The sequence below is a fragment of the Microcaecilia unicolor genome, chromosome 4, assembly GCF_901765095.1.
Source record: "Microcaecilia unicolor chromosome 4, aMicUni1.1, whole genome shotgun sequence".
Taxonomy (NCBI): Eukaryota; Metazoa; Chordata; class Amphibia; order Gymnophiona; family Siphonopidae; genus Microcaecilia; species Microcaecilia unicolor.
Window position 1 is genome coordinate 322,482,735 of NC_044034.1, and position 121,896 is coordinate 322,604,630.

General features: G+C 43.5%; 2 protein-coding genes across 4 annotated transcripts; one reads left to right on the plus strand and one right to left on the minus strand.

Annotated features, from left to right (window-relative positions):
- Positions 1–30,992: 30,992 nt before the first annotated feature.
- Positions 30,993–65,716, minus strand: BAG4 (BCL2 associated athanogene 4). 2 transcript variants are annotated; one of them, XM_030201943.1, is made up of 5 exons: positions 65,265–65,716; positions 46,407–46,511; positions 43,825–44,091; positions 34,814–35,086; positions 30,993–32,640 (listed from the first exon to the last, which is right to left on the minus strand). In XM_030201943.1, exons 1-5 carry the CDS (start codon positions 65,493–65,495, stop codon positions 32,167–32,169), a joined length of 1,350 nt encoding a protein of 449 aa, XP_030057803.1. In that variant the 5' UTR covers positions 65,496–65,716; the 3' UTR covers positions 30,993–32,166. The 2 variants fall into 2 exon arrangements, with proteins under 2 accessions (XP_030057803.1, XP_030057802.1); XM_030201942.1 differs by having other exon boundaries at positions 65,226–65,716.
- A 1,072-nt stretch (positions 65,717–66,788) lies between these two features.
- Positions 66,789–111,228, plus strand: LSM1 (LSM1 homolog, mRNA degradation associated). 2 transcript variants are annotated; one of them, XM_030199628.1, is made up of 4 exons: positions 66,789–66,998; positions 68,026–68,094; positions 74,085–74,200; positions 110,697–111,228. In XM_030199628.1, exons 1-4 carry the CDS (start codon positions 66,953–66,955, stop codon positions 110,865–110,867), a joined length of 402 nt encoding a protein of 133 aa, XP_030055488.1. In that variant the 5' UTR covers positions 66,789–66,952; the 3' UTR covers positions 110,868–111,228. The 2 variants fall into 2 exon arrangements, with proteins under 2 accessions (XP_030055488.1, XP_030055489.1); XM_030199629.1 differs by having other exon boundaries at positions 66,789–66,919.
- The last annotated feature ends 10,668 nt before the right edge of the window (positions 111,229–121,896 follow it).

A 121,896-nucleotide genomic window follows, 5' to 3' on the forward strand; every position in this document is an offset into this window, starting at 1 on the left:
CTCATGGGACAGCATATAAATCAGTCAGCCCAAACCTAACCAGTCAAAAATAAGAGACAGAGGTGAAAGATAGCAGACTTTAACAGAGTCACCAGTTCTTCCAGTTAAATGTAGGCCAAAAGTAATACACTGAAATAGATCTTTAACATAAAAAAAATTAAAATACCATTCTCCTCCCTCTGCCTATTCTTTTTTTGTTTTTCACATTCTGGGATATGACATTCTTTCTCAGCGCTGCCAAGTTACCCAGTCCCAGGAGGAAGACTTTAGGCCAGTTCTAGATTTCTGCCAACCTCATCCTGTTGTATTTTGGGACCTGTAGTACTGATTTCACTAGGTAGAATCAGGGACTACAAATACCACACTGCTTTGGGATGTAAGTTTAAAACCAGGACTGGTTAGAAAATCTCCTTCCTGGAACTGGGTGACTTGGTAGCTCGTCTATAAATCTTAGCATGCTTACAGAATTAAAACAAGAACTGAGTCAAAACATTTCTACCATGACCAGATAGTTCCAGGCTGGTTTCACTTAATTACAAGCAAGGAGATGTAGTCTTTCAAAATCTTAATTAGCATAACAGTAGTTCAACAATATAACTATTAGCAATGTCTACAGAATAATAATATTAACTTTAGAGATCTTGGATGCACATAGAGACATTTTAAAATGTGTTGGTAACATTTTTATTCTCTTTGCAATCATGTGGCCAGTTCCATGTATCAACCCTATCACTCCCACTCTTTCATCTCTTACTAACCAAGACCAAAATCCCCTTTCAGTGATAAAATTAATTCTTGAAATGTTTAATGCCCTTAACTCAGTGCTTCCCACACACTAATAGAAAACCTTTGTACTTTATTACATAACAGATGGTATGCAAGACAGCCTTACTGCATGTCTGTATTTGCCAATCTCATCCTGAACCTTTTCACATGATTCATATGAAAGCCATGCATGATTTTAAACCGCAGCTTGCATAAGCATTTCTTGATGTTTGACGTTTTTTTTATGAAAAAAAAAACAATTTTCAAACATTTTCTAACAATGTTTCTCCTCCCAAAGAAGGATGTCATTCTGATGCATCCAAGAAAAATATGGTGTACTTATTTATTAAAATTTAATATTCTGCTTCCACCCAAAAGCACAATGTGGATTACATTGACAATACAGAGTACAGTGTACATAAAAGTAACAAAACTCTCCACAAATTAAATACCTGTTCATGACTACCCTCAGGCAGGGCCATTGCTAGACTTGATGAGGCCCTGTGCAGATGCGGGAGCCCCAAAACTTCCTTGCAGATTGTCCCTATTTCAACTGTAGGTAGTTTGGGGCCCCTAAATTGACCTGTTTGCCCACCCCTAATGCTGGCCCTGCCCTCAGGCAGGACTGGGACAAGAATACTGGACAGCTTAGGGGAATCTTCACCATTGTGCATGTCTCCCGTCTTACCTAATAGCAGTAGCAGCTCCATCCTATTCACAGTGGTAGCTCTGGCACAGCACTTCACCTTTAACAGTGGGTACTCAAGTACAGCATCCCTCTTTTCTCCCACCCCTACCCCCCTTGCCCAGCAGCATACACCCTTTCACTTTCTCCTCCATCCCCTGCCCCACATCTCCTTCTGTCTGTCTGTCTGTCTGTCTGTCTGTCTGTCTGTCTGTCTCTCTCTCTCTCTCTCTCTCTCTCTCTCTTCATTCTTGCTCTGTCCAGCCCACTTGTGCACATATCTTTTCTAAGTGAGCAGGGTTGTACCTCCTATTCATACCTCTTATCACAACCAACCTTCCATTTCTCTCTTCTTCAGCATCTGCTTGCCTTTCGCCTTCCTTTGCATTCATACTCTTGTTTCTTCAGCATCTGCCTGTTGCGTCTTCTCCTTCCTCTCCTAGACACTTCCTGTACCTCTTCCTTTCAAGATCTGCCCATCTCTCAGCCCCTCCCTTCTCCCCCCGCCCCCCCCCCCCCGCAATAACTTTGTTACCCCTCCTTCCCTCAAGATCTGCCCCTGCCTCTTCCCATCATCTGCAAACTACCTCTTCCTTCCTTCCCTACTTCTGTCTATACCCTCTTCCTCCTCCTCATGCCTGGTATCTGGAACCCTGCTTTCCTCCCCTTCTTCTCCCAGCACCTAGTCCCTCCCTTATGATGATTGAGTGAGGGGAGCTTGTGCAGCAGCCCCCCACACTGCTCTATTTTCTCTGCCCTAGGATGGGGAGGAGAAAACAATGGTAAGCCAAGACTGGTATAACCTTTACTAGTGGCCTGGTCAGCTTCAGCATATCTGATAGCATGGAACTGGCCACCCGGTCTAGCAGAGTTCTGTAAAATAATACAATGGGTTAGCTTACAGCAGGATAACTTGTGATATTGTGGAACTAGAAAAACCATAGAGGGAGACGACCAAACTGATAAAGTGGATGGAATGGCTCCCCTATGAAGAAAGGCTGAACAGCTTGAAGAAGTGACAGCAGAGAGGAAATATGACAGAGGTTTACAAAATCATACATGGGATAAAACAGGTAAATAGAGAACAGGCATTTACCCTTTCAAATAATAGGGGATGCTCTGTGAAACTAACAGGTTTTGTTTTAAATATTTAGTTCAGAGTAGGTTATGTTTTTCACTCTGCACACTGTGGAATTTGTTGCTGGAAGATATGATCAAGACATTTAATATAACCTAGTTTAAGAAGGGTTTTACACACATATCTGGAGGAAAAGATCATAAAATATTATTAGCCATGTAGAAATCCTTTGCTTATCTCTGGATGTGAGCAACAAGGACCCGATCTTCTCTTGGGATGCTGCCAAATACTTGTGACCTGAATTAACCATTGTCAGAGGCACAAGGCTGGGCTTGGTAGACCTTTGGTCTGAGCCAGTATGGCACATCTTATGTTCTTATGACTGGAACCAGGAAACCCCAACTCAAGCCCTAATCTCCACACTCATTGTGTGACCTTGTGCAGGACACATGACTAACCTGCCCTGCAGTTTTAACGTCACAACACAATTTTACAAGTTATTGTAAATCTGTATCAGAGCACTGAGCTTTGATTCTATCATGTAATATTATTGCTTGCTGAAGACAGTCAGTACCACTGTCATAAATGGAAAAAAAAAAACACAGAGCAAAGCTTCTACAACCCTCTGTGTGGCAAGATCAGCTTTTAAGCATCTGGAGTAGGAGTGGTGGAGTGGCCTAGTTACTAGAGCACTGATCTTGACACCCACAGGTGCCCAGTTCCAATCCCACTGCTGGACCTTGGGCAAGTCATTTAACGTTCCATTGCCTCAGGTACAAAATTAGATTATAAGGCCTCCAGGAACAAAGAAATACCCAATAAACATAACCTTGAGCTACTACTGAGGTGTAAGCAAAATCCATATAAAGATTGAGAATTACACTCTTCCCCTGACCTACCAGCAATGGCTCCTGCACAATATGCTTAATTTCTGTCCCCAAAACTTTTATTTATGTTTATTGAGTAACTCTATGAAAACAGCACCAACATTTAGTGATAAATCACTAGAATACTGGAATATTTGCAAGTTTGTTTGCACATATGTGTTAAGTGCCAAAGATGCACCTAAATATGTGCATATATTAGCTAATGCCTATTTGACACATGGGCAGAGTCTGGGTGGAATGTGGGTGGGACTCAGATTTATGCATATAGAATATTCTAAATTACATGCAAATCTCTGCAGGAATGGGTCCAATGGTGTGCTGGAGCCAGCTCACGAGAGCCATTTGTTAAGTTTTTGAGAATTTTGGGAGATGTTTTTTAAAGTAGGTAGTGGCATTTCTACCTCAGATGCAACCCGGGGCGGACCACTCCCCCCTCCAAGCAAGGGGATGCACGGAGCAGGTGTGCGGCTGTTGTCTCTGCCGATCCCCTGGCCTGGAACAGGAAGTTGATGTCAGAAGGGGCAGGTGTCCAGCAGAGCCAACAGCAGCGCACCTGCTCTGTGCACCCCCTTGCTGCCTGCACCCAGGGCGGACTGCCCCCATTGCCCTGCCTTTGATATGCTGGGCTGGGCCCAGTAGGCCCCTGTGGGGATCCATAGCTGCATCTCTGGCATATAGGCATGAACATTTACACCAACTCTATGGCTGGTGTAAGTGCTCACGACCAATTACATAGGCACATATACTCGGTTCAGATAGCATTTTGTAAAGGAAAGGTGGCACCTACTTGCAATGGCGTAGGAAGGGGGGGGGCGGTGGGGCGGTCCGCCCAGGGTGCATGCTGCTGGGGGGGGTGTTGGCTCCGCTGGTTCACTGCTCTCTCTGCCCCGGAACAGGTTACTTCCTGTTCTGGGGCAGAGACAGCAGGGAACCAGCGAAGTCGACGCAGCTCCCAGGGACGACGTGCACTCGGGGCGGAGCGCCAGCGGTAAGAATGTGCTCCGAGGGGGGGTGCGCACGTCAAGGGGGGGTGCGCAGCGGTGACCCGCCTCGGGTGTCACCCGCCCTCGCTACACCACTGCAGCCGGCATGCAGGAAGGTGAGGGGCTGGCGCAGGACTGCGAGAAGAGGGCGGCCAACGCAGGTCGGGCTGCCACTGAGAGACAGAGGGAGGGAGGTGTGGGGGTGTGGGAACTCCGACGACAGGGGGGGCATGGAACTCGCAGGGGAGGGGAAGGAGGGAGGGATGGAGGAAGGGAGGGGGTGGGCCTGGAACTCGGAGGAGAGGGGTGCCTGGAATTTGGAGGACGGGGAGGGGGAGGGAGGGGGCGATTCTCCATCAATAGAATCCCCCCTCCAACGTTCTTTTGCTGGCTGGTGCTGGTTTCCCTTCCCTCTTATTGATCCGCCCTCTGACGTCATCACGTTCTGAAGCGATGGCGGACCAATGGGAATTGTGTTACGAACCTAGGCACCCAGACGTAGAACATTGGAGGTGCAAATTATTATATAGGATTGATAGGAAGTGTGGGAGGGAAGTTTTGGGAGGGGGAGGAGTTATAGTGTTTATCGGGGGAGGGGAGGGGGCAGTGGAATTTCAATATAAGTGTTACTAACAAGATTGAATTGTTTCTTTCATCTAGTTTAATACAAATTAGTGTAATAAAAGCATATTTAATATACAGGAGAAAGCGTCAGGCAGCAGAGATTAAGAAAGGACTGCAGTTTACTCAGCAAGATAATTACAGTTGAAAAGTTATTAAAGGAAATGTGTTTAAAATGTTGAACATACAATAGAAGAGGGGGGTGGGGATAAAATGTTAAAAGTTTGATGACGCTATGTATCATTTTGTCCTTAGTGAGCACTTTTTCCTATTTGAATCTTTGTGTATTCATACTGTGGATGTTCTTTCTTTGTATTGTCATTAATAAAAAATGTTGAAACAAAGTAAGGCTGCCAACTGGCTCCATATTTGCAGGACAGGGTTGATGCAGTCCTGGGTTCACTCCAGTGCATGATGGGTCTTGGGCAACTGGGAAATCAGAACTACAAGTCCCTGCATGCAACATGGTAAACCCAGGACTGGATCAACCCTGTCCTGTGAATCTGGATCCAGTTGGCAGCCTTAATTAAAAGCTGTGCCAGGGTTTCCTCAGGGTACGCCCAGCCAGTCAAGTTTTCTGGTTATCCACAATGAATATGCATGAATAGATTTGCATACAATGGGGATAATACATGTAAATCTGTGTTTTGCATTTCAGTGTGGATACAAGAACCACTGAGCTGCACTATTCTTTAGCGCAACAGTTTACTCCAGATTTTCCTATGCTGATTTTACTTGTGATAAGTATTTTTAGTGCAGGAAAATCAGTTGTAAAACATTTGTGCTGAAGAATAGAACAATGGATATGCAAAACACTGAATGACAAATTGTTCCTCATGTAAAAAACAGGATTTTATTCTTCTTTTACCACTGAATCTTTACATTAGGCTCAGGGCTGGAGTAAAGATGGCACACAAGAATGAAAAATTATCTGAGGTATAGTACGGCACTTCACATTGGATGGCCCAAGATCTCTAGTGATCCAAGTGGGCATAGGACCTTCTCCTTTCCCAGATACCACAAAGAAAAATCTGCAGTGACGTAGGTGGGCTTCTGGACTCACTGACACTAAAAAAAAAAAAAAAAAATCCACGGTGACCAAAATTGGCCCCCTAACTTCCTTCCACCTTTACCTCTAAATTCAGGAGGTAAGTATGATGTCCACTTGCTCCTACTTCTGGCACTGCCATCTTCAATAATAGTTGCACCTGACAACCCTTAATAGAGTGTTGGGACACACTTTTAGGGGTCATGTACTCCTTATATATCAGAGTGATCCTTAGTGGTGCATCTTGACACATCACTAGGTGACAGGTGCTTACATTTTAGAAGATGTGTCAGGAAGGGAGGGACCCTGCTGGGCATCTCCCTAGACCAGGTAAGTATGATTAATCCAGGAGCAATCTGCCTACTCTCTGGTTGAGGGCCTCTCTGTGCTAGGTGTCTGGGCTGGGCTAGGAATGCCCTGGAACAGATAGTCCCAGTTAGAGGGGAAGGGGGAGGGGTCATAGGAGAGGTATGGGGTATATAGGAGACAGGGGTCAGGAGTCTGACCAGGCTTTTTTTTATTTCTCCCTTCCTATCAGTCCATGATGGTAGATTTTACCCTCAATGTAGCAAAGAGCTGCATATTACATGGCAGAGTTTACTGTTTGTTTTTTTTTTTGTTAGTGTATACTTTATCATCCCATGGTAATTTGCATGCCATTAGTTTACAGCACCAGGAGTAAAAGGTTTTTATACCATGTGCATTTGAGCAGTGGCGTAGCCAAGGGTGGGCTTGGATGGGCCCAGGCCCACCCACTTTGGGTTCAGGCCCACCCAGTAGCAGCATACCTATAATGTGGCTGGCAGGGATCCCCAAGCCCCACCAGCCGAAAACTCCCAACAAGTGTCCCTCCTTCATACCTTGTAAGTAGCAGATCTTCGCCTGCAGTGAGCAGTGACATACATACTGCTCGCACCGGCCCCACAGCCTTCTCTCTGATGTATTTCTGCCTAGGCGGAAACTGGAAGCTGCATCAGAGGGAAGGGTGTGGGGCCAACATGAGCAGTGTGTATTAGTTGCTGCTGGTGAAAATCTGCTATTTAAAAGGTATACGGGAGAGGGGGGATGTTTGAGAGACCATATAGCATGTAGGCGAAAGAAGGAGAGATCAAATCACCTGTGGGACGGGGCAACGTTCTTCTGCCCACCCATCTTGGGCCCATGCCCACCCAAAATTGGGTGTCTGGCTACACCCTTGCATTTGAGTTGGGTATGTTGAAGCTTAGTGCACTGTTCAAATGCACTGCGAGACTCAGATTTAAGGCCCATGGGGTAGGAAATCCATTACCTACTGGTCCTGATTGTAACTCACCTTGAGCTACCAAGACATTAATTAAATGAATTATACATAGCTACAGGATGGGTATCACAGCTTATCAAGTGCATTTCCAAAGCAATGAACAGCACAGCGAGGTCCATCTTTCCTCCAGTCGCTGATTCTCTGGTTTTCAGAATAACCACAATTAATATGCATAAGATAGAGCTGTACTTTACTGCCTCCCAGGAGTGGACTGACAGTGATCTGGGCCCTTGGGCAATAAGGATCATTAGGGCCCCCCTCTCCAGTTCCTGCTACCTCCCTTTAAGCTGCCAGTGCCCAGCTCAGACATCTCTCCCTTTCCTCTTTTCAACCCCCCCCCCCCCCTCCAGGTTTACCTTTTGTTTTTTTCCCACAGCTGCAGCAGGATTTCAGAGAAAGTTGCCTGTGCTGGCCCTGGAGTCTCCTCTCTGCTGGTGTGCAAAAGAAACAAAAGTTGAAAGGTAAACCAGGGGGAGCTGCCATGGCACCTGTGGCTACCCCCATTCAGATGTCATGGATGGGGAGCAGGTAAAAAAGGTACTGGTACAAAAAAAAAAGCCCTGGGCAAATGAGATGGAAGTACCGGGGCCCCCCGCTGCCCCCATAGTCAGCCCACCCCTGCTGCCTCCACTGCATGCAGATCTACCCCAGTGTATTCATTGTGGTGGTTCTGAAAACTAGACTGACCGGGGGGGGGGGGGGGGGGGGGGGGGGGGGGTTGTGTTACTACTCAAGGTACAGGTTGAGAAACACAGCTTTTAAGAGAGTGGCTCAGCTCAAGCAGCAAGAAGGGTTCAGTTAACAGGAGCATTTTGGTTTGAAGTTGGTTGAAACAGTAGAGGAGTGGTTAGAAGTGTCTCTGGGAAGCCAGGATTCAATTTCCACTGCTACATCTTGCAACTGTTGGCAAGTTGCATAAACCTTCCACAAAGACAGAAATAGTGACTGCACTTGAATATACTACTACTACTCATGAATATAACTCACCTTGAGCTACTGTATTAAGGTGTTTAATTAATATATGAACTTTAATGCAATACCACTTTGTATTTCTCATTCCGGAAATGGCGATCGCCATTACAGATTAATGTTAGCCACATTGAGCCTGCAAATAGGTGAGAAAGTGAATGATACATACCTGTAGCAGGTGTTCTCCGAGGACAGCAGGCTGATTGTTCTCATGACTGGGTGACGTCCGCGGCAGCCCCCACCAACCGGAAAAAGCTTCGCGGGCGGTCCGCACGCAGGCCACGCCCACCGTGCATGCGCGGCCGTCTTCCCGCCTGTGCGCGACCGTTCCCGCCAGTTGAATGACAAGCAAAAAGATGAAAACGCAACTCCAAAGGGGAGGAGGGAGGGTAGGTGAGAACAATCAGCCTGCTGTCCTCAGAGAACACCTGCTACAGGTATGTATCATTCACTTTCTCCGAGGACAAGCAGGCTGCTTGTTCTCACGACTGGGGTATCCCTAGCTCTCAGGCTCACTCAAAACAAGAACCCAGGTCAATTGAACCTCGCAACGGCGAGGATACAACAGAAAATTGACCTACGAAGAACAACTAACTGAGAGTGCAGCCTGACCAGAATAAATTCGGGTCCTGGAGGGTGGAGTTGGATTTACACCCCAAACAGATTCTGCAGCACCGACTGCCCGAACCGACTGTCGCGTCGGGTATCCTGCTGGAGGCAGTAATGTGATGTGAATGTGTGGACAGATGACCACGTCGCAGCCTTGCAGATCTCTTCAATAGTGGCTGACTTCAAGTGGGCCACTGACGCTGCCATGGCTCCAACACTATGAGCCGTGACATGACCCTCAAGAGCCAGCCCAGCCTGGGCGTAAGTGAAGGAAATGCAATCTGCTAGCCAATTGGAGATGGTGCGTTTCCCGACAGCGACCCCTAGCCTGTTAGGGTCGAAAGAAACAAACAATTGGGCGGACTGTCTGTGGGGCTGTGTCCGCTCCAAGTAGAAGGCCAATGCTCTCTTGCAGTCCAATGTGTGCAACTGACGTTCAGCAGGGCGGGTATGCGGCCTGGGGAAGAATGTTGGCAAGACAATTGACTGGTTAAGATGGAACTCCGACACCACCTTCGGCAGGAACTTTGGGTGGGTGCGGAGCACTACTCTGTTGTGATGAAATTTGGTATATGGAGCATGAGCTACCAGGGCTTGAAGCTCACTGACCCTACGAGCTGAAGTGACTGCCACCAAGAAAATGACCTTCCAGGTCAAGTACTTCAGATGGCAGGTATTCAGTGGCTCAAAAGGAGGTTTCATCAGCTGGGTGAGGACGACGTTGAGATCCCATGACACTGCAGGAGGCTTGATAGGGGGCTTTGACAAAAGCAAGCCTCTCATGAATCGAACGACTAAAGGCTCTCCAGAGATGGCTTTACCTTCCACACGATAATGGTAAGCACTAATCACACTAAGGTGATTCCTTACGGAGTTGGTCTTGAGGCCAGACTCTGATAAGTGCAGAAGGTATTCAAGCAGGTTCTGTGCAGGGCAAGAACGAGGTTCTAGGGCCTTGCTCTCACACCAAACGACAAACCTCCTCCACTTGAAAAAGTAACTCTTTTTAGTGGAATCCTTCCTAGAGGCAAGCAAGACACGGGAGACACCCTCAGACAGACCCAACGCAGCGAAGTCTATGCCCTCAACATCCAGGCCGTGAGAGCCAGAGACTGAAGGTTGGGGTGCAGCAACGCTCCGTCGTTCTGCGAAATGAGAGTTGGAAAACACTCCAATCTCCACGGTTCTTCTGAGGACAACTCCAGAAGAAGAGGGAACCAGATCTGACGGGGCCAAAAGGGCGCTATCAGAATCATGGTGCCGTGGTCTTGCTTGAGCTTCAGTAAGGTCTTCCCCACCAAAGGTATGGGAGGATAAGCATACAGGAGGCCGGTCTCCCAATGAAGGAGAAAGGCGTCCGACGCTAGCCTGCCGTGTGTCTGAAGTCTGGAACAGAACAGAGGCAGCTTGTGGTTGGTCTGAGAGGCGAAAAGGTCCACCGAGGGGGTGCCCCACTCTCGGAAGATCTTGTGTACCACTCTGGAATGGAGCGACCACTCGTGCGGTTGCATGACTCTGCTCAGTCTGTCGGCCAGACTGTTGTTTACGCCTGCCAGGTATGTGGCTTGGAGGAGCATGCCGAACTGGCAAGCCCAACTCCACAACCCGACGGCTTCCTGGCACAGGGGGCGAGATCCGGTGCCCCCCTGCTTGTTGACGTAATACATTGCAACCTGATTGTCTGTCTGAATTTGGATAATTTGGCAGGACAGCCGATCTCTGAAAGCCTTCAGTGCGTTCCAGATCGCTTGGAGCTCCAGGAGGTTGATCTGCAGATCCTTTTCCTGGAGGGACCACAGACCCTGGGTGTGGAGCCCATCGACATGAGCTCCCCACCCCAGGCGAGATGCATCCGTCGTCAGCACTTTCGTGGGCTGTGGAATTTGGAATGGACGTCCCAGGGTCAAATTGGTCCGAATGGTCCACCAGAGCAGTGAAGTGCGGCAACTGGTGGAGAGGCGGATGACATCTTCTACATTCCCGGTGGCTTGGAACCACTGGGAAGCTAGGGTCCATTGAGCAGATCTCATGTGAAGACGAGCCATGGGAGTCACATGGACTGTGGAGGCCATATGACCCAGAAGTCTCAACATCTGCCGAGCTGTGACCTGCTGAGACGCTCTGGTCTGCGAAGCCAGGGACAAGAGGTTGTTGGCCCTCGCTTCGGGGAGGAAGGCCTGAGCCGTCTGGGTATTCAGCAGAGCTCCTATGAATTCCAGAGACTGGGTTGGCTGGAGATGGGACTTTGGGTAATTTATCACAAAACCCAGCAGCTCCAGGAGTTGAATAGTGCACTGCATGGACTGGAGGGCCCCTGCCTCCGAGGTGTTCTTGACCAGCCAATCGTCGAGATATGGGAACACGTGCACTCCCAGCTTGCGTAGATACGCCGCTACCACCACGAGGCACTTTGTAAACACCCGTGGGGCAGAGGCGAGCCCAAAGGGCAGCACACAATACTGAAAGTGCCTTGCGCCCAGGCGGAATCTGAGATACTGTCTGTGAGCTGGCAGTATCGGGATGTGAGTGTATGCATCCTTTAAATCCAGGGAACATAACCAATCGTTTTTCTGAATCATTGGCAGAAGGGTGCCCAAGGAAAGCATCCTGAACTTTTCTTTGACCAGGAATTTGTTCAGGCCTCTCAGGTCTAGGATGGGACGCATCCCCCCTGTTTTCTTTTCCACAAGGAAGTACCTGGAATAGAATCCATGCCCTTCTTGCCCGGGTGGTACGGGCTCGACCGCATTGGCACTGAGAAGGGCGGAGAGTTCCTCTGCAAGTACCTGCTTGTGATGGGAGCTGAATGATTGAGCTCCCGGAGGACAATTTGGTGGCAGGGAGGCCAAATTCAGGGCGAATCCGCACCGCACTATTTGGAGAACCCACTGGTCGGAGGTTATTGTTGGATTATTTGTAGTAAATAATTAGCAGATTTTAGTACACACAGCTTCAGCTTTAGAAATGTTAATTTCTTTCTTCATCTCTCTCTCATTCACCCCTGAATAATTCACTGCTGAGTCACTTTAAAGTTGAAGTAACAAAACATCTGTTTACTCACAGTTTGTAGTTTGATTATAATCAGACAGGCTTATATATACATATTACTATACATTTGTATTATCAGCTCCTTCCATGTGCTTAGATGGTAATGGATGCTCACACCACCATAGATCCTCTCAGGTTAGGAGAGATCATGAGCTCCATGTGCTCCATGTGCTGCATGTGCTGCATCTATCCCCCACAGGAAGTTGCATAGCTATGTGACCTCTCTAAGTAATTCACATCAGAGGTCACAGAGTAATCACAGAGAAATAATAGGTGACAGGCAATGCATGTAAAATACAATTACATTCCAACAAACCCCTTCTCATGCATAACTGTCATGCAATTATTTATTCATACAAAGTCCAAGCTTTATACGCAGATTCACAAAATGTTCTCTGGGTAACGGTTTGGTCATGATGTCAGCTGTCATCTCACTGGTGTGACAATAGTGTAGACTGATGACCCCTTCTTTTGCCAACTCTCGCACGTTGTGGTATTTCGTTGCGATGTGCTTGGTGCGTGACTGAACCTTGTCATTCTGTGACAGTCGGATGCAGCTCTGATTATCTTCCATTATCTGGATTGGTCTCTTTTCAGCTATTCCGAAATCCAGCAAAAGTTTTTCAATCCACATCAGTTCTCTGCACGCTTCCGATACAGCCACATATTCAGCTTCTGTAGAAGACAGACTCACAATACTTTGTTTATGACTGGCCCATGAAATTTGTACATTTCCATACATAAACACATATCCACTTGTGGATTTATAATCAGAATGATCCCCTGCCCAATCTGAATCACAGTAACATATTAGTTTTGGATTACTATTGGCTGAAATCTTTAATTTACAATCAATGGTACCCTTTAAATACCTTACCATCCTTTTAACTGCAGTCCAATCTGATTTGGTAGGTGAGCTGACCCTTCTGCTCAAAATTCCTACTGCATTTGCTATATCAGCCCTGTATGTGGTAGCTAGATATAAAAGCTTACCTATGGCTGATCTATATTGGATGTTATCTGGTAAAGGTTCTCTTACTGTTTCATCCTTCAGAAAATCAGTGATCATGGGAGTGCTTACAACTTGGGCATCTTGCATACCTAAACTTTCAATAAGCTCATTTATTTTCTGCTTCTGGCTTAGAAGATAAGAACCATCATTTTGTTTCTCAATTTCTATACCAAGATAGTATGACACATTTCCAAGTTCTTTTATCTCAACATTGAGGTTTAAACACTTTACAATGCCCTTGTACTCTTGCTCACTTTCGCTTGCAATGAGCAGATCATCAACAAAAGCTAAAATGTATGCATATTGTCCATTTGTGCACCTAGTGTACAAGCATTTATCTGCTTCACCTTGCTTAAATCCTAAATTTGTCAATATTTCATGCAATTTTTCATCCCAACATTCTGCACTTTGCTTTAATCCACAAAGACCTTTGTTTAATTTACACACTAGCTGTCTTTGTTTTGTATTTATGAAACCTGTTGGCTGTTCCATGTACAAGTCTTCAGTTATATCTCCGTGAAGAAACGCTGTTTTCACATCAATGTGGTTGACTTGCATGCCTTTTGAGACTGCAATGCTCAGAAGTGTTCTTATTGTCGTGTGTTTCACTACAGGTGCAAACACTTCATCAAAATCTTCTCCATATTTTTGAAGATATCCCTTTGCCACTAATCTGGCTTTATACCTTTCCACTTTTCCTTGTGCATTCCTTTTTAACTTGAATACCCATTTGCATCCTATAGCTTTCTTGCCAGGAGGTAATTTTGTAAGAATCCAAGTATTATTTTTATGCAATGCATCAATTTCTTCTTGTGCAGCTTTATGCCATTCAGCAGCTTCTTCTGCTGGCATTTTCTCAATCTCATCCCATGTTAAGGGCTCTTGAGCTTCTGCTGACTCTGTTAGGTAAGACAGTCTTGGGGGTGGAACACCTTTGTTTTCCCTGGATGAGCGTCTGACAACAGGTTGGTCTGACCTTTCCGCATCCTCTATATCTGAGAGTCCTTCTCCAATTGATTCCCCTTCTCCAACTGTACTGTCTTCTTCAATGATCCTTTCTGTGTCTGCTTCCTCTGCCTGTTCCTCGTTAGATACAGATGAGTTGCTTTCAGACATCTGCCTTGGTATGGCATTTATATACACTGGCATGTCTATTATGGTTCTAGTTTCATATTCTGGATGATAAGGCTCATCTGGGATAATCCAGCCTTTATCAACCCTTTTGTTTTCATCAAAATATGTAACATGTCTTATGCCAACAATGCCAGTTTTCAGATTCAAAATTCTATATCCTTTGTGTCCTGGAGCATAGCCAACTAAAATGCCCCTTTCTGTTGTGGAATCCAGCTTATGCCTTCTTTGCTTTGGTATATGAGCATATGCTGTACTTCCAAATGTTCTTATGTGTGACAGGTTTGGCTTCCTACCATGCCATGTCTCATGTGGTGTGCGCTCAGCGCCTTTAGTTGGCATTCTGTTTTGTAGGTACACTGCTGTGAGAATGGCTTCCCCCCATAGTCTTTTAGGGAGATTGCTATCTGACAGCATACATCTGGTCATTTCCACAAGTGACCTAAATTTTCTCTCTGCAACAGAATTTTGCTCTGGTGTATAAGCTACTGTTGTGATATGTTGAATGCCTTCTTTTTCTAGAAATGTGCGCATGCTTTGTGAAGTGAACTCACCACCATTGTCGGTCTGAAGAACCTTTGGTTTTCTTTCAAATTTATTGCTCACCATGGCTACGTATTTCTTCAGCATGTCTGTGACTTGACTTTTTTTCTTTCAGCAAATAGGCCACACAATATCTAGAGAAATCATCCAAGAATATTAGCACAAATCTGTTATTTCCCAATGATGGGATATTAAACGGTCCACATAAGTCACTGTGTATTAAGTCCAGCACTTTATTACTCCTATTTCCTATGTATGCAGGAAATGAGGGTCTCACACCTTTTTGAGTAACACAGTCTATGCATTTCTCCATTTTACCAGCATCTGCACTTATCTGAATGCCGGTGGCCAGTTGCTTACTGTAAAGATCCTGGATCACCTTAGAATCACGATGTCCCAGGCGGCGGTGCCAGATTTCCAGACTACATTTACCATCATTCTTCCTTACTTGCGCCATATGTGAGGCTTCACCTGAAATGCTCAGTTTATAAACATCATTATGCATAAAAGCTTCAGCATACACTTCATCATTTTTAGAGATTGTGCACTTACTGTTTTCAAAATGAATCGCAAATCCCTTCTTATCTAATGTAGATACACTAAGCATATTACAAACTGCTTGGGGAATATACAAGACATCACTTACAGGAATTTCTTTAACTTCATTAGACACTTTGCATTTTAAGAATCCAATACCTTTTGCTTGGATCTTAGCAGTCCCTGCGTTTGCAGTTTTAAGAATTCCTTCTTCTGGACACATTTCCTGAAAGAAATCTTTACAATTGGTTAAATGGCATGTGCTCCCTGAATCCAAAATCCAAGTACTTTCATTTGAATTATTATTTACCATAGTCAAAGATTTTTCTGCCATTAGAAAGCCCTTGTGTTTATCTTTGTCCTTCATACATTTCCTGGTTTGAAAATTCTTTAGTTCCATTGGCTTAGGTGAGCTAGAGGGAGTGTTTTGTGTTTCCTTACACCATTTAGATACATGTCCCTCCTTTCCACATGAGTAGCAAATCAGCTTGCCCTTGGGTGGAGTTTTCCCATAGCTCCGCCTTCCTCTGTTCTTTGCCAAGAAATTTGTTTCATTTCTCTCTGACTGACTTTGAGAACACATCTCCTCAGAATCATTTATTATGCATTCCTGCCTTAGTTTTGATGTTGCCTGTTCAAAAGATTGCCCTTCAATGGCCTCATTTACAGACCTAAAAACATCAAACTTCTTTGATAGTGAGGTAAAAAGAAATGCTCTTTTCAATGCATCACACATGGGAATTCCAGAAAGTTCTAATTTTTGAAATGAAGACATAAGATGCATAATGTGATCATTACATTTACTTTTATCCCTTAATTTGGTTTCATTCAACTCTGCTAACCAAATTGGTTGCTGCTTTGCATATGTAGTTGCATACATAGTTCTCAGTTTATATAAAATGTCCTTTGGTGTATCTTTTCCCTCCACTAATATGGCTTGTTTCTCTGAGAGAGCTTCCAAAAGCATGCACTTCACATAATAGTTTGCATTGTCCCATTCAGCCATATTTTCAGCTGTTCTGTCTTGATCTAAGCATATATTTAATCTTTTTGCTCGAAGGAGACATATGAATCTTAATTCCCACTGCCGATAATTAAACTCAGTTAATTTAGGCACCTTGAGAGAATAGAACAATGGTGAATTTCTTCCCTCAGCCATTTTCTTAGCCTTCTGTCTGCTGTGTGGGGGGAGAGAGAGACAGACTGAATCTTTCCTTTAAAACTTAAGAGAAAAATGTGGCCTTTTTTTTTTTTTTTTTTTGCCTGGTAATATTTCTCTTCTTTTTCAATTCCTGGCCCCTGGGGCCCATAACCCTTTTGTTGGATTATTTGTAGTAAATAATTAGCAGATTTTAGTACACACAGCTTCAGCTTTAGAAATGTTAATTTCTTTCTTCATCTCTCTCTCATTCACCCCTGAATAATTCACTGCTGAGTCACTTTAAAGTTGAAGTAACAAAACATCTGTTTACTCACAGTTTGTAGTTTGATTATAATCAGACAGGCTTATATATACATATTACTATACATTTGTATTATCAGCTCCTTCCATGTGCTTAGATGGTAATGGATGCTCACACCACCATAGATCCTCTCAGGTTAGGAGAGATCATGAGCTCCATGTGCTCCATGTGCTGCATGTGCTGCATCTATCCCCCACAGGAAGTTGCATAGCTATGTGACCTCTCTAAGTAATTCACATCAGAGGTCACAGAGTAATCACAGAGAAATAATAGGTGACAGGCAATGCATGTAAAATACAATTACATTCCAACAGTTATGAGAGGCCACCTTTGGTGAAAAAATTTTAACCTCCCTCCGACCGGCAGATCGTCCGGTACGGACACTTTGAGGGCGGCTATGTTCTCGTGGATCCAGTCAAAAGCCCGTCCCCGGCTTTTGCTGTGGAGGCGCAGGGGGCTGCTTAGGCACACGCTGTTGATGAGAACGAGCACGCTGGGGCTGTCCCTGTGCCTGACGAGGCCTTCGGGCCGGCTGGGTGTACCTACGCTTTGCAAAAGAATAGGGCACAGCCTGCCGGGCCCGGGAAAAACGTCCACCTGCTGAGGTGGATGCTGAAGGCGCCCGGTGGGAGAGCTTGTCGAGGGCGGTTTCCCACTGATGCAGTTGGTCCACCAGCTGCTCGACCTTCTCACCAAAAATATTATCCCCCCGGCAAGGGACGTCGGCCAGTCTCTGCTGGGTGCGGTTGTCCAGGTCAGAGGCACGCAGCCATGAGAGCCTGCGCATCACTATACCTTGGGCCGCAGCACGAGATGCCACGTCACAGGTGTCATAGATACCCCTGGACAGGAACTTTCTGCACGCCTTCAGCTGCCTGACCACCTCCTGATAAGGCCTGGACTGCTCCGGCGGGAGCTTATCGACCAGGTCCGCCAGTTGCTTCACATTGTTCCGCATGTGGATGCTCGTATAGAGCTGGTACAACTGGATGCGGGTCACGAGCATGGAGGTTTGGTAGGCCTTCCTCCCAAACGAGTCCAGAGTGCGAGACTCCCGCCCCGGGGGCGCCGAGGCGGTATCCCTCGAACTCCATGCCCTCTTGAGAGCAGAATCCACGACCGCCGAGTCATGGGGCAATTGAGGCCGCATTAACTCTGGGTCCGAGTGGATTCTGTACTGGGACTCTGCTTTCTTGGGAATGATGGGATTAGATAGTGGTCTCATCCAGTTCCGAAGCAGTGTCTCTTTGAGGACATTGTGCAACGGCACCGTGGAGGACTCTCTAGTTGGTGATGGATAGTCGAGGACCTCGAGCATCTCAGCCCTCGGCTCATCCACAGAGACCACGGGGAAGGGAATGCAAATATACATATCCCTTACAAAGGAGGCAAAGGAGAGGCTCTCAGGAGGCGAGAGCTTCCTCTCTGGTGAAGGCGTGGGGTCCGAGGGAAGACCCGCAGACTCCTCTGAGGAGAAATATCTGGGGTCTTCCTCTTCCCCCCACGAGGCCTCTTCCTCGGTATCGGACATAAGCTCATGTAGCTGAGTCCTTAACCGGGCCCGGCTCGACGTTGAGGCACCGAGGCCTCAGTGTCGTCGAGCGGTGGACTCCCACGCCGGCGGGGACGAAGCTCCCTCCATCGACATCGACGGGGACTCCACCTGCGTGGCGGTTGAGACCGGCGCCGCAAGCGGCGGCGGTGTCGACGGCCTCGGCACCGGGCTAGAGGTCGCCGGCGCCACAGTCAACGGCGCTGAGGGCGCAAGCACCCCCGGCGCCGGCACAGCATGGCGCATCAGCCCTTCCAGGATCCCCGGAAGGATGGCTCGGAGGCACTCGTCCAGGCCCGCTGCCGGGAAAGGCGGGGGGGCCGGTAGAGGTGTCGGAAGCTGCTCGGGTCCAGGAGACTGCACCGAAGTGCTGGGACCCTGACGCGTCGGTACCTCCACTACCGAAGGGGATCTCTCCTCTCGACGCGGACGCTTCGGCGTCGACTCCTCGCCGGTACCGAGCGCCGGATGCGTCGAAGGCGACCGATGACGGTGCTTCTTAGATTTCTTGCGGTGCCTGTCATCGGTGCCAGGTGGAATGGAGGAGGAGGAGGTCGATCCCTCTCCGTCTCGAGGAACCGGGTCAGACAGGGTTCGGTCCCGAGGGCCATGGGCCGAGGGAGTGACCGGGGCCGATTGCCCACGCGGCCTCTCACCCCTACCCTCACCGGAGGACCGGCGGGCCGACGGGACCTGTGCTCTTGGGGTCGATGCCATCGGTGCCGATTTCTCAGGCATCGATACCGGTACCGAAGAACCGGCCGTCGATACCAATGCTGTCGAGGTCGACGTCGAGGGGCCGGCGCAAGTTCCAAAAAGACGGTCCCGCAGAACTTGCCTCGCAACCTGAGTCCGTTTCCGGAGACCAAGACACAAAGAACACGACTTGATATTGTGCTCCGGCCCGAGGCACTGGAGGCATCAAGCGTGGGTGTCGGTCTGCGAGATCGGCCGGCCGCACCGACCACACTTCTTAAATCCACTCGGGACCTTCGAGGACATCGACGGAAAAATCGCGTCGGCGAAGTTAAAGTCGTCGATGGTGGCGGTAAATCACACCTCGAAAAATAATCGACCGCGCGGCCACAAGGCCACAACGCGACGCCCTCGCTAGAAAACGAGGGAAAATAAAGCGCGTGCTCTCTCTTTTTTTTTTTTTGTTTAAAGAAAAGGAAAAACTGGAGCGCGCGGCAACAGAAACAAAAAATAAACGAATTCGCGAAGAACGCGACGGTTTTCCGGGGCTGACTAAGAGAGAGCGGCAGTAGCACGACTCTCTCCAGGCGCAGAAAAGAAAGGACTGGCGGGAACGGTCGCGCACGGGCGGGAAGACGGCCGTGCATGCGCAGTGGGCGTGCCCTGCGTGCAGACCGCCCGCGAAGCTTTTTCCGGTTGGTGGGGGCTGCCGCGGACGTCACCCAGTCGTGAGAACAAGCAGCCTGCTTGTCCTCGGAGAAAATGTGGGATACAAATGCAATAAATAAATACAAATATTCTGTTGTAAATTGACTTGAATGATGTATAATTACATTGGCAACATATAAGACTTTATAAAGAGACCAAAAACAGCTCAGTACTAGACAGAGCACAGGTCAATCCACATAGCCAGGGAAATAGTATTTTTCAAAGCTATTTTTCCCCCACCTTTTTTTGTTTAGGAGAAAGTTGTTTCTGACTGAAGCCTTACAAGTAAAATGTGTGATCTGAGCTTCTAACTCAGTCTGATGAAAGCAGGTATAATTGTGTCATCTCTATACATACCGGTGTCCCAAAATTGCTAAAGCAAGTTTTAACAAACAGTACAATGATAACCAAAAAAGGCCTGTGGTAATGCCCCACCCAGAGCTGTTGTCCTGGCTGGCCAAGAACACTGCTGCTTGGGGTGAACTAAGGAGAAGCTAGCTGTACTAACTGAACAAACAACAGATTTTCCTCTCTCCTACACACATTACATCAGCACAACCTCTTCTTTCAATTAGGGCACTGAAAATGTTCAAAAAGGAAAAAAAAGTTTAGCAAAGTTTAGACTTCTCTGCACCTTTTGCACTTTATGTTTACAACTGACCATAAATATAATTGCTTGTAGATCTTTTAAATCTTCTTACAATGCTGCCTGTCTTTCCTAAAATTGACAGATTTTTGTTTGGGGTAGGGTGGAGGGGCGATTTTAAATCAACCCCTGCACTGGAAAAGAAGGAGCAGTGATAGGACAACTATTAAAAAAACAAGAATTTGGAAAAGGGAAGAACAGGAACAAAGGAAGGTCACATTTGGGGCCCTGTTTACTAAGCCGCACTAAAGGCATGTTAGAATTTTTAGCACACGCTAAGCATTGCATGCTGTGTAGGTGCCCACAATATTCCATGGGTGCCTACACAGCATGTGCTAAAAATGCTAGTGCACCTTAGTAAACAGAGCTGTTAATCTTACATCTTCCTGCAGGTTTGGAGTCCATTGCTGTTTATTTTAAAGGTTAGAATTTAAAGTTAAACTCATGAAGGCAGTGCTGGAACATAGTCAAACATCTGTTCTATATAAATGTAGTGATGAATCAGCAAAAAAAAAAAAGCATGTCTTCTTTTTTTTCCCCCCCCCCTTACATTAGTGTGTCATGTCACCAAAGTCTTGAGGAGGGGTAGGGCAGTGGTTCCTGATGAGATTAATCTCTTAGGAAAGTGGACTGTAATAAAACATCACTCTGTTCGTTTTCTACAAACAGCGGTCGATTACTGTGTGGATTTTCAGAATCAAAAATTCTGAGATACCATTTGCCACATCCCCCTCCCCCTCCCCCAGCTCTCTCTACATAATATACAAGTTTACAAAAGAACACTACATGTATTGTTAGGAATGTGTATTTAATGTGTATTTCATTCATTAGCAGGACTGGAGGAGTGGCCTAGTGGTTAGAGCACTGGTCTTGCACTCCAGAGGTGGCTGGTTCAAATTCTGCTGCTGCTGCTCCTTGTGATCTTGGGCAAGTCACTTAACTCTCCATTGCCTCAGGTAAAAAAACTTACCATTGTGAGCCCTCCTGGGATAGAGAAATATCCAGTTTACCTGAATGTAACTCACCTTGAGCTACTAACTTTTTCAGTAGATTCTGAGCCCTCCAGGGACAAGGAAATACCCAGTGGACCTGAATGTAACTCATCTTGAGCTACTACCGAACAAAGTGTGAACAAAATCCAAAAAATAAAATAGAGAAGAAATGTCAAATGGACAGGAGACCACAGTGAGATAATTAGAGAACTCCCCCCCCCCCCCCCCCAGAAAAGAGACACTGGGACCAAAGCACATGGAAAAATAAAATGCTCAGACAACAAAGGTAGAAAATTATTATTTTATCCTGAATTTATTAATTAGAATATGTCAGCTTTGGCAAACATGCATCTCTGATATTTTGCACTTCAATTTCAATTTCTCTAGTACTTCTTGAGGTTTCTCGTTCAGGGCCCCTTTTTACTAAGCAGCGGTAAGCCCAACATGGGCTTACCTCTCACTAAACAGGAAGTACCGCCTGGCTACCGCAGCAGCCCAGCGGTACTTCCCACCCCTAGCGTGCCATCATATCCGGCGCTACAAGGGATGGCAGCAAGGGATCCCCCTGAAATGGTCACATGGCAAGTGCTTTACTTGCCACACAGCCATTTCCTGCAGGAGAACCTTCCCTTTTACCCACTGCAGTAAAAGGGGGCCTTCACACACGCCAATGCCAATGTAGGCCCCATTTTGGTGCAGCGTGGTAAAAAGGGGCCCTCATTTTTTTGCCTTCATATTTCTATTACTGATGTGTGGTTGCTTGTTTCATATTTGTTGAGGGTCTGTCTATGTGTTGTGTGGGTATCCCTATGCATAAACTACTAGGTTTAGTTTATGCATAGGGATCTGTGGCACTCTGACTTGATCTGTTTTTCTAGCAGAAAGTATATTGGTATTCTAGGGTGCTGCCCTTTAATAGTTGGGGTTGTTGCTATTAGAGTCCTAGACATTAGTGTTGCTTCATTAGGTTTTTTATATTGGTTTGGTTACTGGAGCTCAGTTTTTGTTATGTTCTATGACTATTTTATAAATTGCGTATGTCATTTTATAAATTGCGTAAGTCCATGTGATAGTTTTTTCTTCTGAGATGGCAACTCTAGTGCAGACAGTAATAGACAAGTGGGTAGGGGAAAGTTGCAACAGTAAGTATGGTAAGGGACTTGGGGCGGGGCAGAGCAAGGGAGGAGCATGGAGTGGGGCAGATATCAGGTTTTTCTTTGTGAAAAAGTTGGCAACCCTAGCTGGCCTGTTTCCCCAGGAGATGTACACAGCACCCTAATGAGGTGCTTTCCTTCCTTTCTTGGAACTTACATTTAAGTGTGTCTTAGTCCTCCCCCAAACAAGCTGAAGTTGCTAAGGTGGTAGATTCCTAGGTTATTATGGCTCTGACTTCTGGGACAGTGGGATGGCAGCAGGATGTCTGTGCAAGTCTCTCTGCTTGCTTGCTTACACACAGCACCATTTTTAGGCTGAGTAGGGCCTGGGATGGGGTGGAGTGGAGGGTATGATAACTAAATGAAGATCCTGGTAGGCCTTGTGCTGTCAGAGTAGTCAGGCCAATAAATAGCTCTGGTCATCTGTTGACCCTACTTTCTTCAAATGGGATTATCAAGGTGAATTTCATGGGCAAACTAAAAAACTGGAATTTTCAAAGATAATATAAAGTAGCCGTTAGTGAGTTCTTGCATTTCTTGTAGATCATCTACATGCAGCTTTTGAATGGAATGTTGAGACAGAAGATTTTGGGGAGGCACTCAGATATGGAGGGTAGCAATCCAAAATGACCTTTCTGCATATTATACCAGAGGCGTAGCCAGGTTTTGACATCAGGGAGAGCAGAATTTTGTAGAATAGGTGCCAGTCAGTGGCAACCAGACGGTAGTACCTGTGCTGTCACTCAGGTGCAGTGGCTGTGAGCAGCAGAGATCAACACAGGCTGCCTCTGCTGCATCCCACTTACAAGGAAACAGGAAGTTACATCAGGAGGCTGGATGTAACAGAGGTCATGTGACCAGCTGGAGCAGGCAGCCTGTCTTCTTAACTGAAAGTAATCTGGATCCCAGTTAGCAGTCTTAGCATACACACTCCTTCCACTGCTAGACACTTTGTTTAAAGCAGATGGGCTTTTGTTTGTATGGCAATGCTACAGCAGGCTTGTCCAACCCGCAGCCCAAAACCCGGTCAGCCAACATATTTTTTCTGGCCAGAAGAAGGCTTGGTGGAAACAGATATGGCATCAGTTCAGGTTGTTCTCATGGTTTCAACTCTCACATATGACTTGATGCTGTGAGCCCAGCCTGAACTTCCTGTGGCATGCAGCTTAAGCTCATGATTAGAAGAGTCATGGGAAGGAAGCAGGGATCCTGCTGCAGGAATTTACAACTGAAGTAAAGTGAGGCATAAGGAGGAGTCCATACAACAGAGGCTTGTTAATTTTTTTCAGCTGTTTTTTTTTCCTATTCTGTACAGTGAAAGCAGAGAATGGGTGAAGGCGGTGGGGGGAGGGAACATATGAGACACAAGACTGTACTAGTGCTAAAGCAGTTGTAAGAGTAGTTATTTCTTTTACACTAATTTATTTTCTAGTTTTCATTAGTTGTGTGTTCAGTACTTTGCTCTTTTCTGTGTTCACTGGTTTGAAGAGTTCTTTTGAGTGCTGCTAATTCTAAATTGGGCCCAGTCTGTGAAGGCAGGGGGGTACATATGAGAGAAAGAGAGTGAGCAAATGGGTGAAGGCAGGGGTTGTATATATGACTGTTCAGCAATGGTACACACAAAGGCGCTTTTTTTTGACCAGCCCCTTCGTTTTGGAATGGACTACCAAAGTCTCTTAGAGCTAAAGAAAATATTTAAAAAATTCAGTGTTATTAAACACCTATTTTGAACAGGCATTTGATATCTGGTTAGAGGATGAAGGAAAGGTATATTAGCATCCCTGTAAACAATGACTTAAAATGGAATTAATATTTTTCTTGTGATATTTTATTGTTTTAGGTCTTAGTACGTATGTATGCAATGCTTTTCATATGAATATAATAGATCTTTCCTATTATTTTTTATGGAGTTTTTTTTTCTACGTCTGATTGCTAAGTATGTAGATTTTGTAAACCGCTTAGATACATTATTGGCTTGGCACTATATCAAAGTGTGTGTGTTTTTTTATTTATTTCTGGAGTTTCCTAACCACCAAGATATTGTAAGTAGGGCTGCATTAAAATTTTAATTGCTATTAATCATGTAACTAAAGGTGTTATGTAATTTTTTCCCCCATTTTACCTCCTTGTGACTCTGGGCAATGGAGGATTAAGAGGTCCTTTTACTAAGTCGCAGTAAAACGTGGCCTGCGGTACTGTGAGTGTATCGTTTGGGCGTGCACTGGGCCATTTTTTGACCTCATCTAGTAAAAAGGGCCTTTTTGAAAAGGCCAGAAAATGGATGTACACTAAAATTGAAACCAATGCGCGTCCATTTTCGGCCTGAGACCATACCACCATCCACTGACATAGTCGTAAGGTCTCATGCGCTAGCTGGACAGTAGTGCCAATTTGGCGCACGCTGTATGTGCATACACCCTTATGCAGCTTAGTAAAAGGGGCCCCTAAGAGACTTGCCCAGAACCACAAACAGTGGAAGGGAAAAATAAATAAATAACACACTTTTAATAGCGCAATTAACATTTTAATTGAAGTGCAGCCTTAAAAAAATTAAAGAATAAAAAGTAATGAAAAGACATACAAAATACAAATTTAAAAATTACAAATACAAATTGAAAAATTACCAAATGAAAGAATCTAAAACAAAATGCAGAATACTTATAAACAGATTTTACAGGTTTTATAGCCTACTTCAGAAAAGCAAGCCTAATTTTAAGCAGTAATAGAAAAAGGTTAATCTTTACTCAAAATGTTAACGTAATACTTAACTCAGCCCATCCTCTGTAAGTATTTGCTATTCAAATTACTTTTTTTTAAATAAAATAATATTTCAAACACTGCTGGTTAATATTGCCATAAATTCAACTTAGCAGAGCCATCACAGTGTAAACCTACCATACTTCACATGGCTTGTGATCCAGTATGTCAGTTTTAATTAAAGAGTTCAAGCTCTACACACCAATTTGGCCTTGTCATAGATTCTGTGACTGGTTACAGAGGGCCTGGCTATTATAGGGTGGGTCCATCAGTGATCACCTCACCCCAAAGGGTGGCCCTGGCATTTGAGTACTGGCACCTTTTTCAGTAGAAAAACGCAGTGTGTGTATATATATATATATATGAGGTACTTATATTGGTGTATTAGTCTAGTATGCCTGTGTGTCTAGCCTATAATAAATAAACTTCAATAGTCAAAATGAAAAATGGAAACGTTAAAAAATATGCTAAAATATATATCCTGGGGGCCTCTCAACAAGCAGCAGTATTCCAGGGTGTCCTCCTTACTGCCTGCTACTGGGAATGTAGCTCGATGGAGCTCAGGTAGTCCAGTGGCATAGCCACAGGTGGACCTGCGCCCACCCACTTTTTACTCAGGCCCACCCAAAATAATGACACTCTTGCTGTGGTTGGTGGGGATCCCCAAACCTTGCCAGCTGAATATTTTCTCTCCTTGGGCAGCCAGCGCTCTTCCAAATGTCAGCCAGCAGCACTTGCCTTGAGCTGACGCTGAGACCGGCCCTTCTGCACATGCTCAGTTTTCGCACATGCAAAAGCACTGAACATACACAGCCTGCTAGCAACAGCATCAGTTTGAGGCAAGTGCTGCCGGGTTTGAGGATCCACGCCAGCTCAAGTATTTAATATTTGGGGTTTGTGGGCAGGGAGGAGTGGAGAGAGGAGGGTGGCGGGGGCGAATTCCATGCCCACCCACCTTGGGTTCAGGCCCACTCAAAATCAGCCATCTGGCTACGCCCCTGAGGTAGTCATGGCAGACATGCCAAAATATACCCTGGGGTGCATCTCAAAAGGAAGTATTCCAGGGCATCTTCCTCACTGTCTGCTACTGGCAACGTAGCCTAATGGAAGGTGCAGGTTCCACCCCTTTGGAGCAACTGAGGAGCGGTCCCTTTGCTCCTCTTTATGGGGAAACGCAAAGGAGCGAAGAATAAAAGTACACAGCTTGCCGGTATTAAGGGTCCTAAGGATTTTCATCTGTGGCAGGTAATGGCATCTCAACTATCTATGACTGAGTATTCCCTCTTCTTCTGGAGTTTCCCTTTCTTCTGGGGGCCCTATCCCTCCCCCATAACCTGTGTTATTAGTGGAGAAGAGCAGTGCTCTGCAACAGGAGAGCACTTTGGAACTAAAAGGAGTTATACCGGATTGTTCCTCATCTCTGAATCCTCGTTTCAAATGTGGGGTCTAAAAACATTGTTTAAGATGCCATCTGTGGTCTCTCTCTAATTTTCAGCTACTGCTTCTCTGGCCTTAAGTAGTGCACAAGAAATTTTCTTAAAATATGTTCTGCTACCTATTAATAGAGTGGAGAAATCTTAACAATTTTGGAAAATTTACAGATGAAGCAGTTGCAAAGTTTTTGGATTAAGAATCTATCAACAGCTTGGGCTGAGACTCGGATAAGCTCATGTTATTCTGCAGCTTTTGCGATGGTTGATAACTTATCTTTGCGTCTTCAATTGGAATCTTTTGAGAATACATTGAGAGCTTGGCATCTCAGGCTTTTACATTTTCCTGTGACACATTTTCTTTCACCCAGTGGCGTAGCCAGAAGGCAATTTTTGGGTGGGCCAACAGGTTGGATGGGTGGGCACTAGAGTTGCCAACTTTTTTGAAAGAGAAAAAACAGCAACCTGATGCACCCATGCTCTGTCCCTACCCCACTCCCCATAGCTTCAATGAGGGTTGCAGGGCAGGCTTCAGTGGCTGCAGGCCAATTGCTGCCCCTCACTACCTTTCTACCCTCATCTCCCCTTATGTTCCCACCCGAAACCTCCGTTCACAGGACAAATCCCTCCTCTCAGTACCCTTCTCCACCACCGCCAACTCCAAGCTCCGCTCATTCTGCCTCACCTCACCCTATGCTTGGAACAACCTTCCTGAGCCCATACGCCACGCCCCCTCCCTGCCCATCTTCAAGTCTTTGCTTAAAACCCACCTCTTCAATGCTGTGATCGGCACCTAACTCTTACCGTTCAGTAAATCCAGACAGCCCCAATTTGACTGCCCCTATCGGACTGACCATTCACTTGTCTTTTAGATTGTAAGCTCTTTGAGCAGGGACTGTCCCTCTATGTTAAATTGTACAGCGCTGCGTAACCCTAGTAGCGCTTTAGAAATGTTAAGAAGTAGTAGTAGTACTAAGGGAAGTACAATAGACTGCACTATTCAGCCCCATTGAGCCATGGTCCTCCAACACATATATGGTATTGAAGCCAAACACATTCTGCATCAAAAGAACCTCCTGGCCCTCCACCAACAATGGATACAGAGCACAGCAAGGACAATTCTCCATAAAACTCATCATACAAAGAAATTTTGTTTTCTAGTGTAATCTCAATTACAGACATATTATAAATTAACTTTAAAAAAATATATAAAACAAAAGTCACTCAGAACCTAGAGCAAATCTACAATGCCAACACTAACTTCCAAAAACAAGGATCCTACCTATGAAAAAGAAGTGCCTTAAATATTATAGTAGGGCCCTAAAATACAAATACATTTATCAGGAAAGCTGAACAAGCCAAATTACTACAGAATGCTACATGGAAACTTCATGCTAACAGAATACCTCAGTCACACACACAACACACAAATGCCAAATACAGAATAAGTGACCACAAACTCTAGAAATATAAATTAAACGGAAACCCCAAGAAATTAGACCTTGCATGTAGTACAACACCAGAGAAACAAGAAAGAAAGGCATTTGCTCCTGTGCAAAATATAAAGATGGCACATGCCAGGGATGGTGTTAGGGATTGCAACTAGGGCAATTGTGCTTGGTTCCTTGGCCAGGGAAAGCCTGCATGCTGGAAGCTGAAGGCGCAGCCTGGTAATGGACTTTGGGGTCCTTTCCTAGATTTCTGTCCTGGACCCCAGCCATGTTTAACATCAACTTTGGCAAGATGTACATTCCAAATCCAACATATTATATTCACAACATTGAAAATAAAATAATTTTTTATACCTTTTTGTTGTCTGGTCATTTTTTCTCAAATCATATTGGTCCCAGTCTCTGGTTTCTGCTTCCCTCTTTCTTCTCTTAACTCACTTGCCAGGGTCTCCTATTTGACATTTATTCTTTCTCCATGTCCATCATCCATCTCTGTTTTCCTATATTTCCTTGTCCAGTATCTCCCCTGTGTTCATATCCCCTCATCCATCATCATTCCTCTGTGCACCTATGCACCCCATGCCCAGCATATCCCTTCTGTGTTCCTATTCTCCCCCTTGTCTGGTATCTCTCTCCCCCCCTCTGTGTCCATATACCCCCCTCTCCAGTGTCCAGCATTTTATCTCTATTCCATATCCCTGTTCCCCCCCCTTTTGTCAGGCATTACCCCTCTGTGCCCATGTGCCATCCCCACACAGCATCTCACATTTGTGTCCCTGTCCCCATTCTCCCACCTAATGCCCAACATCTCCCTTCTGTATACTTACCTATGTCCCCTTTCTCCCTCCTCCACACCAATGTGTCCCTCTCCTCTCTGATCCCACCCCCCAATCAGCTTCTCTTCCGCTCTTTCCTTCCCCTTATGCATCTGGCTCTTTTTCCATGCACCTCTCCCCTTCCCTCCAACCTCCCCCTCTGCAAATCCAAAACCTCTCCCCTTCCCTCCGACCTCCCCTCTGCAAATCCCAAACTTCTCCCCTTCCTTCCAACCTCCCCTCTGCAAATCCCAAACCTCTCCCCTTCCTTCCAGCCTCCCCTCTGCAAATCCCAAACCTCTCCCCTTCCTTCCAGCCTCCCCTCTACAAATCCCAAACTTCTCCCCTTCCCTCCAACCTCCCCCCTGCAAATTCCAAACCTCTCCCCTTCCTTCCAGCCTCCCCTCTGCAAATCCCAAACCTCTCCCCTTCCTTCCAGCCTCCCCTCTGCAAATCCCAAACCTCTCCCCTTCCCTCCAACCTCCCCTCTGCAAATCCCAAACTTCTCCCCTTCCCTCCAACCTCCCCTCTGCAAATGCAAAACTTCTCCCCTTCCCTTCAACCTCCCCTCTGCAAATCCCAAACCTCTCCCCTTCCCTCCAACCTCCCCTCTGCAAATCCCAAACCTCACCCCTTCCTTCCAGCCTCCCCTCTGCAAATCCCAAACCTCTCCCTTTCTATCCAACCTCCCCTCTGCAAATCCCAAACCTCTCCCCTTCCCTCTGCAAATCCCAAACTTCTCCCCTTCCCTCCAACTCTCTGCCCCTGGCAAGTCCAGCACCCTTCTGTTCCCTTCCCAGCCTCCCCTTACTGGGCCAGCACCCCACTGACTTCCTCACCCTCTCCCACCCCTGCCGCAGCACTTCATTTAATTCTGTCAGCGCTGCTGTAAATGCACAGTCTCCCACCCCCCGCGGCGGCGCTTACAGTTTGCTATGGCGCTGACAGCAACTCTACAGATGTGGCACTGACGTCCGACGTCCTGCTCCGGGGCCTTCCGCGTCCCGCCTCCGTAAACAGGAAGTTACATCAGCGCGGCAGAGGGAAGGCCCCGGAGCAGGACGTCGGTTCCGCATCTGTAGAGTTGCTGTCAGCGCCATAGCAAAGTGTAAGCGCCGGGGTGGGAGACTGTGCAACAGCAGCACCCACAGAATTAAATGAAGTGCTGCGGCAGGGGTGGGAGTCGGGAGAGGGTAAGGAACTGCTTCTGGGCGGGCCTGAAGCTAAACTGGGTGGGCCTGGGCCCATCCAGGCCCACCCATAGCTACGCCCCTGCTTTCACCATCAGAACTTTTTAAAATGTATGTAAAGGATATGCTCCAACTTAACTGTGAAGATTCAGTGATTGATAAACTTTATTATTTGCCTACTGGATTCAAAAAGCTTAATGATAAAGAAGAGGCTTCTGATGCAATAGATTTTTTTTGTGTTACATTTGCACCCCGCGCTTTCCCACTCATGGCAGGCTCAATGCAGCTTACATGGGGCAATGGAGGGTTAAGTGACTTGCCCAGAGTCACAAGGAGCTGCCTGTGCCTGAAGTGGGAATTGAACTCAGTTCCTCAGAACCAAAGTCCACCACCCTAACCACTAGGCCACTCACCAGATAGTTCGGATATATCTAGCTTTTTTGAATCCTCACAGCATCTATTTCCAAGACAGGGACTTTACTGGTGTCTTTTTCAAGGAAGAACATAAGGTATCTATTTTGAAAGCATTTTTCCCCCAAAAAAGTGTTTCTTTTATTGGGCAGAAAATTATGATTTTCCTCCGATGTGGCCAGACCAACTCAGTTGCATCAAAAGGCTTTGCTACAGCTTGGATCTTGTGTCCTGGCTGTAGGAGCCTCTTTTTTTTTTTGTTCTTTGTAAACATCTGGTCACATCGTAGAATAATTCCTAATATTTTTTTGGATCCCATTCATTTAAAAGATTTCTTGTTGGAAAAAGAGAAAACATGAGGTTTATTTATTTTTATTTTTTTTCTGATTAAAGAGTGAGGTTAAATAGGGTTATTAAATTTTGTTCTTCCATGCTACTTATTAAAGGTTAAGTAATTTGGATGTGTTATATGTAGCTTTTGGTTCTCCGTAAAGTGAACATATATGCCACATTTTCTTTGCTTATTGAGATGTATTTTGTAAGCATATTTCTAGTTATGTTTTCATTGTAATAGGTCAAAAAATATTCAATTAAAAAAAATCAAATAAAAGAGGTACTTACTGAGGATTGTGGGGAGTTGTAAAAACTGAGTTAAAAAAAACACCCAAACAAAACAGAATCATTTTGGTCAACTCTACACTTTTCAAGGAGTGTATTAAACAGAAGAAAACGCAAACCCATACCTTTTACATGGATTAACAAGATACAGGCATTGCTGCCACAGGACAATTTTGACACAGATTATTTTGACATTTATTATTAAATTGCAGTTTAAGAAGAAACAGAATGCTAGATATAGCAAAAGAACTCATGATGCTCAGTTATGGAACAGGTCCAAGGACATTTTCTATGCTGTACTTAAGAGGAAAACTGCTCAGCGCACGCTTACCCTACTGAAGGCCTCCACCCTAAATGCCAAAGCAAACTCCAACCCACCCCACAGGAAGCCAGCAAAAAGAGCACTGGCAGGAGCCCTTTGAGAAAAGGAAGAGCACTTTTTCTTGTAACTATTCAGTGGCAGTTGTGGGTCTGTTTGGGGCTTGCTGCCTGCAGGAGCTGTTCTAGTGGAAGGCACCCTTTATGAACACAGGGAGGCTCCTTCAAACCAGTGCAGTTTCTGCTGTTCTGGTCGGCAGAGAAGACTTCAGCATGGTTACAGTAACAGGGTACTAGCACAGGGAGGAGGACTTCAGTGTAAGAGTGTCAATCACATTCACCCACTTCTTAAAGAGTGCCCAGTGACTTTTGCACTCTGGGACAACAATCTGATCATTTGAATTCAGTCACAACAAAAGAAAATAAGTAGGTCATTTTGCATTGCTTTGATTCCTCTAGAAAATGGATGAAGATATCTTCTGGCCAGTGTGTTTGAGGAACTTTCTACAATGAAAGCACCTTGTTTGGCAGTGTCAGACTTTCATCTTTCTCAAACCAGTTTCTGGAGTGACTCAGGGTTCAAGACTTGGAAATTTCCTCTGCCTTCAATGGCCAATTTCCTTTTTCAATTTAAAGAAAAACTATATAGACAATTTATTGCTTCAGTCAGTGAAAGGGAGTCATGGGTACTGGGGGTGGGGGGGTGGGGAATAAAAAGTTAGTGTGGGTCTTTGGGAGAGCTGTTAGGTTTACAAAGCTTTTCTTTCCAGTTTCTCCAGGATTGCCTGGAGTTTCCTGACCGCATCCTTCCTAGCCTGTCGAACACTGTCTTGGCCACCAGTCTCCACTGAATCTAGCTCCAGCAGTTGCTTGGTGAGAAGTTCTTCCAGGCACCAGTAGGCCTTGTCAGTCTTCTTTCCTACAAATTCATCCACCTCCCCATCCAGGACATGAACCTGTTCCAGGATCTGGCTAATTTTTTGAATGCCTGGGTGGCTGCTTAGGGTATCAGGGGGGTGGATGGGTGTAGAATTCATGTCTTGGCTCACAGGATGTCTCCTAGGAACATTTTCATACAGTTGTGGTGAAGCACTATAATGTATTTTGCGGGGAGGAGGGGTTGGTCTTCGGTCATGATTAGGACCCATGTTTTGAGGATTGGTTTCAGGGTAATAGCTGGGTTGATTAATTCCTGGATCTAGCTTATTGTAAGAAGAGGGATCCTGAAAACAGAGAGGGAGAGAGAGAGAGAGAAAAAAAGCTGAATCACAAGACTTTTTCTTTCTTTAAAAAAGTACTTCGCTTGTGGGATATGCTTTTTTATTTAGGAAAGTGTGTCCCACAAATTTCAGCTAAACCTTACAAAAGCTTTTGCCCTTATGGCTTTATTCCCATATCCTTGCAGGCCAAGGGCTGGAGCTGCATCACCTCTACAGTCAGCTTAAGTTGGATGGAAAGGAGGGGATCTGAACCCCAAACCATAGCACATAGCTCTAGGGCTGGCTTTATCAAACATTTTAGCAGAAAATAATTCAGTATCAAGATTGCTTCTTTTTCCTGTTAGTTCTTGACACATTCCTCTTACTCCAAAGTTTCTCATTTTAGTTCACAAATATTCTCTTTACTGAGTCCAGAATAAGGTTAGACACTACTCCATCCACTGTTAAGCGAATGGGCCTAACATGCAAAAAAGGGGAGGGCCTAAATTTAAAACTAAAGTTAGGTTCCTAAACTTGTCACTTAGTTTCAGACAAACATAAGGCCTGTTATCAAGTTGTGCTAGCGGTTCCCGGTGGCAATGCCAACACAGCCTACTCAAACCAAATGGGCTTTGTTGGCATTGCCTCACCGAGGACTACTAGTGCAAGAGGCCCTAAGAATCCGAAAGATTCAGCTGAAAGTTCATTAAAAAATTTACCTCCCTGTGTACTTAGCCACATGCCAATTCCAAAACAGCCCAATAGTGCAGCTTAGTAAATGGGGGGGGGGGGGGGGGATTAGACATCTAAGGGGTCCTTTTACTAAGGTGCGCTAAATGATTAGTGTGCACTAAAAGCCATGCAGCCAATATTCCTAGGGGCTGCAAGGCATTTAGCATGTGCTAAATTTGTTAGCACACCTTCTGTCTCGCTGCACCCTACGCCTGGAATAAACTTCCTGAGCCCCTACGTCTTGCCCCATCCTTGGCCACCTTTAAATCTAGACTGAAAGCCCACCTCTTTAACATTGCTTTTGACTCATAACCACTTGTAACCCACTCGCCTCCACCTACCCTCCTCTCTTCCTTCCCGTTCACATTAATTGATTTGATTACTTTATTTATTTTGTCTATTAGATTGTAAGCTCTTTGAGCAGGGACTGTCTTTCTTCTATGTTTGTGCAGCGCTGTGTACGCCTTGTAGCGCTATAGAAATGCTAAATAGTAGTAGTAGTAGTAGTAGTAGTAAAAGGACCCCTAAATGTTACATTCTTAAATTCAGGCCTGCCATTAATTTGCCAACATTTTAGGGGCCTAATTTAGGTGTCTAGTGCTGAAAATTCTGTGGTAAGCTCAAACATTTTTTTCACCTTAAACTGACCCTCGTGGCCACCCACTTTTTTAGGCTTCTAAATGTAAGCCTAATAAAAGTAGAAGCATAAATTTAGACACCCAGACCTACAAAGTTTACAAACTGGTCAATTTAGGAGCTTAATTCTTAAAATTAGGATCCTAAATACTTTGAGTATCGGCCTCAATGTAATTACAGCAGATACTGGCCAAAATGGAACCATGATTAAGGGGTTGCTTTTAGTGTCCCCCCACTCCCTTTCAGAATCGGCTGACAGGCTTGACCACTTCCAGACTCAGAATTCCCCAGCTTGAAGCCCAGAGCCAAATGCCCTGAATACTTGGTCTTGCATTCACACCGCTGCTCATTTATGAAGGTCACTGGCAGAAAGTTATCAGCATCTGCTTCACTTAAATTTTGCAGACTGAGCAGGGAACGAGGTAGAACTTTAAAAACCTACATTTTACTGCAGAAATAATTAATATAAGGCTGAAAATGGAAGTGGTATAACAGTGATTTGAAGTGATCATGGACTGTATGTATTTATATATTGGTGGCAGCACTGCTGAATTAACATGAATAAGGATGAGTAACTACAAAGCTGCTGGTTCTTTAGAAATTTTCTCTTGGACCTGAAGTCTATTCCCAATTATAACCTACTGAGGAGAAGCTTGGAAGGGCCACCAGTCTCTCTCTTCTCTCCTCCCCCAAGCTTTTTGCCAGCTGACTCACCTTTTGTCTCCTTTTCTCCCCCCTGTACTAAGGAGAAGAAACTTTGGAACAGCTAATAAAATGATTCCAAGGACTCCAAGTAATACACATTTACTAAGAGAGTATCTTCCCCTACCCTTGAATCATAGGATGCAGGGGGCATTCCAGTGCCTGACCAAGACGATGTAGATCCTGTGGGAAATGAATTGGAGTGTGCATCACGAGGAGAAGCTGCTTGGGCAGGAGGCCAGGGATAATGCTGTTGCATGCCGTAAGCTCCGTGCTGAGGCCAGCCATCTTCCTGAGATCTCATGGGTAGCGGTGGTGGTGGTGGTGGTGGTGGAGCTTGCTGTGATATTCTAGGATGGGCATCTCCATAGGGGTAGGAGGACATACGCATACCTTCTGCCTACAACAGTAAGGGAAACAATGGGCAAACAGAGATTACGGATTATGCTCAGAATTGCAAATACCTACAGAGCTTCTATTGGGCACTGGATCATAGGTGGCTTGGGTCAGTTTTGAACTCAAGTCATTGGATCAGACTTGATGGTTTAGGTGAAACTAGCTGGTAAATTCAATCCCATTCCTAGTGGACAAAAGGCCAGAGTCCTACAAAACTAGTGCCATGTTGTGCCTACATTCATTCTTGGCTCTCTCATACAAGGGCAACAATTAGCTTTGCATGAAAATACTCCATTTTTACAGGAGATCTCTCCAGTGTAAGGTTTGACATGGAGGCACAGAGCATGCTAAGAAAGCTTACATTGGTTCTGCAGCTGTTTTACCTGTTCTAATGTGGTGTGTAGGTTGCACTGCTGGCTGGTAGATTTTCTTTAGATCAGAGAGGCAGTATATTAAGTAACAACAACAACAAAAAACAAACAAAAAAACCCAACAACCCAAACAACCCAAAAACTCCTAATGTTGTGTGTGTGTGTGGGGGGGGGGGGGGGGGGATACCTTTTCTGATTTTCTGTAGTTAATCAGTCAGCCCTTTTATTTTTCAGTTGTCCTCATGGGAAGCTGGATAAATAGTATGACTGCAATATTAATCCACTTAAAAAAGGTAAGAAATAGAAATAAAATAATACAAAACAGGTGATACCTCATTTAATTGTCTTAATACATTTTTGACTAGCTTTCAGTTGCCTAAAGAAAAATGACATTGCCGTTGAAAAGCAAGTCAAAAATTCTTGAAATTGCATCGACAAGAATTAATCACCCAAACCTAATAGGACACCTCAATGCAATCCTATTCTACAGACCACCAGGAAAATGGCAAGACTCCCAAACACAACTCACGGACTTCATCTCGAACAAATGTGTATCTGCCACAAACATCCTTATAATAGGAGACATCAACCTACACCTTGAAGATGACACCTCAACAGGCACACGAGAATGCAAAGAATTCCTAAAACTCTGGGATCTACATGCACCCAACACGCAACCAACACACGAAAAAGGACATACACTGGACATCATAACACACAAATTCGACCCGGACTCAGCTATCACACTTACTAACACAAGATGGACACCTACATTATGGTCAGACCACCATAAAGCAAATGTCTCTCTCTACTGGCAAAAAACACACATAAACACAATCAATAAACATGAGCGAACAACATACACCACGAGAGGAAAAATAGACCCCACAACATTTTGGCAACAGATCTACCAGAACGAATGGTCAACCAACGCTGACACCATCCAATTCCTCCAAGAATGGGACGATTTATGTACAACAACATTAGACAAAATTGCCCCAATCCAAACCAGAACATCACACAGAAAAAAAAATCAAACCCATGGTTCACCGAAGAGCTGAAAAAGCTTAAAACACAAGTCAGGAAACTAGAACGTGCATGGAACAAAAAAAAAGAGATGAACAAACACTAAATGCCTGGAAACTACTTCGGAGGAAATACAAATATACCATAAAACAGACCAAAAGACTACACAACAAGACAATAATAGGACCAAACTACAAAGACACACATAAACTCTTCTACCTTGTGAACAAACTACTAGACACCACACCAGTCACAAACAACAGCAAAGATATACCAGACGTTGACAACCTTGCGAAATACTTCAAGGAGAAAATTACACAATTAAGACTCAAAATACCTGCCAGCCCTACTGAATACGCCACACTCCTAGATTGTCTAGACCCAGAAGACGGAATATACCCAGCAGACAAAACCTGGACCGAATTCGAACTACTATCAGAAGACCACATCTCTGAAACACTTAGAAGATATGCCAAATCCCACTGCAAACTAGACATATGCCCAAATCACCTCATGAAATCAGCTCCTCAACAATTCATAATAGACCTAACAAACCATGTAAACTTCATGCTACAAAACGGACTTTTCCCAAAAGAAAAAGGAAAAATTTTACTCACCCCAATACCCAAAGACACAAAGAAAAGCGCAAGGGAAATAACCAATTACAGACCAGTAGCATCCATACCACTAATAACCAAAATAACCGAAGGAATGGTAACTAAACAACTCACCAACTATCTAAACAAATACTCAATACTGCATGATGCCCAATCAGGATTCCGATCAAATCATAGCACAGAAACAGTATTAATTACCCTCTTGACTAAATTCAAACAAATGATTGCAACCGGCAACAATATACTCCTCCTACAATTTGACATGTCAAGTGCCTTCGACATGGTAGACCACGGAATCCTATTACACATACTTGAATATTTTGGCATTGGAGGAAATGTCCTAAACTGGTTCAAGGGGTTCCTAACCCAGCGTTCATACCAAGTCACATCAAATTCAGCCACGTCTGCCGCATGGACACCTGAATGTGGAGTACCACAAGGATCACCTCTCTCACCAACTATCTTCAACCTAATGATGATCCCCTTGGCAAAACTCCTATCAAACCATAACCTCAACCCATATATATACGCCGATGATGTAACAATATTCATCCCTTTCAAACAAGACATCAAAGAAATCTTCAATGAAATCAACCAAAGTCTACATATCATGAACACCTGGGCAGATGCATTTCGTTTGAAACTAAATGCAGAAAAAACTCAATGCCTGATACTTACCTCCCAATACAACACGAATGAATTTACCGCTATAAATACACCAAAGCTAAACCTTCCAATCTCAGAAACATTAAACATCCTTGGAGTTACTATCGACCGCCACCTAACACTCGAAACCCATGCAAACAACACAACCAAAAAGATGTTCTACTGCATGTGGAAACTGAAAAGAATAAGACCATTCTTCCCAAGATCTGTCTTCCGCAGCCTAGTACAATCCCTCGTACTCAGCCATCTGGATTACTGCAACTCACTGTATGCAGGCTGCAAAGAGCAAATCCTGAGGAGACTTCAAACAGCCCAGAATACAGCAGCCAGACCAAAATATGAAAGTGCTAAACCCTTACGAGAGAAGCTACACTGGCTCCCACTCAAGGAACGCATTACTTTCAAAGTATGCACATTAGTACACAAAATCATTCACGGCGAAGTCCCAGCCTACATGTCTGAGTTAATCGACTTACCACCCAGAAACGCTAAAAGATCATCCCGAACTTTCCTCAACCTCCACTTCCCTAACTGCAAGGGCCTGAAATACAAGACGCTGCACGCATCAACCTTTTCTTACATGAGCACGCAGTTCTGGAACACACTGCCGCGGAACCTGAAAACGATCTACGAACAAACCAACTTCCGCAAGTCATTGAAGACACATCTTTTTGATAAAATTTACGGAAAGAACCAAAACACATAAAGTCCACACTCACTGTTCAGTAATACATCAATACATCCACTTATGAATTCTCAACCCCCTAATCTCACCACACTCATACCTCTACTCACAGAAAAATGTATACCATATGTCTTTTTTGTTATCATATAGTGCCCTTTAATTTCTCGTTGTTTCCTTCCAATGTTTTAATGTTCTTTTCCATTGATATATTCCTTAATGATACTTTGATTTTGTCTCGTTTAACTTTTCACAATGTAATCCATAACCTGATTTGTAACAAATTGTATTTCCATCATTCATAATATATTGTAAGCCACACTGAACCCGCAAAAAGGTGGGAAAATGTGGGATACAAATGCAATAAATAAATAAATAAAATATTGTTAGTCCAACAAAAAACAATATCATCTTATCCTCTTTTTTTAATTTTGCTTTATTTCTACTTATCATACTGTGTGCTCTTTAAATTCATCCTTCAGGGCTTGTAACATCTGTATATGGAGAAGTCCACTGCTATTAAGTGGAAGGAAGTTATCAGTCTGCAGAATTTACTCAGGTAACTGACAAAATTCCTTTGAAAATTATCCTAAACTGCCTCCACACTATTTAAGCCCTTTCAAATGCACTAAAGAATGGTAAATATTATTTTCTGGGAGAGGAAGACATCTTAAATGAGGAACTTAGCAAGTAAAATGTTAACACTACTATTGGATTATTGGTTCAATTATAAATTCATAATGAATGTGACTGTTGGGCAGACTGGATGGAACATCCAGGTCTTTTTCTGCCATCATTTACTATGTTTCTTTCATTTGTGAAATATTTTTGTACACTTTAATTATTCTAGGTTCATATCTTGCACACATTGCCAGTAAATCTCACTCGCTGGCCAATTCATCCTTGGCATCTGGATTTGTACCAAAGGCAATAGAGGATGAAAGTGACTTGCCTAAATTCCCTGGTTCTCAGCCCACTGTCCTAACCACTAGGCCAGTGGTTCCGAAACTTGGTCCTGGAGGCACCCCAGTCAGGCAGGTTTTCAGTTTATCCACAATGAATATTCACGAGATAGAGATTTGCATGCACTGCCTCCACTGTATGGAAATATCTCATGAATATTCATTGTGGGTATCCTGAAATCTGACTGGCTGGGCTACCTCCAGGAGCAGGTTTGGGAGCAATTGCACTAGGCCACTCGATTCAAAGCATGTGCCTGCACAGTCTCCCAAGTTCACCAACAACCTGCTGCTGTACTCAGAACTAGCCCAGCAGTTAGGTATGGACAAATATCATCAGATTTTTTTTTTTTTTGGGGGGGGGGGGACCCGGCCCTAGAAAAAGGGAACGAGACTATGGGAAAATTCAGACAATAAGAAAAATGGGGAGCCAAAAATACTAGGAGTAGGGGGCACGCAAAGAAGCTACAAAGTAGTAAATTTAAAACAAATCAGAGAAAATATTTCTTCACTCAACTTGTAATTAAACTTTGGAATTCGTAGTCAGAGAATGTGATAAAAACAGTTAGCTTAGCGGAGTTTAAAAAAGGTTTTGATTAACTTCCTAAAAGAAAGTCCATAAGGGAAAGGGAAATGGGACTTGATATACCGCCTTTCTGAGGTTTATGCAATTACATTCAAAGCAGTTTACATATATTCAGGTACTTATTTTGTACCAGGGGCAATGGAGGGTTAAGTGACTTGCCCAGAGTCACAAGGAGCTGCAGTGGGAATTGAACTCAGTTCCCCAGGATCAAAGTCCACTGCACTAACCACTAGGCTACTCCTCCACACATTATTAAGCCATTATTAAGATGGACTTGGTGAAAAATCCACCGCTTATTTCTAGGCTAAGCAGCATAAAATGTATTTTACTGTTTTTGGATCTTGCCAGGTAATTGTAACCTGGATTGGCCACTGTTGGAAACAGGATTATGGGCTTGATGGACCTTCGGTCTGTCCCAGTATGGCAACACTTATGTTCTTATGCTAGGGGTCTACAAAACCATGTTTACTTGCAGCCTAGTACAGTGTTACTCCAGCCTTGGCCCTAAGACAACAGCACCATGTGGTTCAACTGTACAATTCATCCTGTTGAAATCCTGCAATGACATCTGATGGTTTCATATCATATCACAAGTGATTTAAATTTGATTACTTAAAAAAAGAAATCCACACAAACAAACAACCAAAGATTGTTTGAGTGCTGCATCCTTCAAGCTGTCCCCTCCCCTTTCTCCTGCAAGTCAAAGATGCACAGCTGCAGAGACAGAACAGTTGGAAAGAATTCTATCAGCCATGCTGAGCATGCTTTCCCCATTTCTAATCAAGTCTGGAACTTGGAAACGTAGATTGATAAGACCAACAATAGCAAGGCATGCCTTCTTTCACTGCAAAGGATTCAGAAGCTTGCCCCACTCTCAAAGGATCAGGTATGGTCTTCTGTTATACAGTCACTGGTTGAGTCAAGGCTGGATTGCAGCAATGCCTTACATACTGCTCTGCTTCAGAAGCTTTTGAAGAAATTCAGCTTGTGCAAAATATGGCTGTGTGAGTGGAGTAACCTAGTGGTTAGCGTAGTGGGTTGTGGACCTGGGGAACTGGGTTCGATTCTCTCTGCAGCTCCATGAGATCCTGGGCAAGTCACTTAACCCTCCATTACCCCAGATACAACAGTAGTACAGTGTACTACCTAGACTGTGAGCTCAATACAGACAGACACCTGTCAAGTGAAGCTGTAAACCGCTTAGGACTATGCGGTATATAAATACTCAAATGAATGAATGAATATATTGTTATGAATGATTGTTATGATCCTAGCACTCCACTACTGCAAAGGTTTGCTGGCTCCCAGTTGAGTCTTACATAAAGGTCAAGATATTGACCCTGCTATTTAAGTCACAGAGGGGCTCATTTTCAAAGCACTTAGAGACTTACAAAGTTCCATAGGTTACTATGGGGTTCATTTTCAAAGCACATAGGGGTCCTTTTATTAAGCTGTGGGGAAAAAGGGCCCTGTGCTGGTGGAGGGGGCTGTTTTTCCCCGCACGCCAGGGCCCTTTTTCCTGAAGCCAGTAACCCCCCCCCCCCCAAAAAAAAAAAAAAAAAAAAGAAAAATGGCCACACGATGAGATAACTCTCACTGCATAGCCATGCAGTAGGGAGACTTTACTGCCACCCACTGAGGTGGCGATAAGGGCTCCGGCGCTAATCTGGCAGTAACCAGGCAGCTATTGGCGATGCCCGATTACCGCCGCACTAGCCATTTCAGGGGGTTTTCCTTTTCCCCCAGAAATGGCGCACGCTCGGGGCTGAACTATGCCAGCGGATGCATTGGGCAGTTGGTAGTCCCTAAAGAGTGAGCTGTAAGCCCACGTTGGGCTTATTGTTGCTCTGTAAAAGGGCCCCTAAGACACACAAAGTACCATAGGTTAATCAGAAACACAACCCTACTTTTTCATAGTTTGCTTAAGCATTATGGACACTGAACAGTATCTCAAGTAATATTTGTTTGGCTGACTAGTTTCCCTTTCTGAAAGCTGATGAACTCTTGGCTTTTTAAGCTGTGTTCCATAAAGGGCCAGATTCTGTGAATGGCATCAAATTTAGATGTGTCTGAAAAAAAGCGTGTGGCGCTATTCTATACAACACGACTCAAGTTACATGTTCTATGCAATGTATAGACTAACGCATAGGGCCAGGGAATTCGCCTACATTTAGGCTAATTTTCCCATTGGCATGTGAGTCCCTACCGCCACCCATTATGCAGGCAGTAAGGGCTCATGCGCTAACCACAAGGCTGTATCCTTGCTCCTACTCTTTTCAACATTTTCCTTGCACCTCTGTTAACCATTATCCAGGTCCAAGCAAGGGAATAGTGTGACCAGCAAGGCACCTCCAATAACAACAGCAAGACGAAAATAATGGTGGAAAAACTTTAGTTGTAACGTCCGACACGGCACCGTGTTTCAGCCAAGTGCATGCCTCAGGCGTTGTTATTATTATGCTTTTTTACCATTTATGTAATTTTTATTGCAACTCTTATATTTCTATACATTATTTGATCATATTTATATATAAGCTTTCTATGTTAATTACTGATTTATTTATTTGTCCTATATTGTTTTTGTCTTTTTATTTTACTTCAGGCCCCTGTGCACATGTGTGGGCGTCTTTTTTGACTGTTCCACCGGCTGCCTGCTGGTGTGAGTTCCTGACTACTGTTAGTAGCTAAGTGAAAGACCCTTGAAGACGCTTCATTTAGCGAAACATGATCATGTCGGGTTCTTCCAAGACAACATGAGCAGTTGATTCAAGTTGAACCTATACTGGAGGCTACAATTTAAGAAGAGTGCTTTCAAGCTTATTTTGCACTACTATAAAAGTTTGCAGCCATCCCATTGATTGATCTATGCCGGCTCCATGATTGCCCTTTACTAGAGACTGCTGATTTTTCGGCATTGGGTAAAGACTGATGAGTGGTTGAGTACCAGACACTTTGACATTTTGAAGGATTAAGACCATTGAATTGAATTTACGTGAATATGCAGTGGCGAGCTCATAACATACTTGAGACATTGAGCAGAAGGCTTTACACAGTATGAGGAAAGTGCTGTACAAGTTTATATAGAGGCATATTTTCAAAGCACTTAGCCTTCCAAAGTTCCATAGGTTTCTATGGAACTTTGGAAGGCTAAGTGCTTTGAAAATATGCCTCATAGTAGTTTCTATACAGTGTTTATATATATATTGTTTATGTGGAGTAATTTCACGTAATGTATATGTGGAATGAATGTGAGTGTGAGCATGTGGTAGGATGATAGAGTATATTGTAATATGATTACTTAAGATATTTAATAAAGATTCAAAATGTTTGATAATATTTTAACGGTTGTTTAATAATTCACAATAAATATGTATGAGATCTATTTGCATACTGCCTCCACTGAATGCAAATAGATCTCATGCAAATCCCCAGGGGAAATCTTGACAACCCAACTGGATTGTGGCCCTTGAAGACTGACAATGAGCACCTGACTGTACTTCCCTTCTCTAACCTCCAGTCTACTATCCTGAGAAACAGCTCCCTCCCCTGTTTTGAATATCTGGGTATAGCCAGGATAATGATCCAGGTAAATAAGGACAGGAAAATATCTATCAGCTCTGCCCCCAGACTATGCTGGTACTACCCAGACAGGGCTGGAGCACTCAGAGAAAATTTCAGTGGCACTATCTGCTGAAAATCCAGGTATGGCCCCTGTGAGCCGCACTTATTTGGGGAGGAGTCACTCCTCCCCAAATAAGCACTCCTGAATATCGGGCCCTTGTTTAAGAAGATCCTCAGAACATGCTAGTCTCTTCGCAACTATTGCTCCACTTACCTGATGGGCGCAGCAAGGTGGGTACACTGGCCCCTGGTTTCTGGGAGAAGGATCTTCCATAAGGCAGCTCTGGTGGGAATAGGGCCACTGCGAGCTGGCTGATGGGCCCCCAGAACTCTTGTATGCAGCTGTGGGGTCCATGTGATATGGAACTTGAGGATGTGCAGGAGAATAGAAGGTACTTGTAGGATACTGTTGGTTTATAGGCCCCACTGGAGAAGTGACATATGATGAACTGTAAACTCCATTGGCATATGGCTCCATTCCCTGAAAAATATGGAGGGAAAATTAAGTATACACAGCTAGCTGTGTCTTTCCTACCCGAATCATAGATCTTCTCTTGGTATCTTTTATCATACACAAAAACAGGAACAAACATAAGTACATAGGTACATAAGTAATGCCACACTGGGAAAAGACCAAGGGTCCATCGAGCCCAGCATCCTGTCCACGACAGCGGCCAATCCAGGCCAAGGGCACCTGGCAAGCTTCCCAAACGTACAAACATTCTATACATGTTATTCCTTCTTTGGTGTTTTACCCAATGCAGAAGCCAGCAGTTCGGAGAAATGCCCCAACACAGGTTAGTTACAGCCTAAATTCTTGACGTAGTCATTCTTAAACACAAGTGAATGATGCAGACAGAAATGCCATCTCTTCTGAGTCTTAAATATCTGGAGTCAAAGGTGACCAAGAACCAGTTTTATAAAGAAATTAATCTCTCAGATAAAAGGAAAGAATAGCATGGAGCACAAATCAGAAAAAAATGATCTGCAAAACATTCACAAGCTTAATTTCGTGCCTTTGCAGCTGATTATGTCCAAATGCATTTAAGCTCCTGCCTGTACCTGTTTACTCTTGGTACAGTCAGCAGGGCCCACCTAAATTGGGGAAACTAGTTTGTCCCTCCCTCCCAGGTATGGAAACATTACCAAGACCTTCCTGCTTGAAGTGCATCACCACACACATGAGAACACACAAGCTCCACTCCTAAACTGACCACAGATGCTGTAATTCAGCTCTGTGATCAGCCCTTTATACTAACAAAACAGGCTGCTAAATTGTCCCAGCCTGGCACTGAGTAGAGGTCAGAATGGTAACCAGGCGAGTTGTGAAATAAAAAGTTGCTTTCAGCTTGGGGAGGTGCTCCTTTGTAGCCATGGCTTGGTTCCAGACCAGCCTGCTTGTTTTCAAGAGCCGCTGCTGGAAGGCAAGCTTAGCCATGCCTTTGGAATGGAGTTTAGAGACAATATTGCACCTTCTATATAGATACATATAAACAGCAGTTCTTCCTAGGAGATCTTCACTACTCCTTTCTACTGGAGTGGAGGAGTGGCCTAGTGGTTAGGGTGGTGGACTTTGGTCCTGAGGAACTGAGTTCCATTCCCACTTCAGGCACAGGCAGCTCCTTGTGACTCTGGGCAAGTCACTTAACCCTCCATTGCCCCATGTAAGCTGCATTGAGCCTGCCATGAGTGGGAAAGCGCGGGGTACAAATGTAACAAAAATAAATAAAAATAAATACTGAATTTTCAGTCCTAACAGAGAACAGAACCTGCCTCCACAAACTGTCACTTCCTGATCAAGCCTACCATGCCTTCCTACCATCTCACCACTCCAAATTCATACGAAGGGACAGGAAACAAAACAAGTTTTTGTAACACGCACACACATGGAAAGAACTCCACGATGCCATCAAGACACATTTCATGATGCTGCATCTCTTGTTCACGCTGCAACTCAGCTTCTAACAGAGAGTGCAAAGCGTGGTACTCTGCAGAAAGATATCATCAAGGAGCAAGGCGATGACAAGCGACATTTTCTGTGCCTAGATACATCGTAGCTCCATACTTCTTACCGATGGTAGTAAAATTGATGGCTGCTATTGCAGTGTACTTTCTCTAGCCTTTGCTCTGCTACATTCTGGTAATTTCTTTGCTGACTACTAGACTAGATCAAGTTGAAATAAAAGAAAACATGGAATATTTTTCTTTGTCATTATCTTCACTGCCAACACCCCCATTAACTCTTGATCTACCGCAAGCAAAAAATTAAAGCACAAATTTGGAACTAAAACTGCTTCCCTAGAGTACAGCAAACAAATTCAGGTTTCCACCTTAAGCCCTGTAACATGCCAGCATCAGTGGGTTGAACTTCCTGGTGCCAAACTTGAAGCATAATTGAAAGAAAATTACAAACAAGGCTTCTTAGTCACACCTGCCCTTAGGGCTCCTGCTATTAAGGGAGATTAGCTTGGCAGGAAACCATTCCTTTGATGCAGAGGTCATAGCAGGTACAAACTCAGATTGTGAGCCCTCCTGGGACAAAGAAATATCCAGAGTACCTGAATGTAACTCACCTTGAGCTGCTACTGAAAAAGGTGTGAGCAAAATCTAAATAAATAAATAAATAAATAAGCATAAGCAGAAGAGATGCGCTTGATTAAGGCAGGAAGAATTATCAGTCTAAGCCAGGGGCCAGGGCTGGCCCGATTGAGTGATTATGTGTTTTGCAAATGGCCACTACTGAATTATGAAGGCTCACATCCTCCACAGGCCACTTGGTCTACAGCTGCACTGTACCTGGCCTTGCATTTCTGGTCCCACGGAGTAAGCACCTGGGTACGGAGCTGGAGGATGTTCTAAAGAGTTCCAGTAACCGGGGCTGTAAGCAGGGTAAGGCTGCTCCTATAGAGAAGAATAAAGAACACTACTTTAAACTCTCTAATCGCAAAACATTTGTTCTTAAAGGTCATATTTAAAGCACTTTTCACACTTCCCACTTTGTTGCAAAGTCCCTGAGTACTTGTCATCTGTGGATTTTGTATACATTTTCAGTGATGGTGCATGTGTATCTTTGTTATGGTATAAGCCAACCATCAGAATTAAATGTGTAGCATGATGTTGTGTTGGATCAGATACATATATATACACCAATATATTTGTGCAGCTTTAAAAAATATATTTTTGACACTGCAGCAGAGAGAATAGTTTCATTTCAAGCCCCTCTCTCTCCATCCCTTTTTCTGGGAACTTCTGATAGCAGGGATAGTCAATTACAAACACTTAACAAAGACAAAAGAGAGATATATAACTCTCTCTGCCCTCCCACCTAAAAAGACTGAACAAAAGCTTGACTAAGGTGGGTACCTGGACGCTCATCAGGACATCTCTGAAAACCAAAGACCCAAGAGACAGAAAGTCTGGAGAACCCATTGAAGACAAAGAACTCAGAGGAAAAGCATAAACAGGACATTTGCTTGTCAAAGGTATACCTGCCCCTCCCATCAGCTTTCAGACATGTGCAGAAAGGAAGGACTTGTAATGTGTATCTGCTCCAGAGACTGAGCAGGACGCCTTTTTACATCAAAAGACCATTTGTCAGCAAGATCCAGACAGCAAGTCTTGTGATGTCATAAGACATGAGACCAAGATACCACAATGCTTTGCAAATGCCCAAGGGTCGTGTGGAAACCAGGAAACCAGGACAAAGATCCACATGGCATATCCTCCTGCAGCTTGCAAGATATAAAAGCAAAAGCTGTTTCCCCAAGATTCAGATTCTCTTCAACTGCAAGCAACTCAGGAATCCACTCACTGCAGAAGCCCTCCTGTCCTGAACATGTGCTTACCTAATGCTGTTCATACTGTGTAACAAGGACTTGTAAGTAACATAACTTTTGATCTAGACCTGCTACCTTGCCTTACTTAAGCACAGATTATCTGTAAAGATCTCTTAAAACCTACCTCTCGTGTGCAATTGTATCTTAAATCAACCTTTTTGAAGCTAAAAATACGGTCTCTTTGTGTTCTGAGTATATGGTATCTTTTATATATACTTAATTTATTTAATTTATTGCAATTATCACCTTTGGTGATTGGTGGAGAAATTAATATCCTAAAACTTATAAATACAGCACCTGCTCTTAAATTATAAACAGTAGCAAGTGCTCTAGAGCTCTTTCCCCCAAGAAAAATCATTTCTTGTAACATCTTAATTTTGAAAACCGTCTCAAGAAAATTACGCCTTCTGTGGATATGTCTTCCAAATAAATATGCAGAGTTGTGCAATCCCCATCATAACCCTTCTGTTTACAACTCAGCTCAATGCAGGTAACAATGTCAAAAAGACAGGTTGTAATAGCTGTTTCAGATGCATCTACTTTCACCTACAGAAAGGGTGGACAGTTTTCCAAAATGGCTTCTGGAAACTGCAGTCTTGAATTGCACTAATTGCAAGCCTACTGAAGTGCAGTATAATCAGACAGCTCTACAAGGGTTATTCGGTTTCACTTGGTACCAGTTTAAAGGAAAGGTCATGCTCAAATAGCACTTGTCCTTCTCTCATGATCTCTGAAATGCATAGACAGCAGAATGGGATGGGCCCCTGGAGCCATGGTTCCACCAACACAGCATCAACTGGAGAGCTTGGGGTCAAGCCAGAGTTTGGCTCCTCAAACCAAGATGATGTTCTGCTGCCCCTTCCTGAATGGACATTATCTTAGACCTGGCTTGTTATATAGAGGATAGGTACTTCTCGATTTAGCTCATGCCTTTCTCAGTAGTAGCTCAAGGCATTACATTCAGGTACACTAGATATTTTCCTTTCCCAGGGGACTTATAATCTAAGGGGCCCTTTTACTAAGCTGTTGTAAAAGGGGCCCTGCAGTAGAGGTGGCGGCCATTTTTGCTGCACGCTGAGATAAGGGCTCCCGCGCTAACCCAGCAGTAACCCAGCGATGGTGCTGCCAGATTACCACCGGGTAACCCCCTGCGGTAATATTTTTCTGGAATTTCCAGTAGTGCTGGAAATGCTGAGTGCTGGGATGGGATTGTAAGCTCTTTGAGCAGGGACTGTCTTTCTTCTATGTTTGTACAGCACTGCGTACGCCTTGTAGCGCTATAGAAATGCTAAATAGTAGTAGTAGTAGTAACTACCGCTGGAGGCAGCGTTAGGCCTGCGGTAGTTCCGATTTACTACGCGGCAACCCTTTAGCAAAAGGGCCCCAGAGTTAAGTGACTTGCCCAAGAATTGGATATGAAACTTGCTTCAATGATTTTAAGCCCAGTGTGCTAACCATTAGGCTGCTACTCCACTCCAGGCTAATGGTCAGAGCAGTGGGCTGAAAACCAGAGAAGCAAGATTCAAATCCCATGCGCTGACAGACTAGAGAGCTTACCACTTCAAGCTATCACATCAAAGGCTGTGAGAATGCCCCCTTACTGACTACAGAAGATTTCCTGCAGGGGGCATTTAAAGGAATCCAATCATCATGATTTACAATATATCAATCATCAGTACAGCAGGTTTTGAATTAGCTGCAACCATTTATGCTGAACAAAAACAGAACACAACATTTCAGATTTTAAAATAATCTAATTAATGGGCAACCATGAGGAACTCAAGATTTATTTAAAACAGAAAATGATCTCAGGTCAACAATATTTTGCCACCACGGTCTGTGTTTTCTTTTTTTTTATGCCGATTGCCATGGTCATAAAACATCTGTACATTCAATGTCAGAACTGGCAATATTCAGTCTGCTATCTGGATAACTTTAGACAGCCTCTCTCAGTATAGATATTTTATTTATTTGTTGCATTTGTATCCCACATTTTCCCACCTATTTGCAGGCTCAATGTGGCTTACATTGATCTGTCATGGCGTCGCCATTCCAGAGTGAAAGATACAAGTGGTATTATATAAAGAACATAAGTGATATAGTAGAATTAAGCAAACAGGTATAAAGAGATCAAATTTGGAATAATAGATACAGTGGTAATGCGTTACAGTTCGTATATGTTAAAGTTCAAAAAATGGGTCGATGCGGTATGCCTTGTTGAAAAGGTAAGTCTTCAGTAATTTCCGAAAGTTGGTTAAGTCGCCCATTTTGTTCACGTCAAGTGGTAATGCATTCCATAGCTGCGTACTTATGTAGGAAAAGCTAGATGCATGTGTTAATTTGTATTTTAGTCCTTTGCAGCTGGGAAAGTGTAGGTTCAGGAATGTGCGTGCTGATCTTTTAGTTTTCCTGGGTGGCAGGTCTATGAGGTCTAACATGTAGACCGGGGCATCTCTGTAAATGATTTTATGAACCAGGGTGCAGACCTTGAACGTAATACGTTCTTTAAGTGGAAGCCAGTGTAGTTTCTCTCTTAAGGGTTTGGCACTTTCGTATTTTGTTTTACCAAATATGAGTCAGGCTGCAGTATTTTGGGCTGTTTGAAGCTTCTAGATTAGTTCTTTACAACCAGCGTAGAGTGCATTGCATTAGTCTAGGAGGCATATTTTCAAAGCACTTTGGGAGGTTAAATTCCATAGGTTTCTATGGAACTTTGGGAGGCTAAGTGCTTTGAAAATGAGCTTGTAGGTGACTTAGTACCATTGATTGTACCAGACTACGAAATATGTCCCTTGGGAAGAAAGGTTTTACTCTTTTGAGTTTCCACATTGAATAGAACATTTCATGGCTTTCAAGTGTAAGATTTTGGTCAACTGTGATACGGGGAGGGTAAGATTTGGTGTGATTATAGTGTTCAATTTACTCATGTTGTGTTGTGATGAGAGGATAAGACATTGTGTTTTTTCTGCATTAAGTTTTAATTGAAAAGCATCCACCCAAGAGTTCATGATTTGGAAGCTGTGGTTGATTTCATTAGTGATTTCTTTTAGATCATGGGATATAGATTGTGATATCATCTGCATAAATGAATGGGTTGACTGAAGAGTGCTACCTCCACATAATTTCCAAAATAGCCTTAGCTCTGCCCTCACTCCGCCCCTTCACTATTAGCATAGGATTCAATTCTATAAATGGTGCCAAAATCTTGGTGCCGATAAAAATTAGAGCTAAGCGCTATTCTATAAACGGTGCTCAAAGTTGGGTGCCATTTATAGAATAGTGTTTGGTGCTGGGATCCACACCCAAAGGATCTACACCAAGTAAAACCTGGTGTAAATTCTTGCGCCTAAACTAGATGCAGATCTCCTTTATTCTATAAAACTGGGTGCAAATTCCAGCAACACCCCTGATCTGCCCATGCCCCTCGCCGAGCACCCTTTTTACATCTGCGTGTAAAATTTATGTGCTGATCACGGCACCTAAAAATTTGTGCGCCAATTTTAATTAATGCTAATTATTGCAGTTTGATCATTAGCACCCAATTATTGGAGTTAATTGGCTCATTTATCAATTAAATTGCACATGCAAATTGGGTGCATCCATGTTTACACATGTAATGTTAAACGCCATATATAGAATTAGGGTGATAGTGCCAAGACGGTCTGTAAAGATAGAAACACTGTCCGGACAGAGCAAACGAATAACAAGGTCAGCAGCAATTACCCGGACAGCAGATGCTATCATATGGATAACTGCTTCTGAATATTGAGCTGTATATTTATATGAATTCTTTCCAGATGGTTGTCCATGAGAAACAGTAGCAATCCTATGACTCAGGAGTCCCCAAAATATAGCCCATGCATCTAATTTTTCTGGCTCATGGAAGATGTTTTACTTTTCTTGTCTTACAGAGTAGTAGCAAAGCCAGTAGGGTTATCAAGCTGCACCAGGCAAAGATGAGGGTACAAACTCAGCAAATTCCAAGTGGAAGGTTCCCACCAAAAAAAAAAAAAATGAAGGTGCTCCCTCATTTCAATGATTTAGAATATGTTTTTTTTTCTCTTAAAAAGTTTGGGACCTTGACAATAGACTATGACGAGTATGCCACCAATGCAACCAGCACCACTATCAGCAGATGGCCAAATGATGCAGCACTACAATAAGCTTTTGAGCTAGGTGAATTCTGGCACTTAAATGAGAAGTGTCCTGTTGAGAATTCTATGCTGCCCTCCTGGGACTTCCAGTGGCACCATGAGCCATGGATGCTGTTAAGCGCTTCTCCTCTCCCCCACCCCCTTATTTGAACCTGTTTATATTGCTGCAATGTTGGCATTTGTGGACCATACTGACTGTGAGACTATCTGCTCCTGTGAGCACTTGCTCCTGTGATTTTTAGTGGGAATGTCTGCGAAGACACAGCAAAAATAGCGTACCCTGGGCCGACCTTCCAAGTCCAACATGGCAGCGGTCTTGGACCCACCCAGTTCTTCCGTGAGCTTGGAGTGGACAGTGGAGATCATCTCTGAAGTCAAGGCGAAGGTAGAGGCTGCCATAGACAAGAAGTTGCAGCAATTTTTTGACAAAATACATAATGCGCATGAATGCCTAGATTGCTTCTGCGTATCATCTACCTCCAGGCCAAGGCTGACTAGAGAGATGGAAAACAAATTGTGTAGTGCTGAGACAACACAGCGTACCTTGGAAAAGCAGGCATTAAAATTTGGAAAATCTGGGAGAAAAAAAATGGTTTCGGCGCAACAATCTGCGCTTGCTAGGCGTGCCTGAACATATTGCTGATGAGGAACTACAACAATTTCTGGAAGGCTGGATACCACGCATGTTACAGTTGGGGACTCAGCATGGCCTGTTCTGACATGAGCGGGCTCACCGCATGGGTGCTCGAGGGCGGGAGAACTTGAGGCCTCAGTTAGTTATGCTGAAGTTCCTGAACTTCGTTCATAAGATGAAGGTCCTGAGAGTACTGTGAGCAGGCAAATCTCTGCTTTTGGACAATTGTCAGGTACTTTGCTTCCAGGATTACTCTGCGGTGGTATGCCGCTGGGAATTGAGCCCGGTGTGTACGTCTTAGCACCAAATCAAGTTTGCCTTGCTTAATCCAGCTCGATTATGGGTGGTTCATGAAGGGCGCCCTGTATTTTACAATTCTCTGAAGGAGGCTCAGACTTTTTTGTGCACTGTGCTTAATAAAGGTTTGGATCAGCTGACCCCTCAGCAGCGATGATAGACTGGACTGCTATTGTATTACTCTGAGACTTGTCTAATTTCTCCTTGGGTTCCTTGTCTGGAGGTCTGGTATGGAGGTATGCTTGGATTTATTAGAGCTGTTTAAGGAGATTGTGGAGCGTATGGTTGCTTTGGCCTTCGATTAGTGTGTGTGTGTGTGTGTGGAGGGGAATCTTTGCAAGGGGAAGTAAGATTACAGTTAAGTGTGGGATGGGAAGGGGGTTGGGGAATGAATCAGGTTGTATGCTCTGGTTGTCTGGGCTTGAATGACATAGTGGTTGTTTTGCATGGAGGTGTTAGCTTCGAGGACCTGGTGAGGGCTGGTTCTTGGAATACAGGGTACTGGTTATGTTTTTCAAGAAATGATGGAGTCGGCACCTTCCTTGAGGGTAGGGAATGTAGCAGGGGTAAATTTTCCCATAAAAAAGGGAAAAGATTCTACAAGCCTTAAAACAGAAGGGAGTATATGTGGCCTGTTTGCAAGAGACCCATCTTAATGATCTTGAACATCAAAAATTCAAACGTGGTTGGGTGGGGGAAGTGGTGTACTCGTCTGGTACTTCCCATAGTGTTGGGGTGGCTATACTAATTAGTAAATTGGTTTCTATTCAGAGTCATAAAATTTTGTAAGATACAGATGGTAGATTTGTACTGCTTCATTTGACCATTCAGAATACCGAGTCAATTATCTTGAATGTCTATGCATCTAATGTTTTTAATATTGGATTGGATTTATTATTTTGAATCCGCCTTTGTCCAAGGCGGCTTACAAAAATACAAATGTAAAATCATGTAAACATATATATAAAATCTTGTAAATACACAATAACATTTAAGTATGCCAAACAATAACATCCAGGCCCTTTAGGTGATCCTAAGAAGCATCAGCAAATGCCAGGCAGAATATACCAGAAAGTAACATTCGGGCCCTTTAAGTAATCAAAAAGGAAGTATCATCAGATGTGTAATATGCTAGGCATAACAAATGTCTTTTCAGCTGGCGTTTAAATGTCAGTGCATGTCGTTCATTTTTTAGATATCTCAGCAATTCATTCCATATTGTTGGCCCAGCTAAAGAAAAAGTTCCTTTTCTCGTTATGTCCAAATACACATGGTTCAAAGCGGGCAATACAAAATCAGAAGACAGCAGTGATGGCAATCGGCATGATAGATATTTTTGTACTGCATGTGTCAAATATAAAGAGGATTTCAAAACATGATGCAGTAGCAAAAGTAGCTTTGATTTTATACAATAAGCAATTGGCAACTACTTCAAGCTTTTTAAATATACAGTGATATGATCAAACTTTGACAAACTAAACAGCAAACGCACTGCTGAATTTTGAACCATTTGCAATGATTTAATACTGGTGGTAGGTAAACCCAACTTGAACGAGATCCATTTGTGGCAGAAGTCTCCGTAATTTACTAAGTAAATGGAGTCTAAAATAAGAGCTACGAACCAGTTGTTGAATTATATGAAACAGAATCTGTTGTTGAGAAAAAAAAAATATCGGATGTCATCAGCGTATATGCGATAGGATACCTGCAAAGATCTTAACAACTGACATAGTGGGGCCAAATACATATTAAATAATATGGCAGATAAGGCCGAACCCTGTGGTATCCCTGTATGCATTGGCCGAAACATCGAAGTGGCATCCCTAAGACACTTAAGTCATTTAAGTTGCTGAGACGCTCACAGAGGGTCCTGTGCTGGACTCATGATTCCTAAGGGAAATGTTCCTCCTGAAGAAGGAGTGTTCGAAATGCGGTCTCCCATCGAGGAACAAAAGAGAGAAGGTGTGAAGAGTTAGAAGGTGCTTAAAGTCTGGAAACAGTATGTAAATTCCAGGAAGCCCTTGACACACTGCACTGATTCACTCTGCTGAACTAACACTACTCCAAGAAGAGTGCTGGAGAGACTTTGTTGTGAACACTGTGCTCCTGCTTGATGTGATTTAGAAGATTTTTATGAATTATAAGGACTATAATTTGAACCTTTAAGGACAATATCTAAGACACAAGTGGAAGTTTTGAAATCGAGGAAACAACAAATGGGGAGCATGTACACAGATTATGGATATATAGAAATGTGCCCACACAAGGTTTATGTGAATGGGTGGTGAAGTGAAGGGTGTGACTGGGCAAGTTCCGGAACTTACACAGCATAAGTGGTTTTATGTGATATATGTATTGTAATAAAAGAAATTAAATATTTTAAAGGAAGAACGTTTTTTGTGATATAGATCCCTAAGACACACCACCTGTTGCCTTTCACTCAACAAAAGATTTAAACCATGCCAGAACAGTACCCTTTATCCCACATGCATTTAGATGGTTCAGCATAATATCGTGGTCCAGAACGTCAAATGCTGAGGAGATGTCTAAAAAGGCAAAGACATAATCAAGACCTAATCTGACTTCATCAATTGTGGCTGCAACAAGAAGTTCAGTGTTGTGTGCTCTCCTGATCCCATACTGATGCTCATCCAAGATTAAATTTTGTGACAGAAAATCATCCAGCTGTTCATAAACAGCCTGCTCTAATACTTTGGCGAGCAATGGCAGTGATGAAATTGGATGATAAGATGCGATATATTAGCAAACTATCTTCCTATCCTTCATCACTGGCCGTAGATATCTTCAATTCCTTAAGAACAAAAACTTATTGCAAAAGTAAATTAACCATATAAGCTAAATATGTCTTTACAGTGCCACCTAATTCTCTTAGCCGAAAGGGGGAACAAATATCATCTATTGCACCAGTTAGGCAACATTTCTGCAGGTAATTTTGAACCTGTATAACTTTTACCTCCAGAAAGTCGCTCCAACATTCTCTAGATTGCACTTCAGAAAGAAACTACTACTACTACTTATTTCTATAGCGCTACTAGACATATGCAGCGCTGTACACTTGAACATGAAGAGACAGTCCCTGGTCGACAGAGCTTATGATCTAATTAGGACAGACAAACAGGACAAATAAGAGATAAGGCAATTACTAAGGTGGGGATGATAAAACAAGGGTACTGAACAAGTGAGTAAGGGTTAGGAGTAACGCAGCATCAAAAAGGTGGGCTTTTAGCCTAGATTTGAAGATGGCCAGAGATTTAACTTGACGTACCGGCTCAGGAAGTCTATTCCAGGCATATGGTGCAACAAGATGAAAGGAATGGAGTCTGGCATCAGCAGGAGAAGAAGGGTGCGGATAAGAGAGATTTACCCAGTGAATGGAGTTCCTGAGGTGGAGTGTAGGGAGAGATAAGAGTGGAGAGGTACTGAGGAGCTGCAGAGTGAATACACTTGTAAGTCAATAAGAGGAGTTTGAACTGTATGCGGAAACAGATAGGGAGCCAATGAAGTGACTTGAGGAGAGGATTAATATGAACATAGCGACACCTGCAAAATATAAGTCGTGCAGCAGACTTTTGAACAGATTGAAGGGGACAGAGATGGCTTCGTGGGAGACCTGTGAGAATCAAGTTGCAATAGTCTAAGCAAGAGGTGATAAAAATGTGGACAAGGGTTTTGGTAATGCGCTCAGAAAGGAAAGGACGAATTTTGGTGATATTATAGAGAAAGAAACGACAGGTTTTAGCAGTTTGCTGAATATGTACAGAGAAGGAGAGAGGATTTGAAGATGACCCCCAAGGTTACGAGCTGATGAGACAGGGAGGATGAGAGTGTTATCCACAGAGACAGAGAATAGGGGAAGAGGAGAGAACTCTCTCTTCATTGTGATTAAAAAAAAAAGGCTCCACAATTTACTGTATTTTTTTGCACAAAAATATGGACTTCTATCTTTATCTGGTAAAGCTTGGTAGTCCTTATTTGCGTCTTCCATTTCTGGTGGTGGGTGATTTTTTTTATGTTTATTAAAGTTTTTGAATAACGAAATGCACATATCAATCACATAGCATATATGCAAAGTTTAAATAACAAAAGAAATAACAGATTCCCTCCTTCATCCCCTCCCCCCTACCCTAACATCAAACCTCTTAATTACTAATGAAGGTTAGTGCTACTATGATCGATCATACAGCTTTCAGAGTCTAGGAACAATCAGTTGGGGTGCATCAAGGTCTATCTCATTGTGACCTCTCCATGTTCTATATCGTTCCCATAACAGATTAAACTTTGTTATATGTCCCGATTTCAAGGCTGTCAGTTTGTGGTGGGTGATTTTAATGCTATGATAGATCCTTCTGTTGATAAGTCGGGAAAACCTACTCTATTGATTTCAGGGCTAGTAGAGGTCTTCAACAATTTTGCAATATCTTGGATTTAGTTAACCCATGGTGTACTTTGCATCCTTTGGATAAAGATTTCACTCATGTTGCCAGGGTGCATGCAGTCATGTTGCAGTTGGATCATATGTTTGTCACAGCTACCACATTCCCCTCCATTCAAGACTCAGCAATTGGCCTTCCTACTTTATTAGATCATGCTGTGATATGGCAGGGGATTCTGGGAGGCTGAGAAGGTGGAAGTAGTTGGCGGTTTCCTACCCATCTTTATAGTGATTCTCAATATAGGCACTTTATAGTACAGAAATGGAAGCAATATACGGAGGATAATGCTCTGCATGCTTCAGATTCCATCTTGTTTTGGAAGGCTGCCAAAATGGTGTTAAGGGGAGAAACCATTGCTTATGTCATTGCTAAATGTAAGCACTATGCCAAGGAATTGTTATATTTGGAAAAGCAGGTTGAGCAGCGTAAGAAACTTTGGATATCTTTTTCTACGTTAGTTCATAGGGATAATTTACAAGCAGCTAATGTGGCATTGATTGTTAAGGTAAATGGAAAAAATAAACATAGGCTGTATAGATTGAAATCATACTGGCAGACTGCTGGTGCGCTTGGTTTGTCCCTGGGTGAGGCCTCAGTTTTGTAGAGATATACTCCATCAGAGTCGCACACTCAATTGGCCTCTAATCTTTGCTCAATATTTCAAAAAGTTTTATCAGCAGCAAATCATGACACCTGAAGCTATTCGGGTCTATGTCTCTTCTTTATTCCTTCCTCAGGTTCTGTCCTCTGAACTGGAATTATAGCATACACTTGTGTCCACGCAGGAGATACTTTTGGTTATTAGGCAGGAACCATTGGCAAAGGCACCTGGCCCAGATGGCCTGACTGCTGAATTTTTATAAATTGTTACAGGAGCATTTTTTTTTTTTTTGCCATTGGAGGCCTATTATGGAGCAATTTGTCAAAACCATTCCTTTCCAGTGCTTGCCAATCATTCAGTTATTGTGGTTTTACCCAAACCTGGATGGGATCCTTTACAAATGGATTCATACTGCACCATATCTTTACTTAATTTTGGACTGAAACTGATGGCCAAGATTTTGGCAAATAGCTTGACAGGCTTGTTGTCAGAATCAATTCATGAAGGCCGTGTAGAATGTTTGCCGTATGGCGGCAGTATTGGATCATTGTGCTACTTAAGAGTTTCTAAATTATTAGTCAGTCAGTTTGGATGCCCAAAAGGCTTTTGATTGTGTCAACTGGGACTACTTGTCTTCAGTATTGTAGAAATTTGGCATGGGAAGAGGCCCCTTTGTGGACATGATAAAAATATTATATACCAATTCCTTGCCTGCAGTTTGTCTTAATAATATATCACACTTTTTACATTGGGTAGGGGCAGGGATGTCCTCTGTCGCTACTCCTATTTGTCCTTAGGAGCCCTTGTTAATAACCATTCGGGTGGATCCAGATGTTCAAGGACTGCAGGTGGGTCAGGAATGTGTAAAATGTATGGCCTTTGCTGATGACATGCTCTTTGTCCCGACTCAGCCAAGGTCGTTGTTGCTTCACCTCTTGCAATGGATGCAATTTCATGGGCAGGTGTCTGGACTGACGCTTAATTTAGATAAATCGGAAACTTTGCCCTTGGGAGATTATGCTTATGAGGACTGGTCTGAACCGTTTCCCCTTCAGAAGGTGGATGTAAAAAAATCAAATATTTGGGGGTTTATATTACTAAGAATGTTGGTGATGTGTATGCTGAAAATGTGAATGCATTACTTAAGAAATCAATTGATGTTCTACAATCATGGTCCTCCTTACCTTGTACACTTTCGGGCTGAATTGCATTATATAAAATGGCCTTTTTCCATGATGGTTATGTCTTGCAAACATTTCCCATGTATTTGACAAAAAGAAATGTGGGAACGTTTACTAATAACTAAAAACCTAGGGGGTCTGTTTGCGAAGCAGCGCTAGTGCTAACACAGCCCATTCAATTTGAATGGGCCATGTCGGCACTAGAGCTGCTAAGTAAACTGGAGTGCTAGACTTTCATTGCAGCAATTGTCTCTGTCTTTAGGTCAAAGTGGACTAGCCCTACCTGATCTGCGGAGATATAATGTGGCATGTATTATGCATCATCTGATGGATTGTATTAATGGCACTTCTTTTTTTACCCCGTTGGCATTGGAACGGCAGTCGGTGGATCCCACTCATTTACTCTATTTTCTTCATACGAGTGCACCTACAAGGATTGTTGGTCAAAAAATCTCATCCTCTATTGTGATCTATGAGACAAGGCTGGAGATGGATGTGTAAACAATTACAGCTTTCTTCTTCGCCTACCCTGTTACTTCCTTTGTTTTGAGAGGGGGGGGGGGAATAGAGATTTGGACCCGGGTCTCTCTAAATCACATCTGCAGCACTGGAATGCACGGGGTTTGACTTATGTCCGTGATGTGGTGACTGAAAAAGGTACATTAAAATCTTTTGCAGAGCTCCAACAAGGAGGTTATCTGCAATCTATAGACTGGCTGCATTATACTCAGGTTCAGAATTATGTATCAACATTGGATGCGTCCACCCTGGTAGATGCAGTGGACTCATTAGTGGAAACTTTAATGCTTACATGTACAAAGAAAAAAAAATGTATTTTTTTCAAATCAGTTTGAAGAGCCTTGCCCCTAAGTGGGATTATGAGCAGTTAGCTTGCAGTGGAATGCAGAACTGCTGCTGAGGGGCATGTTATTGATGAAGGACTACGGTTGTTGATGAAACACCTTAAACGACTCACTTGGTCTATAGGTTTACAAGAACAGTACACATTTCTTTTGAGACTTGACTTTTCTCCTTATGGTGTCTATTTGGCTAAAATTGCTGACTCGGCTGCTTGCCCTAAATTTGGGGTTACTCCAACAACTTTGATGCATATGTTCTGAGCAAGTTCGTTCCTTTTGGTGGAACATTTTGACTCATTTTAGTAATCTATTGTTACATAAGGCACTTTTTTGTGGCATGGAGATGTCTTCTGTTTCACTGGTGACAACAAGAGCCACCTTCAATGACTTTCTGGAGGAATTAGCTATTTTATTTGCTGAAACTGGAATGGTTGGATGCCATGTTTGGGTCTCCTAGGGCCTGATGCCAATTTCAACAAACCTGGTCTTACCACATCGAGCCCAGAGTTCTTTATTGAATTTGTGACTTAGAACATATTTTCTGAGGGGTGGGTGAGGGTGGAAAGTGGGAGGGACCTATTATAAGTGCACCAGCTGTTTAGTCCTCTGGGCCATCATGACAGAATAATGCAGTTGACTCAGGTTAGAAATAGTATTTGTTCTTGTGCGGATCGGATATGGTAGCTTTAGGTTTGGGTGGGGGTAGGTAATGTGTTCTTTACCAAAAGGTTGGTCACTTTTTCTGTGTGTTGTACACTATGCATATTCCATTGTTTTCTGTTGTGACTTTAATAAAATATTATACTTAAGGACTCACTCCTGAATGTCCAGATCCATTCCAAGTCAATCTGGGAAAAAAACTGGTTTTAAAATGAAAGGGATTCTAACACCTATGTAATATCTGTTGAGAGAGGCTGGTGGCACCTTATAGACTAACCAGTTTGAGCATGTAACACAGAGCTCGACAAATCCCAGGTGCTAGGTTGCCATGGTGACTAAAATCTGTCTCTGGTGCTTGGGATTTCTGTGACTATTTTTTAAGCTTAATTTTTTTTTCCTGTGGCCACTGCTGCCAGAGCAGGAACTTCCTCCTCCCTGTACTGCATGGCTCTGTGAGAGTCTTAGCCACGCAATATAAAATCTCTCAATTTGGTCTCAAGTCTCACGAGACCAACATGAGCCTTCCAGCACTAGTAGCTTGCATACAGATGCTCAAAATTCTGGTTATACTAAACAGCTTTAGAAAAATACTGCCACAACAGTGCAGCAAAGAAACTCCCTAATGCTCAACGCTAATGACATGCAAATTTAGGCATGTTGTTAGCGTTGAGCATTAGGGAGTTCGGCCGGAGGACAGTGTCTGGCGCATGCACACACAGCTCTTCAGCAGATGCCCAGAACCCAAGAGGGGAGGAGGAGGAAGAGGTGCCAGTTGCAAGAGCTATACAAAAAGGCAAGCCTTTCCTGCATACTCTCTGCTGAAAGCTTGAGGCTTTGCAAAAAAATATGAGACTCCAACCCCCCCGCCCCCCCCCCCCCAAAAAAAAACAACAACCAAAAAAAAAAAAAAAACAAACTTATGGGCAAATCAAGACAGTGAGAGAAATACATTCAGGCACCACAGGTAACATCTTTAGCTACCAATCCAAATAAATGTATATTTTGCTGAAGGCATATAGGCGCCCATGGAGGCAAACCTTGTGGGAGATTTCATCTGTGCAACCTCTGGGCATAAGATGCTCATTGTAAAACACTGATTTTTTTTTTTTTGCATAATAATGCATTTGCTCCTATTCCTCCCAGCAGACAGACCTTGCCACCGGCGTAGGGGTTTCAACGGCAAGAGCACCATTGTTTAGTGAACTGTCCACTGAGCACTGGGGAGGAATAGGGAGTGAATAAATTATCATGCATTTGCATGCTCATTGCGACGGGAGTATACAATCTAATTTTTTCATGTGCTCGTTGGCTCTCAGCATTGTGTGGTAGCAAATGCAGGCGCTAGTCCAGTGCTAATGGCCTCCAGCACCTACATTTGCTTTTGAGCATCGGGACCTAAGACTCATGCAGAGTCACATGGTGCAGGAAGGAAAGGTTTCTGCTCCAGCAGTGGGCACGGAGAATAGGGTGAAGATCAGTACAGTTCTGATGGTGAAGGAGGTGAGGGAGAAAAGAGGAGGGATGCTGAATGGGTTGCCGGGGCAGGGGAGTAGGCAGGGATTGGCTATTTTACTGGATGGTGAGGGCTAGCTGATTTTAAGGGAGAAGGGAGATGATGGGACAGGAGAAAGAGACAAGTAAGGAGGAATGGGTTAAGAGAGGCTGGGTGATGAGGGGAGCAAGAGGTGGGGGGGGGGGGAGGAACAGAGAGAAGCTGGGAAGGGGCTGCTTGCTGTATTTTTGATAGTGGCCTTCAGGGGTGCATTAAAGCTGTTTTTACTGGAATGGATGAGAAGACTGTCTTAATAATCAGGTCCTAAAGGAACTGTAGTAGACCTCCTCCACTTCCATTTCCTCAAGTCCATTGAGACAATAGGGAGGTGGAGGGGGGGGGGGGGGAAGGAGGAGGTCTCAGCTTCTGGCTCATTTCTAAATCCTAAGAAAATCTGCCAAAGCCTGATGTATTCAGACTGCAAATGATGGTTAACAATAGATTTTACATTTCTATAACTTTCTCTCTGAAATGTGGTTGATTTGGATAAAAGAAAAGAATCTATATGTAGAGACTGATACAAAATCCAAACTTTTAAGAGCTGTGCGTCTTACATTCACAGGAGGAGCATAAAAAAGGAACATAACAATGGTGGTCAGTAAAGGAAAATCAAACTGGCAAATTAGAATAGTGAAACAAACTTAAATAAAGGAATGTTATCTCACCTTTCACCAGGGAGCATCAGGGACCACCACTTTAGGTATAAATGATCAGGCAGATGTCATGTGTACTTGCTCTTAGCAATCGGGATTCCAACAGATAAAAATGTGCCTGCAAACATGGTTCATTTTAAATGTGGAAGCTACCTCTGGAATTAAAATGCAAAGCCCCAGGGCAACATAGTAAGAATCCAGGGTGTTATAATTACAAATGTGTATATATGAGTAATGGTTCAGTTCTGCTGGACTATAAATCTTCTTAAAGGCAAACTGGTTGACTTAAAATTGCAGATGCACAAGATGGACTGCACTGGAAGAGACTTACTATGGACACCCTTGTCATGGCCACCACAGTGCCTGTGGGACTGTCCCACCAACTAAGGAAGCACCCTGTTCGTTCTACAGTGTTGATTTGTATACACAAATGTTCACACACACATACATTTTCATGCATACAGCTTTAAGTTATGCACAAAAAAAAAGTGGGAAGTGGACCAATGACTTCAGGACGTCGAGACTATGATGGTGTGTAAAAGAGTATACTTTATTGTAGACTGGACACACTACTGTGTTTCGGCCACAGGCCTGTCTCAGGAGTCTTGAATGGCGTAAAAAGAATTTGTATATTTGTTTATCTTGAACGATACACAAAGTGGTATAACCAAGAAGTGTCCAATACTTTTAACACCCCAAAAATCATCTAACTCAAGTATAGTAGAATAACAAATTGCCTCTAGATGATTTCTTGGAGTTAAAAGTATTGGACACTTCTTGGTTATACCACTTTGTGTATCGTTCAAGATAAACAAATATACACATTCTTTTTACTTCATTCAAGACTCCTGAGGCAGGCCTGTGGCCGAAACACAGTACTGTGTCCAGTCTACAATAAAGTATACTCTTTTACACACCATCATAGTCTCGACGTCCTGAAGTCATTGGTCCACTTCCCACTTCTTTTTGTGCATCTATAACCCCGTGGGATTTAGTGTTCATCCACTCAGTGGAGAGCCTGCCCCTACAGTTTTAAGTTATAACATCTTTCCTGTATGTGAATAAGGTGGTCCACAGTTTACCAAATTTTCAGCAGTGACTTAGAGCTGGCTTCTGTAAAGTAAATGCACTACATCGTGGAGAAATGAAACTTCTTTACCACCAATGCAGACAGTACCTTAAAAGGTTCAAATGAATGAAAAGCGTCCTTCTCTAATATTATACTGATTAGGAGCATAAATGAGAAAGCTCAAGGACAGATTCTTCAGTTTTCCTCCCTCAAGATTTATGAAAAATGATGCATATGTGGGGGGGGGGGGGGGGGGGGGAATGGATAGACAGATCTGTTGAGGAAAGATAGAAACAGAGAAAAATTAAGACAGAAAAACACCATATGGCCTATCAAGTCTGGCCATCCATGCCATCTACTCTCCTTATCACTCCCTTAGAGATCCTATGTACTTGTCCCAAGCTCTCTTGGGTTCAGATATTGTTTTCATCTCCACCACTTCCACTGGGAGACTGTTCCATGAATTCCGTGAAGTATTTCCTCAGGTTACTTCCAAGTCTATCCTCTTTTACCTTCATCCTTTGCCCCCCCCCCCCCCTTGTTCCACAGCTTCCTGTCAACTGAGACTCACCACATAGATTTTTAATCATCTCCCCTCTCCCACCTTTCTTCCAAAGAATACATATTGAGATCTTTAAGTCTGCTCTCATATGCTCTATGGTGAAGACTACCGACCATTTTAGTAGCTGCCCTCTGGACCAACTCCATCCTGTTTATACCTTTTTAATGTGCAGTCTCCAGACTTGTACACAATATTCTAAACGAGGTCTCAGCAGAGTCCTATAGAGTAAGAGAACAAACTTCCTAGCTGAAGAATCCTTGTGGGTACAATGGATGGCCTCAGTTCAAAATTATATGTAATTTTGCAGTAACATCAATTCAGCTCTCCACTAAAGAGAGATCCTATGGCCATTCCAACCAAGGTCACTGCTAATACAAATTATTATTTGGGCCAGAATAGTCACAATAAAACTTCTGTTCACACTTTAAAAGAATATATTACTTAAAAAGGCATAAAGAGAGTAAATTACACCCTGCAACAGAACCCTAAAAACAAAGGGTGGGGAAGTACGAATTACCCACTCGGAGTTACAGGTACAACCCTGGCTGCCCTTCTGTATAGACTGGATGGGCCATGCTCTTTATCTACCATGATTTACTATATCATGTCAACTGTCATCAAGCAGCCCTGGAGGTGACTTACACATTACCCTCCAGGGTTCCCAAATCTGTCTTGGTGGCCCCCAGTCAGTTGTATATTATAGTTTATTATATTAGACTGTACATTGCTTTGCTGTTATGGGCAGCTTAGCTAATGATTAAGCTAAACTTTTCAGAATAGCCAACATGAACATGCAGAAAAAGGTATACAGTACAGTATATGTATGCAGAGACCCGGTATAGGCAAATCTCTCATATATATCTAGTATGAAAATCAGACTTGCTTCAGGATCACTAAAACAAGTTTGATAAGCCTTGCATTATCTGCCGGTAGGGTTGCTACTTTACCACAGGTCAGCCAAACCAGTTAGATCCTTTTTTTTTGTCACGGCAAATACGTAGATTTCTCTTAAGGAAATCAATCCATGCACACCATGGCACTGAACCATAACTAGGTTCCACCTGGTCTGCTAACTCTACAGGCTGATGCAGAGATTACTGACCTTCCCAGCCATCGGGCCCGGGAAGATGAAGGGCATTACCTGCCGGCCGCCAGCCCGAGGCTGCGCAGGCCATTCCTGGCCCATCTCTTGGGAATAGTAGTAACCCGGCGACCAGGTTTCCTGCCCGCGTGGGCTCCTCTCCATCTTCCACGTTGGCTCGAGCAGCGCTTCTTGTCCCACCATGTCGCCATAGTAACGACCATACCCAGGACCACCGCCGCCGCCGCCATCGCCTCCACCACCTCCACCGAGCTTCCGTAGGGCAGACATATGGATCGCCCAGACTTCGTTCTACAGCCTCCCACTCTGCCTCCGAGGCTCTCACGGAAGCAAAGCGGGCCCCACCTGGGGGGCCCGCCCACTTTAACTCCCCAATCGACCTGACATCTATAGCCTTCTACTGTACACCACCCAACAAGCAAGGAGGTTAGCTTAGCTTTCAGAGGAAGGAAATGACTACCGGGAAGCCCTGACGCAATGCTCCACTGAGCCAATTGTTGCCTCTTGTTTTCAGTCAGGCACCGCCTAGCTAGAAAAATTTTAACCAGCCAATCACTGAACCCGCGAAGGAGGCAGTGCTAGAGAGGTCAGAGCAAGGAGGTTGGATATCAGAACCCAAGCGTGGGCAGTGCCGGATTTCTTAAAGGGCTAGCTGCAGTATGAAAACCAAGGAGGTTTAAGAGACCAGAGGCAAACCAATGCTTCCCAGTATTATCAAGTATACAAACCTCCTTGATATATTTTTTGTAGCTCTTCAATTTTATAAGGTAGCTATTTCTTAACAAATTATACACATGCAATGAATGATTCAGCTACCCTACGTATAAATTTAATCAACTGTCTGTATATCAAATATGTTGGATTACATTCTTATTACAAACGGTATTTTGCTATGCATATTAAAAAAATATATACATAGCAAAATAGTAGATTTGTATCTAATGAAAAGTTTCTCATCTTGGTAGTAATGTGATACAGTAAAATAAATAAATAACTACATTCATGACAACCTCTACTTGATTGTTTTGAACATACTGAGACAGCACTTTAAGACAAACATATTGAAAGAAAGGAAATTCAATAAAAGATCGCCGTGATCCAATTTATCACCATTAATTTAAATTGAATAAGTAAGACACAGTGTAATTATCAATTGTGTGCCTCCTGTAAGAAAAATGGATCTGTTTCATAAACCTGGAGTGCCACTCTTTTTCTCATTGCTTGATTCTCATTGTATTGTACTTTTTAAAAATATATTTTTATTTTAAATGTGAACTATAAAAAAAAACATCAATTGCTTTAGATTTCATCGCATAGTTGACACTCCAAGCAATAGGTCTAGCCTTGCTACCTCACCCTCAGTCCAACCGAACAGGTTGATTCGGTCGTTGTCTTTCCGCATTACACACGCATTAATGTATTTATTCTATTCCTAAGAGAGTAGAGGTACACCTGTGTGCATACAATGGAGCACAACCAGAACTGTTTGGCTGATTTGGGGGGTGAGATAAGTCAAACCTCCTTGATAAATCTCCTCCTGGCCATACTTCACACTTCCTCTTACGTCACTGTGAGAATTAGCAGCAGCGTTCACTCCGGTCGGAGGGGAGCGGAAGTGGTGGGTCGTAAAGATGGTGGCGCTTCCGCTCGGTGGGGCTGGAGATCACCTGTGATGAGGAGCCGGCAATCTTGCAGTGAGTGTGCCGGAGGGAAGCACCAGCTGAGCAATGAATTATATGCCGGGAACGGCTAGCCTTATTGAGGACATTGACAGTGAGTGTGGGAGTTCCCTTGTCTCTCTATTTGTGTTTTCTGCTTAGTTCTTCGGACCTTCTTCATGTCCCCCCCCTCCCGGGGGCCTCTCTAACGCTTATTTTTAGTCCTGGGTTTTCCTTGTGTAGTAGGAGTTCCCTTAGTGCCGGGTCTCACGGAACCTTATAGATTCCTTTGACTCTGTCTGGTCTACTTTTCTTTTGTACTTTGTGCTCAGTAATGTCCCGGAGCACAATTCATATTGAGTGGGTTTCTTAGTTTAGCAGTTTCCTGAGGATTCTGGTCTTCTGAATTAGTAGTTTCGTTGGCAGGCCTGGGTACACTGGCTGGATTCATGGAGTGTGCTACAGTGTGGGAAAAGGTGTGAAAATGTTGCTTCTGTCTTCACTTTTCCCTCCATGAACAATTTTTTGGTCGAAATTCAATTTATAAGTACATGAAAACCCACTTTTTTTGAAGGCACCAGTTGTGTTTGAGAGAAAAAGTGCGGTTACTTACCTATAACGGGGATTCTCCGTGACAACAGGATTCGTGCTTGTCCGTGGATAACATCTGTTAGGTTAAACAAAGACATATTTTTTCCATTTCCAATCTCCAAAGATTTGACATCATCCCAAGTGCCTTTCTATGAAGGGTTAGGACACTGCCATGCATTTGCCCTGTTTATTTTCCCAAGTAGTAATTAAGAATGAGAGTGCCTCTAGAAGCCTGCAGAGTACAGCAATTTAATGTAATAAAGACCACAGCATGTGTATGCTGTGACCAAATTAAATCAAGTAAACCCCCCCCCCCCTTACAAAAGGGTAGTGTCATTACCGCACCAGCAGCCACTAATCTCACTTTGTAAAAAAAGGGGGGGGGTAGTGTATTTGTTTCTTTAATGTTATATTTAGTGCATAAGTTATCTGTTAGTAGATACCACTTGTGTATGTATTTAATTACTTTGCTAGGCTCTTTTTTTATGCTTTTACTAATGCTTTTGTTTTTCTTTAACTACTGATGATTACTTACTGATTGCTTCTTTCAGAAAAACACTTGGTGCTCCTTCGAGATGGAAGAACCCTGATAGGATATCTAAGAAGTATAGACCAGTTTGGTATGTTTTGAAAAAAAAGACTTTTTAAAAAAAATCTTGTTCATTAAATTATCTAATCAATTAGTTTAATATTGTTAAATCATTAGATTTAGTCTTGCCTTTTTTGTATAGTGCATACACATTTGCCTTTCCTTTTTTATTTCAGTGGTTTCAGATAACTTTATTGTTATGACAGTTACATGTGTTCCAAATAGATACATTTTCAGAATGGGTAGGGGTACCCTTGCCACACTACAAAACTGTGAAATCTAGGCATCTAATTCCACAACTTGCACTAGAATTTAGCAAATATCAAAACTTTTAACACAGTGCTTGTTTTATGCTGTATGCTAAAACTTTCCGCTCAGTAGGCAGCGGTGGCCAAAAATGCAAACTGGATGCTAGGAATTATTAGAAAAGGGATGGTGAATAAGACCAAAAATACTACAATTTTTATTTATTTATTTTTGTTACATTTGTACCCTGCACTTTCCCACTCATGGCAGGCTCAATGCGGCTTACATGGGTAAATGGAGGGTTAAGTCAGTGACTTGCCCAGAGTCACAAGGAGCTGCCTGTTCCTGAAGTGGGAATCAAACTCAGTTCCCCAGGACCAAAGTCCACCACCCTAACCACTAGGCCAGTTCCCCAGGACCAAAGTCCACCACCCTAACCACTAGGCCACTCCTCCACTCCATGGTACGACCTCACCTTGAGTACTGCATTCAGTTCTGGTTGCTGTATCTCAAAAAAGGTATAGCAGAATTAGAAAAGAGCGACCAAAATGATAAAAGCGATGGGACTCCTTTCATATGAGGAAAGGCCTAAGAGGTTAGGGCTCTTCAGCATGGAAAAGAGACAGATGAGGGGGACATATGATTAAGGTCTACTCGTTCTACACCACTCAGGATTTTGTAGAAGTGAATTATTTTGGGGGTTTTTTTTTCCTCTCGTTTCAAAAGTACAAAGACCAGGGGACACTCAAAGTTACATGGAAATACTTTTAAAACCAATATGAGGAAATATTTTTTCACTCAACTAATGGTTAAGCTTTGGAACTCTTTGCCGGAGAATGTAGTAGCACTGGTTAGCATATCTGCATTTAAAAAAGGTTTGGACAAGTTCCTGGAGAAAACATCTGTAGTCAGCTATTGAGACAGACATTGGGAAGCTACTGCTTGCCCAGAGATTGGGTAACCATGGAATGTTGCGACTATATGGGTTTCTGCCAGGTACTAGTAACCTGGCTTGGCCACTGTTGGAAACAGGATACTGGGCTAGATGGACCATTTGTCTGACCCAGTATGGCTATTCTTATGTTCTTGTACATCATGAACAGAGAATTGGGAAGACATCATGTAACCATGTAATTTATCTTGTCTGTGCAAGCAACCGTTCAAATAAAATGTGCTTTTTCCCTGCAGAAATGCTAAATGGCTTATGTGCCATGATGACTTTGGGAGTTGGGAATGGGATCAGGAACGTAGAAGGGTTGTTTCTAACAGTGTGAAGTTTTTATGTGAGGATATTCCTTTTCTGTTCTCAAGAATTTCTGCATACATTTTGCACTTTTTTTTTAAATTATTATTGCTAGGGTAAATTCAGCCATTAGGGGGCACCAGAAACTGTGCTGCAAGAGGATCTTTAGTCACAAAAATTCAAAGATTAGTGGAAGCATAACCTTTGTGTTAATATACTCCCCTCCTTCCCTCTCCCCATGCTCTTTCTTTCCTTTTTGATGCGTTGAAGTTATTTTCTTACTCCTTCTTAGCTTTTGGTACACAGCCTTGTTGAGACTGTTAAAAGGCTGTTTATCAAATACAATAAACATAAACATGTTTGATTTGACAAGAATGGGGGCTGCCAGAATGATTGGCAAACTAGGATTTCTAACTTTTTTTTTTTTTTTTTCATATTATCTAACAAAAGCTTGGTAAACCACATCTGGGTCAGTTTAGCAGGCTACAAGTAGGACCTGGTAGGCTGGATGCTCAGGCCACAGTCTTATTAGCATGGATAGCTATTTAGATTGCTACAGACTTGGCAGTTAAGCCACTGTGGCGGCGTCCTAGCATTTTGCCTTTGTGTTATATGTTGCCCATTCGCTGGCATTGGTGGTATAGACCTTTTTTGTTGATGAATTTTGGCACTACATACAGTATTGCAGATTTCAGAGATTTTACATTGTGGGTTTCTTGGTGCCTTCATAAGACTTTGATTTGTTACTTCTGTGTGGAAGTAAGTCTCATCCTCTGCTTCCTGTGGTGTGTCTAAGCATGGGAAGAAACAGGTGCAGGGTATGAAAAAAGGGAGGTTTGTATGCCCACTTGCTGGAGATGGTGACATACAAATTAGAGAATTTAAAAATCTTTTGGATAAACTGTGATATCCTACAGTCGATCACACCTTGTTTGGCTGAGAATTAGGCAATATCTTTAACTGTATGGTCGGATATAACTGGGCAGATTGGGTGGGTAGATTTGTTTGTTTTTGCTGTTATTTACTATTCTATATATTTTAAGCATTTATAGCCCACCCATCTCCATCAGTTCAAGGTGGTGAACATTAAATCATAAATAATCAGATAAAGCATAAAATTACAGTAATCAAAACTAATATTCAGGAAGCTTCAATAAGATGCATATTTATAAAACATTTATATGTACGTTTGTTATGGATGGAAGGACAATTGTTAAATACAGTAATAAGCTGCAAATCTTGTAAACCTGAGGGCATTGTATAAGTTAACATTGTGTATATTGTGTTCTGATATAACAAGAAGGGACATAAGTCCAGTAATGCAGCATGGAAAGAAACCTTTTTAAAATGGTTTGGACAAGTTCCTGGAGGAAAAGTCTATAAACCCATTATTAGCTTCATAAGATTGGAAAAGCCATTGTTCAGTACGGAGTGGATCTACTCCTTGGGATCCTGCCAGATATTTGTGTCCTGGGTTGGCTTGATGGAATTTGTCTGGCCAGTATGGCACATCTTATATTCTGATACTGAAACCAAATAAGGGAGTGAGTATAATACAAAATTCAACATACAACTTAACTCCACTTTAAGACAATATTGTATTCCAAGAAATATTAATAAGGAAAGAGCCTTTTCATTAGTGTTTTAAGTACTTTAACTTGAATTTGTTTGAATTAATACCGTTAATCTTTATTTGATATACTGCCACAGAGAGCAATACCATCATAGCGGTTTACAACATATTAATAAAAGGAGAAAACACAAGGAAAGAACTACAAATTAGATAGGAAAACAGCTAGAGAGTTGCAATGCTCCACAAGGGGGTAGCTGGGGGTGAGAGAGACTAGGCTACGTTCTCCAACATAGGCCTCCAAAGGCCTGGAGAAGCAGGGAGGGAACACCAAGGAGAGAGTCAGCTGGTGGTCTCAAATACTTACCTAAATAAGTGGGTTTTAAGAGTCCCCTTAGTCTTGGTGGGAAGGCAGCTTGCATATGTTAAAGGGTGGGGGCCTGAAATATTAAATATTGATTTCTGGAAGATGTTTGGAAAAAATTGTATGAAAGGAAGGGACAGAAGATGTTGCTGGGAGAATAGGGAGTCAGATAGGTAAGAGTTGGAGGTTGACACGAGTTACAAATTCTATGAATCAATATAAAAATGTAAAAATCAATGATTGTAATAGGGAGCCAATCCTCCTGCCAAAGAATATGGATAATATGATCATTTTTATGTCTACCAGTAATCAGTTTAACAGCTACGTTACGGACAAGCTACAAGCATCTAATTTCTCGTTGTCCAAGACCCTTAAATAGTGCATTGCAGTAATCTAGGCACAAAGCACTAGTACATATACCAGTATATGGAGTGCTCCAGGTTCTAGAAAAGGGCAAAGGGACCAAATCTGGCGTAGTCTTGTAAAAACATTTGCGTACGGTAACAGATAAGGGAGTAAAAAATAAAACTGCCATCAATAATAAACCCTAGAATCTTAATGGAATCTGAAATGAAAATGTGGGTCCCTGAGAGGGTAACGGGGTCCAAGGGAAGTGGTAGAACCAGAGGATATAAATTGAGGTTGCCGGGTGGTAAACTTGGAGTAACATCAGGAAATACTTTTCCATGGAGAAGGGTGGTGAATACCTGGAATTCCCTCCTGGTCAGAGACAAAAACTGATGGAATTCAAAAATGCATGAGATAAACAGAGGTTCCCTATTGGAAAGAGGATGGAATCAAAACAAAACTGAGCAGTGCTTATACAGCACCTCCAGTAGCTGAGAAGTAAGGCCAGTGCTGGGCAAACATCTACAGCCTACGTCTCGAAAATGGCAGACAGATCAGGATCAAGCATGCATATTTTTATAGCATTCATATCATATGCTGTGAGTGTTGGTGTGTATCTCAGAGGTGAGGGGAACATTTTAATGTTAAAATTAGCAGATAAAATGTTGATAGAAATTCTGCTTAGAACATTGGTGATAGTGTAGAATATACATTTTTAAAATAAAAAGCAACATTGTTGGTTCAAACATTGATAAGGAAAATGCAGGCAAAATACAGAACCACTGTTTCAAGATTGCATCATATATATAACTGCCTTTCTGTGTCTGGCATTGTTGTGAATTGTACCACAAAACTGTAGAAAGATGTCGTATTTTGGCTGAATTTAAAGTTGAGTGATTTATAAACGAGGAGGAACTGCAATCCCAATGGAGGCTTGCTGTTTCGCTACAGCTTCTTCAGGGGAAAGTGTGAGAGAAAACAAACATGGAACACAGAATTGTGAGCACAGTATGTTAAGAGTACAGTGAGGTTGGCCATCCCCTAAAGAAGCTGTAGCGAAACAGCAGGCCTCCATTGTGATTGCAGTGCCTTGCAAGATAAGTGCTCATGGTATTTTTAAAGGTGTTTAATGTGGTTCACAGCATATTAACACACATCCTAATAGGTGCAGCATTAAAGGGAAAATGAGGAAAAAAAACTTTTTTTTTTTTTTTTTTTGAAACCTATAAATGAAAAAGGTTCATTAAAGGCAGCTGATAAAAAAGGTCACGAGAATTTCCAAGTGACCATATAGATGTTGGCCACTGACTACTGAAGTATTTTTCCTCCAGTTTTAAATTGCTCAGGGTTAAATTCAGTTACAACAGTGCATCTTTCTACAGTTTTGCTGGTGCAATTGTGTGTTTGCCCTGCAGTTCCATTCTTTTGGTAGATTTAGTTGTGGTGAATTACCAGCTGCCCTGTTTGTGATGCCAATGTTCACTCATGAAGGTGTGTAACCTGCACAGGATGGCAGGTGTGGCTCTGGCTGACTTCATTGGCAGACTGGATGGACTATGCAGATCTTTACTTGCTGTCATTTACTATGTTACATTTTATAGTGCTATCATACAGTCATGTTCTATAATAACACATTTGGTGTGCACCAAATGAAAGTAGATTGGAGCTCATAGCAGAGACAGTGATGTACTGGGACTTGCTGAATCCTTTGAATTTTCTTTTGAACAGTGAATCCTAGAAGTGAGGCATGTAATTGAGACCACTCTTACCAGCAAACATTTCATCTACACTCATTTTGTTACTGTTTACTTTGTAAAAGTTGGTCTTCTTTCCTTGTTGCACTATTGATCCAGGTACTACTTTTGCTCAGGTATTCTTTTTCTGATGCTACTGCCATGTATGAAAGAACATTTTGGTAAAATGATTTGTCACCCAAGGCAATTAAAATCATTTTGTTGATGTCTGCCTTCTTTTAATTTTAGTAATATAAATGTTTCACCACGTGAAGTGACGTAAACAACTTGGTACATTTATTATCCTATAGTCTTGATTCTTGAATTTGTTTATATACAGTCTGAAAGAATATGGTTTAATATGAAATCAAGGCACACAAGATGGCTTTATGATCTGTTCTGCCTCATCTACTTTTTTTCATTGACATAAATGCAGATTGTGTATTGAATGAGGAAACTTGCATTTAATTCTTTTATTTTACCTTTGTCCTTTTAACTTTGTTTGGGAAAATGACAGCTAACCTGGTGCTGCATCAGACGGTTGAGCGCATTCATGTCGGCAAAAAGTATGGTGACATTCCCCGTGGGATATTTGTTGTTAGAGGAGAAAACGTGGTTCTGCTCGGAGAAATAGTAAGTAGAGTGGAGTCTGCCCACATGCATGCTGCATCCCAGCAACTTAACCGCAAAGTAAAAACAGGAATGCAGCAGAAATATTATACACAGAAATAGTTCCCGTGGCTGGAGATTTATTAGAGTCATAAAAAGCACAGTGTTATCTTACTTGCAAATGGAAGCTAGTTATGTTAATGTAGTCTCAGTAGTGGTGGTTGCTTCAGTGCTATATTAAATCTGAGAATAAGTAAAACAAATGAATGACTTGTTAATGATAAAATTATTCAGAGAAGTTAAAACACCAGCAGTTTGCAAAGATTTGCAGAATGATCTTGCGAGACTGGAACTGGGCCTTTAAATGGTAGATGAAATTTAATGTAGACAAGTAAAAATTAATGCACATTGGCGAAACTAATCCTAACCTTACATATACAGTGTTGACTTGCACATTAGGAGTTACTCAGGAAAAGGGTCTTGGAGTCATTGTGGTCAATATAATGAAGCCCTTAGCTCAGTGTGTGGCAGTAGTTGAAAAAAACAAATAGAATTACTCAGTAAGGAATAGGAAATGTATGAAATTATAATGTCCCTGTGTAGATCGTGAACACATTTAGCATCATGTGCAGATGGTCTTGATACAAAAAAAAACAAGATGTAGCAGAACTGAAAAGGGCAACCAAAATGATAAAGGGTATAGAATGGCACCTTTATGGAGAGAGGCTGTAGAGCCCTAACTTGTTTAGCCTGAAAAAGATACCTGAAAGCAAATGATAGAGGCTTTTAAAATCATGTGGGGTGGAACCAAGTTATCAAGGATGGCTTTCAATTAGTACTAAGAGTAGGGGAAACTCTATGAAACTAGGTGACTGAGAGTAGATTTAAAACAAATTTAAGAAAGCATTTGGTCTGTCTCTACACAGTTAAGATGTGGAAGTTGTTGCTGTAGGATATGGTCAATATTCATAATATAGCAGAGTTTCATTAAGGTTTGGACCAGTTCCTGGAGGACAGGTCCATTAACAATTATTAGCCATGTAGACTTTGGGATTCCCCACTTCTATCTTTTGGGAGTGAGCATCAAGGAAAGAATTGTGCCGTTTAGATCTGCTGGGTATTTCCAGGTGACGCAGAGTGGTTCCTGTTAAAGGCAAGATGCTGGGCTCGATAGACTTTTGATTTTGCACAGCAGTACTGATGAGTAATAATACATGAACTTTGCTTTATTTCCTGAGGATAAATATGATATCGCCAGGAGCTAAGCTTAGTATTGTAAATAATTGTTTAATCTTATAAAAAGGTGGTGAAAAAGAAAGGACATTGGACCAACATCCTCAAAAAATCACTCAAAGGTTTGCTTTTCTTTCATTGGACCTTTCAAAAACTAAACTGACAATTTTATAATCTTCAACAGTCTCAAAATCTTTCAACATAAAATCTATAAATTTTTTAAGGAAATGTTCATAGGACTTAGCTTCATTGTCTTGAAATGCCAGGTTGAGGTAGACTTATGTTAGATTTTGAGACGAAGGTTGTGAGTGACAATTTTGTTTTTTAAAGGTCCAATGAAAGAACTTTTTTTGTGAACATTTTGAAGGTTTTGGTATGAGGTCCTTTTCTATTTTAATAGGAATTATTTAGAATACTAAGGAGCTCTTTTACTAAAATGTTCTAAAATATGGGTTAGTTTGTTGTAATGTGGGACGACCCCCTTCCCCCCCCCCCCCCCCCCCGCACTGAGCCCATATGTAAGGTGTCAGTATTTTAAGGATTTTTCAGGTCCTGTGCTAATTTTTCTATTAGCATACTGGACTTGCAAAATATTACATGGGAGCACTTACCATCTCTTGTTTAGGGGGCTCTTGTGTTCCTGTGTCAACCCTGCATTATCCAGTTAGCACATGCTAAGCAGAGCATGCTAGCTAGATAATTCTTCCATGCCCATTCTCTGCCCATGACGTACCCCCTCCTGAAACAATTAGAAAAAAATAATGCATGGTTAATGTGTTTTGAGGTAATTTTAGTGTCTGCTGACAAGCAAGTGTTTTGCAGTAAGCCTCTTTTTCCCTGCATTAAACATGCATTAACGCTTAACATGGTTTAGTAAAAGGGCCCCTATGCTTGGTCAGTTGGTGATATATTTGTCCTCGGGAAATGAAGCAAAATGTACTTATTAGGGCTGCATTTTGATTAAAATTTTTAATTGTGATTAACTGCGCAATTAAAATGTTTAAATACATGATTAAAGGTGGGCCATAGCCAGCAGCCCATTTGAGAGGGGGAGGCACATGGGTGGACTGGGCACACATTTCCTCCCCTCCCCCTCCATTAGGTATCATGCTGAAGCCTCATTAATTGAAGAAATTCAGTCAAAAGCGGCCCCCTTCCTTTTTGTACTTAGGAGCGAGGAAGTCAGCGTGGTGCCTCCAGCTGCCACTCCACGAGCGTGCTCAGTTCCATGCATGAACTTGGAATGCAAGATTGGTTGCTGGAGGCATTCCACTCGCTGGCTTGTTACTGAGGAAGGGGGTGACTTAGGCAGTGGACTTCTTCAGCTGGTCGAGCTTCATCAACCCCACCACCCCTCCCTCAGTTTGGTTTATCTCACGGTTTCCCCCTTCCTCTGCATAATCCACAACCTCTTAGTCCTTTTTTCGGTTCTCTCTTGAGCCCCCTGCACGTCCACCCCTGCAGTAATGTCTGAATGCATCCTGCACCGGACCTTTCCCTCTGATCTGGCTACCCCTTCTGACAACTTCCTGTTTGCAGAAGGGGTGGGATGGGTCCCGGCTTGCAGTTACAAAGGGTACTGTGTGGGGGGGGGGGGGGTGTGGAAGAGAGAATGATTAAATATCTCAAAGATATAGTGGAATTAGAAAAGGTGCAGAGAAGGGTGACGAAAGGGGATGGGATGACTTCCGTATGAGGAAAGGCTAAAGCGGCTAGGGCTCTTCAGCTTGGAGAAAAGGCGGCTGAGGGGAGATAAGATAGAGGTCTATAAAATAATGAGTGGAGTGGAACGGGTAGATGTGAAGTGTCTGTTTACGCTTTCCAAAAATACTAGGACTAGGGGACTTATGATGAAGCTACAATGTAGTAAATTTAAAATGAATCTGAGAAAATATTTTTTCACTCAACGTGTAATTAAACTCTGGAATTTGTTGCCAGAGAATGTGGTAAAGGCAGTTAGCTTAACAAAGTTTTAAAAAGGTCCATAGACCATTATTAAATGGACTTGGGGAGAATCCACTATTTCTGGGAATAGATGTATAAAGCAAACAGAGGGTATACAGCATACATAGAAATATACAAACAAAAAAAGGAGCAACACTGGGCCTTCAAGACTGAGACAACAGGAGTATTTTATTGACAAATGACCCGATACGGGCCGTGTTTCGGCATTAACGCCTGCCTCAGGAGTCAGGGTTTGGTTGCAAAGTGTACAAGATGTATATATGTCCAATGCCTCTGAAAATGAATGACTGAAAATCTTTAAAACCAAGCGTTCCTGTCGAAAAAGACAGCTGCAATGTAGAAAATAAACTCCTGTGTAAGCCTTGTTTTTTACAAAAATAAGCTCCTCCCCAGCATTATTTAAAATCCTATCTAAGTGACGTATGAGGTCTGCCACCTTCGCACCAGGCAGGCAAGTCAACAGACGATCCTCACGTCCACCAGCCTAATGATTGAATCACCAACTACAACAGTTGTCCTAACCCTTCCCTCCTGGGCAGCACTTGGAGACATATCCTCAGTGCGAGAGGGTAGTACATCCCCAGGTGGGCAGGTCCTGGCTACAGGATTACTTCCTACTTCACCAGGGTGATGCTTTCCATCTAGGAGACTCCCCCCCCCCCCCCCCCCCCCCCTCCTTCCTCCAAGGTAGCAAAGAGGCTACCAGACTGGAGGTGGGGCTTCTCTACAAAATCCCTGTAGGTCTCCTCTATGTACCTCTCTTGTCTGTCTCAGCTCCACCCAAGTCTGCTACTCTAGCCTCAAGAGAACGGACACATTCTCCGAGAGCTAGGAGCTCTTTGCATCGGGCACACACATATAACCGCTCACCAACTGGGAGATAAGCATACATGTGACACTCAATGCAAAAGACTGGATAGCACCCCTCTCGCTGCTGGACTGCTGACTCCATCTTAGTATTTTTGAGTTTTTCAATAATTTAAAACTTGAAAAAGTATTAAGGATATTAGCCTAATATAAAAATGTCTTTTAGCTTGTATGGTATATTATGTGATTTATTGTTTCCTTCTTAGATGGTAATGAAATGTATATAAGACTCTGTAAGAGCACTCTTTCCTTGTTATCCTAATTACAATAACTGCTAAAGGCTGTTAATGCTGTGGTACAAAGTTTGAGTTTTAAAACTAAGGGGAAAAGACTATGGAGATTAGTTGATAAAATTTGCTTTTTTATATTTTTATTCTGCCTAACACTAACCTACAATTCCTCCTTTAAACCTCAATCTTTAAATTCCCAAAGCACAAAGCAAAATAGTGTTCACTTACCAGAGAAATGTCCTCTTCTCTCAGAATTCCTCCCTTTCCTGTCCAAGATATTTGAACGTGCTGTTCACCACTGTTGTCTTGACTTTCTTTCTTCTCAAGCTATTCTTGATCCACTTCATTCTGGCTTTCGCCCTCTTCTTTCAACTGAAACAGCACTTGCTAAAGTGTCCAATGACCTGTTCCTGGCCAGATCCAAAGGCCTGTATTCTATCCTCATCCTTCTCTATCTGCTGCTTTTGACACTGTTGATCACAGCCTACTCCTTGATACGCTGTCCTCACTTGGATTTCAGGGTTCTGTTTTTTCCTGGTTTTCTTCTCATCTCGCCCATCGTACTTTTAGTGTATACTCTGGTGGATCCTCCTCCACTTCTATCCCACTGTCAGTTGGCGTACTTCAGGGATCTGTCCTAGGACCTCTTCTTTTCTCCATCTATACTTATTCCCTTGGTACTCATCTTATCCCATGGTTTTCAGTATCATCTTTACTGTCCTTATTTAGATTGTAAGCTCTTTTGAGCAGGGACCGTCTTTTCTTCATGTTCAACTGTGAAGCGCTGCGTACGACTGGTAGTGCTATAGAAATGATTTGTAGTAGTATCTGTCAGGTTCAGAGCCCGCGGGGCCAGGCTCTGGAGCAAACGTGAGCCCTTGGGCTGCTGCTGAGGAGCGACAGCAGCAGGCAAAACCTACCAACCAACACTGGGCAAGCACACCGGCAGGGACTGCAGGCACTGCCCAGCGAACCGGAACACATGGACTGGAATCCCCTGGACTGGAACACTGGACTGCAATTCCCCGGACCGGAGGATACAGGACTGGAACACCGGACTGGGCACACCGGACTGGTCCACACAGCTTCACCTGCACTTAGCTACTAAGCCCCCTAGGAGTTGAGCTCCTGGGTTTGAGTAGCCGGCAGGACTTAATGGATACCGGATGACACAGGGACCAGGACTGGAAACAGAAGTACTCCTAAACCTAAACTGATCTACATGCTCCCAAGCCCTAAACCAGCAGGAGTGTTCCTAACAGTAAACTGACAAAAGGACTTCCTAAGCCCTATACTAAACAGGAGCTCCTAAGCCCTGCTCAAGAAAGGGACTTCTTAAGCCCTAAACTAACAGAGCAGGGAACTACACACAAAGCTAACACAGGTGCTACTAAGCACCAAGCTACAAGCAGAGCTCTACACTAATAAGCTAAACACAAAACTACCAAGCTACCTAAGCACTGCTCTAGCAAGCTAGATACAACTAACAAGGTGCTTCCTAAGCACTACTCTGGCAAGCAACCAGAAGAGCTCCTAGCACTAAAAGGGAAGACAGGGGAGCCACAAGGAAAAAGCAGGGAAGCTAACACATAAGCCAAAAGTGCTTCTAAAGCACCAAACACCAACAGCAAAGACTGCAATGCTCCCAATAGCACAAACACCAGAAGTACTTCTAACAGCAAACTCTGCAGTGTTCCTAACAACACCAAACCCTGAAGTACTTCTATCAGCAACAGAGCTTCCAAAGCTCTATACACAGCAATGCTTCCAAAACCAAGAGGGAAAAGCAGGGGAACCCTAAGGGAAAAGCAGGAAAGCTAAACACACAGTCACCAGTGCACACTGCACTAACACTAACCTGGACCTTAGCAAAAACAAGCAGGGAAACTAGACACAAAGTCAGAAGTGCACACTGCACCACCCTACCTAAAGCAAACACCACCGTTGCAAAGGCTCTGAAGGAAACACCACTTCCTTATCGAGGCCCTCCCTGATGCTGTCACACTCCCTAGACCTAGACAAAAGCACACTGACCCAGAGAGGCCCAACCCACACCAATGCAACACTGTGAAGCACTTGAAGCCAGTACACCCAAAGAGAGGTAGAGCTAACTCAGTCCACCCACACAGCTGTAGTAAAGTGAAACAATTAACCCCATGCTGCTGGAAGCTGCCAACACAGAGACAGAGCCAGCTCAGAAAGGACAGAGAAAAGAAACAGAAGCCAGCTAAGAAGCTGACCCCCAGGAAAGAGGTAAGTTTGAGAGGGGTTCTGACCCCAATCATAACAGTATCTTTACACAGATGACTCCCAGATCTACCTCTCCACACCAGAAATCTCAGCAGGAATCCAGGCCAAAGTATCAGCCTGCCTGTCTGACATTGCTCTCTGGATGTCTCAGGGCCATCTGAAACTAAACATGACCAAGACTGAGCTTATCATCTTTCCCCCTAAACCAACCTCTCCTCTTCTCCCATTCTCGGTTTCTGTGGATAACACTCTCATCCTCCCTGTCTCATCAGCTCGTAACCTTGGGGTCATCTTAGACTTCTCTCTCTCTCGCTCCTTCTCTACACATATTCAGCAGACTGCTAAAACCTGTCGTTTCTTTCTCTATAATATCACCAAAATTTGCCCTTTCCTTTCTGAACACACTACCAGAACCCTTATGCACACTCATCACCTCTCACAGACTATTGCAACTTGCTTCTCACAGGTCTCCCACTTAGCCATCTCTCTCCTGTTCAATCTGTTCAAATTTCTGCTGCACGACTTATAGTCCGCCTGTGTCACTATGCTCATATTAGCCCTCTCCTCGAGTCACTTCACTGGCTCCCCATCTGTTTCCGCATACAGTTCAAACTCCTCTTATTGGCTTATAAGTGCATTCACTCTGCAGCTCCTCAGTACCTCTCCACTCTCCCTACAGTCCTCCCCAGGAACTCTATTCACTGGGTAAATCTCTCTTATCTGTACCCTTCTCTTCCACCGCTAACTCCAGACTCCGTTTCTTTTATCTTGCTGCACCATATGCCTAGAATAGATTTCCTGAGCCGGTACGTCAAGCTTCATCTCTGGCCATTTTCAAATCTAGGCTAAAAGCTCACCTTTTTTGATGCTGCTTTTAACTCCTAACCCTTACTCGTTCGGTACCCTTATTTTATCATCCCCACCTTAGTAATTGCCTTATCTCTTATTTGTCCTGTTTGTCCTAATTAGATTGTAAGGTCTGTCGAACAGGGACTGTCTCTTCATGTTCACGCTGCATACTTCTAGTAGTGCTATAGAAATTAGTAGTAGAGGGCGTGATCCGGTGCCCCCCTCTGCTTCTTGATGTAATACATTGCAACCTGATTGTCTGTTTGAACGAGAATAATTTGATGTGACAGCTGATCTATGAAAACCTTCAGAGTGTTCCAGTCTGCTCAAAGCTCCAGGAGGTTGATCTGAAGATGAATTTTCCGGAGGGACCAAGTTCCTTGAGTGTGAAATACCATCGACATGAGCTCCCCATCCCAGGAGAGATGCACCTGTCAGTGCTTTTTGTGGCTGAGGAATTTAGAATGGAAGTCCCAGAGTCAAACTGGATTGAACTGTCCACCACTCAAGAGAGCAAAAAAGCTCTGGGGACACTTGGATGACATCTTCCAGGTTTCCTGTGGCTTGATACCACTGAGAAGCCAGGGTCCATTGAGCTGGTCTCATGTGAAGACGTGTGATGAGTGTAACGTACACCATGGAGGCCATGTGGCCAAGCAATCTCAACATCTGCCGTGCTGTGACCTGCCGAGAGGCTCGTACCTTGGACGCAAGACTAGATCATCTGCTCTGGCCTCCGGGAGATAGGCTCGAATCTTCTGTGGGTCAAGCAGGGCTCCTATGAATTCCAATTTCTGGACAGGGTAGTAGCTCTAGCACCCAAATAGTCATTCGCATGGACTCCCGAGCACTGTCCCCTGAGGTGCTCTTCATTAGCCAATTGTCGAGAAATGGGAACACATGGACTCCCAGTCTGCGTAGCGATGCCAACACTTAGTGAAAACCCTGGGAGCTGATTCAAGGCTAAAAGGCAACACACAGTACTGAAAGTGATGTGTTCCCAGCCGAAATCGAAGATACTTCCGGAATTATCGGGATACGAGTATGTGTCCTTTTAAGTCCAGACAGAATAGCCAATCGTTTTCATGAATCACTGGGAGAAGGGTGCCCAGGGAAACCATCCTGAACTTTTCTCGGATGAGAAATTTGTTCAGGGCCCTTAGGTCTAGGATGGGAGACATCCCCCCCCCTTTCTTTTTTTGCACAAGTAAGCACCTGGAATAGAATCTCTGCTCTTCTTTCCCTGGTGGAAAGGGTTCAACCTCATTGGCCTTCAGAAGAGTGGAGAGTTCCTCTGCAAGTCTGCAAGTACCTGCCTGTGCTCAGAACTGAATGAATGAGCTCTAGGTGGGCAATTTGGAGGTTTGGAATGCCAACTAAGGGTGTATCCGAGACAGACTATTTGGACAACCCACCGGTCATAGGTTATGAGAGGCCATCTTTGGTGGAAACATTTTAACCTCCCCCCAACCGGCAATTCGTCCAGACACTTCTACTGTGGCTATGCTCTGCTGGAGCCAGTCCAGAACTTGTCCCTTGCTTTGACTGGGGAGCAGCAGGGGCCTTAGATGCATGATGTTGATGAGAACGAGCGCGCTGGGGGTGAGCCGGAGTGTACCTACACCTAGAGTAGTAGTAGTAGGGACCACTCCTTGACTTGTCAAAAAAAACTCCTAGATGAGGAGGTAGATGCAGAAGGCGTCTGGTGGGAGAGAGAAGAGATGGTATCATTGTGTGTGTTGATCTGGTCAGCGACCTCCTCAACCTTCTCTCCAAAAAGATTATCCACCCCCCCCCCCCCCCCCCCCAGCAAGCAGCATCTGCCAACCTCTGCTGAACAGAATGTACCAAGTCAGAAACACGCAGCCATGAGAGTCTGCACATTGCTATGCTCTGAGCAGAGATCCTGGATACCACATCAAAAGTGTTGTAAGTGCCCCTGGCCAAGAACTTGCGACATGCCTTCTGCTGCTTGACCAACTGGTGAAAAGGCACGGCCTGCTCCAGAGGGAGCGTATCGTCCAAGTCAGACAGCTGTCTCACCAAGTTTTGTAAGTAAACGCTCCTGAAGAGCTGGTATGATTGAATGCGGGAGATCAGGCGACCCTCAGGGGGAGGAATGCTGGCTTCGGCCTAACCCCTGGTAAGCCTTTCCTCAGCTGAGAGGTACCCACCTCTACCACCGGCTGCCTTTCAGGTGCTGTGGAGGACTTGCAGCTCATCTGCATATCCTTACAGCCTTCTCCGGGGTGACACCCAGGCCCACCCCGATCCACTCAGGGCCTCCGCTCTAGGTGCCCAGCGCTCCCACCAGGTGCTGTGGAGGACTTGCAGCCCTTCTGCATTTCCTCACAGCTGTATCCGGGGTGACTCCAGTTCCACCCCGATCTTCCCAGGGCCTTCTCTCCAAGTGCACAGAGTTTCCAGGTGCTTTTTGGCTAGGATCAGGCGACCCTCAGGGGGAGGAATGCTGGCTTCGGCCTAACCCCTGGTAAGCCTTTCCTCAGCTGAGGTACCCACCTCTACCACCGGCTGCCTTTCAGGTGCTGTGGAGGACTTGCAGCTCATCTGCATATCCTTACAGCCTTCTCCGGGGTGACACCCAGGCCCACCCCGATCCACTCAGAGCCTCCGCTCTAGGTGCCGCGCGCCTGCATTTTTCTCTTTGTATCTAATCTTTTTCCAGTTGCTAAAGTACCTTAATTGTTTATGGCCCCTATTCACATTCTCTTCCTAGCTCTGTCCCTTCCTAATCTTTTCCCTCACCCCCTACCTCTCCCCGCTACAGGAACTCACTTCCCATCCATTGACTTCATCACCTCACCTTCTCTCCTACCCTCTTCCTCCCTCTTGGCTTTTAATCTCCGTCTCTTTCTTCCCTCCATTTTGCCTTCCCCATTCCACCTAAATACCTCTCGCCTTCGACGCCTTCGTGGCCACACCTCTCCTACTCTCCTCCGCTCTCTTTTACTCCTTCTCTTACTCTCAGCTGGTGACATCAATCCCAATCCTGGCCCTCCTCACCAACTATTATCCAAACTCTACAGATCTCACCGTGACCTCTCTAACCTCATCTCTATTCCTCTACTCCCCTCCTCTTCTCTGCCCTTCTCTTGCGCCCTATGGAATGCCCGCTCTATCTGTAACAAACTCCCCTATATCCAGGACCTCTTTATCTCGCGTCACCTCCATCTGCTCGCCATAACAGAAACCTGGCTCTGCCCTGATGACTCTGCTTCAGTCGCAGCCCTGTGCCATGGTGGTTATATATTTTCACATACTCCTCGCCCTGCTGGCCGTGGGGGCGGTGTTGGACTACTTCTCTCTCCCTCCTCTAGATTTCAACCCCTTCTTCCACCTCAATCTCACTGTTTTTCCTCCTTTGAAGTCCACTCTATCCGCCTTTTCTCTCCTCTGCCTCTTCGAATAGCGGTCATTTATCGTCCCCCTGATAAGTCCCTTTCATCCTTTCTCAGTGACTTTGACGCCTGGCTTGCCTTCTTCCATGATCCTTCCTCCCCCTCTCTCATCCTTGGTGACTTTAATATTCCTGCTAATGATCCTTCCAACTCTTATATTTCCAAGTTACTCGCTTTAATGTCGTCCTTTAATCTCCAACTATGCTTCACCTCCCCCACTCATCAAAATGGTCACTGTCTTGATCTCATCTTCTCCTCCAACTGTTCACCTTCTAGTTTCCTTGCCTCTGATCATCATCTTATAACTTTCACACTTAAATCTCCTCCCTCCCAGTCCCGTCCTATCCTATCTAATTTATCTAGGAATCTTCACGATATTGACCCTTCATCTCTATCCTCGCATGTTTCAAACCTCCTCTCTACTGTGGCACCATCCACGTCTGTCAACGAGGCTGTTTCTTCTTACAACAATACTCTATCCTCTGCCTTAGACACTCTTGCACCTTTGATGACCCGCCCTGTAAGGCGTACAAAACCCCAACCTTGGCTGACTTCTAATATCCGCTACCTACGTTCCTGTACCCGCTCCGCCGAACGCCTCTGGCGGAAATCTCGGGCCCTTGCTGATTTCTTACACTTTAAGTTCATGCTGACCACCTTCCAATCTGCTCTTTTACGTGCCAAACAGGATTATTATATCCAACTGACCAACTCTCTTGGCTCTAATCCTCGACTTCTCTTCACCACATTGAACTCTCTCCTCAAGGTGCCCCCTCCCCCAACTCCCCCTTCATTATCTCCTCAGACCCTTGCTGAATTCTTTCACAACAAGGTTCAAAAGATAAACCTTGCTTTCTCTACCTCACCAGCTCTCCCTCCACTAGTCCGTTCCCCTCTCTCTCCTTCCCCTCATTCCCTTTCCTCCTTTCCTGAAGTTACTATTGAGGAAACTATACTTCTCCTTTCTTCCTCAAAATGTACCACCTGTTCCTCTGATCCCATTCCCACCCACCTTCTTAATGCCATCTCTCCTACTCTTATTCCTTTTATCTGTCACATTCTCAACCTCTCACTTTCCACTGCGACTGTCCCTGCTGCCTTTAAACATGCTGTGGTCACACCTCTCCTTAAGAAGCCTTCACTTGACCCTACTTGTCCCTCTAATTACCGACCCATCTCCCTCCTTCCTTTTCTCTCCAAATTACTTGAGCGTGCTGTTCACCGCCGCTGCCTTGATTTTCTCTCCTCACATGCTATTCTTGACCCATTACAATCTGGTTTTTGCCCTCTCCACTCAACCGAAACTGTGCTTACTAAAGTCTCCAATGACCTATTACTGGCTAAATCCAGAGGTCAATATTCCATCCTCATTCTTCTTGATCTTTCCGCTGCTTTTGACACTGTTGATCACAGCATACTTCTAGATACCCTGTCCTCACTTGGATTCCAGGGCTCTGTCCTTTCCTGGTTCTCTTTCTACCTCTCCCGCCGCACCTTTAGTGTTCACTCTGGTGGATCCTCTTCTACTTCTATCCCTCTGCCTGTCGGCGTACCTCAGGGTTCTGTTCTTGGTCCCCTCCTCTTTTCTATCTACACTTCTTCCCTTGGTTCATTAATCTCATCCCATGGCTTTTCCTACCATCTCTATGCTGATGACTCCCAAATCTACCTTTCTACCCCTGATATCTCACCTTGCATCCAAACCAAAGTTTCAGCGTGCTTGTCTGACATTGCTGCCTGGATGTCTCAACGCCACCTGAAATTAAATATGACCAAAACCGAGCTTCTCATTTTCCCCCCCAAACCCACCTCCCCGCTCCCCCCGTTTTCTATTTCTGTTGATGGCTCTCTCATTCTCCCTGTCTCCTCAGCTCGAAACCTTGGGGTCATCTTTGACTCTTCTCTCTCCTTCTCTGCTCATATCCAGCAGACCGCCAAGACCTGTCGTTTCTTTCTTTACAACATCCGTAAAATCCGCCCCTTTCTTTCCGAGCACTCTACCAAAACCCTCATCCACACCCTTGTCACCTCTCGTTTAGACTACTGCAATCTGCTTCTTGCTGGCCTCCCACTTAGTCACCTCTCCCCTCTCCAGTCGGTTCAAAACTCTGCTGCCCGTCTCATCTTCCGCCAGGGTCGCTTTACTCATACTACCCCTCTCCTCAAGACCCTTCACTGGCTCCCTATCCGTTTTCGCATCCTGTTCAAACTTCTTCTACTAACCTATAAATGTATTCACTCTGCTGCTCCCCAGTATCTCTCCACACTCGTCCTTCCCTACACCCCTTCCCGTGCACTCCGCTCCATGGATAAATCCTTCTTATCTGTTCTCTTCTCCACTACTGCCAACTCCAGACTTCGCGCATTCTGTCTCGCTGCACCCTACGCCTGGAATAAACTTCCTGAGCCCCTACGTCTTGCCCCATCCTTGGCCACCTTTAAATCTAGACTGAAAGCCCACCTCTTTAACATTGCCTTTGACTCGTAACCACTTGTAACCACTCGCCTCCACCTACCCTCCTCTCTTCCTTCCCGTTCACATTAATTGATTTGATTTGCTTATTTTTTATTTTTTGTCTATTAGATTGTAAGCTCTTTGAGCAGGGACTGTCTTTCTTCTATGTTTGTGCAGCGCTGCGTATGCCTTGTAGCGCTATAGAAATGCTAAATAGTAGTAGTAGTAATGAGCATAGAGGCCTGGTACATCTTTCTCCCAAAAGAATCCAGGATTCTAGCTTCTCTTCCTGGCGGAGCCAAGGCATAGTCCCTAGTACTGATGCCATAAGTGGCACCGGCATTGGAGGCCGCAATGCAGGCTGAGGGCCAGGTGGACCGCAGTGGGAGGTAAGGCAGGCGCAAGCACCCCCTGATACCGTAGCACATTGCATGAGGCCAGTCCAGCAGCTCAGGGAGCAAGGCCCAGATGCGCTCATCGAGGGCTGACATCGGGAAAAGCTGGGGGGGGGGGGGGTCGGCTGAGACACAGGTTGCAAAAATGCTGGGGCTAATACGTGAGCAGGATCTCGGCTGACTGGAGACAAATCGCATCAGCACCTCCTGGATGGATGGAGAGCGAGCCTCCCGGCGCCGGTGCTTATCGATACGCCCAATTCCAGTGCGCCACTCAAAGTTGAAGCCAACGCCTCCAACCTTGAAGCCAATATCGAGGAACCAAACTTGGCTCCAAAAATCTTTTTGTGTTGAGCCTCTCACAAAACCTGGGCTCTCCTTCATACGAAGGCAGAGAACACAGCAGGGCTATGGACAGGCCCAAGACACTGCAGACACCAAGAATGGGTGTCTTTTCCTGAGATGGTCCGGATGCACCAGGCACAATTCTTGAGGCCACTGGGAGACTTCGTGGACATGGCTCAAATGGCTCACTGGTGCCTGAAAAACGGGAAATTCTACTAAATAGACCAATTTTAATATAAATATATATGTGGGGACTAATTTAAGCAGCTATAATATACAATGTCCCAAACATCAATAATTCATCAAAATTTCATCCTGTAGTACAACGGGGAAAAAAAGAGAAATATTTATATTTTTTCTGGGGATCATCGGATGTAGTAGCAACTCACACCATAGGGAACATCCGTTCCTTTCTTAGATACTTCAAAGAAAATGGTTGTGGTGCAAAATCTTCATTAGATCACCCTCTAAAATCTTTTTTATATCATAATTCATGTTGCTTATCAATTTGAAATATACATCGTAATTTTGATAAAAATATCTCAATGTGCAAAAAAGCCTAGCACTTATCTTCAAAAATGGCAGCAATTCAATTCACAGGAGTATCTCCGCCGACATGGCCAGGTTTCACAAAACTTGCTCAGGGAAGAGGCTCTCTGCAAAAAAAACAAAAATGTTATTATTCAAAAAAGTTTAAATACAAACAAATCGCATATGATAGCCACCAGTATTTAAGAGGAACCTTTACATACCGTTGCATTACATGTTCGCTCCTGTCTACAGAAAAAACAAAATGGCCGCGGCGTCTTAGCGTGGACTCAGAGTTTCAATATGCTACAGCTGACTACGAACTACAGGGCAATGATAGGTAGTTCGTCCTATATCATCAACCAATCAGAATTAGACCAACGACCACCAATCAGTCTCAGAGTTGAGGCCGTCAGGATGTAAAGTATGCAATAAAAAAAATCCAGTGTTGTTCTCTGTAATTTAACAACTGATCAATGTTTTAGGTGGGACAAAGGTGTGGCAAGTTGATAGACATTTATTCCATTCAGAAGGGGATAAAATATCTATGTCCTAGAATAGGCCTTCTGAACCCAGTTCTTGGGGAGCACCAAGTCCCATTGGGTTTTCAGGACATGAGATATAGCTGAATACCAAGAAGGAAGTGCATGCCAATCTCCCATGTATATTTAATTGTAGGTATCCTAAAAACCTAATGGGACTTGGTGTGCCCTGAGGACTGGGTTGAGAAGGCCTGTCATAGAAGAATGACGTCAGGAGTTTGTCTACTTTGTTACACCTGCTATTAAGCATGTTTAGCAGCATGCCACTGGAGAGATATGGGGAGGGTATCCCCTTAATCTACCCCCCCCCCCCCCATGCCAAACTGACATGGGAAAACAGTCTCTGTGGACAGAGCTGGAAAAATACCCATTTCATTTTCTAAAACAGCAAAGAAACATATGTGCTGATTTTCAACCCATTAAAAATTGACATTTTTATTTTCTAAAATAGATGTTTATGCCACCTGCACTTGAAGCATAAATGTCCATTTCTCCTATATTTTAGAACAGCCTCTACTTCAGCAGATTCTGTTCTAAAATACTAATGAAACTTGAGATGTCCTGATATAGATCTCTCAATTCCAACTTCTCTGTCCTTTTCTAAAATGGGGCTGCCTATGTGTAAGCTATGACATTAAGATTTGCAGAAGGTGGTCAAGGAGATTCTGGAAGAGTATCCATTATTGGAGGTGAAGAAAGGTGAAAGTGTCTCTGTATTGTATGAGGGTCTGACTCAGTATGATCCTTCCCATATACTATACTGTACAGCACGGGTGACAGGATGAGCTCAGGATCTGGGCATAGCAGTTGCTGCAGAACTGATTTACCAAACTATTCCCGAGCTGGGTGAGAGAATATATTAAAAACAAAAAATACTTGCAACCTGCATGATCCATATTGTACTCGGCAGCTTACAAAACATTCATAATAAAAGTTTATACAAAAAAACAAAAACAAATGGACAATAGAGCAAAGAAAAATAACATTAATCATCAGTCCTGGACACTTCTTACTCCGCTCCTGTATAAGTACATTTCTTTCAAGGGCCTATATTACCCCTAGGCACAGCAGATGAAAATTGCTAACTATGATCAATGTATAAAACATGCAATGGATTAATGTGACACTAGGATATCTGTTTTGGTATTGTCAGAAACAGGATACTGGGCTAGATGGACCACTGGTCTGACCCAGTGTAACTGTTCTTATTAGATTATTCAGTAATTTTGGTTGCAGGCAATTAATATTTTAACTAATATGTTGAAGATTAAAGTGGGTAGAGGGAGGCTTTTGTTTGACGATTTTGCACAACTGGGTATCCAAACGGGAGAAGTAAGATAATTGTTTAGAACAGTGTTTCCCAAGTCCAGTCCTGTAGTCCCCACTTGCCAGTCAGGTTTTCAGGATATCCACAAAGAATATGTATGAAGAGACTTTCAAATAATGGAGGCAGTATATATAAATCAAGTTCATGCATATTCATTGAGGATATCTTGAAAACCTGACAGGCAAGGGGTACTTCAGGACTGTACTTGGGGAAACACTGGTATAGAGCACTGCCAATTCAGCAAAATATATATGTGCCAATAGATCTGCTAACCTTAATGCAGTGGAATAATTCAATGTACAATTTACTGATAATGGAGCAAATCTAATATGGTAAAATGGACAACCCTTCAGAAGACCTGGCAGCCCCTATGGAGAATACTGTCAAACAAGAGGAGGTGGCCACTTTTAAAGGTTCATTAGGGATCAGGAAATCAGTTTGTAATGTGTGGTGAAGGGTGGTGGAAGAGTCACTGTGATGGGGGCGAAATAGAAGTATGCCAAGGAATAGGCCTTTGATTAAGCCACATATTAGAATCTACCAGGGGGTTGGGTGTAAGGAAAACTTCTGACAACCCCTGAGTAAACAGAATGGAAGCTTTGATTTGAGATTGGGAGGGGTAGGAGGAGGAGGGGGAAAAGTGATGTAAAAATAAAGATCACATGGATATTAGTGTTCAAATGGATTTAAGAATTTTATGTTGCACTTGGCCTGTGTTTAAGCTAATGTCTGATGTTGGTGTTGTGAATTGATCATAAAGAAAGTTACAAAAAAATGATGTTTGAAAAATCTGGTGCATATCTCGCACACAGACAGCAGGAGGGAAATAAGAGAAGAAGGAAGAGAAGACTACCAATTCAAGTTGGAGGAAGTGCATGATCTGATTTTTATCCAACATGCATTTATTCTATGTGGGTTACTTTTGCAGCAGAGGCGCAAACTGGGCCCAAAGTACTGAGATGGTGAAACATGTCTACTGGGCTCACCCTAAAGGTTAGACCTTTAGGATGTACGTTTCCCCCATCCCCCAAAACCATCAATATAGGGAGGCATCCATAAAACGCATGCTAGTCTCCTAATGAAATTTTAGCTTGCAGAACTTAGGCACTACAACTATGCTTCTGGAGTCTCCTCTATGTATTCAGTTACTGCTGTTGTTGTTTAAGAGGGGTGCATAACCATACAACCCAGCTCAACTACAGACTGATTACCAATCAGTCCTGTAAAACACCTGTATGCTGTTAGCCTGCGCCAAGGTTGCTTTAGCTTGATCAAATGTTTGCCAGGCTAGTCAAATTATTGTCATAGCTTCCTTTTTAAACATTGCAATACTATTTCCATCTTCAAACACTGATATGAATCTTTGTTTATAGTGTATTTTACTTGTACCACACCAGCAGGTCCTTTAGTTATCTGCTCTGCACATCTAGTGCGGCAAACTGTCAAACAATGTTAAGTTACACAGAATCACTTAAGTCAAGGCAAGAACTGGAATACCAAGAAAATATACTGATATAATTACCAAAACGTGATCAGATTTGCAAACCAGAATCAAAAGACGTGCTGGAATGTTTTGCGAAACTGGAGTACTTGACCACAAAAAAAGTACTGAAGAACTATCATAAAGGTACTTATGATAAGGTTATAAAAGTTCTGAAGTATGACAGAGTATCTTGATATGGCTGAAACGTTTTGGAACTGCTTTAGACTGCTGAAAATAAAAATTGAACTAGTCATCCAGAACCACACAAGGTACATTTGGAGAAACGGGGGTGAAGCATTTGAAGCAAAGAACATCTTGCCAACAGTTAAGCATGAGGATGAATCTATTATGCTTTAGGGTTGTGTGGCAACCAGTGGCAAAGGAAATATTGTGTGGGTGGAAGAAAGGATTTAACTATCAATAGATCATAGAAGCCAATGTCCCAGTGAGTGAAAAAAACAAGCTAAAGAGTTTGGATATTTCAGCAAGGCAATGATCTGAAGCATACCTCAAAATCAACCAAGTAGTACTTTCAGAAAAAAAAAAAAAAAAAGATTCAAATTTTAGAAGAGCCTTCATTTAATATGATCGAGAGATCCCTACAGATTTTCAAGCATGCATACAAGACCTAGAAATATTTTTCAGGTATAAGAATCTGCAAGGAAGAGCAGGAAAAAAAAAATCCAAAAGCAAAAAAGAGACCGATGCCTCACAGGCTACAAGAAATGTTTGCAAGCTAATTTTTTTTTTTTTTTTTTTTTACAAAAGTTGTGTGAGTACTGACTGAAGCCATGTCCAGAAAGTTGCACTTGCCATATTCAGTTTTCTTATGCAGAATTCATGTTAAAACACACACACACACAAAACTGCAAAATATTATGCATTAAATCTTGCAAAAAGATATTAGGTTTTATTCAATTAGGAATTCATTGAAACATACACTTTCACACACAACAGTATTCCCCATATGTGCAATTTCACATACACACTAAACAGAATACTGAATTTCACTCATTCTCTAAGTGCATTTTTTAAAAGGTAGTCAAGCAATTTCATAAGAAGTTTCATAGTAAGAGGAAAAGCAAAGCAACTACCAAATGAAACATGTTTATGTATTGCTTGCATTTACTGAGCAGAAATATCTCGTATCACTATCAACCAAGCTTAGTTTTCTAAATGATTCTTATAAAAAGAAAAAGAAAAGTACTACTTATGAGTAACAATACATATTAGGGATGCACACTATCGCAGTTAACACCGTGATCAATGCATTATTGTGTATCTGGATTTTCAGAAGGTGTTTGACAAAGTACCTCATTAAAGACTGCAGAGGAAATTGGAGACTCATGGGATAGGAGGTACTGTCCTATTGTGGATTAAAAACTGGTTAAAAGATAGAAAACAGAGAGTAGGGTTAAATTGCCTGTATTCTCAATGGAGATGGGTAGTTAGTGGGGTTTTATCCTTCAAAATACGCATTGGGTTCATCAGCTTACTCCAGGAAGCGTCTGCAATAAAGCGCAAAATCTATAACCAGGGAAATAAGTCACGCAACAGTGTCATACCACAGGATCTAATATTGCAGTTGGTGTCAGCTAGTGCCCAGTCCTCGTTTGCCACTGGCATGCTGTATAGCCACTTCCTTACTTTATCCAGGATTCAGACATTTTTTATGCCATTGTGCCAAATTTTCAAATTAGCAGGATGCAGGAGCATAAAGTGAATTTTCCTTGCCACTGGCTGTGTGCAGATGCTTGTAAATGCCTTTTGTAGCAGCAACACTGTAGCTGAATAATCTTAAACATCCTGACAAGTCTATCCTGATACTGTAGCTCACCAGCTTTTCTATATGCTTGTAAAAGTTCAATCTTTTGTGTACATAGTTAATATCATGGTAATCACAATTTTTGGCATTTTTGTCCCTATCTTTTTTTTTTTTTTTTTTTTTTTTTAGCCTATGCTGTGTACCCTGTCCACTCGGTGAATATAAGTACATAACTATTGCCATATGGGGAATGACCAAAGGTCCATCAAGCCCAGCATCCTGTTTCCAACAATGGCCAATCCAGTCACAAATACCTGGCAAGATCCAAAAAAAGTACAAAACATTTTATACTGCTTATCCCAGAAATAGTGGATTTTCCCCAAGTCCATTTAATAATGGTCTATGGACTTTTCCTTTAGGAAGCTGTCCAAATGTTTTAAAAACTTTTATTAAGCTAACTGCCTTTACCACATTCTCTGGCAAGAAATTCCAGAGTTTAATTACACGTTGAGTGAAGAAATATTTTCTCAGATTCATTTTAAATTTACTAAATTGTAGCTTCATCGCATGCCCCCTAGTCCTAGTATTTTTGGAAAGTGTAAACAGACGCTTCACATCTACCTGTTCAACTCCACTCATTATTTTATAGACCTCAATCATATCTCCCCTCATCCGCCTTTTCTCCAAGCTGTAGAGCCCTAGCCGCTATAGCCTTTTCTCATAGGGAAGTTATCCCATCCCATTTAATATTTTTGTCACCCTTCTCTGCACCTTTTCTAATTCCACTATTATCTTTTTTGAGATGTGGCGACCAGAATTGAAAACAGTATTTGAGGTGCGGTCGCACCATGCAGCGATACAGAGGCATTGTAACATCCTCATTTTTGTTTTCCATTCCTTTCCTAATACCTAACATTCTATTTGCTTTCTTAGCCGCCGCAGCACACTGAGCAGAAGGTTTCAACGTATCAATGACGACACCTAGATCCCTTTCTTGGTCTGTGACTCCTAACGTGGAACCTTGCATGATGTAGCTATAATTTGGGTTCCTCTTTCCCACATGCATCACTTTGCATTTACATTAAACGTCATCTGCCATTTAGCCGCCCAGTCTCCCAGACTTGTAAGGTCCTCTTGTAATTTTTCACAATCCTCCCACGATTTAATGACTTTGAATAATTGTGTTATCTGCGAATTTAATTACCTCACTAGTTACTCCCATCTCTAGGTCATTTATAAATATGTTAAAAAGTAGCGGTCCCAGCACAGACCCCTGGGGAACCCCACTAACTACCCTTCTCCATTGAGAATACTGACCATTTAACCCTACTCTGTTTTCTATCTTTTAACCAGTTTTTAATTCACAATAGAACACTTATCTCCTATCCCATGACTCTCCAATTTCCTCTGGAGTCTTTCATGAGGTACTTTGTCAAACGCTTTCTGAAAATCCAGATACACAATATCAAACCGGCTCACCTTTATCCACATGTTTGTTCACCCCTTCAAAGAAATGTAGTAGATTGGTGAGGCGAGATTTTCCCTTTACTAAATCCATGTTGACTTTGTCTCATTAATCCATGCTTTTTGTATATGCTCTGTAATTTTGTTCTTAATAATATCTATCATTTTGCCCGGCACCGACCTCAGACTCACCGGCCTATAATTTCCTGGATCTCCTCTGGGACCTTTTTAAAAAATCGGTGTTACATTGGCCACCCTCCAATCTTCTGGTACCACGCTCAATTTTAAGGATCAATTACATATTACTAACAATAGGTCCGCAAGCTCATTTTTCAGTTCTGTCAGTACTCTGGGATGAATACCATCCGGTCCAGGAATACCCAAGCTAGGTTAGGATTCGCTGACCAGGAAAAGCATCTAGGAGTCATTGACAGTACTTTAAAACCCTCTGCTCAGTGTGCTGTGGCAGCAAAGAAAGCAAATAGAATGTTAGGTATTATTAAGAAAGGGAAAATAAAAACGAGGATGTTATAATGCTTTTGTATCGCTCCATGATGTGACTGCACCTTGAATACTGTGTGCAGTTCTGGTCACCACATCTAAAAAAAGATAGATATAGTGCAAGTATGTTGTAACAAGTTTAGAACCCTATAGGAACTTGCAGTTCACGGTTACAGCCTCTCGCTGTGTCTCACTGGAATAGATCAACATGCACCCATAGGAGCCAACTTTTCAAAATTATTGGGGGTGCTAAGCCCAGTGGAAATAACCCTTCTTTGGACCCACACAGTGAATTTTCTCAATATTGGGGGTGCTCAAGCACCCACAGAGTCAGCTCCTCTGCATGCATCTCCTTAATGTTGCAAGCAAATATCGGGAAGGATGGGTTAATTCTTATCGTAACCTGATAGAGAAGACTTTGATAGAAAACAATCAATCCTTTAGGTACAGGAGTTTAGCTTCTTACAGAGCTGGAGGAAAATGGGCGCTTACCCAAAAGTATAGCAGTCTTCCCCCTCCCCACCCAACACCACTCACCCAACAGCATATTGGGAAAAGTGTTAGGTCTCCAATCTCTTTGCAGGCTGTGGCAAGAGTATTTTCTCAAGTTAACTTGTTTACATCCTTCCTTTCATTGAGGAACTTTCTCTTTTTCCATAGTGCAAATGTGTTTGTACAGGTATTCATGTGACAGCAGATCATGATTTTTCATAGCTGGCATTGCTATTCCTGTTTTTTTTTCCTCTCACACAGAGAAAGATCAGTATTAGCTGCAATATATCTACCAGAGCCTTTTATTTTTAGTGTTTTGTTTATGTAGCTGATGGGTGGAATTCCTCTGGGAGATTCTACTTTTAAATAAAAATAAATTATAAATAAACTGCATCCGTCAGCTGGTTGCACCAGTGAATTGTTTGAATGCTCTGTTCTTTTCTGTTCTCATTGTTGAGAAGAATGACAATTTCAGTGGGAGCATCCAAGGCCCTAGGACACTTTCATGCTGGAAGTGCTCTGATAATCTAGCAAGGCCAGTCAGAGAAATATCTGGGTGTAATGGACCCTTATGAACAGTCAGTACAAGGGAAGCGTGAGTGCATTAAGAATTAGCTGAAAATGCATTCCTTGTAGTGTCTCTTTTGGGAGTTTGGACGCTCTTCTTTCTTTGTAAAACACGTTTTCTCCCCCTGATTCCTGTTCCCCTTTACTTAAGTCAGGAGTCTTGGTGGAGTGGGTGGTGGCTGAGAGAACAGTAGTAGTGATGTGAATGTTGCATGTGTCTGACACTGTTTCTAATCTCCTTTCTAAAACTGCATAGAGAAATGGATGATGATGAGAGATGAGGGATGGAGAAGAAACCAAGATAATTGGGGCAGAGAGCAATGTTGCTAGCAAAATTTGACTCTTGCAAATTATAGTATAGAGACACTTAATATCTACTATTAATCAGTGGTTAATAGCATTAGAAACCAGCATAGTTATAGTGTCAGAATTGAATACTGTGTGCAATTCTGTCACCTCATCTAAAAAAAGATATAGTGCAAGTATGTTGTAACCTGTTCAGAACCCTATGGGCAGTTCACGGTTACAGCCTCCTGCTGTGTCTCACTGGAGTACATCTGTCTGATTGTGGCAGTTTTCTGGGTTTTGCTGCTTCTGAGTAAGTGGAACTGTTGTGCTGTGAGGTCTGCAGTTTCTTTTATATAGTGGTTTCTCAAACCTGATTTGATTGGGTTTGAGGTGGGTGGCTTCCTCAAGAAGGCAGGAGATTTTGGTGAGAAATTGAGGCGGGAAAGTCCATTGGTCACAAATTTGAATTTTTGCAGGAAATGAGGCTGCAAGTTGGAACAGTTCTGATTCTGGAGGGGGGAGGAATTTCTGCAGGTTATATTAGGAGGGAGGAAGAAGACATCTGCCCTTGGCGCCTGTTCTTTTTGCACTACATTCCTTTTGAATGAGCGGTTTCCCTGATTTCTGTAAGATGAGTCCTTTGTCTCCTTTGAGGTTTATTAGGGTGTTTTGCTATTCTCTATTGACTCTGATTCTTTTTGGCCACCAGCGATTTTCTTTCTCAGTTTGTCCTCAAATCTAATTTCATGACCTTATCATGAAGAGCTACAACTGATTTTTATTTTTTCGTGTTGCGGAGCTTGTCTCTCATGCTCTTGTTGCCTTTCCTCTACAGTGCATCTGGTTTCACTAATGTATGATTAGCTATAACTCGTATTTTTTTGTCCACTCCAGGGGTTTGGAGTAGAGGTAGACAGTCTAGTGAATGTGGATGCCAGTTTTTTGGTTCTTTGTATGCTGTTATCTTCTTTAGCAGTTTACCTATGTAATCTGTCACTCCTTGGATATAGGGGAGTGCTACAAGTTTTTCTTCTGTCAAAGGTCTGTCTTGTAATGGTGGTTGGTTATTGTTGATTCTGTGTGTTGGGCGGGTGAGAAATGTCTTTTCTGCTATAGCTATTAGCTAAGAATGTGTCCCAGAAAGTGTCCTTTTTCTTTTTTTCTGAAGATTGTCCAGGTCACAAACTCTTAGCACTCTATTCATTAGTGTATGTAGGACACTCCCTCTTTTTGTGGCGAGATGGTGGTGGAACTCTGCATAAGATCATAAGAATAGCCATAGCCATACTTAGTGAGACCAATGTATCATGTAGCCCAGTATCCTGCTTACAATAATGGCCAATCCAGGTCACAAGTACATGTAGGTAACAGTTGGTATAGGTGGGTTTTCTGTATATGGTGTGACATAGACTTTCCTGCCAAAACTGAAATTGTGACTAACTTTCCCACCTCAATTTTTCTGCTGAAATCTTCTGTTTTTCTGAGCAAACACACCTCAAACCCAAATATCAGGTTTGAGAACCCACTATATAAAGGCAAACTGCAGACCTCCCAGCATACTCTGAAGAAAGCTACAGCATGATAGCTGAAATGTCGGCTCCACTTACTCAGACATAGCAGGACTTGGACAACTGCAACAATCATGATGCCAGCTGTGGATGCCTAAAAGAATGTGTATCATACTTTCAGTTGCTTTTGATGGTGTTGTACATGGTATCCTGCTGCAGATACTTGAGGCAATAGGAATTGCTCAGTTAGTTTTGAAATGGTTTGAGTCCTATGTGCAAATATCAAAAAAGGTCCAAAAATTTCCACAGAAGTCCAACAACGAAAGAAACAAGTGGAAAAACAACTTCAAGGGATCAATCCAAGACAAGAGATAAGGTGCTCCAAAAAACTTTATTGAGGACCCAACACGGTCCGTGTTTCGGTTTTAGAAAAAACCTTCATCAGGGGTCTTGAATGTACAGAAAAGTGTAGCCTGGTACTTTTCTGTACATTCAAGACCCCTGATGAAGGTTTTTTCTAAAACCGAAACACGGACCGTGTTGGGTCCTCAATAAAGTTTTTTGGAGCACCTTATCTCTTGTCTTGGATTGATCCCTTGAAGTTGTTTTTCCACTTGTTTCTTTCGTTGAGTCCTATGTGACCAGCAGAAGCATTCACTAAAATGTATTTCTGAACAAATGAAATGGTTAATTTTGTTGGAAATTCTCAAGGATGTCTGTCAACTTTAATTTGTATTTATGATTTTTTTTGTGATTATAGGTCTAGCTTTGCATTTTAGAAGGTATGCTGCTGATATAATGAAATATTTACCATGTAAGACATGGGTCTTCTGGAATAGGTTAATGTATTACATGGCAAATATTTAATTATCAGTGAAATACATAATACAAAAATATAAAACTGGTTTCATTATCACAAAAAAAACTTGGAAGGGGGAGTGGGGTAACTCTTGGCGTGAGCTGAGTTTGAATTGCTGCTAGACTTGAACCTATTACCTGTTTCCTGATATCACACAGTAAACATAAAGGCCAGTATCCCCTCTCTGGTTCAGCAGAAGATTGAGTGGTATGCTGACGCTGTTGTCAGAATCCCACAAAGAACCAGAGAGATTTGCCCTACAGTTCGGGGCGAAGGAACCAGGGACCTGACATCTCTTTCACCTCCGGTTACCAAGCCCCCACCATGTCTGGTGGTAATGGCAGTGCAGAGTACAGAGCAGCTGTTAGCAGAAGTTGCAGATCAGAGTTGCTCTAGTGAGGGTGCTGCGTTTAGCAATATTGCCACTGGGAAAGGGCTGTGGAAACTCCCATGGTGGTTACTCTTGAAGTTATCTGGAAAACCATTCATAGGCTGGATTCTACAGTTGCAATATCTATGGAGGAGGTAATAGCACTTGTCAATGAAATGGAATGCTTATCTAAAACTGTAGAAGGAGTAAAGCTGGAATGTTCCTCTCGGGTCAAACAAGTGCAAGAAGATATGTGGAGGCTCATTTTCAAAGCACAAAGACTTACAAAGTTACATATGTTGCTGTATAACTTTGTAAATCTATGTGCTTTGAAAATGAATCTCTTCAGGAATTTAGTGCCACTGTTGCCAAAGATAAAATGTTTCATAAGAAAATGAAACAGATTGAGTTTTCGGTTATTGAATTTCCCCAAAGTTCCTGGGTTGATGCCTAGAGACTTAAAAGTACTTGGTGACTATTTTTTAAAATGTTCTTCTGAAGCTGTGCAGCCAGTAAATAGAATATATTATATTCCTGTTGCTTCAACTAGAGTCCCAGGTGTGTCAGGGGGTGTACACCAAGAAGGGAGGCCTTGATTTGGATAGTTTGTCAGCAATTTTGGAGGATTCCATTGATGAAACTACAGAAAGAGGCACATTGTTGGAATCTTTCATTTTTGAACAGGAAATGCTGTGGTGAAATTTTACTTTCAAAATTATAGTCAGAAGGTTTGGGTTTATCCTGATGTAACCAAAGCCACACAAGAAAGAAGAAAAAATATCTGGCCGTGAAGCAAGAGTCTAAAGACTTGGGTGCAACTTTTTTATTAGCTTATCTCTGTAAATGTCTTGTAAGGTTGGGAGGGACTAAGTACTGTATGTCTTCTTTTCTTCAAAACAGTTGAAGGCTTTTCTTGATATGGAAAAGAACTCAGCTGGGAAGGCTTAATTTTGTGGTTGGTGTTCGGTAAATAGTGGGGGCAGTGTCGCATTAAGCTTTTCACTGAGGGGTCAGTGGATAGTTATATTTCCTTTTGATCTCCCTTATTTGCTTGCACTACAGAATGACATGGGGACGGGGACCCGCAGTAACCATGGGGACAGTGTGGGTATGGGGACAAACTCTATTTTCTACTTTGAAGCCTATTAATGAACTGGACTGTTTATGTCTGAGTGGTGCAGACGACGATATTTTGATTTTTTTTTTTTAAACCAAGCAAGCATGCTGGCCACAACTAGCAAAATTTGCATGGGGATCCTGTACATTCCTGCTGCCAGCACATCATCTGAGAAGATAGCTTTTCTGTTGCGGGAAGGACTGTGGAAGACGGGAGAGCTAGATGGAATCCTGAGATTGTTAATGACCTATTCATCCACAGATTTTAATCATAACAGTGCTTTATAGAGCATATTTCTCCCCCCACTAGGGTATACAGAACGGGTTGTATTTTGTACCCCTGGATATTTTTATCAGGATGGATTAGGATTCCTTGGTGTAGTAGAAGTCAGCTATTGTTGTGGTTGGAAGGGTAGAGGGTCGTGGGGGGAGGGCTATTATAGTTTGTAGTTATTTTCTATTGTTGATAAACAGTTGCACAGCATATTCCTTTTTATAATTTAATAAAAAGATTTAAATATAAAATCATAAGTGTTCGAGGCTTCTGCAGATGAGGACAGAGCACAGGGGGATGGGACGGGGACAGAACCTGCAGGAACGGGGCAAGGATTGAGACAGGGCTTGTGGGGATGGGAACAAACTTTGTCCCCATGTCATTCTCTAGTTTCCACTCCCTCTATATTTTGTGGTGTAAGAGAGGGTGAAGAATAATTTGTAAGTACAGTGCAATCCGCTTAAGTGCAAGGGTCTGGGACCAAAGAAATGCATGCAGTTAACCAAAGTCTGCACTTAACTGTTGTGACCCAAAGAAGCTTGACATCTGATAAACATATGTACAGTACTGTTTATTATTATACGTACAGTATACAGTCTCGGTTAACTGACATTAGGCTTACTTGAAGTAATCAGTTATAGTCCTCTGTACACTCTTGGGTCTGTGAGTTCCATAGACTGCGTCTGCCAGACGGTAAAAACTGTCATAGCACTGACATCCAGTGGCCTCCAGATAGGCCCGCACGGTGTTGAGACTCTCCAGCGCTCTTGCAAAAGTGACAGGAGGAGGATGTTGAATTTCATCAGCATGTGCCTCGCTGCTCATTTCTTCATCTGTTCCATCATCAGCCATTGTTGCCTGCGTGTAGGCGCATATCTCGACATCAGTGCTGTCTTCAGCTGTTTGTAGATCGTAATCAACAGCTATGTAGTGATGGAACTCCTCTTCAGTAACACTGGCTGGGATGTCAATAACCTCTTCATCTGACGCATTTGCAACAGCTGCATCTGTTTTGTCCCTTTCCACATCCTTAACAAAGCTTGCCCGCTTGTAGCAGTTCACAATGGTTGCCTGTGTAACATGATTCCAGGCTTCTTTCTGCATATGTAGGGAATCCAACAGCATGTTTATCCTTGCCAGTCTGGTCATCCATAACGCTCATCAGACGACGTAGCACAAGAGCCCGATAATGTTGTTTGAAATTGGCTATTATGCCCTGATCCATAGGTTGGATCAGAGAGGTAGTGTTTGGTGGCAGGAAGACCACCTTGACGTTAGACAGCCTGACATCATCCCTGTGTGTAGCACAATTATTACAAAGCAGCAAAATCTGACACTTTTGTGCCTGCATTCTAGTGTCTAACTTTTAGCCACTGCTTCCAAATGTCCCCAGTCATCCATGAATTTGCGTTATCCTCGTATGACACAGGAAGTCGCTTAACTTTCTTGAAGCAACGGGGCTGTTTGCTCTTTCCAATGATGAGGGGTTCCAATTTCTTACACCCATCCATATTGCAGCAAAGGAGAATCGTCAGTTGGTCCTTCGTTTTACCTCCAGTAGTTTCAGCATGTTTGAATTTAAGTGTTCCATCAGGAATCGCTCGTCAGTAGAGACCATTTTTGTCAGCATTGAAAATGTCACGAGGTGCAAACTCATTCTAGATGGTAGGAAGAACTGAAACAACCCAATTTTCAGACCAAAGTCATCAGCATCTTGTTTCTCACCATGCTGTTTCTTCAATTTTATGCTGTTCCTCTCCTTACATCTTTCCAACCATCCACCAGTGGCTTTGAATTCAGTTAGTCCAAGACTTTCAGCTAGCTGGTTAGCTTTCTCCATAAGCAGTGGACCACTGACAGGAAACTGTCTGCTCCTGACTCGAGAAAACCACTGAAGAGCATCTTCTACCTCCTCGGCTTTTTCCGCCCGTTTCCATTGTGGATTTGTATTGTTTTGCGAGTCTTCCAGAAGCTGGTCTTTCTGTTTCAAGACATGTGAAATTTGACTGGGATTGACATCATATTCTTTAGCAATAGATGCTTGATTTTGTTTGTTTTCTAATTTTTTAAGTAAAGAGGTATGGTAGCCGTGTTAGTCCACTCTTAAAGGTTATCAATAGAAATCAAACAAAATAAACATGGAAAAGAAAATAAGATGATACCTTTTTTTATTGGACATAACTTAATACATTTCTTGATTAGCTTTCGAAGGTTGCCCTTCTTCGTCATATCGGAAATAAGCAAATGTGGTAGCAGATAGTATATATAAGAGAAACATCAAAGCATTACTTTGACAGTCTGACAGAGTGGGAGGGTGGGGGTATGCATGGGGACATCAAAGCATTTCATTTGATATTCTAATAGGATGGGTGTGGGTAGGTGAGAGGAGGGCACCGTGTGGCGATTCAGTAGTTATCTGTGTAGCATGGCTCCACAGTGAGCCCTTCTTTTCTATTTTCCACTTTTACTTCTAAATTCCAGGTGCTGGGACTGAACCAAGCTCCTGCAAAAAGGACAGGTTTATTCTGACCCCTAAATCCCATACTTCTTCTCAAATTGACTGGCGTTAGGTGAGAAACCTACCTGATATTGTCTAAAATTTTTAAGGCTTGTTGCTTAATCAATTTAATTAGCACTGGGAAACCTTTCTTTCTTTCTTTCTGTTCCTGCCAAACTCTGAAAGAGGGGAGGGGCATTTTTACATAGCTGACACTGCTATAATTATTGGCAATATCTAGATTTATTTAAAAGGAAAGTTATTAATATCTAGGGCAGTTTTAAAAAAGTATAATAAATTGTAAAGTGCTGGATCAGACACTACCATTTTGGTCCATTCAACTAGAGAATTCCCTTGATAGCAGCACTTAAGCTGACCCATTGGGACTTATAATCCCACCCACCCCAGGGTTGTCCACTCATTTATAGACAAACCAAACCTCATTAACTTTACTCCACAGTCATACACAGGCAGTCTTGCAGGCTGATACTCCAACATAGTACACCTGTTCATACCCATTTCAACCAATCAGGATGACTTTTATTCTCTGCAATAATTGTGCTGCTTTAGTTTCAAGGCCAATCATCTGGAAACTTAAAGCTTGTCCTATCTGTCTTCAGCTATCTACTTTAAAACAAGAGCTATATAAAGTAATGCAAGAATTAGATGCAATTAAAGCAACTTATAGGACTGTACAGAATCATAACTTCTCACCACTGCCTCAGAATAAAACCACAAAGGAACAGATGGTTCACAGTAGGCTCAGGCAGAATTTGTCATGTCACACAGAAACATCCGCCCACACAAGTGTTGCCACTACAAAATTCTTTTGCTCCACTACAGCACTGTGATGTTCCTGAAACTAAAATTGAAGCAAAAGAAAAAGCAAGGAAGAGGGAACAAAAAGAGGAGAAGGTACCCAAAGAGAAAAGACACTCACAAATCACTAAACCCAAAACACATACTAGGAAATGTAGTTGGAAAGCAATGACCACAAATGCTCACAGTATAAGCAATAAAATTCATGACCTTCAAGCCCTGATGTTGGAGAATGACTTGGACATAGTTGCAGTCACAGAGACATGGCTCAATGGTTCCCATGAATGGGATGTAAACATACCAGGCTATAATCTTTTTAGGAAGGATAGAGAGGGACGTAAAGGTGGAGGAGTAGCTCTGTATGTGAGAAATATCGCAACAACTGAAATGACAGGGAAGTGGGGAAAGGAAGAAGCGATATGGATCACCTTAACAAGAGAGGATAAAACCTTGGTCCACGTGGGTGTTGTCTACAGACCCCCAACACAATTGGAGGAACTGGATAAAGATCTGATCGCTGATATTCAAAAGTTGGGGAAGAAAAGAGAGGTGCTGTTGTTGGGAGATTTTAATCTGCCGGATGTAGATTGGAAGGTTCCGTCTGCAAAATCGGAAAGAAGTAGAGAGATTGTGGATGCTTTCCAAAGTGCTCTGCTCAGACAAATGGTGAACGAACCCACGAGGGAGGGAGCCACGTTGGATCTGGTGCTCACAAATGGGGATAGTGTGTCAAATGTCCGAGTGGCTGCACACCTGGGAAACAGTGACCATCAAACGGTTTGTTTTGATGTAACGGCTCATGTGGATGGCGGCCACTCTAAACTCAAAGTCCTGGATTTCAAGCGAGCTGACTTTAACAAAATGGAAGAATACCTGAGGAAGGAGCTGATGGGCTGGGAGGACATACGATAAGTGGAAGGACAGTGGTCCAGGCTAAAAGAAGTAATAAACAGGGCCACAGACCTTTATGTAAGGAGAGTAAATAAAAGCAAGAGAAAAAGGAAACCGATATGGTTCTCAAAGCAAGTGGCTGAGAAAATAAAGATTAAAGAGTTAGCGTTCCAGAAATATAGAAAATCTCAAGAGGAAGAACACGGGGAGGAATACCGGATGAAACTGAAAGAAGCCAAGAGAGAGGTATGTCTGGCGAAGGCGCAAGCGGAAGAACAAATGGCTAGAAATGTAAGGAAGGGAGACAAAAACTTCTTCAGGTATATTAGTGAAAGGAGAAAGACTATAAAGGGAATTGTGAGACTAAAAGATACAACAAAACGCTATGTAGAAAATGATGAAGAAAAAGCCAATTTGCTAAATAGATACTTTTGTTCTGTTTTCACTGAAGAAAACCCTGGGGAAGGACCGAGAGGGACTGGCAAAAGTACACCTGAGAATGAGGTGGATAGAGCGCCGTTCACAGAAGAGAGTGTGTATCAACAACTTGGAAAGCTAAAGGTGGACAAAGCCATAGGGCCGGACGGGATCCACCCCAGAATACTGAGGGAGCTCAGAGAGGTTCTGGCGGGTCCTCTTAAAGACTTGTTTAATAAATCCTTGGAGACGGGAGAGGTTCCGAGGGATTGGAGAACGGCGGAGGTGGTCCCTCTTCACAAAAGTGGGGATAGGGAAGAAGCTGGAAACTACAGGCCGGTAAGCCTCACTTCGGTTATTGGAAAAGTAATGGAAGCCATGCTGAAGGAAAGGATAGTGAATTTCCTGGAAGCCAATAAGTTGCAAGATCCGAGACAACATGGTTTCACCAAAGGGAAATCGTGCCAAACGAATCTCATTGAATTCTTTGACTGGGTGACGGGAGAATTAAATCAAGGACGTGCTATGGACGTCATCTACTTAGATTTCAGCAAGGCTTTTGACACGGTTCCCCACAGGAGGCTCTTAAATAAACTAGACAGCCTGAAGATAGGACCCAAAGTGGTGAACTGGATTAGGAACTGGTTGACGGACAGACGCCAGAGGGTGGTGGTAAATGGAGTTCGCTCGGAGGAGGGAAAGGTGAGTAGTGGAGTGCCTCAGGGATCGGTGCTGGGGCCGATTCTGTTCAATATATTTGTGAGTGACATAGTCGAAGGGTTACAAAGTAAAGTTTGCCTTTTTGCGGATGACACCAAGATTTCCAACAGAGTGGACACCCCGGAGGGAGTGGAAAACATGGAAAAAGATCTGAAGAAGCTAGAAGAATGGTCTAACGTTGGCAATTAAAATTCAATGCGAAGAAATGCAAAGTGATGCACTTAGGGAGTAGAAATCCAAGGGAGACGTATGTGTTAGGCGGGGAGAGTCTGATAGGCACGGACGGGGAGAGGGATCTTGGGGTGATAGTATCTGAGGACCTGAAGGCGACGAAACAGTGCGACAAGGCGGTGGCCGTAGCTAGAAGATTGCTAGGCTGTATAGAGAGAGGAGTGACCAGCAGAAGAAAGGAGGTTTTAATGCCCCTTTATAAGACGTTGGTGAGGCCCCACCTGGAGTATTGTGTTCAGTTTTGGAGGCCGTATCTTGCGAAGGATGTTAAAAAAAAAATGGAAGCGGTGCAAAGAAAAGCTACGAGGATGGTATGGGATTTACGTTCCAAGACGTATGAAGAGAGGCTTGCTGACCTGAACATGTACACTCTGGAGGAAAGGAGGAACAGGGGTGATATGATACAGACGTTCAAATATTTGAATGGTATTAATCCGCAAACGAATCTTTTCCGGAGATGGGAAGGCGGTAGAACGAGAGGACATGAAATGAGATTGAAGGGGGGCAGACTCAGGAAAGATGTCAGGAAGTATTTTTTCACGGAGAGGGTGGTGAACGCTTGGAATGCCCTCCCGCGGGAGGTGGTGGAGATGAAAACGGTAACAGAGTTCAAACATGCATGGGATATGCATAGAGGAATCCTGTGCAGAAGGAATGGATCCTCAGAAGCTTAGCTGAGATTGGGTGGCGGAGCAGGTGGGGGGAAGAGGGGGTGGTGGTTGGGAAGCAAGGATAGGGGAGGGCAGACTTATACGGTCTGTGCCAGAGCCGGTGATGGGAGGCGGGACTGGTGGTTGGGAGGCGGGAAATACTGCTGGGCAGACTTATATGGTCTGTGCCCTGAAAAGGACAGGTACAAATTCAATTCAAGGTAAGGTATACACATATGAGTTTGTCTTGGGCAGACTGGATGGACCATGCAGGTCTTTTTCTGCCGTCATCTACTATGTTACTATGTTACTATATGTATTTCTTGCGCCTGGCTGTAGTTGGCAGGTGTCTGTTTCTGCCATGCTGTCCTCCTCCTCTTTTGCATAGACCATTTTCAGCAGTCTCTGGCTGGGGCCTATTTGAGGAGCATCAGTGTCTTCCTTTGGACTCTCCAGGCAACAGGCCTAGTTTTGGGCCCCGCTGTCTCCTGGGGCACAGCAGTGTGTTTGGGACTTGACAGTCACCTAGAGGTTAGACTGGATTTGTTTTGTTCCTGTTTTCAAGCTGCAGTCCTGATTGGTGCACATTTTATGTTTTTGATGCCTGCTGCATTTGGTGCGCCTGTATTATGCTCTGTTCTTGGTTGTCCTCTCTTCGTTGGGCTGTGGTGGGCTTCTGAGTCACTGGTCATGGGGGTGTCCAGTGTTTGTCTCCTCAGGGCCTTCTCATCTGGCTGGCAGAGGTTTCCGGTATGCAGAGGTTGACAGTCTGCCCTCTTTAGAGTTGCAGACCTTCTAAGTAGTCGGGTGAGCAGTTTTCGCTGTCCGGTTTTGCGGATATCTCCTGTAGTTGCCTACAGAAGTCTCCTCCACTTTTCATACCAGTCTTGACATCTCCTTTCAGCTACAGCGGTCTTGTGGCACCCTCGGCACCATTCTCCTGTTCCTCTGTGTGGTGGACTGCTCGTCTGTGTTGCAGCCTACCCTGGTAATCCTAAGCAGCTCCGGTTGCCTCTTTCTGAGTTACAAACCCCTCCAGATGCCCTGGTGTCCTTGTCATCTGGTTTTGGAGAGGCGGGTGTCTTTCTTGTCCCAGGGTGGTGTGTTCCTGATGACTTTTAGCCAGTCACCTCCTTTTATGGTGGCAGACATCTTGGGGGATTTATTTGCAATCGCCACCTCCCTCAGTGGGGGAGGGGTTGCTGTACATACGGGGCACCTCGACTACAATGCCCACTAGGCCGTATTCAGGGGCAGCTCCAGTATATCTGGCTGAACCTGTTTGGGGTTGCAGACATCTTCAGTGTTTCCCAGGTGCATCTTTCTCCTCTCCTCGGAGTTGCAGGCATCTTTAGTGTTTCCTAGCTGTCTTTTTCCTTTTCAGAGTTGTAGGTCTCCTCAGGGTTTCACAGCAGGGCCTCTATCTCCTATCTCTGATGTTGCAAGCATCTTCAGGGGTTCTCGGCTGGGCCTGTCTCCCCTCTTTCGAGTCGCAGATGTCCTGGTCTCCTCTCTTCGGCATTGCGGCCATCTTCCTGAGGGGCATGCCTGTGCCTATATACTCTCTCTTTGAAGTAGCAGATGTTGCCAGGGGTCATGGCTGATCTGGATGTCATTGTGGTGCCAGTATCCTCTCTACAGAGTTGCAAACAATACCAGTGTATCTCAGCCGCACCAGTCTCCTCTCTGCAGAGTTGCAGACATTACCAGTATTTCACAACAGCACCAGTCTTCTCTCTGCAGAGGGGTGGATGTCTCTGGTGTTGCTCAGTGGATCCAGTATTCTCTCTTGGGGCTTGCGGGTGTCTGGTGTTGCTCTGCTACACTGCCCTTATCTCCGAGATGGCAGGTATCTTCGCTGGTTCACAGTCCAGTGGTCTTTTCGGCAGAGCGGCGCTTTTGCCAGCCCCTCTTCGAGTCTGCGATCACATCTCTTTGTATCGCTTTGAACTGTTTCCAGCAGGCTGCAGCTGCTCTATCATTCCTACGGCTCTCTGGGGTACAGATGAGTGATCTGATCATCTAGCATTGTCCTCTTTAGAGTGGTGGTGCGTCACAAGGATTTCTGTTTTTGTTTTGTGCAGGGCAGCACTGGCCCATTCCAGTCCCGGGCAGGCTGGGGGGGGGGGGGGGGTCATCAATAGCACTTCTTCCTGGGGTGCCAGCTGGCCCTGCCTTTGGTCTGCAGGGTTGACATACTTCTTGGTGAGACTTTGTTTGCCTGGGCTCTACAGGACTTGGCCTTTGTTCTTCCCGATGGGTTGGCTTCGGCCTATCTGTTTCGGTTTAGTTTTAGGTCATTCAGCTCAGTCCGCTCCTAGGCATGAGGGATCCTTGGGCCTTTGACTAGACTGGGAGCATCTGAATTTATTCTCTGCCCGGTTTGGGTTCTCAGGTCTTCAGTTTGGGGTTCTTAGCTGAGCCCTTGTTATAGGTATCTTTGCTGCCCAGGTTGCAGGTCTTCTGACTCCTGGTACGTCTGCTCTCTGTAGGAGGGAGGTGATCTTCTTTCATTCTTTGAGTTCCAGAAGTGTCTCTCTCTTTTTTGTTTTCTCTCTCTCTCTTTCTCTCTCTCATGTCATGATGTGTACTTTTACACTAGTCGGTATTTTATAAGAGATTACTGAAGTGTGGGGAAATAACTTTACCTCCAAAGTATACCCCCACATAGAATGGTTGGAAAGAATTGCATGATCCATGTTTTCACCACTTTAATGATCGTGTTTCCTGTCAGTGTTGGTACTACTGCTGTTCTCATTGTTGTAGTACATACCGCATGGTAAGAACAAGAGATTCCTCCCCCCCCCCCCCCCCCCCCAACACACCATTTTTCCCACCACAGTATAAAAATCACAAGGCATTTTCCAGAAGTAATCATACAAAGGACTTCAGTTTTGCACAGTAAAGGTATGATGTGTCAGCAAGGAGGAGCATGAAGAGAGAGAGAGAGACCAGACAACAGGAATGAAGGGTAGTGTCTTAGCTGTTCTGTACTATTTTGAAAACTACTAAATATTCTTCTCTTTTGGGCTCAAATATAGTGCTTGCTGTGAGTGAATGAGCTGCATTGCCACCACTTGTCATTCACTTAGAACTGTACAAAATATACTGGTTTACAGATAATTCGGACCCACTTGCATTAGTATCTTTGCGTTCTTAGAGGGTGCAGGTGTGACTCATCTTTTTTGTTCTGTCTTTCTCAGGACCTGGAGAAAGAAATGTGTGCTCCTTTGCAGCAGGTGTCTATTGAGGAGATCTTGGAAGAGCAGAGGGTGGAGCAGCAAACAAAGCAGGAAGCAGAGAAGGTGAAAATCCAAGCTCTGAAGGAACGGGGCCTTTCAATTCCACGTGCAGATACTCTGGATGAATATTAGACCAGCAATTCCCTCTGCTTTTGAAATAAACAGAATGGGTCATTACAAAGATGTAATGCAGCCACTTAATGACATTTACAATGTACATTTCCAGTCTGGGGGAGAAAAAAAATTATTTTTAAATTTAAACTTCAGTTTTATTTTTTGTGACAGAAAATCATGCTTTCTTTTTACAAAATCATTGTTGACAGGAAAACAAAAGCCAGAGGAATAGTATATGTTGCTATGGGCAAAGTAAAACGGCTTTCTTTTAAAAAGAACAATCATTGCATTCTGTTAGGTTTGTGTTTTCTTTTTTTGCTTACATAAGAGGTGAAAGTTTCCCACCAGTTTGTAAATAAAAGCTATATAGGTGAAAGTGCTTTTCAAGGGCTTCAAATTTTCTGTATTCTTGAGTGTGTGTTCTGCTGTCTTGTAGTATAACGGTTTGGGTGTATGGTTTGGCTTTGATTAAAGCAAAGGTAATATGGTATTTCACTTCATATTGCAGGGCTTCCCAAATCTGTCCTGAAATCATAAGGGATGGGTTTTTGGGATATCTAGAAAATGTGTTCATGAGACTTGCGTGCATTGGAGACCAAAGATAACAGATTGTAGCTCAACATCCTTTTTTCCAACAGCACCCAATCCAGGTCACGAGTACATAGCAGGATTCCAAAAAGTAGCAAAATTCCATGCTACTTACTCCTAGGGATAAGTAGTGGCTTTCCTCAGGTCTACTATAATGACGTATGGAATTTTCTTTCAGGAATTTGTCCAAACTTTTTTTTTAACCCAGCTATGCTAATGACTTTATCACATCCCTCCAGTAACAAGTTCAGAGCTTAACTATGAATTGAATGGAAAAAAAAATCTCCAATTTTATTTTAAATGTACTCCTACTTCATGACATGTCCCCTTGTACTTCTTGAAAAAGTAGTAAACAATCTATTTTTAGCTTTTATCTCCACTCAGCCATTTCTTCCAAACTGAAGAGCCCCAACTTTCTTAGCATTTCCTCATACAAGTTAGTCCATGCTATTAATCATTTTGGTCACCCTTCTCTAATTCCTCTATATTGACTCACTGTAGGCATATTTATTTGGATTAATATTCTGACTATGGGGTTGGCATCTAAAGTTATATCTGAATAGTCAGTGCTGGCTGAATATCAGAGTATATTGGTAACTGCTGCTGTTGTCTAGACAACAGTGAGAGCCAGAGCTGTTATCTGGATTACTAACTGGATAACTTAGGACAGCCTTTTTTGCCTATCCAGATACCGGAGCAGAATGTCACCAGTCTCCACATAAATCCCAGCTCTGCCCCTGAACTGCCTGAGTGCTAGCTGAATAGTGCCAGGGCTGTCTAGTGATTTTCAGCGGCATTGAGAATACCGCTGAAAATATCTGGATGGCCCCAGTCAGTGAAATTTATCTAGGTAGCAGGTGCTGTTACCTGGTTAAGCCCTTTTAAATATTGGGCCCATAATGAATATCTAATGTGTTGGTAGTGATTGGACAAGGCTGAGATGGAGGGTGGTTAAGTATGAAAGTTATCAGATGAGGAGGGAGGGGAAGAAATGAGGTGGAGAAATTTAGAGACTGAGCAATTGGAGAAGAAAGATCAAAGCAGTGGTGAGTTGGAGTAATGGAGCATAGCTGGAGATTGAATGAGGGGGTTAAATCAAGAAACTTAAGAGGCATAAGAGTCAAAGTGGTCATTAGCATGAAAGTTAAATACCCAAGAATAAGGAAAGAGGAGGATGGTTTAGAGAGAGAAGAAAAGCCATTAGTAGAGAGAGAGCCCAGTAGTAAAAAAGGAGCAGGAGGGATTCTGAAAGGAACGTCTGTGGCTCCATTGGTGTGTACCTTGTGCTCCAGTGGAGTGCCAGTAAGATAAAAGGACTCTTGTACCATAGTACGCATCCTGCTATTGCATGCCTGAAGGTGTGTGATCAAATAGATGCACCAGTCACCTTTGGAGCAACGAGGAGTCTTATGCAGTTTATTCAAGCATTGCCATTACCTAGTGTCTACCTGGTTGACTTACTGAATTATTTAGGCCATTTAGAGAGACTTCAGTGTTAACATTGCTCTGTCTTCTCGGTTTCTGATATACAAAGGGTCAAGGTATCGGTAGCTAGTCCAATTTGGAGACCTACGGACACATACGTTGTGATAGTCAAGGATAGTTTAAGTGTTGCAGCTCAAGTAAGAACTAAGGCTGTCAGCTCTAATGCTTTGGCAAATTACAACCCTAACCCCCCCCCCCCCCTCCTTAGTTCAGACCTCTACACATTTGCCCACCTGGTGAAGATATCAGTATAATCTTGTTAACATCTTTCCATGAGGTTCAAACAATGGCATAGGGGGAAGGGACATCTACTGCTATGTTTTGTGTTCAGGAGAATGATCAACCTGCCTCTTCCATTGTGCTTTTGGCTCTAGTTTATGTTCTACCCCAAAGAAATAAGCTTTACTCAGTTTCTGTGTTGAAAGCTGTGGAATATTCCAGTTTTGACACTCCATTACCTTTTACTCCACTGCCTGCCACTGGGTAAATATTGGGGGGATAGTATTTTTTTTTATTTGCATTTGTTTATTGATTTTGAAAAATCTATACAAATTTTTTTTTAAAAGAATAGACGAGAGGGACTTTTCAGGGGGTGATAAGTGACAGCTACACAGCGAGGCAGTGGAGTGAATAGGCAGATGGAGTGGACTTCAGAGAAAGAAAAGAAGACTGAGCTGCAAGAAGGAGTTGAAATGGACAAGAAGGTAAGAGGAGCAGCTCAATACCACCACCACCCCCATGGCCAACTGGGTGAGATGTATAGGAGAACAGGTAGCCTCCATGACAGAGCAGCAACAACTGAAGCTATGCAGCGAGGCAGTGGAGTGAATAGGCAGATGGAGTAGACTTCAAAGGAAGAAAAGAATAGTCTTTTTTTTTTTTTAAGTCATGTGGATAAAGGTGAGCCAGTTGTAGTATATCTAGATTTTTAGAAAACAAAATAAGACTGAGGTGGAAAATGGAGTTGAAATGTACAAGATATGCTCCTTTTCATTACGTAAAGACATCCCTTCTTGAATATACTTGGAGGTTTTTAGTTGTTTTTGTTTAAAAATGCTAATGCAGAGGTTCTTAACATTTTTTTGTTCCTGCACCCCTTTAATCGATCAATGATACCTCACGTCCCTTCCTAAACCATGTGCCCACTAGTGACTATTGACAGCTACATATGTTGCTTATTAGCAAAGGGGAGATGCACAAAGCTTACCATGCTTGCAGTGTTTGCTTTAGACTGGTTGCAGCTAGTCTAAATCAAACGTTATTTAAAGTCTAATTCACGCAAGGGTTCGGTATCCCTTTTACTATTCCATAAGCAGCTACCAATTAATTCAAGCAAGCTCATCAGTATTAAAATGAGTATTCCGGATGATGCATAGACATTTCCTTGCACTGAGTTCCTACCTTTAATGTGTAAAACTTAATGGCAGGTCTGGAGCTGTTAAGGTTTTTGCACTGTACCCCTGGTGTGGTCCTGTGTACCTCCCTCTCAACCCACTCCTAACCTTTAAAACTCCCTGGTAGTCCAGCGGACCCTGACCTGACATGGTGCTTAGCCTATCCTAGTGCATTCCAGGATGCGCTGGGCACCACCATTTTGAGAAGGGCAGAACAGAAGCAGCAGGGAGTAGGTCAGTGGTTCCCAGACTGTTCCTGGAGGCACCCCAGCCAGTCAGGTTTTCAGGATATCCACAGTGAATATTCATGAGAGATTTGCATGCAGTGGAGGCAGTGCATGCAAATCTCTGCCATGAATATTCATTGGGAATATCCTGAAAACCTGACTGGCTGGGGTGCCTCCAGGACTAGGTTTGGGAACCACTGGAGTAGGTGTTGCTCCTGCCTCCAATGCTTACCAGGTACGTGAAGGGGAGGGGAGGGGGTCACTATACTACCATGAATTTGTTTGTGGGGGGGGGGAGGGTGGTGGTGGGGGTCCACTGGACCACCAGGGATTTTTGGTTCTGGAAGGGTTGGGAGGGGGATCCGCTGGACCACCAGGCAGTTTTTCAGGTTGGGGGGGGGGGAATCAGTGACCGCTGGACCATCAGGAATTTGAAAGGTTAGGGGAGTCTGGTCATCCTTGGACATGCCCATAAGAGCTGTGCCAGGAATACTCAAACCCTTTTACTGACCAATACTCAAAACTAACAGTGTGCATATAGTTTGCATGCTGTTAATGCTGAGCATTGGCAGGTAATTCTGACTCGTTAGAACTGGTGATTCTCCGAGGACAAGCAGGCTGCTTGTTCTGACATGTGGGTCGACGTCCTAGTCGACCCAGGAATTGGACGGCATTTTGCAAGCAAAATATTTAAAAAGTGGACCGATTTCCCGCCTGTCTCGTGAGCGCGTTCCCTCAGTTTTCTTTTCTCCGTGTTGAGGTGTGGTAGTTTTTTTCTGCGCTCCTCTCAGGCCCAGGAAAGAGTCTTCGAGTTTTCGCTTTTTTCTCCTAATTTTTTCTTTATTTTATTATTATTGTCATTAAAAAAAAAGTTCCCGTAGTGTACTTTTAGTTTTGTCCCCTTTCAGGTTTCCTTTGTTTTTTGTCACGGCCGGATTTTAAGCCGTGCGGTTGGGTTATTCCCTTATTTTTGTGCTCTTTTTCTATCAGGCACAATTGTGTCTTTTTCACCAAAGCCATTTTTCCTTCCATGTCATTGAAGACACCCAGTGGTTTCAAACGTTGTACTCTGTGCAACCGGACCATCTCAGGTACTGATACCCACACCTGATGTATCCAGTGCCTTGGGCCCGACCATATCCCAGCCGCTTGCAGTCTGTGTCTTCATATGAAGAAATGGACCCAAGCGTCTCGAGAAGCCCAACAAGAAAAGCTTTTTGGGGCTCGGTCTGGTCCTTCGACATCGGTACAGACATAAGTCCTTATGCGAAACTGGTTGTTCCCTCTGTCTAATCATGTGATCCCGTAAAAAGCTGAATCCCAATATTGGATCCATGGTGAACCTAGTTTGATGAGGTCTCAGCTACCTCACAATTCCATGGTGGAGAACTCCGCCCTCAAAAGAGCCAAGAGTATTAGGGACTATGCCTCTGCGCCCCCAGGCAGAGAATCTAGAACCTTAGACTCTTTTGGGAGGAAGACATATCAGGCCACTATGCTCGCTGCCAAGATCCAGACTTACCAGCTCTTCACGAGCGTCCACTTGCAGAACTGGTGAAGCAACTGTCCAGCTTGGTTGATGTACTCCCGGAGCAGGCCGAGCCTTTTCGCCAGGTGGTCAGACAGCAGAAGGCGTGTTGAAAATTCCTGGCCAGGGGTACCTTTGACACTTTTGATGTAGCATCCAGGATCGCTGCCCAAGGTATAGTGATGCACAGACTCTCATGGCTGCGTGTCTCTGACTTGGATCATTCGGTCCAGCAGCGGATGGCGGATGTTCTTTGCTGGGGGGATAACCTTTTTGCTGAGAAAGTAGAGGATCTGGTTGACCAGATCAAGAAGCATAATGATTCTATGGATTCTCTCTCCCGCTGGGCGTCTTCTGCTACTATCTCCTCTTCCCTCCAAAAAACTTCCTGGATGAGGAGTGCTCCCTATTCCTATGCTAGGCGTAGGTACACTCCAGCTTCTTGGCAGCCTGCCCAGGCTCAGTCCCAGCACGCTCGTTCTCGTCAACAGCGTGCGCCTAAGGCCTCTGCAGCTCCCCAGCAAAAGCAAGGGATGGGCTTTTGACTGGCTCCAGTTCAGCATAGCCTTAGTAAACGTGTCCGTACCGGACGACTTGCTGGTTGGGGGGAGGTTAATGTTTTTTCACCACAGGTGGTCTCTTATAACCTCCGACCGGTGGGTTCTTCAAATTGTCGGGTTAGGATACAACCTCAATCTGGAATCGAAGCCTCCAAATTGCCCACCAGGAGCTCAGTCCTACAGCTCCCAGCACAAGCAGGTACTTGCAGAGGAACTCTCCGCCTTTCTACAGGCCCAAGCGGTTGAACCCGTTTCACTAGGGGAAGAAGGGTTGGGATTCTATTCAAGTTACTTCCTTGTACAAAAGAAAACAGGGGGGATGCATCCCATCCTAGGCCTAAGGGCCCTGAACAAATTTCTTTTCCGAGAAAAGTTCATGATGGTTTCCCTGGGCACCCTTCTTCCCATGATTCAGGAAAACGATTGGCTATGCTCTCTGGACTTAAAGGATTCTTACACACGCATCTCGATACTTCCAGCTCACAGGAAGTATCTTCGATTTCAGCTGGGAACACAGCACTTTCAGTACCGTATACTGCCTTTTGGCCTGGTGTCTGCGCCCAGAGTGTTTACAAATTGCCTAACTGTAGTCGCAGTGTCTCTACGCAGACTAGGAGTGCATGTATTTCCTTATCTGGACGATTGACTGGTGAAGAGGGCCTCGAAGGAAGGTGCTCTGGAGTCAATGCGAATGACTATTCAGGTGCTGGAGCTACTGGGGTTCGTCATAAATTATCCCAAGTCCCATCTCACCACAGTCCAAAAATTGGAATTCATTGGTGCTCTGCTGAACACTCAAGACAGCTTGAGCTTATCTCCCCGAGGCAAGGGCGGACAACCGTCTGTCCCTGGTGTCCATGGTTCGAGCGTCTCAGCAGGTCACAGCTCGGCAGATGTTGAGACTTCTGGGGCACGTGGCCTCCACAGTTCATGTAACGCCCATGGCATGTCTACATATGAGATCAGCTCGATGGACCCTAGCTTCCCAGTGGTTTCAAGCTGCGGGTGATCTAGAGGATGTCATTCAGCTGTCCACCAACTTTCGGAATTCTCTTCAGTGGTGGACGAGTCGATCCAATTTGACTTTGGGGCGACCATTCCAAGTTCCTCAGCCACGAAAAGTGCTGACGACAGACACTTCTCTCCTGGGATGGGCAGCTCATGTAGATGGACTCCACACTCAGGGAGCCTGGTCCTTTCAGGGAAAAAGTCTGCCGATCAACCTCCTGGAATTCAGAGATCCAACCAAATCCAACCAAAGGCTGTCCAACCAAATCATTTTAATTCAGACAATCAGGTTGCCATGTATTACACCAACAAGCATGGGGGCACCGGATTTCGCCCTCTGTGTCAAGATGTGGCTTTGGGCTCGCCGTCACAGCATGTATCTCCAAGCCACTTATCTGGCAGGCGTAAACAACAGTCTGGCCGACAGGTTGAGCAGGATTATGCAGCCTCATGAGTGGTCACTGAACATAGGCATAGTCCGCAAGATCTTCCAAGCATGGGGCACCCCCTCGGTGGATCTTTTTGCCACTCAGATCAATCACAAGGTCCCTCAGTTCTGTTCCAGGCTTCAGGCCCACGGCAGACTAGCGTCAGATGCCTTTCTCCTACATTGGGGGACAGGCCTTCTGTATGTGTATCCTCCCATACCTCTAGTAGGGAAGACTTTACTGAAACTCAAGCACGACCACGGAACAATGATCCTGATTGCACCCTTCTGGCCGTGTCAGATTTGGTTCCCTGTTCTTCTGGAGTTGTCCTCCGAAGAACCGTGGAGATTGGACTGTTTTCCAACCCTCATCACTCAGAACGAGGGGTCGCTTCTGCATCCCAACCTCATGGCCTGGATGTCAAGAGCTTAGAATTTGCTTCCTTGGGTCTTTCAGAGGGTGTCTCCCGAGTCTTGTTTGCTTCCAGAAAAGATTCAATGAAGAGGTGTTACTCTGTCAAATGGAGGAAGTTTGCCGTCTGGTGTGACAGCAAGGCCGTAGATCCTCTTTCTTGTCCTACACAGACCCTGCTTGAATACCGTCTACAGTTGTCAGAGTCTGGTCTCAAGACCAACTCCGTAAGAGTTCACCTTAGTACGATTAGTGCTTACCATCCTCGTGTAGAGGGTAAGCCTATCTTTGGACAGCCTTTAGTTATTCGCTTCATGAGAGGTTTGCTTTTGTCAAAGCCCCCAGTCAAACCTCCACCAGTGTCATGGGATCTCAACTTCATTCTCACCCAGCTGATGAAAGCTCCTTTTGAGCCACTGAATACCTGCCATCTACTACTACTACTTAACATTTCTAGAGCGCTACTAGGGTTACGCAGCGCTGTACAAAATAAACAAAGAAGGGACTTCCGGTGACGACACAGTCCTCGATGGAAGCCTGACTCTGTAGCTCCCGACCCATCCAGCTACAATAGCGAACTTTAGCGGTAAATACGACGACTTTTGTTCTTTCTTTGCTGGCACAACCTTGCTTGAAAGATAGGAAGGCGACATGACACAAAAAATGAAAAATTCAGAGGCACGAAGCGCGATGCGCAGTAGCCAACGCACATCCAAAACACCCTCGCGCCATGCTTCCCCGCACCATGAAGAGGCCTCAGATTTCGAATCGGAAAGATCGGAAGAAGACACAGGCGGTGTGAGGAAATCACATTCTACCCGTTTGCTTATGGATTTAAAAAAAGACCTGGCCCACATGAAAGCGGATATAGTAGAGCGCATTGATAATCTAAGGGGTGAACTTAAAGAGGTAGGCACCCGTATTGAAGATTTAGAAGTGCGAATGGATGAGCACGTGGAAGTAGTACAACAAATGCGACAATGTGAGGAAGGTATTACAACGCAGATGTCTGAGCTACAATATAAGATAGATGACATTGAAAATCGCAGCAGACGGAAAAATTTGCGGTTTCGTGGGGTGCCGGAAGGAGGAGCCCAGGAAGACGTCCTGAAAACTATACAAGAAATTTGTAGGCAACTCCTGGAGGCACAGCCAGATATGCCTGTACCTGAGATTGAAAGAGCTCACAGAGCATTGGGTAGTCCGCAAACTAATAGATCAAGAGATATTATTGTCAGGTTCTGGAAATTTTCTGAAAAAGAGCAACTACTTACCCTAGCTCGCCAGCAAAAAGAACTGAAGTACAATGATACTTTGATAACAGTTTACCAAGACTTATCAGCATATACACTGCAATGGCGCAGGGAGATGAAACCGATCCTGGATACTTTGAATAAACATACTATTAAATATCGATGGGCTTTTCCATTTGCCCTTTGCTTTGTCATAGCAGGCAAATCACATCGTGTACGTACAGTTGCGGATGCGAAACAACTACTTCAATTGGCAGGCCTAATGGAGATGGGAACTGAGGAAACAACAGCGGCTAATAAAGTGAGAGATAAAATTCATCAATGGAAGCAAGTCTTCAATACAGCAAAAAAGCCACGAAAGACGACAACACGATCCGTAACATGAACTGGAACATTATTAGAGTTTTGAATATTCATGATAAGAAAATGTCTAGAGAAGTGAGAGGAAGTGCATTTATATCAATGCGAGGTGTTGTATTTCAAGGATGTGGGGGAGTTGGGGGTCGGGTTGTGAAGGAGGCTGTTGTCCTCTCTGGGAGATCTAGATGGGTAAGGGTGGAGATCTTGTTTTCTACTCTTCCCTACTGGAATACACTGATGGGAAAGGGGAGGGGGGAGGGGGTGGGAGGGATTGTTCTTCTTCTATACTTGTAAAGGGGATAGATTCTATTACAATGGCTGTTATATGCTTTGGTACAGGCTTTTTCTCTGATTTAGGAAAGTAAATGAAGTCAGATCTAAAAATAGTTACTTGGAATGTTAAAGGTTTAAACTCTCCGAGAAAGAGACAGATGATATACCAAGAGTTAGTTAGATTGCATCCACAGGTGGTAATGTTACAAGAAACACATCTGAAGCGAGCGCATCAATACTTGTTCCGCCCTGCCTCTTATTCAAAAATTTATTTTGCTTCTGATATTACCAATAGTAAAAGGGGAGGGGTTGCAATACTCTTTCACGATAGTATACCCATACAGACCCAGCAAATTAAGAGAGATACAGCAGGGCGATACCTTTTAATCAGGGGACAGTTGGAGTCTAGGGAGTATACCTGGGGATCCATATATGGGCCAAATGTGAATCAAACCTCCTTAAAAACACTAAAAATAAATATTAGACCCATGGTGGGTGGCAAACTCATATTGGGAGGTGATTTCAATGCTACCATGAACCCGAGCTTAGATCGCTCGGGATCTGTGTCCCGGGCAGATAGAACACTAGCTGATCAGATGGCACTATCGGTGGAAGAGATGGGTCTCTTTGATACATGGAGGGATGGACACCCCCTGGACAGGGATTACTCATTCTATTCCCCGGTGCATGATTCATACTCCCGTATAGACTACCTCCTCCTGGATAAATTGCTGGGAGGACAAGTGAAGGAGGCACAAATTGGAAATATTACTATTTCAGATCATGCTCCATGTGAGGTACAAATGGTACTTTCAGAGGTTGATGAAGGACAGAAAATGTGGACTTTTAATAATACCCTGTTAAAAGATGAACACCTATGTGCAGATTATGTGAAAATGCTTAAAGAATACCTAAAATTTAACTTGGATTCGGGGCCCTCAATTGCAGTCGTATGGGACGCATTGAAAGCAGTCTCACGTGGCCATTTTATATCAGTAGCGGGTCATCTTAAACGAAGGCGGGAGTCCTTGAAGCAATATTGGAGGGGCAAGATTGATGAGTTGGAGGCTGTTCACAAGCGAACAGGCTCTACTAAAACATATAGAGCTCTTCAGGAGGCGAGGCTCCACTTAGATGAGTTGCTTCTAGGGGAGCTTGATTTTATTAACGAGAAACTTCGGCTTCATGTATATAATGGAAGAAATAAAATTAACCGTCAATTGGCACTTCGTTTGCGTAAACTTAAGATGGACAGAAACATATTCCGGATTAAAGATAAAAGGGGCATTGCTCTTTCCACATCCCGAGCTATCAGGGAGAGATTTAGGGAATTTTACGCAGAATTATATACTGGGGATTCCTCCATACAAAACACTGCTATCCAGGCGTACCTTGAGAAATTAAATCTCCCAGCACTGCTTCCAGAGCACTGGAGCAAATTAGAGGCTCCGATAGAGGTTAAGGAGGTACTCCAGGCTATTAAGACATTGAAAACAGGCAAATCTCCGGGAGTAGACGGGTATACTGGAGAA

Excerpts from the sequence above, each read along its gene's own strand:
- BAG4 (XM_030201942.1), bottom strand. The coding sequence starts at position 65,495 with ATGTCTGCCCTACGGAAGCTCGGTGGAGGTGGTGGAGGCGATGGCGGC. Across the intron at positions 46,512-65,225 it reads CGGGCCCGATGGCTGGGAAG|GAGCAGCCTTACCCTGCTTA; the intron begins GTCAGTAATCTC and ends TCTTCTCTATAG. Across the intron at positions 44,092-46,406 it reads GACCAGAAATGCAAGGCCAG|GGAATGGAGCCATATGCCAA; the intron begins GTACAGTGCAGC and ends CATATTTTTCAG.
- LSM1 (XM_030199628.1), top strand. The coding sequence starts at position 66,953 with ATGAATTATATGCCGGGAACGGCTAGCCTTATTGAGGACATTGACA. Across the intron at positions 66,999-68,025 it reads CCTTATTGAGGACATTGACA|AAAAACACTTGGTGCTCCTT; the intron begins GTGAGTGTGGGA and ends TGCTTCTTTCAG. Across the intron at positions 68,095-74,084 it reads AAGAAGTATAGACCAGTTTG|CTAACCTGGTGCTGCATCAG; the intron begins GTATGTTTTGAA and ends GGAAAATGACAG.